Source organism: Gavia stellata, chromosome 3 (assembly GCF_030936135.1).
Source record: "Gavia stellata isolate bGavSte3 chromosome 3, bGavSte3.hap2, whole genome shotgun sequence".
NCBI classification, from domain to species: Eukaryota; Metazoa; Chordata; class Aves; order Gaviiformes; family Gaviidae; genus Gavia; species Gavia stellata.
In genome coordinates this window covers 7,753,656-7,897,834 of record NC_082596.1, presented here as the reverse complement: position 1 = coordinate 7,897,834, position 144,179 = coordinate 7,753,656, and the positions used below count along the sequence as shown (strand labels likewise).

At 38.7% G+C, this 144,179-nt stretch overlaps 1 protein-coding gene across 3 annotated transcripts; it reads left to right on the top strand.

The window, feature by feature from the left end:
• The first annotated feature begins 24,956 nt into the window (after positions 1-24,956).
• KHDRBS3 (KH RNA binding domain containing, signal transduction associated 3) lies at positions 24,957-120,636 on the top strand. 3 transcript variants are annotated; one of them, XM_059815412.1, is made up of 10 exons: positions 24,957-25,067; positions 49,338-49,456; positions 60,982-61,098; positions 66,479-66,625; positions 72,466-72,605; positions 86,518-86,628; positions 87,735-87,927; positions 101,117-101,199; positions 116,007-116,065; positions 120,102-120,636. In XM_059815412.1, the coding sequence occupies exons 1-10, from the start codon at positions 24,980-24,982 to the stop codon at positions 120,191-120,193; spliced, it is 1,149 nt and encodes a 382-aa protein (XP_059671395.1). In that variant the 5' UTR covers positions 24,957-24,979; the 3' UTR covers positions 120,194-120,636. The 3 variants fall into 3 exon arrangements, with proteins under 3 accessions (XP_059671395.1, XP_059671397.1, XP_059671396.1); XM_059815414.1 differs by lacking the exon at positions 66,479-66,625; XM_059815413.1 differs by lacking the exon at positions 86,518-86,628.
• The last annotated feature ends 23,543 nt before the right edge of the window (positions 120,637-144,179 follow it).

Here is a 144,179-nt window from a genome sequence, read left to right as displayed (position 1 = left end):
CTGCATAGGTATCTCTTCAGGCCCTCTTCATAGAGCAGTTATATTCCATTAAAGTGCTTTTCTTGTACAGGTTAATCTCTCAGAATAAAAGTGGAAAATACAGCAACAAAACAAGATGATATTTTCACTACTCAATAAACCTCTCTTCCCTTGTCTGTAAATAAGCGATTCCCAGAGGCATCCCCTCCAGGGCTTCTGAAGACTCAAAAGGGCAAGGAAAGGAATTAAAAAATATCACAGCCTGCTCTGACACATCCATAGTATTTATTAAAAACAAACAAACAAACAAACCAGCGCGTCAAAGGCTGTCCTGCTTCATACTTCACGGAGCCTCACTGATTCACATGGTATGTAAGTTAAATCAGATTTGGACCCAGTCTGAGTGTAGGAATACACACCTTCTACTCTCGTTGATTGAGATAAAGGTGAAAACATCCTCCCAGTTGACATGAAGCAGAAAAGCTGTTTTTTTGAAAACGAGAATGGCAAATCCAAAGACAAATCCAAAGTGTGAAAGAAGGAGTAGAACAAGCTGCAATATCACCTCTTGTAATTTCTTGTACATCCCTAGCTTTCTTTTTTTCTTGTCCTGTGATTTTTTTTTAGTACCAGAACTATATCTACAGCAACTGAACAGCACCTGATATGTTTTGGATACTATGATAGTGTAACTACCAATGATAAAAGTGCATTCTCATTGCACCTATTCACATAGGAATGTATTTCAATGCTCAGTGTTGGATTGATTTCACATTATAGGTTGAAAAAATACAAATGTCTCTCCCAAGGGAAGTGAAGTCCTGCAGTAAAATGGTTAGATTCCAGTACAGGGTACTTAGACAAACTGCCTTTATTTATAATGTATCTAATTATATACTACCTGCCATTCTGTTTCGACATGTTTGTCCTTCGCTTCCCGTCCCAAACTGTTGTGTAATGGTATTGCATATTTTGCCAGACAATTGTTTCTTGCCCAAGCAGTGGTCACGTTTTCTTCGTGGGCCTTGTATTTCCCCTCAAAAAGGAAGTCCATAAAATGCTTTGGAATCTTTGGGGGATGAAAGGCACTATATAAATCTCAGTTATTACTACTAAAAGAGCACTGAGTGAGTTGTCTAGAGGCAACTCCAGTATGTGGTTTGGCTCTTTATCAATAAATCATAGAAACCTGCATTACTGGTCTGCTTTACTGTATATGAAACAAGTGTTGGATGACACCTTATATTTCACCAGCTGCTTTCCTGCAATTTCGCAAAGAAAGTAACACAATATATGGCCCACCTGCTCTGAGAACATCTGAAATACCACAGACAGTGAAAAGTCTTTGAGTAAAGTTCTTCCATAGAGTCTTTTGTTGATACGCTCTGTAGCCCTTACTCAGTTTTCAGACAGTATGTCTAGTGTTCCATGGGAAAGAACTATTCTTACATCACTGTTCCTTTTTTTATGTGCATGAGAATTTGATGGGAATATTTTTCAAAAAAAATGTTCTTTTTCCCTTTGTTTTAGGTTTCCATTTTTTTTTTTTTTAATTTTCATTTAGGTCTGCACAAAGGATCAATCAGCCCATTATTACCTCACTGCTACCAAGCACAAATTTAGCTCCTGCAAGAGTCCTAACAAAGGACTAATCTTGTATCCTTCGCTTATGTAAGTAAATTGTCAGATGTTAGTGGAACTAATTACAAGAGCATTGCTTTCTGCTTTCATCAGGATTTCAAGGCCTGATTGAAGCATGGTCAATATACACAACTGTCTTCCAATAACATCTTTATTCCAGATGTTGATTTAAGAAGTCGTGTCCTCTTTGAAGAGTGTGAAAGAACTTTATAAGCATTAATTCTTACCACGACCTGGAAAGGGGCTACAGCCATCCTACAGACAGGTCAACTCTGTCACAGTAAGGCTAGACGGTTCATCCGACACATCACCATCAGCAACTGAGACACATTTTCCATAACCCACACAATTCTTGTCATTAAATTCCACTTGATTCCCTACAAGCACTCTGTGCCTTTGATTTATACTCGATTCCTCCAGACCCACAAAGCAGCCACTAATTGTACTCTACGTACACAGTGGAATGGGACCTTAAGGGATAGGTTTTTAGTAACTCTGATGACACCTTTCTAGTTAGCGCGGTGTAGCAGTATCCTATTTAAGATTGCTTTGTTTAATTATTTAAGAGCCATTATGGTAACTGGATATACTCTAACTGTAATTTATTAACTCATACACTTGAATTATCCAAGTCTCTACATCCACTTCACAGAATTACAGAGGAACTAGAATAAGGTAATGGTATCAAAACACTACAGAATATTCCCTCTGCTGAGAAGTACAGAAGCTCTCTTATCTCTTATAGCAAAGGGGTTCATAAGCTTTTTCAAACTATGCACTAAGACCATAAGAATCATTTTATATCAGCAGCAGTTGTTCATATAGACAGTATCAAGAAAATGTGTGCATTTTATATTTAAGTATATGTATATGTATGTATAAGTAAATATTTACACATATATATGCATTCATAAATATATCTTCAACATAATACTACAATTCGCTTCCCTTTTTTGTGTAAAAAATGATACTGCATCCATCTGTTCATGCCTCTTTCTCTGCTCCTCTGAACATGTTTCTGCACACTCTGATCCTTATCTTTTTCTACTCTTGTGCTTTCTTGTTGTCTGCTTGTTTTGGCTAAGCTAGGTTGCCATGTTAAATGGTTCCTTTCTCACTGGAAATACTGCCTGTTCCCCTGAATCCCTCTTCACCATTATCCTCTGCATACACTGCCTGTCTGCCTCTTGCCTGCCCATGTGGAACATCTTTTTTCTCTGGAAAATGACAGCTCTGGGAGCAGCACCTTGAGAGTAGTTCTTCCTTGCTCCACTATAGTGTCTGTTCTTGCCATCAGCAGCCAGATTCTCTTCTTGCCATTCAGGCACTTTTACACATCTCAGAGCTGTCATTTGCAAAAAGAATAGAGACACAAGGAGCAGCAGATGAAGGAAAAAATCTAGTTTGAATCATGTGAGCAACCAGCTCCCTGAAAGCCATAGCAAGCACTCACAGACCATCTCGGTGTCATAAATTAATCTGGAACTGCTTAGAAAGGAAAACTTTTAGCACTCGTGATTCTTACTTATAGCAGTCTCTTCAACAGAATATTGCTTTAGTTACAGCATGTATCTTTCTTAACCCAAGATGCTTACCAGAATTCTGCTGTGCTCCAGACAATATTTCATAAACATTACGAATGTGCAGAGCCATTATAGATCCCGGATTCTGGGCTGCAGCATCCCTGCTGTTCAAATATACTGGCGCAGGACAGAAAACTGATAACAGAAACTCCACAAAGCTTTTGAGCCAGGAGGAGAAGAGGATTGCAACCAAATACTGCCTTGGAGGCTCAGATGTTCTAAAGCAAAAAGGGGGAAAACTCATAATTTACCTGGACTGACCACTCTTGCAAAAAAAAAGTAATTTGCTCTAAACTAAGAGCTTGCCAAAAATGAAACGTTAGGCAGGCATGTCTGAGAAAGATTATTAGCAGGTACAGAATGCTTTCCTGCACAAACAGAATTGTGTAATTGCTAATGCACAACATCCCTCTTACACTTAATCTTTATGTGGTACCAAAGTACAGTGTCAAGATTGTCCTTCCAGCACATGTCTGTAACTGAAAGCTTTTAATATCCTCCTTCCGCCTGCCTCAAAGCCAAGTTAACAGGAACATAGAAAGATTTAACCACTTATTAAACAGCGCTGTCTTGTCAGGCAATATGTTCTTTTCTGCAGGGCACTAGTGAATTGAATGTGCAAGAGAGACAAAGTGTGGAATAAAAAAAAGTTGCTGTATGACAAGGATGGCTTCTCGTCTCCCAGGGAATTCGACTAGCAGGGAAACATCCTCATGGAGCATAAAGCAAAGCAATCCTATGACAGGAAATAAGGCAATAGGAAATAATGCAAATAAAGATGTAGAAAGAGGTTGGTGGACATGAATTTTGTAGCTTTTTTGGTAAATGCTGCTTCAATAATAAGAAAACTTGGGACCTAATTGCTTTGATTCCCTGGCTCATGGTGAACCTGTCTCTCCCTTCCTCTTTTTCTGCAAAGTGGAGTTGGAAAAACCAACTCTCGCTGTCATGCTGCGCCACTGCACAAACGAGGCACACAGCAAGCCGAGTACAGAAAGCAGCTGAGAATCAGGCCTTGTGGCAGGCATTTGTACGCTTAAGAACATGAAATAAATATCATTATATAACTATAGGAATTCAACACTGCGGGAAAGCTGTCATTGGGGATTGCTCCAGTGAAAGAAAATGCAACAAATAGTTCTTCCACGGCAATATTAGCACATCTTTATTGCATGGTATACATGCATGCATATATACTGACATAGAGAGGTCAGAATGAGCCTGTATCCAGCTTTACTACCCCACAGCTTCAGCATATCGACGTCCGTGGAGACAAAACAGTTCAAACACTTGGGGACTCCGACATGTCTATACCAGTAACTCCCATCTTCCACTGAGACTGCTGCTGATACAGATTCACACTAGCTCATATTTGTTTCCTGTCTCTAATGCTCTGTCTAAATCCATAATTACCAGTTAATGTATAGTCATAACTCGTATATACAAGAGTCACCAGCACTTCTGGGATCTTCAGTTTCTGAAACCCAACATGAGACACGCTGACCAACCTACAACATCTCTACTTGCCTTTGCAAAGCTCTGCTAATTGGAGGACACAAGGGCTTGGCCATATTCCTCCTTTTTTCTTTTGGACAGAATTCCACACAGAAAAATAAGATACAGCCAAGAATGCATGGATGCATGGCAGCCTTCAGTTTTAGGCTTCCATGCTTAAAATGGTTACCTAAAACCAGTAACTATCTTTAAAAATGTAGGCTGTAACTTTCACAGGGCCTGGAGCACCCAGTGCAGCGGCTCTCACACGGCCAGATGAGATCCTGAGCACAGTCCTAAAGTGAGAAAGAAAAAAAACCACAAAGCAACCCCAAAACTACACCCCCAAATGGAAATACACTGTGGTTTCAACAGCAAACTGAAATTATTAATATAAAAATGCAAAATTAACTATAGAGCCGTAATGTCAAATTCACACATTAGTTAATTTAGTTTTCTTCTTTATTTCACCTTTAAAAAAAGCAGAATTGTTTTACATTCAGTAAAACAGACATTTAATTAGGCTTTGCAATTCACATATAATTGAATAAAATACATGGAAAAGGGCATATCCATCTCAACTAATTTTATACCATTGTTCGAATTAATACAGAATGCTTCTATAAAGAGCGGCTATAGCCTGACAAAATGGAAGCATACTGATTTTAAATGAAACATTAAACCCAAGGATATTTGAAAATTGTTGCATATGCAATCATTTAAGCTCCCTTCCTCCTCCTTCCCACCTTTAGTATGAAGGGAAATGGCTAGCAGAGACTTCTGTATCACCCTTTGTAAAGCTTTGAGTTTCTCATTCAACGTGTGCCAGGTAAAGCTGACAGCCTCCGAGACAAGCCCCTGGAAATGATGTGAAATACCAGCGTCGGTTTTAAACTTCAAAATCTCATTCTCTGGAGATTACAAAGGAAGTTCCCCTGCACACTAATTGTGTCCTGTGCACATTCTCAGCTACGTGTCTTATCTCATTATATACACACATACATATGTCACCCATGTCTGTAATTTGATCATGTTTTAAGATTTTCAGCTGCTTGGTACATGAAGTGTTAAAAAAGCAGCCGGCTCTGAATGTGACAGTGGGAGCTGCCAGAGAGAGTGCCCAAAACTTGAGAAAGGCTGACCCTTCTTTTAACAGTGACTTTCAGCTTTTGAAAACCCAGTCATCTCGCTGTGGTCTGAGTGATTCTGTCTTTGTGCGGACGGGTCAAGTGGACCTGGGTGTTCTTGGAAAGCCATAAGCAACACAAAAAAGCTAATGCATATGATTAAGTTGAAGGATACCGATTCATTAAATCATGAATAAAGCTTACATTCTGCAAAATGACGAGAAGTTGCTAGCAATTAGATTGTTCAGTATGCTATTAAAGAAATTGCTCTGGACCCAAATTTGACTTAAGGAATATAACACTTTGGGCATCTTCCTAAATAATCTTGCCAAGCCAGAATAAGGAGAAAACAATGTGTTGAGGTTTTCAGTCTGAATCTCAATTGCTGCAACTGTAGCAGAATAATCTCATGAAAAAATCAGAAAAAACATCCTGCAAATGCACATATGCATGTAGCAACGTCTTATTGTCTACAAAAAAGAAGGAGTGTACTTATTTGCGTGCATTTAAAATTCAAAATACAAAAGAAACAACATGATTGATTTCAGCCAAAAACCAACTTTAAAACTTAAAGGCATCAAGAATGACTGAGAGAGGAAGCCACCGGGAGGCAGCATTGTCCCTTAGCAAGTCCATGACCAAAGTCCATCCCGCTGATGCGGGTCCTCCACCATCCCACTGGGAAGCACAGCGGAACGGCATTGTATGCAGGTCAACTTCCAAACAAGAATATCAAAGCACAGAAAATATAGCACGTATAGATATTTAGAGGCTGATGCATTTGTACCTGCCTTGATTCGTACTGCACCTATTTGCAACCAAAGGGATGTGAAGGTTTTGCTAGTTACCCAAGACTAAAATGGTTTGGTTGTTTTATTTTCCTTTGGTATAGCATCATCTATCTTTATCCTGCACAACCACGGCATAACAAAAAAGAGGGCGATAATGAACAAACAAAATTTTATGTGCTTATGAAAGAGCTTCTTTGTACACTAGAAATTAAGGAATATCTACAGAATGAATACTTAGCTTTCAAAACTGCAAATTCCTGTGCAAAGGAAGAAACTGAAAGTAGTGATTTAATATGACTCTCAGTTGACAAAAACCCTTAAATTTGTGTTTTATTAATTGTCAAGTGTATCAGCCCCCTTGATTATAACCTCACAAGAAGAAACAAAGCTATGTGCAGCACAGATGAAAATCAGAAACCACAGAAGCCTAAGAAACATCTCGTTCTTACACAGTCTCTCATCAGAATAAAAGCCCACAAAATCCAACTTTTTTTTCTTCCAGATTCACCTAAGTCAAATCTTTTTTTTTAAATGTAATTAACAATTCTTTTGCAATTTGAAGAATATTGTAGGTCTTTTTCGCCCCTGCATTCCATGATTCTGAAAGACCTCCAAAAAAAATTGGACTTTTAACACTGTCACTGTCAGAGAAGGCTTTACTTAATATTCTTGTCTTATGCATTTATTATATTATTAAATCTGCCATAAACTTGGAAAAATACAGCATTATTTAGTATTTTTGTTATTTTATAATGAAAATAACATATGAAAACTGGTATTTCAAATAATGCTTTATGATCTCTATTGGTCCATACATACAAGAGTTTAATTCCTGAAGCTGATCATGCATGTAACATTCTCCTTTTCTGCTGTTACCCGCAATATTTCATATGCAGGATATTTGCCCTTTTTCACCTGAAGGTAGAAAGACACACACCTCTAATTATTGATAAATGTGCTATCATCTCCCTTGACTGCCCAAGAACAATTAACCCAGAAAGATTTGCTGATAGCATGACATACAGAAACACTTATAAAGAACCAAAGTGGACAATTTTAAGGCACACTATACTTTGAAATATTTAGCTCACTACACAGAATACATTGGGAGGAACACAGTACACATCTCAATTGAAACTCCTCTTTAGTGAAGAGGTTTTAATGTTAAAGTAAGCCTATTAGGTTAATCCCTGGGAATATCAACTGTTGCCTGGCGTACCTGTCTGTGCCAAGAGTGTGTGCTCGGGCAGGTGGAAACATCTGGCTTTAATTTTGCTTCCACTCAAAGCTAGCAAAATGCAGATCAGCTCCAGGTTTGATACCTGTGCTCCTGAGATAGTGTGTCACCCGAGAAGATGGATACGAGCAGAAACCTGAGCGAACGACATTAAATAGTTCTGCATGAATAGTTCTGAGCCGTGCTGCAACGTAGGCAGAGTTAGCCCAGGTCGGTATGTGGTCATGAAAGTATGCCAGGGCACCAGAGGAAGGCAGTTTTTTGTAGGGGGTGCTAGCTGAAATCTAATCGCTGCTGTGTCATAGCTTAGCTTTGGATAAGCTTTATGGGCATGGTGGTATCAGTTGATGGTTGGACTTGATGACCATCAAGTGGACAGGTCTTTTCCAACCTTAGTGATTCTGTGATACTGTGATTCTGGACAATTTTCCATGCTTTGGATCTTCATCTACAAAAGATTAATTCTCTAATTATCACAGTATTGTAGAGATAAATCAATTTATAACTCTCATGCACTTTGATACTGTTGTACTGAGGCTTGTATAAAATACTTCAGAGAGGTCCTTAGAGCTATCTTCTACGAACGTGTAGTAAAGCTGGACAGGCAGCACTGACGTGCCTCAGGCATGAAACACCCAGCAGCTTCAGCAAGAGGAAAAAAATCTGTTAATTTGGTGTATTTATTTATTTCTTATTGCTGGACAAAAAGAAGAAGCAATCATTTAGTTCTACTCCAGATAAAGAGAAAAAAAATGCAAAGTTCAACCAATATGCTGGCTGTTTGCTTCTATCTTTATTAAAAACAACTTGTGAAATTACAAAGTCAAGTTAAATGTGGGATTCAGACCCACTTGTGATTCGCACAGTCAGTGGTTACAAAGCAGCTCTGCCCCCATGCTGCTTATTGTCTAGATAAGTGCTGAGAGCCCCCAAGAGTCCCCTCATGAACTTGTGATGACGTGTGTGTGTGTGTTTTCATTCCTTTATTAATGAGAGTTAACAACATTACAGAGAAAGATAATTTTTAGAAGTTGCCATTTCCAACCTTGATGTCAGAGGTAACCTGCAGGTAGGAAATAGTTTCGTTGATGTTATTAAACAACTTAGTTGTTCACTTAGCCTCAGACTTCTGGGATTACGGGCAACCAGAACAGGTTTCTTGAACCAGCTGCACCCAGTAGATTACCAGAGAGTGCATAGCAGATAATATTTCCAATGTTGTTCCTACAAATTAAGGCATCCAGGAGAGACAGTTCCAGAGAAATACGGAATGCAACCAAATGAAATTCACCTACCTTCGTTATTAGAAACATGAATTTGTACAGGACTGAGTGTTCTTGGGTTTTGCCCTAAAGAACAATATTGTTTTTAGAAGCTGGTGGGAGTGGAAACCTATAAACAACTGTTGATTGGTTGTGAATTACAATCCTCTTGCAGCTGTAGAGAGTAATAATCGTAATTAATAATTTAGTAATATTCTGTACAATGTCATGACCTGGTAGAAGGTTTTTCATCTATAATTAATTATACTCCTCATTTTGGATAGATATATTTTTAGAAATAGGAATGACAGTATTTGTCCTGATCCATTTAACTGCTAACATTAGTCTAATTTCATTCACAGTGAAATTTTGTTTCTGATTTGCACCAATGAAAACAAAATCAGAGGCATAATTCCTGAAAATTACCTTAAAACTAGCTAAACCTTTGCTTGCTTTTACCAAGGTACAGAGATAGATTTTTTCCCCTACAAAAATATGATGAGAAAATATGCACTTACTTACCTTTACTGTCTGGAAGTTGCTGTCCATTTCTTCCATTTCGATAATGCAGTAGATGTAGAGCTAAAAGATAGGCTCAGAGGACATTTGTTTTAAAATTTACTCTTTGGAGAGTTATTGGATTTATATGCTTTTTTACAGAAAAGGACAAAAAAAAAGATGGTGAAAACTAGAATTCATAAATAGACCACGTACCTAGTTATGTACTATAAATCATGCAGATGAGTATTTTTAACTGGGGAAAGGCAACACAAGAACAATGAAGAAATGTAGCTGTTTCTAAACCCTAATGTGACGATATTCTGTTCTAGAGACACTAGAAATGCAGATATACACAGAGGCTTATACAGCTTTGCTTACTTCTCAAAGGGAATTGATAAATGGGGGAAGGCATCCCAAGGGGCTCCCTTAGTTTAACAAAAACAAAAGTACTTTTCAGTACATTGCTTTTTCCTCACGTCTTCCCTCAAATAAAATGAATTATGCACACAGATTGTTTATTGTCAGTTTGCATGCTGTGGAATTTCTGTTGTAATAACCAGGACTATGAAACCAGGGCTATGAGGACTTCTCTGTAAATGCTTTTTCTGTTTATTTATATGTTTTTTATCTATACAAATGTTTATCTCACCCCCAACATTTTATCCCACCAAAAAAAAAAGAAAAAAAACATTATTATTTGAAGATGCTGAGATATGTTGTAAGTTGCTGTCTCTCTGCATCTTTCCATCTGCAGAGCAAATGGAATAGGAAAGTTTACATTCCTGCAGGATCAATTGTGAGATTTTTTGCATTCCTTATATACTTAGAAAATGGATTCACTAGGTGTTTAAGTTAATTGTATAACTAAATTAGCTGTAGGATTTAGGAATAGTCATGCACAATTAAAAAGAAAAGTGCATACAAAAAACCAACCTGAGGATATTTTTATGGTAACTCCGTTCTATACATAAGTATGGCATTTTTTTTTTCAAGCGGGTGCAGGTCTGCCTTCTTCCCCCAATAGCCCGAAGCACGAGCACTGTCAGGACCCAGAAAATATGTAGAGGAATGCCTAACACTCAAGACACCTGGTCTGGAAGATGTCTTCTGAGAAGGGTGGGGACACATAATTATGACTTGTTTCTCATGTCACATTAGACACACGTCTTTGGTACCTGCCTCCCCCCCAAGTGAATACTGTATCACCTTTGTGTCGAAAGAGAGCATAGTCCTTGGTGTGCACTTCATGCTGAATGGACAGTAATGAAAACAGAGAAGCGAGAACTACAGTTATGGTTGTCAGCAATTCTAACTCACCCTCTATTCTCTCTCCTTCCCCTCTAAAAGTTGTGTTGAGATCTCATTAAGAGTTAATTATTTTCCATATACAAAATTTAAGCTATACATTTTTATTGCTCATACACAGTTCATGCAAAACCAAGTTTAGAAGTCAGGTTCAAATATCCATCAGCAGCTTCAGAATGACAGCAAAAAGAATTCACTGAGGACTTCTAAAACATGTCACGGAGTTCTCTTACATTTTAAAAATGTAAGAGAATGTTGTTTCACAAACTAAATAGTAAGTCTCATTTTCCAAGAAAATCTTCGTCATTCACATTCAAAGGGCTAAAAATGTTCTCCAGCAGTAGGGCAACACCGACCTGCAGGATCACTACACCATCAGCATTGCAGGAAATTCTGACTTCTACAGTGTATTAACACTATCGATTACATCATACAGGTAACAGAGGGATATAAGCAAAAGCTATATCACCCCTTTGTCTGAATATTGAAATAATGTAATAAAACTCAAGATTTCAACTACTAGTACTACTACAAAACCTATCATAACAGATTTCAACAATGATTTACTGCGTGTTGCTCACAGACCCTGTTATGAAGCAAATAATGAAACCCAAGCCAAACTGTCCTACATAATGCTCATAAAAAGCATCTGGCTTCTTTACTGAAAGAAATCAAAACACAGGTTCTAAAAACACCAGATAACCTAGACCAAATGTAGCACAAACAAGGTTACAGACCCTTATTAGACCCTGACACTCTCCCCCGAGTGCCACGTTGTCTTTAACTATGATACAGTTTTATCAGACACTATCAGCTCTTCATCCCCTTTTCCCAGTGTGTTAATAAGGTTTAATTACCAAAATAACCACTTGCAGTAGAACTACATTTCCCAGGCTGTTTTGCAAAGCAGTTATTTTTCAATAGCTCTCAAGACTCTCATAACAGAAAACCTCCTGCTTAAACCTTTGTCACGGACTGGATTTTAAGACCCAGTTGAATCAGCCACTTCAACTGGTATTGTAGAGTTGTTCTCAACTCAGGGTTTGCAGGTATTTGTAAACAAAGACAAAAGATCAATTTTTTATAGGGACCTCATCTTGTCTCAGCTTACTCTACTGTTGCATCTGTACACCGTTGTATATTGTAATTTATTTCCTAATAACAAAATTTGAAGGGGGAACAGAATTTTGTAAGAATTTCCTCACCACAGGAAGTGTTAAATGACATGTAGCACAGGAAACATCTAGGGCTATATTAAGGATTTCAATTTTGGGGGCCTTAAAAAATCTTAAAAACCACAAAGGATTTGTTAATACAAGATAATACAATTTTTCACATTTTTAATGCATGTTAACTTCTACTTGTTTCAAAAATTCTAATAATAGAGCCAATCCCCTTTTGGTGGGTTGGTTCCAAGGCTCTGGAGGATCAGAAATGGAGTAAGAATTCCAGGGCTGCTTCTTGCTCAATTTGGATAAAGAAACATGTTACAAGTATCACTGGCTGTGTGTGAGGCTTTGGGGTTTTGTGGTTTTTAAGGGTGGAGGTTGATGGCTTCTTTAAAATCAGTTTAGAAATTACTCCAGTAAAGACTCCTGCATCAGCAGATCTGGATGAAAGTAATCAGTATAAAATGATGTATGGGTTTCTTTTCTTTAATAAAAAACCCAAACCAAAACAAAAACAAAACAAAAAAACCAAAAAGAAAACAAAAGTTGAAAGCTCAGTGTAGGTAAGGTAAAGCTAGCTGCAATAAAGATTGTATGAACACTAAATTAGCTTATAATTTATTATTCTTTCTTCCTGTGTCTCATATGCTTTTGAAATTACATACTCAATGTAATTTTATGTCTTTGAAATGAATATGTGGACTAAATTTTCTTATTTTTATTAACAATAACTTCTACAGTTGAGTATTTTTCTTCTTCTGAAGGACACAAATATTAGTCCTCTCAATCTCAGGACAGTCATAGCAATGAAATGCTGTAAGTCCAGATCTTTTTAGTTCCTTGATATGGATGAACCATCCTGTAAGATTAGGGCCACAAATAGTCAACAGACTTCAATTTCATTCTTTAAGAAGAAAACAACTTACTTGTTTCTCAAATTACAGTGTTTGCTTTTCTCATCTGATATCAAATTCCTTTAAGTTTATGTATGTTTACAATAGAAAATTAGACAAGCACATCTCTCTTGGTTTCATTTTTTTTACTGAATTAACATCTTTTGTCTTACCACTACTGTAGTAATAATACTCTCCACATCTATTTTCTGAGTCCTTTCCATTTGGAGCAATTTTGAGATTGAATATTGTTTTCTGAACTTCACCCAGCCTTGTACTGCAGTGCATAGCAATCTAACTAAAATGACTGAAGCATTAACATTTTAATTATGAAGATTTTATTCAGAATTTATTCTTCAAAAGCCCATAACTTTTATGTTAACCTTTCACAAGTGCCTTCCTCTGGCCTTTACATTTAGTGAGACGCAGAAGACCATTAGTCTACAGCAATTTTATTGCAGTAGGTTTTAAATAAAAAATAGACTAACCATTAACCTTTTCAGCCAAAAAGGGGTTAATTAGGAGATACTATTGCTAGTATTATTTTCATAACTGTTGACTGAAGAGACGTGTGGAAAACACATGGACTCTTTCACATGCGATTTACTCATTCCACATACAAATAGATACGGTGGTGCCAATTCAGCATCATCTGTGAGCCCTGAATTAACTTGAAAAAGAATTCATACCATGGAAAATAGTATAGTGGGGGGTAAAGTTAGGTTTTTATCTGAAGTTTAATATAAGAAAGGGTAACCAGGCACTTGTACGGAGACCTAGATTCTAAAAGCATAACATAACTGTTTGCATTCTTTAGGGTGGGTCAATATTAACAAACAAGATGCAGGATGTGTAAGAGCAACCTGCATAACCTGAACAAGTGGGATAAACACTATATACATTGTCTTACAGCTTTAAGGCAAAAGCTCGAGTCCTACAGTGAGCTCTGTCCTGGTGCACTTGCATCCCATAACACTTTACATCAAAGGAGATGTCTGTAAGTTTAAGAAAAGGCCCTTACCAGGGGCATTGTAACCAATTTTCTGGCAAGGCAGTTCAGCCGATATTAGTGTTCCCTAGACTCTTTCCTTGGGCAAACTGTTGGATTAGATGACCTTATAGGGTCTGTTGCACCCTGTTTTTCTTCGGTTCTGTATCACGCAGCTCACTGTAAGACTGTGATGTCAAGGAAGAAAATTCATGTTGATTTTTTTCCTGCATGTAGTGGACAACAGCATCTGCCAAAGCAATCTTTTATAAAGCTGTAGTTGACCACTGGCCTGTTGTGCTAAGGAAATGTGAATATTCGTATTTTCTTGCATATGAAAAAACAGCAAGACTTTAACACTGCCATAGCTAAATACCACAAATCTTGAAATGAAAGCATATGTTTCTTTCACACATTCCCACTTTTATGCTTTAATTTGTCTCAGCCTACCTGAAGTGTTTTTACTCAAATTAGATCTGTTACTAGTATAAAATTATAGCTGTTCTATTTATGTGATATAAAAAAAATGAAATAGAAATGTATCTGGGTATACTTAGGATTGGATATTTTTAGGATTGCTTCCTAACTGCTGTGGAAATCTAATGCAATATAGAACATAAGAGATCACATTATTATCCTTATAGCTATAACATAGGCCATCATGAAGCAAAAATAAAAGGATACAATAATGAATATTAAAAATCTAATTATTTGTGTCATTTAGAACATTGTATTTGTTTTATAATACAACCAAGAATATGGCACATTTGTGTAACACATTCTGTTTATTGAAAAACAAATACGAAATGAGATAATTTTAACTGCATATTGTATCATGTGAACAAAGGATCTGTGGCAAAACACCAGAAAAAAAATCACAGTAATGAAAGAAAAAATCAGTAGCTGAGAAACTTACAGCTAGCGATCCGTTTGTTCTTTAGGATTGTTATGCTAATTTTTGGGACTTGCTGCAGCAGCGAAGTTGAGATTTAGGATGAATGCATCAATTACTAACTACTAATGCTATAAAGATATCCTTCGCTTCCTGAGGTAATTTAAAAGACCCATTCATATCCTACTTTTCAAGCATTGCACTTTTACTTGAACTCTATAAGAGGTAAATTCTTCAAAAGTCAATAAAACTTAACAGCTGCCTTAAGAAAACAGAAGTGGTTTCCTTGGGAAGTATTATGTTCTAATTCTCTACTAATTTAAAAAAAAAATTCTATCTAGAGGCCTGTGAATAAGACCCAGAATTGAGGTATTAGTCCATTGATGTATTATTTTTATGGAAATGAGTGCTTGGATACATTTTAAGCCTTACTAAGCATTTCTTACCCAAGCTTACATTCATGGCTGTTCACTGCAAAATAAGACGCTGCATCAATAAAATTCAAACTATTGATTTTTAGTAACTTGTTTTTGACAAAAATATATTTCTCAGTTTAAGTCACAGAACTGCATTAAGTCAATATCCCAAATTATTAAGGAAAATGATTGGGTGAGGGAGGAAAACTACATTTAATTGAAATCTTTTAGCAGGAAAGCAAAGGCATATTTTTGTCTTAACATTTCACTTTATACACTGATCTATAATGAAATAGTCCTGCTTCTTACTTTCCCTCATTTTGCTAAAACTTAATATGTGGACAGAAGTGCTGTGATATTTGTGAACATATGGTCAGAACTATTGTTTCCCAATTGAGTTCTAAATTAAAAATCTGAAATCAGGTCATTCTCAGGCAAATTCTCAGGCATACTTTGTAGAAACAGGTTTGTTTTTTTTTTTCCTGGTGACCTCTCTTTCTCTTCTCACAGTCACATTTCCTTTTACCATCCCCCAAAGCAACAGCTCTCTCAACTCTTCTTATATTGCTCTAGTCTCTGTGTTCTGTCTTGTTTCCACAACACATTTAGGACTCACAAATCTGAGACAACCTCTAGAATTGCTCTTTAAGTCTCAAAAGCCAATCTCCTAATACACAACTGCCAGACTGTATTCCCAGAGTGCTTTCCCCTGGGATTTATTAGTGCTCAGATATTTTTTTAAAATGTAACTAGATTTGATACTTTTGTAGATTTTTTTTCTTGTTAAACCATAAAAAATTCCAATACACTCTTTGCAATTATAACCTGTCCTTCTGGATTTTTTTTTTTAACAGGGCAGGTAAAACTGATTTTTATATCTTAAGGTGAAATTTTGAAATTATCTAACCTCTTTAAACACTCCTAAAACTGCATGCAGTAAAGAAGGCTGTAAGACAGCTAACAAGATATCACCGTATAACTGTAAAACTAACATGAGGGGTTGTGACAACTGTTGTAGTAACTCTCTGTCCCCTTATCTCTGTGTAATGCTACCTGATGCTGTGACCACTCAGCATTTAAACAATGCATGATACAAATATTGTTTTTCTCCTACAGTGAGGCAATTAATAGGAGGATGAATCTTGATAAACAATTTTAACTGATACTTCCATCCAGTCTACTTTATCTCAAATAGAGAAATAAATATATGGCTACATAGTTCATATAATTATTATAAAATACATAATTATTATAAAGAACTCAATATTACTGTTCTAATGCAGCATCACATTGCAGAGCAGGCACTTTAAATTTCAGTTCATGTCTGATATAAAAGAAAACCTGAAAATGAAATCAGACTGTTACTGAAATGGAAATTACCTAGTCTATTTACTGTCTAAAGCAAGAAATGCTAAGCTTAAAAAGATAATACTTAGTTTGCTTACTGCAAAAATTTAGAGAAAGTGAAATTTAAGTAAGGAAACATTTTATTTCAAAATATAAGACCAAACCACAATGATTAGAAGTTCCATTAGAACTGAATTTAAACTTATGTGATGGATTTAAAGAGCGATTTTCTTGAGAGACAAAATTCATATATATAGTATCTGACACAACTCTGCCTTGCCACCATAGGTACTGTCTTTTTCTGTTACTAATATTTATCAGTATATATGCACAGCTGAAATCTTTTTCAAAACAATTGTTTTGCATATATTGGCTACCTGCTCTGTGATATTACAAAATTAAGTGATAAGATACATATGTAACACATCAACATTTCAGTGTGGAGCTGGTATTGATAGGTGGCTTGAAAGCATTAGGCCTTAGAAACCAGAACTACTTTGTGTTAAAAGTGCAAATGACATTATTTGGAGCCAGACATAAAAACACGCTAGCCTTTACAGCAATTGCTAGTGAGCTGAGCAAATCTCTGATGGCAACTGTTTGATGATTCTGTTTCTATCCTTTATTTCTCTGCATCACAAAAGAAACTGAGAACACAGGATACTGAGAACATTTTGCACTGTTTGATCCTTCCGTTGTAGGACATATGCCTGGCAGAGTGGGAGCACTTAAAAAATCAGTGCTTCACATAAGGATTTGCCTGTATTGAGCAGCAGCTGAGTCTTGCTGTCTTTCATGGCGAGCTCATCCTCTTTCACCTGTTGCCTGTAGAAGGTGCAGAAGGAGCATGCTCCCATTCCTAAACAGAAGATGAACGGGTTACAGTGCTTTACGCTTTTTTTTTCAACAGTTCCTTTGGGGCTCTCCTACAGCTACTGCTTAGCTTCGTAATCTCACTTCAGATATGCAGTCTCTTGAAGGTGACTTAAAAGCGTTATTATTTTTCTGTGTACTTTGGTCTCATCATAGTCTGCAAAGTTTTCATGAAGTGTGTTCTGGCTCATTCTCGTAGAAGTAGCTGGTGCAGGTGAGCACCCGGACTATAAACCCGCACCTTCCAGCATTTTAAACATGATTTTTTTTTCCAAAAGAAAAATGGACATTTTATGGTAGCCCTTCTCTCCCTTAACAGAAGCTTAAGAAATGCTTTTTATATGACTGCTTCATGATTACTGTGTCTGACTTAACTCTGTTTAAAAGCAAATGCAATAAACTACCACCACCAAATGGCCTCTATTATATAATAACTTCAGTTTACCCTAGCTCTCTGAGGATCTGAACAGTGACATTTTCCGATACATTATCAGAAAAAAAAGAAACTATCTACAGTTTTCATGCAGAATAATGAAAGAAATGGGCCATGGGTAGATCAGAAAAGAAGTACTGCAGAAAAGAGTGGCATATAGAAGATATTAATGCATCAGATTTCTTTCAGGGTTGGAGTAGATAATATTCTTAACCCTGAATAGCCACTGGTTTCACTAGGTAACAAGGAAAAAGGCAGGGATATTTTCAAAGCTCAGGTATCCAGTAAACTCATACAAGCAGATAGGAAAACACAGATTATCATTCTGAATTGAGTTCTATTTCTTTTTAAAGAAAACATCACCATACAAGATAAATGTTGTGAGACACATGAAGGTCTTAGTAAGACAACTGCTAAGTTATGGCTGATGAGGCCTTGGTAGTTAGGAAAGAGAGTTTGTGAAAGACAGGCTTTTAATAGGATTGAATATAAGAGAAAAAATTAGTAACAAACAATTTCACACTGGAAAAAGCTGTCCTAAGAACAAAAGAGAACATTCATTAGCACACAACACAATGTGCTAGAAGAGGTGCAAACAGGAAGAAGACAGGTATAACAAAGATAAGGGTGTACTCAATTTGGCATCACCCACGTTCAGAGCAACAAAAAAGGTATGTGGGAGGACCAGATGCATCAAGGTTTGTAATACATGTGGATTGTCCTGCACTAGAGAAGACAGTCACAAAGTGCACAAATCAAACCACTTTTATAAGCATACTGCACAGGAAAATAGGAAAGTAAAGAGCATACAATTTTGCAAAAGCTCCTAGCAGAGGAATTTAGCAATAGTACAAGATTCCTTTATAGCTACAGTACAGGATCAAGAAAGGAGTAGTAAAGAAGTATTTATATCCAAATATGACACAAGAGAAAAAGAATATACAAAAAAAGTCTTTTCACCATGACAATATTGATATCTTTTGTATCATTAGAACTATATGAAGTGAGTATTAGCAAGTATATAAAGGAAAATGTCAAAATCTAGATTTTAAATAAACACATGTACAAAGCCAATACTGGGACAGAGCTGTAAAACCATTGCACCTTATTTAAAACAAAACTAGAAAAGACTCTTTTAATCTTACAAAATACTTCAGAGCAGAGAAAATAAAGTTCGTCATGATGCCTACAGACACATCGTATGATCAAGGTATATATGCATGCAGTTCCAGGACTATGTGCACTGTTACAACTGCCATTAGCAAAGGAAAGAAAAAAGCCCTTTGGATCATGGCATACATGAATATAATGAAAAAGGTGGTGAACTCACTGCAATTTATTGACTCAGTTACTGCACTAGAAACCGGAGAGACTGTTCTGATACAGTGCGTTAGCTTTTAAGACCTAAAAAGAACAATAAGGTGGAATGCTAAAATTTACCTCCTGCAGATGATGTAGTTTTTTTGCTCTCCAGGTCTCATACATTCTACAGACTATGTGTTCTACCCGGATACCAAGAGTTCAGGCCAGACAGAGTGTAGCAACCCACTTTTCAGCTCTCTGGAAAATGGCAGTTCAAGAAAATGCTTTCTATCATCATGACTGTTGCACATGAGATTTTTAAGTAGTTACTTGTAGATACTCTACATATTAATTTTTTTTAATCACACATATGGGTACACAGGAACAGTAGAAACTAAACATAATCAGTTCAGATTCAACAAAAATCTTGATAAACCTTTGGCTATTTCAGTGCTGACTGTATAACACAATATAAAAAATACAAATGTACAACTTGAACAAGGCATATAATCGTTAAAAAAAATCTTTTTTGCATACGTTTTGTACAATACAGAATCTGGTCCAACCCCCCTGCTCAAGCAGGGCCACCTAGAGCCAGTTGCCCAGGACCATGTCCAGATGGCTTTTGAACATCTCCAAGGAGGGAGACTCCACAACTTCCCTGGGAAACCTGTGCCAGTGCTTGGTCATCCTCACGGTAAAAAAGTGCTTCCTGATGTTCAGAGGGACCCTCTTGCATTTCAGTTCGTGCCCCATTGCCTCTTGTCCTGTCACTGGGCACCACCAAAAAGAGCCTGGCTCCATCTTCTTTGCATCCTCCCTTCAGGTATTTATATACTTGAATAAGATCTGTCCTGAGCCTTCTCTTCTCCAGGCTGAACAGTCCCAGCTCTCTCAGCCTTTCCTCATAGAAGAGATGCACCGAACCCTTCATCATCTTCATGGCCCATTGCTGAACTCCATCTAGTATGTCCATGTCTGTCTGGTACTGGGGAGCCCAGCTCTCCGGCTGTGGCCTCACCAGTATGGAGCAGAGGATAAGGACCACCTCCCTCAACCTGCAAGCAACACTCCTCCTAATGCAGCCCAGGATACCGTTAGCCCTCTTTGCAGCAAGGGCATATTGCTGGCTCATGTTCAACTTGGTGTCCAAGACCATCAGGTCCTTTTGTGCCCAGCTGCTTTTTAGCTGGGTGGCCCCCAGCATGTACTGCTGCCTAGGGTTGTTCTTATCCTGGTGCAGGACTTTCCACTTGCCCTTATTGAACTTCATGAGGTTCCTGTCAGCCCATTTCTGATATTTAACATCACAAAACAAGGCATAAAACAAATGGGAGACTTGGATGAACAGGTGCATGTGGCTCTATGGCATGCTATAGTGACTACAAATACGGTGGCAAAGAACTTACAGGTCTGAAAGCCTTTTTTTCCCTAACACAAGATACTTTCTTCCTGCAAACCTTGTTTCTTTTAGAAATAAATGTAGGGGAAGAGTGAATAAAATATGAAAACAATGTAACAAATCTTTTGAAAGAAACCACCTTAACATAGCTGATAATTAAATGTTTCATTAGGGACAAAAATAGCCTAACCTTTGAACTATGGGACAAAAGGTATAAAAAAGCAAGCCATGAATTTTGAGAAGAAAGCATCCAGAGCTTTTGAAAACAGTTCATGATGGATATCTTGATATGACAGTATACTCTTGTCTATTTTTTCATACTTTAACCCACATGCAAGCATAAAAAAAAAAAGAAATGGTCCCAGGAATATTTGAGAAAGGAGTGCAATGGTAATTTCGATGTGCCTGATAGAAATTGGCAAGTGGTATATTAGAATACTAAGGAAGCCAGCACCTACTTAGCAACATGCTAATCAGAACTGTGGTGAGTCACATCAAGGACATATTCACTAGATGTGGTATTTGTGACAAACTATTTCCCAAAATAGACCCTGCTTCTATAGGTCTTCAGCTGTGTGCATTTTAATGAGCTGAAGTCTCAAATAAATAATGATTCCGTTAACAGTCTGTTGTGGTCTGAAGTTTAAATCAGGAACCCAGAGGTAAATCAGAGGTGAGAACTACATTAGAGCCTTGTAAAGTCTACCATGGTCAGTGGCAGCTTGATACGATCATTGAATAAATGCAATAACACTAGTCATATGAAATAAAAATATGAGTGAACAGTAATTTAGGCAAAATTACAAATATTTAGGTGTACTTACAATATTAGGAACAAAGACTTAAATGGTGAAAATACTGCTCGTTACCTGGACCCAGCAAATAAGGAAAATGTAACTGCAGTAAGTTCTACAGAACCTACATACCAGAGAGAGGGTGCAGCTCAGTTTCATCCTCTTCACATGTAGTCCTCAGATGTCCCGTTGGCTGCATCAAAAGGTACAAGAAGTAAGAAAGTGAATCTCACCCCTGAGAGTGAAGGTACTAACACATCCTAATGCTTCTATTACGTATGAATATTAATTTTGGCATCGACAATTTTTGCTTATAAATAGGCAGGCACGCTGTCCGGTCAGACAACTGGTACTTTAAGAGAAGTAATGGATGTTAGTCTGACACCAGTTCCTGACTGATGTACACCTACCAGACGAACTTCTTGAGACTACCACATGAATATAGACAGCAGAGTGGACGTGTGTAAAAAAACCTTGTTTCTTTTACTGTTGGAGAGTAGGGATAAACACACTTAAATTGTGAATTTTAAAAGCCTGGACTCATGACTTCTAAACATTCATGAATAATAAAGCTAATACTTACTGGGCAGTTCCTTGATCAAGCTGCTTTTCAAGCTTTGTATAGATTTCAGTAGCAAGAAAGCAATCAAACCTTAAGAAGTTGGTGTTTCCTGCCTTTCCTGGAGAGCAAGAACTACACTCAGCAGGCTTTTCCCAGCTAACCACATCCTAGGCTGCCTTCTATGGCCTGAGGCTCATAATTTCCCATCTTTTCTGTCGTCCTCTTGTTTCATTACATCCGAGTGAATTTTGTTGGATAAAACAATACACTGCACTTGTTATCTGCAGGTTTCAGTTTGAACAATAGGGTAAAATGCGGATGATTTTATATTTCCTATATTATTATAGACCTGGTGAGAAACAAATCTTCAGACATCCAGGAAGTCTGTCTCTATTGTAAGCCAGAGGGAATTGGTTTAATTTGGGAAGAAATACTGTGGTTTCTTGAAACACCAAATGTTTATTTAATCAGTTACCAGGGAGAATATGAGTCCTTCCAAGAAAGGTACATTGTGTTTTACACCATTTGTAATAATACAGCTACCTTTCTGTCTGAGGTCCTGTATGCTGTAGAGGGACTTTAAATACATTTTTGGCTCTACTGGCAAAGACAGGGATTATTTTGCTCCAGGTCATTCAATACAGATTAAACTCCTACATACTGTTCTGTGTTGAAGTTGTGTGTGTCTGCCTGTTTCACAACAGATGGCTGCATTTCAGTAGTTTTATATAGAAGATGTATACAGAAGGTTGAAATAAAACATTCATTGTTATCCAACTTCTTCCAGTTGCTTTTATGTTCTAGTTGTATCCGTCAAGCTTGATGTCATGCAGAACTTTTAAATCATAACTTTGCAAATTTGTTTCTGTTAGTCCTGGGTCAAGATTTATTTGGAACAGTTGTAGAGAGAATGTAAATCAAGTGTATTTCATATTGTAACATATCAGACATTGTTTTATGATATATTCCAGTCTGTAAAATACAACAAGAAATAAGATACCTTAATATATGGTCCTTCTGTTTTAAGGGTGAAAGAGCACATGTAATTCTGAGAAGGGAGCCTTAACCTCTGCTTCCAAGCTTTGAGTGAGTGATTTCTCATGCTAGCTTTTTTTTCCAGAGATTATTTTCTCCTTATCTTGCAAGGCTATGACTATTCTACATTGCAAACCTTTGTTTTGCATGAAATACAGAAGTAAACGTGATTATTTCATTCACAGAGATAAGAATATTTTCAGTGGTCTTTTAACTGTAGCTTATCACTTAGAAGTTTCTCATCAACTTTTCCAGTAAACGTTGATTTAAAACCAACACAGAAAGAGGGGAAAATGTTACTTTACCATTATGATTTTGGCTTTAGTGATTTAGTAATTTTCCTCTGCTTTGCCCTTGTGCTCTGCTACAGAGGAGACTAGATGGTCTCGCTTCCTTTGGGCTTTTGTCACCAAAGATTCATTGATGAAACACCTAAGGTCTAATGAGGAAGCTATGTAAAGCCTCAAAGCTAAAGATCAAAGTGAATAATGATCTAATATACCAAGTGTATCCACTGAAAAAAGGAGGAAAATAGGCTTGAGCAAGGGCTTTTAAACTTTGCTTTGCTTTCTTGTAAAATAGGCTGCTACTGAATCACAAGTTGACTTGCAATGGCCCATCGGTGTAATTCAGCAGAAATAAGATTTTCTGGCTAGTATTTATGACGTGCTTTGTAGTATTCGAGGCATAAGTACAAATGGTGGATAAATAAAGAGTACCGCTGTTCGGAGGAGAAAAATAAGTTGAAACCGCGGTTTTACTCCTCCTTTACAGACAAATCTTGCCTCTCTTCGTTCCTCCTCCCCTTGGGATGTGAAAGGGAGGGTCAGGACGCTGTCGTGGCTCCCCGAGCCCCTCTCACACCCCCGTGGCCTCGAGGACCGGGTCCCGACGAGAGGCGTGCGACCCGCGGGACACGCGGGGCGGCGCCCTTCTGCCCGCGCCTCTCCGCAGCGCTCCCTTCCGGGCACTCCCGCGGGCCCAACGCCCGCACATCCGCCGGCGCCGACGCGGCGCTCGTGTGTCGAGGCGCCCGCGACCGCCCGGAGGGGAACAGCGTCAGCTCTCCTCTCAGGAGAGGGTCCGCTGGGGGCTGTAATGGGAGAACCCGCTCCTCGCCTCCCCCCAGCCCCTCGCACCCGCCCCGGCGCCCCGTCCACTCCCCGGGAGGAGCCGCTGTGGCAACGTTACCTCAGCGCCGCACCCGCCCGGCTCGACCGCCACCCCCGACATCGGCGGCGGGGCGGGTGAGGACAAGAGCAGCCACCAATCCGAAGCCGCGGCCCGACCCTGACTGACAAGCCACACCACCCAATAGGAGTTGTCACTTGAGTAGGCGGGGCGACAGTGAAGGGGGTGATACAATCACCGCCCGTTGGGAGGAGCCGGAGGCGGGGCAGCGGCCAGGGGCGGGACTCGGTGGGCAGGGGGCGAGGCTTCTGGGCGCTTGGGGCGTGGCCTAGGCAGCAGTATTTAAACCTGGCGCGGAGGGGCTCGCCCGCGCAGTCGGCGCAGCGCCGCTGGAGGTGTGGGCCGGGTCTCTGCGCCAGTCGCCGCGCGGTCTCCCTTTTCTTCTACGCGCGTGTGTGCGGGAGGCCGGGGGGGCCCGTCCCGCCCGGGTCAGCGGCTCCCGGGGCGCGTCTCTTCCTCTTTCTCTCCGCCTCCGCCCCGTGCGCCTCCGCAGAGGGATTTCTTCGCGCCTCTTGTCCGGTGGAGGGGGGGGGGGGCGCGTCCCCCCCGACCCGCGCCTCTTCCTTCTCCGCTCCCGGCCGGCGGCTTGCGGCGCTTCCCTCTGGATGCGTCCCCGCAGCCCCGGGCGGGAGGCGGCCAGGGGGACGCGCTGCCTCCGAGGATTTACCGCCGCCTGGGACTCGGACGCGCGTCGCCGCCGCCCCCTTCTCCGCGGGGGCCGCCGGCGCCCCGGCTCCGCTGCCGCTCCAGGCCGCCGCCGCGATGGACGAGAAGTACCTGCCCGAGCTGATGGCGGAGAAGGACTCGCTGGACCCGTCCTTCACCCACGCCCTGCGGCTGGTCAACCAAGGTGAGGGGCGGCGGGGCCGCTTCGTCCCGCCGGGGGGACGAGCGGTGGGGACGAGCCGGAGTTCGTGGCGGGCGCCGAGGGCGCTCCCTGAGGGGGTTACCCTCCGCTTCGCACCGCGGGGTGGGTCTCTCGCGTTCGGGCTGCTGGCGTTTGCCGGCTCCTGCCTCCTTCCCCTTGCTGGGCTGCGGCGGGGAGCCGGGGGGGTCCGCCCGGCGGGTCCGCCCGGCACCGGCGGCCGCTGCCCGGGCAGCGCTCCGCCCGCCAGCCCGGCGCTGCCCGAGGGGGTCAGCGGGGCTCCCTGGGCTGCTCCTCTGGCAGGCGGAGCATCTCCCCCGAACCGCGGCAGAGGCTGGGCTGCCTGCCCCAGCGTCTGCTCTTCCATAGGTGTGTGTTACAATAGCGAAGGCGTGATCGCTCACTGCCTGAGTTGTGAGTGATTCCGACTTGAATTGTTGTGCGGAACAGCTTGGGTCTTCTGTGCTCTGCTTGGGCTTCAAGCCGATTAAAGCCCCAAAAGGTTCTGCTGTTTTACCCTGCTAGTGTGCTTCTGAACAATAAATAGCTCATTGTTTATATGTGTGTGAGCCTTTTTTAAAAAGGAGCCTACAACCGATGTCCTTTCCTAGGAACTCTTGGCTCTGTAACTAAAATACTGAGGAACCAACAGCACATTTTGAATCTTTTAAAAACCCAAAAGCACATTTTCTTTTGCAATTATGTAACTCCAAATAAGAGTGATTCCTACCCCTTCTGCATCTGACATGTCAGATATGCTTTAAAGTGCTAGCTCTTTGTTTCAGCCATACTATACTGAATAGAGAAGTAATTCTATGTGATTTACAATATGATTTAATGTAAACTTGGAAATATTGTGTAATGGCAGGTGATTTTCAAGTACAGCTCTGGAGAGACAAACACTTGATACAGTGCTTGGGATGGTCAAGTGAAATAAGTTACGAGCTGATCTTCTAAGATAACTTAATGACAGCTGCAATGATGAAGTGATTACAAAGCTGTGATAGTGTACTTTGATTTAGACCTGTTCCCGTTATAGGAAGCAATGTGGCTTTTAATGTTACTGTAGTTTTTGATGTGTAATGGACTGCAAATGCCCATCTCTAAATCCAGAGAGTCAACTATTGTCTGAAATATTCTGGAGTTAGGAGTAGCTGTCACAGTTCCAGCATATGCCATGTGATTTATAGCTGCATGTCCTTGCATGGTTGGTATTTTGCATATTTTTCCTAGCTTCGTAAAAATACAACTGTTGATAGTGGGAGAAAGAGAATTATGTTAAATATATTTGTATTGTTTGCTGTAAATAAACTTGTTAAAATTTAGCTTGATGGCTGAGAATTTAAGGCTGCAAATTAGCGAAGCTCCTTTCCAGCTAGTGAAGGAAGACTTTCTTGCGTATGTAAATTATTTTAGGAAGTTACAGGAGTCTGATATACTGTTTTACAAACAGCATTTGTAGAAGTAGATGTGACTGTATGGCTGTTGTCAAAATAGTGACTTTTGGGGTCTATGATAGTTTTTTAAGGTTCACATTGAAATGAGAAATTAAAGGACAGACAAACTTCTGCCTGCTTTTATCAGGTAATACTTGGTAGCTGCATGCATGCTTTTGTTACAGCTCCAAAAATGTCGGTGAAAAAAATGAATGCAGACCAACGTCTTCGTTCTAGTATGTCTCTAGATTTTTTGCTTACTTTGAATGTGAAGTCTTGTATGAAATCTGAAGTATTTCACATGTTAGAGATGGGTAGAAAAAGATTAAGGAGTGTAACTGTCAACTAGTTAACTGTAGTTTAAAATGCAAATTTGCATAGTATCTATGTGAAATAGATCTTTTGGGCAGTTGTAGAGTCACCAAAGAACCAAGTAAGATGAAGTGACTATGTAATACAAGTGAGAAATGTAAGCGGAGATGTTTTACAAACCTATGCTGTCATGATACTAATGTTGTCAGTGACTGTTTTTTCTTAGTTGTAACTATTCTGTGTAGTTAAATGAAGGCAAATACTAGTGGAAATGTGTTTTTAATAGTTCTGGCTTGTCCTTCAGATGTCAGGTCCACTGAGTTCTTTCTATGATACTTCACTGAGCGGGCGAATGAAATGGCTTGTCTGATTTTTTTTTAAACTGGGTTTGTTCAGCTTTGTGGTCTAGGATGAAAGAAGTTTCTCAGTTTGGCTTCTTCCAGGTATGTGTGAGAATATCTTAGCAAAGGTTTTAAGTGCTTAAAATAACCAGCTTTATGTAATAGCATTTTGATGTCTTAATAGTATTATATGTACTATCTGTATTTACTTAAACTGAAATACTGTAGATCAGTCAACTTTCTTCAGAAACTCAAGACTGATTTGTAGAAATTGTATGGTTGAATTAGTAAGTCCTTCCAAGATGCTGAAGGAATTGAAGTGTGTGTACTGTGTAGACAAAAGAGCCAAATCGCTAACAAATTTCTAACCATGTTGAAAATTGGTTTCTAGGGAAAAGTCCTGTATCTAGACTTCCAAAATCCGTTAATTACAGTTCTCAAATGGAAGTGGACACATTTGCATATTATGCTTATAATTACAAATTATAATTTGGGTACACACAAATTACATAATTTTGAATGATACAGGAAAAAAGTGGAGCTTGATGTACTCTTAGAGTTCCAAGTTAGCCTTTCAGCTGAAAAAGAACAATGTGGAGATAACTAGGATGCTGCAAGAATAATTTCCAGGGCAGTATTACTAATCTGTATTTCAGAATTAGGAGATGACAGCATTACCTCTTGCCCTCACAAAGCCTTGTTTTAAGCATTTTGAAAGCATTAAAATCAAAGATCTGTACCCTTCATTGTTCCTGCATAGTACATGGAAACACTGATCTCTTGTTGAAAACTCTGCTCAAGTATTTGATGACTTGTCTCTTTGGGACAGAAATATAAGACCTATTAAATTTTGCTTTAAACAGTCATTGAAATATTCAGCTGCTGCTTAAATTTTAGAACACTAGGAATCTTTTGCAGGAGACTAGACTATATCCTTTGCTCTAATTAAGATGATTTACTTGTATGCTTGAACATTAAGCTGTCCTAAAAAGGGGCTATTTTTACCTGTAAACCTTTAAACACGTTACAGGTTGGAAGTAGACTTATTTTGCATGTGTACTAAGGTGACCATGCTAATAGGATTAATTTGCAGCTGGTACCAGACAATGGGAACTGGAACATTATGTGCAATTATTATCTTATAGTAAGGTCTGTAATTGAAGACCGTTGGGAAGGATGAGCTTCTGTGAAGAAGCGAGACTTACGTACATGTGTATTTGTATTTTTCCTATTTACAACTCTGAGGTGCTCATCTTTATGCAAAATCTGAAAATTATTTTTGTATGTGAAAGTGATGTTTGTTCTGAAACCAGGGTAGTTCTTTGTGTTTATCATTGCAAGACACTGAGTAACTTTTTAACCTTTTTTGAGACCTTTATTTTGAAGGCTGACTTTGCATTTGGGGTTGTAAATGTTGGTAAATGTGCAAGTGTAATGTTGATTATTATAACTTAGTTCAGGAATGATGTTGTAAAAATATTGACAGATCTGTAGGAGAAGAGTTACTTATCTTTGTTGTCTTTAACATCTATGTATAGTATTGATTTATGACAAGTATTTTGTGAATGTTGGGTGAAATTGCAGGTGGAAGAAGCTAACTAAATAAAACATGTTGATACAGACATGTTTTGTAACAGGGGAGACATTAAAATGGATACCTGGCACTTGTTTGATTTGTGTAATGCTTAAATGTGTAGGTGGAGAGGACTCTCTAATCAAAGTTAGAGCAGCTGAAATCCTTATGAGTACTGGTGCTATTGGTGAAAGACAACTTTTATGTCTCTGTAGACTGTACCTGTGGAATTCTTCCTTACAAGCTCATTGTAGCTACTTTAAGATTTGAGGTAATATCTGAAATTGGTGAGGCATCCTTTAAATTGTCAACAAGATGATGTACAGGAATAACAAGCCTTCCTATCAGTAGGTGGCTGTATGTGCTAGCAGTATATTGGTGACTTTACTGAGCCATGTGTCTAATAGTTATCAGTAGAGGCTTGCTGTTTCTTGTGTCAAATTTTGAGTAGGAGTTCAATAATCAAATAGAACAGTACCTCCCTAAATATCTGGGAGAATGGAGTGTGAGGGGGGGGAAATATACTGACTTTCTGCATTGTAGAGGATATTAACAGTCTGGTTTTTTAGCAATTAAGGGATAGCTTTAAAAGTGGTTGAAGTAGGAACTTAATAAATTAAGGTTCCATAGATGTTAGAGTCTGAATATATATGTCTTGGTATGCAAGGGCTTCTTAGCAAGGATTTTTAATTTTTCACAAATAGAATTCTAATTTCTCACAATTCTAGAAGATGTACTTGATTATATGCAGTGAAGTGATATACCTATGTTATGATATAATCAGTTTGCTACTGAATAATCCATTTTCCTCTGAGGACAGGCATTTCATGGTGTGGAACAGACATGCATGGTACTGCTTGTTCCCAGTCCTTAATGGTGTTCCATGTACTCTGTTGCTGTGTAACCCTGAACTCTCCTTTATTTTTCATTGTAGTCTCAATTATATGAGCAACACTTCAAGTGTCCTGCTCTTAGAGGCTGGCAAAACACTTTATGAAGGTCATAGGCATTTTGTAAAGTAAATATAGCTGATGAAAGCTGATTGGGTCTTAAGATTACTTGGAGCATCCTATTACTTTGAATGAAATAGTAAATTTTGTAATATGCCCTTTAGACAAAGATTTTTTCAGACAGCAGGTCACTTTAAGTTGTCTTTCTCAGAGGTTAACTAGAAAGAAGAAACTCTTCTGTTGTCTTCTAGTAATCAGCCTTCAAAGCAAGTCTATGAAAATAGCAGGTGGAATTGGCTATTTGGCAGGCTCAGCGTGATGAGAAATTTAAGTGACAGTGATAGGAGTGGATATGGTGTGATGGTAGCACCATAAAACCAGGGAAGGCTGACTTTAGTTCTATTTCTATTTTCTTTAAACAGCATGAAAAGTAAGATTTGGACTGAAGAAGGGCTGTTTCAGAGACTGTCCTTCATGTCTCAGCCTTCGTTGTTCAGTAATGCTTCAGAACTTCATGTTTTTGTAACGCTTGGCTTTTTGCTTTTACTGCAGTGAAACTGTATTGGGAAGGTCAGGACTTATTAACAATGAGATTCCAGTTTTGGTCTCCTAAAAGGCTGGGGAAGTGATTTATCAGGTATTCCAGTTGTGTTAACAGGGCTGCTGTGAAATGCGGCTAAAGATAATCATACATACTTCACCCTAGGCTTGTCTGCTCTGAAGCATGACTCCAGCCTGCAGCTGCTCACCGATGATCACATTTAGTCTAAAGCTGACTTCTAATTCACTTGCACACTTACTTTGGCAGTCAATGAGAGAGATCGAGTTTAAAGGTTTCAAATTTAGACTGACATGGTTTGTCACTTTCAATCCTTTTCGACACCAGCCATGCAAATTAAAACTGTAACCTTCAAAGTACTTATTTACTGGAGAAATCAGAAAGGTCACAGCACTCAATGGCTGCTCTTCAGGCCCATAGCTTTTTTGACTTGCATGTGCTTAAAATCTATGTATGTGACCTTTCTGCCCTCTGAGTTCCCCCCACTCTGACTTCAAGTATAATTAGGAAACAAAAGAATTTAGGATGTGCTTTGATTTGAAAGAATTGGGTATCAAAGCTCAAAGTTGAGTGGCCTCTGTCAAGTATGCAGTGTGGTACTGCATGACTTTTTAATTAGTATTTAGCAGTTTCAGTAAAAAGCATGTTTAAATGGATTAACTGGTAACTGACACAGCTAATATTTTGTGGTGAATTAACTGACTGTTCTCAGCTGAGCTCTGCAGGAATCTTGCAAGCTTAATGTTTACATTATTAATACTGTTTTTCAAATAGAAATGGCAAAGGACAGGCTGTTTTTACTGGGCAAGTGGGGCATCTTGATAAAGCGGGGTTATTTACCCCTGAGACCTGGGAAGGCAAGTCTCACCAGAGCAACAGGAGTTGCATGGTATGGGTGGTAGTAGTTCTGGGAATGACTTAAATGCCGTATGTTGCTAGCTAAGTGTGAGCTCCAAGTGCATCACTGGCTAGGAAATGAGTATCTTTATGGCCTTAAGCTAAGACCATGAGGGCATATGGGCTAGGAAATTTCATTTTTTTTGTGACATTCTAGGTACAGAAGTCATGTGTCTTAATCTTCAAGAAGATCATGGAAAAACCACAATGCTTTGCAAGCTTGAGAAGGTCTGTAGGCATCTTGCTAGTCTGATTGGTTTGTGAAGTAATCATTAACCTGTGGTTTGAGTGTCTTGCTACCTTCACAGAGGTAAATAAGGTGCTAAGAGGCCCTTTAAACTGGTCTGTTGGTCATGTCTGGCCAAAAATGTGCAAATGAAAAAAATAAAGCACAGTGCTTTAGCAATGGAGGATTAACTCTTAAATATAAGAGCTGGTAGATTTTGCATCTCTTGACATCATTGATTCAAAATGAGATGAGTTTCTGGACATTTGATCTTGACTAAATTGTTAGGCTGTTTACTCAGTTGTCGATGACTTGGGATGTACAGTAGATGTAGGTTGGTTATTTATGACAAGGAGCAAGCTAGAGTAGTAGCTGGAGAAGTGGAATGAAGAAACATTTTTAAGCTGAGAGCTGTATTTTTGAGTGTCTTCACATGCACTGCTCAACTGTTTAATTCTTTGTGTTTATCCTTTCTTAAAATATTCCTTTGCTTGAACTCAACTTTGTCATACTTATCACTTATTGTTCTTTTGTTTTCTGTTGTCATTTTTCATCCTTTTACTTTATTTTCAAGGAGAAATTAATAAGAAACTGGAAAGTTAAATGCATTTCCTTCCTTCCTATTCTCCATTTCCAGCTGCTGTTTTGCTGGCTGCCTTCCATTCCTTATTTTGATGTGTTTATCAGGCTTTTGGCTTCAGCTAGGAGCTCAACAGGAACAAAGTTGCAAGGCAGCAAACAAATGTCAGTTTAATTCTTGTAGTTGGTAAATCTTTCACTTTTTTGACCTATATAGGTATTCTTTTATAGGTCTTTATTTTCCAGGAAGAATTTCTTGACAAAATATTTGGAAATGTAAAAGATTAGAAATCATTTCAGTAAACCTATTGTTCTTGCACTTAATCCAAAAGAACATTTCTTGCAACAACTGCTGCTGTGCTTATCTTGGTATAATGTAGTGACAGTGAAAATCTGAAGTTGCAAATCCTTTGAGGATTTTCTTCAACTTTATTAATCCATTTGGGTTGTACAAAAGGAATAGTCAGTAGGGGAAGATACCTCTTCATGGACAAGACAAAGAATCTAGGAAGACGTCAAAATTGCTGCTGTGGCTCTGACACTGAATACTGCTGCATTTACTGAATGTTTGGAGAGTTAATGCATCTGTAGTCTCTTACTGCCTCTGATTATCCAGTAACAGTATTCTGGAAAGCAAATGTGTTTGAAAGCAAAAAAGTTTTAGATATTTTAGTCACTTTTTCCTGCTGCTTTGGGATAATAATGATGTTTTTAAAATATGTAGAAATGAAAGGACTGCTTTTAATGCAGCCATTCTTCCTTTCATGTCTCCTTTATAGTCAACTGATAATGGACAAAGTTTTTGTTACTGGTTCCTTTTGATCTGTGTCCTAATGAACTAGAGATCATCAACTCAAGGTGGTGGTAAAGCACTGATCCTGGTGCATCTCGGGTCAGCAGCCCAGTTCCTGCTCCCCGAGCTCCTTAACCCTCAGATACTGAGGATCTGATCTTTTTCATGTTGTCTTTCTCCTGCTATGATGTGCTCCCTTGTCTGCAGATTTGAGTGATACAGCTCTGTGGGGCAAACCAGTGAAGTAAAAAATTGCCTTTTTCTCTTCTGCCCACCTCCGAAGTAATGCTCAACGATAGATTTCACTTTTGCAAAAGTGAAAAGCACTAAGGTCCAGCGTATCTGTTTGGTTCTCTCATGGCTTTTTGTTATGTTTAACTATATCCTATACCCCTCCCTGAGTTTGAGGGGAAAACAGGTTTTTCTATTCTAGACTTGCCTTCATGCAGTTTGAGTACAAAGTTCTTGGTCCATTTGTACTGTCATGGAAGTTCAAAAACTTGGAGTGATTTGTCACTGAATTACCTGTTTCATGACCACTTCCAGCCTGCCTTTTTTAGGATCAAGAAGCCCTAATTTCAAGGAAGGGTGTGTCACAGCTGAGTTTTTTGCCTTCCTTACAGGTGTTCCCCAAAACTTTTATAGTAGGTAGAGGAGTTTCTCAAAGTGAAGCATTTCTTCCTAGTGGTTTGACTCAGTTTCTCCGTTTGGCTCCTCTGCACACAGCCAGGATTTAATGTGCTGCACTTCTGCTTCGCAGCGGGGAGGTGTCAGCGGTACCTTCAGCTCTGGTTAACTCTTGCTGCTTTTCTAGAGAGGTCCTCATGATATCCTAGGCTGTCTGCAAGGTAAAATGTGGCACTTTAGTGCTAGACCTTAGGGCTGAAAAGGATTACTGTGGTCCAATTTGTCTTGTGTAACACAGATTGGTCTTAAAGGTTCTTTTCACTTATCATATACCCTTGACCTTTTTATTACACCATGCATCCATGGTCTGGAAAAAATGATTAGGTTTCTAGTGGCCTACTGTATAAAAGCATACAATGGAAGATTTGTCATGTTTTTAAAGCTTACTGTATCTGTTCTTCAGATGCGTTTTGTACTTGTAGTCTTCACAGAAGCCTGTTAATAGAATGTGAAACAAATATTGGGAATGATGTAAGTATAGCTGTGTAAAATGCTTCTGAGGGAATTAATGGCCTTTTAAGATGTCTTCCAGCCTTATTTTTTCTGTTAATTTGGGGATCTCGGGCAATTATGGTGTATTATGAGCACACTTTGGAAAGAGCAGAAGTGTTCCGCTGTGGGTTTTCCTGTGGGATACCTGTAGAGCATCTTAAATCAGCAATGCTGAAGTTTTGAAGCTGTAACTTAGGAAGGTTTTTGGACGCTGTCTCCGTGTCAGGAAACCCCACTGTGTTAGCAGTAGGTCACTGAGTATAGAGAAGAACCCTCGTGCGTTTTTATTTTGCGGGGAGCTCTCTGAAGGGCTTTGCGGGCCGTTTTTGGAGTCCCGGGGTGGGCCGCAGCCCGCCCCGCCGGCGTGAGGGCCCGGCCCGGGGCTGCAGTGCCGGCGCGGCGCCAGCAGGGGGAGCTAGCGCGCAGCCAGGCCAGCCCCGCCGGGGCTCCGCGGGGGGGTCCCCCGCCCCGAGAGCCGCTTCTGAGGGAGCCGCCAGCGCCCCTCGCTTGTCGCGATACCTGGCAGCCGGGCGTGCTCTGCCCGCTGCTTACAGCGCAGGCCCTTCCCCAGAGCCAGCGTTCGCTTAACGGGCTTCAGCGCTCAGAGAACCGTTTTCGCCAACATCGCGTTTCACAGGTGAAGTCGATGCTGAAGGTGTAAAGTGTTAACTGGTAAATGGCCTCTTTGAAATTAGCACTGGCTGCATCGTTCTGCTCGCAGGTATCTGTCTTTACTGCTCGTACCTTGATGAGGAGCTTGGGCTCCAGTACGGACTGAAGGCTGTGTCTATGATGGAGGACCTCACCTGCGCACGCAGGGTTTCCAGATACAACTGAGGTGTGGGCAGGAGCCGAAATAGCTGTTCTCTTGATCTATGCTTTAACTAGTTCAGACTGCTGTCAGTCAGTCCGGTTTGGTAAGTGTTGAAGGAACTTTTGGAAGAAATACTTCACCAGACTTTTAAACTCGTAAGTGCTTAGAATATCACATTATTATTGGCTGATAAAATGGAGCGTGCAGGGAAGCTACCATAGTGTTATTATAAATCATTTGTTCATAGATGCACTTACAGAACTTACAAGTCTCCTGAAATAACAGTCCTTCTTTGGAACACTGAGTAATAGTTCACCTAGTTCAATATAAGGTTAATTAAAAATGCTGATGTGTGTTTCATTATCAAAGTGGCAAGTAGCTGGCTGTGAGATCGGCTCTATGAAGAACTCTAGACAAATTATCCTTTTTAAATTAATGTCCCTGATAGAAGAAAATGGATGTGATTTGCTTTCTTAACCAGTAGATCATAGTTTCTTTAGACTTCAGTGGTATGCTGAGCGTTATACTAACAGTGTATTTTCTGCTTCTGAGTAGCTTATAGGTCCTCAAGGCACTGCTCCCTTATTCTTGTCAATGTGCTCCAAGCAGTGACCAAAGCTTTCAGTGCTGGTTGTCCAGGCTAGAAGGCTGCCTGTTATGATGGCTTTCATGAAGATGATGCTGAGAAGTTACCTGCTCTAGGCACTAACTAAAGTACTCAGCTTGCTGGATAGCCTCCTGCTTGGTCTTTCTGCTGGGGAAAACAGTGAAACGGGTAGAAAAAATCAAATCAGAAGTACTTTTCTTTCCCACTTGGATGAAGGAGGATGTACAGAATGAAACCTATAGTTTTACAGACCTTTCAGAATCCTTTGCTTGACTTGATATTATTGTGTTGGAGTAATACCTGGGTAGAGCTCAAACATGCAGTTTGTAGTGAGTAAACTCCTCTAAGTAACTGTTCATTATTCATAAGTCCGCAAATGATGCTAATCATGTAGGTATGTCTTGTCAGCATTTGTATGAGGTATTTTGGGCACCTCATTTGGAAGGTTTTGGTGCTGTTATCAAAGCAGAGATTTGAAGCTTTTCTGCAGAGTCATCTGAAAAGAGCTGAGTGCAGAGAATACAGAAAGCAACCGTAGTCCCTTTATTCAGATTCAGTACCTTAAAACACGGCTCTGCGTACTTGTCAGTAATGGATGTCAAGCTGTGTTGTAATAAAACAAATGTTAGAGCATTATTTTCCCTTCATTTTATTGATGACTAATTAGCTATTTGAGCAGTATCAATTATAGTCAATCAGCTTTTGGTAATAACCCCTCTTCACTTTACAGTATTTCATCCTCAAGACAGCTATCCTGACATGGGAGAAATTTTTACATGTAACTAATTGAAATCCTGATAGAATAGTGAATGCAATTGCAAGCTAGGCCATGAAATGAAGAAATAAGAGCAGATGGCCCCTTCAGAAAAATAGATTAAAGAAAATAGATGGTACTGGACAGCTACATAGTTAATCCCTTGCTTCTTGTCGAGAGGTACTGCCAATAGATAGTTACTATGCAAGGGTAAAATCAAAGCTGTATGAATTTAATGAAAAATTTTCCCTCATTCCCAGCTCTTTTTGATAATTTAGTGTTATGTTTATATTTTTAAGATACAACTATAGTAAATTGGAATAGCAACCTGTTAAATTAGTTGTGTGGTTTTTCAGAAAGGGTTACTGCCAAAGAGCAATTTTGGGAATGTAGTTCCATTTATATTCAGTGAAGATTCATTCTAGCACTTCTGATATTTTCTTGCTCTGTGAAACACTGATGACAGAGTCTTTAAACCCTCATGTCAAATTCGGTAGAGGTAGGTATTTGTTCCTATATTTCTCCTGATGGCTTGAGGAAGAGTTTAACTTCTCCCTTGTTAAATGTTCTTTGCAGATTTATTGTTAGTGGATAGTCAGATCTTTTTCAATTCAGTTAAGCATCTTTATTTCTTGCATTTATGTGAAGTAGCACATTTCAGTATTTTAGGTGATTATTCTGTTTGTAACTAAGTCATTCCTGCACTTGCTCTAAAATCAATAAATCAAGAAGGGGAAGTGAGATTTGAAACTTAATATACACACAAACCATCCTTTAGGAAGACTTATTCATGGGACTGTAAGTACCCATTATGACTGTTTTGGTCTTTTGTTCTTCCCAAATGTGCTCTTAGGCTTTGCTTCTCTAGTCGCAGGGAGTGATAGAACAATCTGCCACATTAAGTGGTTATTGCTGTCTCACTGTCCTTCGGGCACCCAGACCCTGAATTTCTTGGGTAGCTGCCTTTTTTCTCGCATCCCCTTTGCCTTCTGCCCCATCTAGAAGGTAACTCGGTGCTAGACTGCTGGAGACTGGAGCATCCAAATTTCCTTTCCTGGGTAGAAGCAATTTAAACAGCGCTGAAGCAAGAAGTAACGGCACCTCAGGTTCTTGGCGTTCGCACTTCTCTCACTGTTTCTTGGCAGACACAAGTGATGAAGGAGCAGAAATGTGAATATACGGGATTATGAAGGCAGGTGGGGGACAGACGGGGCAGGTGTCTGGTTAGTAGCAGCTTCTGCATTTTCCTGGTGCTACTAATATCTCAATGTGAGCAGTTCAGCTTTGTCCCAGCTTGAATGTAGGTGTACTTCCCTGGCTGTGAATTGCTCCACTGCACTTGATGTCAGCTTCTTTGTGCATGTGCTGGGATTTTGAAATTAGCTGGATTAAAACTAAACCAGTAACATTTCTAAAATTCATCACATAACTACATGACATAATGTGGCTTCTGAAACTGCAGTAAAACTGAGGCATCACATTTTCCACTTTCACATAAGCACTTGATTTTAAACTGTCTTCAAAACAAATTTGTAAGACAACTGAATTTGCAGTTATCTTGACTCCACTGAGTAGTTGCTCAGAACATCATTCAGGTATTCTGCTTCTTATAGCTATAAAACATAATGGTGTCTATTGGGAAGAAACTTGACCTTGTGTTTTTAAAAAATACTTTTTACTGAAGATGTTTCTTATAAACAAATTCATAACCTTAAATGACTTGTTCAGAAGGAACTGTTCAGTTTAAGCTACACATGAAGACACTATCTAAAAATTATAATTCAGAGCTGTTTCCTATGGCAAGTAGAACCATACCATAAATGCTACTAAAACTGTAGCATATTTTAGATTTCTTTACAAGGTATGTTTCAGCAAAAGCTTACTGGTGTGAGTTGGTAGTTATTTCAGAGACTTACGCAGGTATACGTATGAAGGTCTGTTTCATTTTTTCTTAAATCTGGAAAATTGAGTAATGTTCTATTAGGTGAATGCTAGAAATACTATTTTAAGAAAAAACTTTCTCTGATAGATGCTGCAGAAGTTGGAAGACAGCTTTCCTCAGTGAAGGTGCTACCTGGATAAACACATGGTCCTACAGAGATTAGGCATATTGCAAACTTGGATCTCACTTCTTTCCTGGAGAAACTGTCTGTTGGCCCAGATGTTAGTTCCTTCCCTTGTGTGTTGCAGCTGGAATGAGTCCATTTGCTGGACTTTTAAGGTTTATCACTCTTCATGGAATTTTAGACCAAGATCAGACTTCCCTGGAAGTGATTCAACTGATTTTACAAGAATAAGTTTAATAGAATAATATTTGGAGGCAATTGAATGTTGTAGCAATCTGCTTAATTCTGTGTAATATGTATCTTCATACACAGAAAAGATATTTGGATTCACCTGCTATTGAGCATGTGGAAGGGATAGTAATTGATGTTATCCCAGTGCTAGTTAAAAATAAACTTGGATGCCAAGAGTTTTTAACATTCAATTTATGTTGAAGTTCATACATAAAATTTCCGCATGAATTTTTTTAAGCTGCCCTTTCCCATAGGGCAGTAGATGTACAAGCTGCCTTTGTATGTTTTTCCTGCCAAGCTATGTTACTGCAGCCAAGGACTGTAATGGATGACAAATAATGAAATAAAAGTACTGCCTACAGTAATTGTATCAAAAGTAGTGTTTTGCCTCTTGGCTGCTGTCAGTGGCAGTAGTGGCCTTCTGAAGGATTAGAGGTATGTTAAGTTAATCCAGAGTGGTGTGCTGGAATTAGTCCCCTTTCTTCTAAAGCACTACCTAACCTCCATAGGTTTGTTTCATACATCTGGGGACCAGAATATACAAATGCTTTAGGATCTTTGGGTTGTTTCCTTTTTCATAACTATTCTGAAAGCATTTTTCAAATCCTTGAGCTATTTTTTTGTTTTGCAGATTAAAATGCAACCTATGCACAATATTATGTCCCTTCACATTCACCTATGGTTTCATATTCTTTCTGTACAAGTTTACCTTTTCACACATCCATAGTTGTGCTTTAGCAAACAAAGTTGCAGACATGAAGTCTTGAGTCTCAGAGCAATTTACATCAAAGGACCAGGAAACTTGTGTTAGAATCAACAAGCTGAGAAACTTATGAAAGGTAGGTTGAGTCAACGTAGAGATGCATGAAGGTTCCTCCAGCATATACTGTTTTCAATAGCCCATTTTTCACAGGCACCAAAGTAGTGTAGCGTTCGCTTTCCTAGTTCACTTGACCAGTGTGGTGTCACAGAACTTAGATGTTTTTCTCAATTTCCATAGTAAGAGTGAGGTAACAGTTGTTGGTAATGTTGGATCCAGTGGGTATGAGTTTTCTAAGTCCAACAGTGTCTGGTGCTAACTGACTTTCACTGAATTCAGTGTAAGAATTTAGATGCATTGCAGGTACTTGTGATAGCCTCATCTCTGTTCCTTTCTCTAACACTGAAATACAAACAGTAAGTTTTTATTGGGCAGAAATGTATTTTAGACAGCATGTGTTCAGGGAAGCAGAGGGAAGAGATGTGCAACTTTGAAAGAATGTGTACACTTCCAGCTGTGCAGAGTAGAGTAATGGTGGGGCTATTGGAGAGGGAAAGCAATGGACTGCGGTACTGGTACTGGCTCTGGCAAATCTTTCTCTGGACTGTTTGAGCACATGTAATCCTATGATGCAACATGAATTTCTAGCATGCTTTCAGGTAACAAATCATGGCTTTCTGGGCTACAGTATTTCATGAGAAATAAATCTTGGGCTGGGAAGAGAATTCACTAGAACTAGTATTCTTCAGAAATACCAAAGATTAAATAAATCTTTCCTTTAAAAAATCCTTTCAAAACACTTCTGCAAAACCGAAGAAATCAAACAAGTAGCTTGCTGAAACTTGCAGCAGTGCTGAGTAGAGGGGAAGGATCACCACCTTCAAAATGCTGGCAATGCTGTTCTAGTGCAGCCCAGGATGATGGTGGCTTCGCAAGCATATGTTCCTGGCTAGTGCTCAGCTTGTGAGGACTCCCAGGTCCTTTTCTGCAAAGCTGCTTTCTAGGTGTTTGGTTGCCAGTCTGTTCTGGTGGATAGGGTTATTCCTCCACAGGTACAGGACTCTGCACTTCCCTTTCAATTAAATGAGATTCCTGTCTGCCCACTTCTCCAGCTCATCAAGGTACTTGAGTGCCATTGCAACCCTCTGGTGTTTGAACTACTTCTCCCACTTTTCTGTTATCTGTAAACTTGCTGAAGCTGTGCTGTCCCATCATCCAGGTCATTGATGAAGATGTTAGACAGCATTGACCTTGAAGCACACCACTAGTGTCTGGCCCCAGCTGGACTGGTTGCGATGCCACTGATCACAACCCTCTGAGCCCAGCAGGTCGGTTTTCAGTCCACCTCACTGTCCGTTCCTCTAGCCTGTAACTCCTCAGTTTACATGAGGATGGTATGGGAGACAGTATCAAAAGCCCTACTATAGATGAGATGGACAATATCAGCTGCTTCTGTCTCATCTGTGGAGGTACTCATTGTTGATGGAGAGGTACTCATATTGACAAAGGCTTAGTTTGGTATGGCGTGACTTCCCTGTTGTAAATCCATCCAGACTAGTCACAATCACCTTGTCCTTTGTATGCTTGGAAATGGTTTTCCAGGGCTGTTCACTGCATCACCTTCCAAGGGATCAAGGTGAGTCTTACCATCCTGTTTCCCAGATCCTCCTCCTTGCTCTTGGAAGAGAGGACTGATACTTACTGTGCTTCAGTCATCAAGAACACCCCCTGATGACCATGACATTTCAAAGAGTGGCCTGTCAATGACATCAGCCAGCTCCCTCAGCACTTGTGGATGTCTCCTGAGATATTTGGTTTAGTGATTATTTCAAGTAAATTGTGACTTTTAAGTGTGAATTGTATTTTATTAGGATTTAGCAATAGGATATGACACACTACTGAACTAAGGGTTGCCAAAGTGTGAGGCTGTACCCTGGCCTTCTGTCAGCTGGGATGGAGCATGCTGGCAAAGCTCTAGGGTTGCTGAAAATGATTTTTAGAGAAGTAGGGGAAGATAACACTACTCTGTCTTGCTGATGGCTACATAAATCTTGCATAATGCTAGGTAAACAGTTCTACACTTATACACTTGTAACTATCAATTATATAGAATATGGGATGGAAGATACCCTACTAAGATGTGTTTTGGTAGTGTAGGTATCTTCCAGTATTAAATGTGGTTTGAGTATGTCAGCAGATTTTTAGACTGCACTGTCTTTGCCAGTACCCTGAAAAGCTTTAAATGTGGTCTTTGATAGTGCTCACGTCTGCTCTGGCTAGTGTTTCCACTTGGCAATAGTTTAAAATGGGATATATGCATATTAAGAGCGGTGGGTCATATCCATTTTTCAAATGAGATCTGAATTATGCTTTCCCTTCTTGTGAAAGTTGTTAAAGGAATCACAAAGTGTATTGAATAGCGCTACGTACGTAATAAGGAAGAAAGGATATAGATTTTTCTTGATGACTCACCAAGATGACAAGTTAAATCTTGTGTAAGGGCTACCTGGTTGTGTTCATACATACAAATGAAGATGGAACAGCCTTTGTAAGGGCTTTTGATACAAAATATTAACTTCATTTTGTCTAAGCCCTATGCCCAAGTAGTATAAGATGATCTGTATGTTGGATCCCCTTCTGAAATAAGTCATGGATTTACATTTGAAATCTGCATCCGAAGTAGCTTTATGTCTATACTGCCATTGTCATCGTTGCATATGCTGCTTTTTGAGGGAACTACTTTACTTAATACTAACTCCTCCACTTTGTTCCTACCACACCATCTAAATAGTTTAGAGGGCTTTCAGAGCTTTGCATTAGGGGCTTGGGAGCTACTTGTGCTGTCACATGGAAGCACAAAAAAATATTTGCAGAAGGAGAATAGTATTATCTATAGGCTATTGCTCGGTAGATACAGCAGGTAAATACAAGACAGCATGAGTCCCTTTTTGGACACCTTCTCCTTACAGGAAGAATCATAGGATGCTTGAGGCTTTAAGAAACCTCTGAAGATCCACTCTCCTGCTCAAAGCAGGACAAAAGCCAATGCTTTTGCCAATATTTAGGCAGCAAGGTTAGGTGTTCCTGATAGGATGCTGTATCCACGTTTGAAGTACTTGACTGTAGGACACTGGGTACTGTTTTTCCACATATAATTTGCCTTTGGAATTTTTAAGTTATGGAGCAAATGAGTTGATGTTTTTGCAGTTGGATTCCTGATCATGCTAATGTACAAACATTCATGTTTAAAGAAAATTGTTAACAGTAGGTAAATCATATAGGAAATTTCAGCCCTTTGTTATCTCCTCACAATGAGATAAATAGTCATTTTCAGTGGATAGAGTGGGTATATGGGACTGAAGCCTATGTTTACATCTTGGTTTTTCTCCTGAGCAAGGCTGAACATCTGTTAATATCTTAGATGCTACTTCTGACAGTTTCTACTGTGGTACTTTCTACTTTATTGCTAATATTAATCAGTCTGAAAAGATTTTAGTGTAGTTGTTTTTGATGTGAAGGTAATAGGTGTTCAATTAGTTTTGAATTGCTTAAATAAAAAGGCCTATTCAAAATATTTGTCATACTGGTGACTGAAATGTATTTTCAGATCAGTGCAGACAGTAGTACTTAGACTGTAAAATAGAACTTACAATGCCTGTGAATGCAATTTAAATAAAGATTGGTTTAAGTCCTTCAACAGGGAAATTCTTAATTTGAGTATGCTGAATGTTGTAGACATCATTCTAGCATGAACCATTCATTTTATTGTAAATTCAAATTAGATTCATTGTCAGTTGCTTCTACAAAATTAAGGTGACATATAAAAGACAGTTACTCTGAATTCAACTATTGTAATGTGCATTTGTTGAAACTAATTCCTATGTTTCTTTTGCACAGTTTGTGTTCTTAATGTATTACTTTTTATGCCAGTTCAGAATTAGGACCTACTGTGGAGGCTAAATTTGTGTCTTCAAAAGGCTTTTTTTAAAGTATCAAAATGATGGCTGAGGATAGGTGGAGTTTTCTGAAGTTCATAGAAGAACGGGTGCAGTAATAGAGCAGCTGCATTAAAAATTGAAAATATTACTGCATTTTTGATTGGAGTCTTTTAGACCCATGCAGGATGGATGTACATGTAGCCACTCCACATATATAACTCCCTTTAAAATGTGTGAGGCTATTCTTGTTTTATTTGCTTGATTACTTTAGTTCTCTAATTTGCCTTTTTCATCAGTATTTGCTTTGGAAAAATCTTGTGCGTCGAGAAAGGGATATTTTTCCAAGCATTTACTTACATCAGAAGATGCTTAGTTGCTGCTGTCTCAATTGTGTTGGTTTTTTCTGGGGTATTGGGATGCTACATACAACTCAAACTGAGGAATTCTGCATCTCTTGTGAATATGTACACAAACTGCTTTAAAATGAACTAGGCTATGCTAGACATCTTTTGAGTATCTTAAAAGCAGGAGGCTAAGTTTACCTCTTCTGTTTAGTGCAAAAATTGGGAGGCTCATCCAGCTTCGTTCTGATCAAGAGGACAGGGAGGGTGATTGTAGGTCTCTTATGGGCTGCCTTCGGGAAATCTGTGGGGTTTATTTCAGAAAGCCTTTTGAAATGTATTAAAGCCTTAGTGTGATTATAGTTCAAGTTCATGTTGTGCAGTATTTTCAGCTGAAAAAACAAGACATATTTGTTGGAGAGGTGCTGTTTCAGATAATTTAATTGCCCCATTAGTAGGGGAGGGAATAAAGGAGTCCAGTGTAAGAGATGTATAATCTGAAGCACAGTCGAGACCATTTTATTAGGACAATAATGAGATTAAGCTATCATCGATGTCATCAAAATTAGAACTCTTGGAAGGACTGTGAGCATTAAATCAACATCCAGCATAGCAGACTTCCTATGACTTGACTCCGCTGCAAAAGTTCTAACTGCCGGTATTTTCAGAATAGGTGTGCTTAAAATGTGCCTTCTGAGATAGGAGTATGGATTTTACTACAACGAAAATTTTCAAATAAACAATATAGAATGCTGGAGAATTCTACACATGGTATAAAGTAATGCTTTAATCCCAAAGACCGTTTCAGAAGTACTTGCTGATACTCTGAACTGGAAGCAATGTAGAAGGTTTGAGAACTGAACCAATATTGTCTATGTGTTTTCCTCCATTAAGGAAAAGCTATTTTTGTTCTGAAGTTCTGCAGCAACTCTCTTGGAGTCCTCCCTCCTCCTCTGGAAGCTTGTCTCTTACCAAAGCTTGGGTGTCTTCCTTAAAGGAGATCAAATGCAAACTAATAAGCCAAAGTCTGGTTTTTGTAGTACCATCATTTTGATTTTTTCTAATGTGAAACCATAAGAATCGTACTGTCAGACTATATCTCCATCTAGCTCAGTGTTGTATTGCCAGCAACGGACATAGCAGAGTTTTGTCAAGAAGTAAAAGGACAGGGAAAGTATATAAAGATACTTCCACAGCCTTCAATTTGACTTAAGAGCTTTCTGAACGGGATGTGTCAGCTATGAATTCTGAGAATTTACTGAGAAATACTGTTGTTGTTGGGGCATGCTTCAGTAGCTGTATAACAGACTTGTTTGGTTGACTTGGTCTAAATTTTAATGTTTCTTTCTCTTAGTTAGAAGCTAATAAAATTGGAGTTGTCCAAACAAAACAAACTATACTGCTGCTGTTGTATAGTGTCAGTAATTTCCCAAATATCTACAGTGTATTTCAGTCAAGCATTATTTAGGAGTGTTTATAAAGGATAATGCTGTTACAGTATTTTAATTTTCAAAATTAATGTGGAAACTATTTCCAGTGAAATTTCATTGCAGTTCTGTCAACCCCCTATGTTTTCTGAAGCCGTGATCATTTGATGTTCTAGAATTTGAGCCTTGGTTTCTTCACTTGTTCTTCCAGCTGAAGTAGAAAAATTAGTGTGAAATGATTTGGATTTAATAGGGTATCTGATAAGACTTCTGAGTCTAAGGAAAAATAGTAGAATGTTTCTTAAGAATTTACAGACAAATTTACCTGTTTCTCCTGATCTTGTGTTTTGGAAACATTGTATTAAGGAGCAATGTGGTAAACATTTCTGTTTACTTTGAGTTTGACATTTGATCTTGCATTGATTATGTTGATTTACTACAGATGAATACAGAGCATCACTTTGTTCTACATAAACCTCAAGTATTTGTATTGGCTTAGAAGGAGCTGGAATCCTGGCTTGTAGTTCTGTCACGGGAAGATTAATTCTACCTAAAGATTAACGTGGAACAATTCTACTTTGTCATTATCTGATGTATCTAGCAACATTATTCGGTGAATTAACCGAGGAGTAATCATTGCTTAGATCTCTCTGCTATGATTAAATGTAAAGAAAAAAGCCATGCAGTTACTTCATCCGGTTGAATTTCTGGACTGTTGCATTAGCTGCATCCTTGGTCTGAGAGCATGGGATTTTTATCTCCAGCATTATGGGGGGCTTTAATCACATGCTTATTTACTATTTGTGATCTAGGAAATGTCATAGCTTCATATAGCTAAGCAGTACAGAATGTAATCTAAGGATTAGGAAAAGGCAAATCTTCCTAACCATTTGACCTTGAAAATCTGATTGGATTTCCTGTGTGATCTGGCATGATTTTTCCCTAATTATCTAAAGCTCGGTGTATGTCTGATACTGAATGACCTGTGCAGTTATGGGTAAAGTTCTAATGCTTAACTTCATTTCATATTCATCTTAGATATAAGTGCAAAGAAATGACAAGAAAAGCCAGAAAAATCTGAGGTAAACTGTGATCTCAATGTAAGATAAAATTTCAGTAATTCAGTGGCCTTGACATTGTTCATTCAGAATGGAGGTCTTATGATAGGAGTGAATATGTGTAATCTTAAGTCAGTTTGATTAATTTTGGACCATGATAAGAAGAAATCTTTTCTCTTATTTTGTAGTGCTATGGCAATGGGCTATGGGTGTTTATTAGAAGAAATCCAAGTCATTTGATTTTAAAACACATGGGGAAAAGAGTTAATTGTCAGCCTCTTACGGGTTTCAGTAGCTTCAAGCAAATGCAAAGTTGGTTAAACAGTGGGAGTTAGGACAGATAAAGAAATTGTTGTTCTTAATGGTCAATAAAAGGTATGTAGCCATTTGGGGTAGGAAAACTGATCTTTGGAGTAATGAATGGATTTATTTGAATTTATTTTGGCCATTTCAAGTTGAGTGATTACTAGAGCAACAATGTTCTTTCTAAGACCTTTCTAATCTTTATATTAAGTAAATCAAAATACTATAGAATTGAGTGTTTCTAGCATTAAGTTGCAGTCAAGTCCTTCAAATCCTGAATTCAAATAACTTAAGCTAAAATATTTAGGAAATACAAATAGCAATGTATTAATCTGATGGAATTTATGTAGCTGGCTCATCTGAGGAATGTTATTGAGATACTGTTAGAACTCAGCTCTAAACTCTTAAAATACATTTTGACCTTGACAAGTCCGTTTGAGACATCTGAATGTTCTTGAAACAACTCACTTTTAGGTGTAATATTTCATGGCAATTTCTAAGAAGGTCCTTAAACCACTGTTCATTCATAAACTTGTGGTTCTAATTTAAAATTCCTTACTACTTCTAGAAATGCAATTTTTATGAAATGAAATTTTCAGGTGGGCAGGGGGGTTGCAGTATATGCCATACTATGCAGTTGTGTAGAACAGTATATGACTCAAGACGAGAAAACAAATCTTCAGCTTTACCAGTTTATAAAAACGTGGTGGGATTTGATGTTACAGGTACTTTTACTTTATATGTTTAGATTACTTCAGGAGAAAGTCCTTCACTGTAACAGTGATTATAGCTACTGAAAGCTTCTAAAGAGCTTGTATCAATCTAACTACCAGGGGTCTTTGGTGCACTGATCCATTCCAAAATACTACAGCACAGTGCAATAATTCTTAATCTTGAATGGAGTTAAACTGTGCTTTTCTGATTTTTCTGAACAAATTCTAGTCCTAACATTTAAAGTTGTTACTGAATGAAGTCGTATAAATTTTGTTGTAACTGCATTTGCTTCAGTCATAACTAAGTGGATGTATTTTTATTACATTTTCAATATTTGGTATTTCTTGGTATAAAATCTTGCTAAAGAGCAGCTTATATGTCTGATCAGTTTTGAGCTTTGAGTATTTAGATTGTTTAATGTTGTGGTTGGTGTATGTGATTAAAAATCAGTGTCATGTTTCTGTTTCCTACTTGTAGAACATACAAACCTCTAGTCATCTTTTCCCAGAGAAATCAGAGCTTTATCATAACTGCCCTTGTTATATCAGGAAGCAGGGGTGTTAAGTAGTTTATTTGTATTTGAGTGCTGTGATAGTACTATACTCTTACGTCTGAATGTGATATTCAGAAACTTTGACTTCTAAAAAATACTAGTCACCTGCTCTGAGTGGGAACATCATGCCCTAGAAAATTTCAGTCTTAATTTCATCTGGAAAGGAATTTCAATGTAACTTTACATCTATTTAATTGCCCATAAATCTCTAGTCCATGAAGGGGCATCTACAAAGAACATGTGAATTCCATTTCTACCTGGATTCAGCTGTTAAATGTTCCTCAGTAGCTGTCAGCCTGTGGGCTGAGGGGTTTGGAGTTTTCTGTGTGTGCTGTAACATAAAGGATGGTTCAGAGGAAGGTTGCCTTGACAGGGCTCCTCCAGAGTGTTTACATTACTAGAATCCATATGAATCAAAAACTTCCTAGGGACTTAACAAGAAGATTTGAAAGTATGGCTGGGGAAGGCTTTTCTTCCAAGAAGCCTTCAGGTAGTCTTAGGGTAGTTTGGCTTTCTTAGTTCTTCGGTCACTGAACATTAACTTGAATAAATGCAATTGCATTTATTTCCCATTCTGTGCTAGTGAGGTGAAAACTTGCATGGAAGACTGGATTTTGTTATTGGGAAAGATGTTTGCATCTCCATTTCTGTTGTGGTGAATGGGAATGGACTGGTATTCATTAGACAAAGCTGTTAATGATGCATGGATTTTCTCTGTAGTAAGAAATGTGTTGGTTTACTGCCTCTTCTGTTTTTCATTGGAAGTACTTTCAAACTAAATTGTATTTTAAAGTGTACCTAAAAGATGCTTTCTCCTTCTATATTTTTGGCTTTCTTTGCACTCAAAAGTTTTTCTTACTGTCTGCTGTTGGCATAAGATCACGTTCCCACTAAAGAAACTTCAAGGTCTTTAAATGTCATTAACCTCTACTGGTGAAGTAGAGTAGAAGGGTGTGTTTTGTTGTGACAAACTAACAAGTAGTGGAAGATTTGGGAGGACAAATGCTAGATGACCATAGAAGAACTTTTTGTCGCACTTCTGAAATTGGTTGGATTTTGGTACGTTCTATGCTAACATGTTCAATGCTGCAGCTCACAGCGTGCTGGACTCCAGTCCAGCAAAGATGTTGGGCAGTACTTCATTTTTAGTTGTCTTTTGCGCTCGTATTTCCCCACCAAGGAAATGAAATCTGCAATTTTTCACTAGCACACTGCAGCGTTAATACTTGGAGAGAATTATAATCAAGAATCAGTTTTGTATGTAGCTCTGGAATGAGTAGAGTCATGCAGCCTGGGTTTGAACTTCTAAATCTCATTCCTAATTCTGTTGTCATTGGTATAACGCTGATCTCGGATTTTTGGGTATGATCTATGTGCCTCAATTACATTTCTGAAATTTTGAAAGACTGATTTGACACTTGCTCATAAGTGCACTGTAGACAGCCACTATTAAAACTCTACCCTTTGTTTATAGTATAGGGGAATAAAATAGTCAAGTATTAAACTATGCTGTAAGTTTTTGAATTTAAAAGTGAATAAAGGTATCTAAATAGTTTTTCCTGCTTGAGCCATATAAAACAAATGTATCCTAAGTATTAAAAGCTACATTTAAACTGCTTGCAATGCTAATTAAGGTGCTGATATGAACATGATTATTAAAAAAGCCTGAAAAAGCAAAACATGGTTTACCCCATAGACCTATGTAACTAATTATATGCATTAATTACATATTATGCCATACAGTATTAGTTTTAAAGTTTTAAATTTATGCTGCCTTTGAACATTCTCAGCTTTTAGATTGTTGTATTAAACTGAGAAAATAACTAACTTTTTTCCTTTAACAGAAATTGAAAAATTCCAAAAAGGGGAAGGAAAGGAAGAAGAAAAGTATATTGATGTAGTCATCAACAAAAATATGAAGTTGGGACAAAAAGTTTTGATTCCAGTAAAACAATTCCCTAAGGTAAGCCCAATTTTCATACTTGATAAATCTAAGTGCTTATAAAAGTTATTCCACTAATATCTTAACTAGTTTAACTGTTACACTTACTGGTATTTTCCATCTCTACTATCACTGTTCCGCAGTCTGTTCTATCGAAGTTCTAAGGTAGGAATGGTTCTTGTTGGAATAAATGTGCAGGAAAGTGGTGCTGGTCACACAAAAAATAGTATGTTGAGAACAAATGATAAATCATAATTTCAGGATAGCAGGGTCCTTCTCTTCAGAATAGCAAAAGGAATGAAATATATTTAAGTTAACTCTGATGCCAGGCTTTGAAATTCTCTTGTAGGTAGAAGTGCAGCTTAAAATATACCATTAAAGGAACTCACTGTGTAAACTTTTTATTCTCATCCTCTTAAATTTCAGCCATTGTTAATCTTGAATTAGTTAGACCTGCACTACTAAATTATACAGTCTATTCTGGAGAGGTAGGGACTGTTTTCTAATCTCTGACCACCATGAATTCTTAACACTTACTGCCAAGTATTATCCTGCACTAAAATATTGCTACCTGGAAGCATTTATTCAATGTTCAGTAGGCTGGGGAACTTTATTCTTGTAGTCCCTTTTTAATTTTAAGGTTAATGTCATAAAAATCAGATTAGCATTTTTTCCACTTGATTGAAATGGCTTTTTCTTCTAGAAATTTCAAGACTGCTTCTGTTTCTGATCATGGAGGAAAGGAATTCCTTCCTCCATTTCTTTAGGAAGACTTTCTCTAGATTTTTTCCTCTGTCAGTATTTTCCTCACAGACTATGCTGGGTAACTTGCGGGGGTTGCTTTACTGCTGTTCAAAGTTTCATGAAATACTGCTTCAGTGAACTCAAGATTGCATAACATTAAATGTGGGCACCTCTTTGGAACTCTGACTTAAGTAACTTTTATGGCTGGGAAGAGCTGTATACAAGCATGCAGAAACATAAAGATGGCAAGATAAAAGAGGGGAAGCTGACATGGTCGGTGTTTACAATCAGGATGGTTTTTGTATAGATGTTGAGATACTTGAGCTCAAGGGGAAGAAAGGCAAAATGGATATCAAATAAAAAGGGAAACAGTGCCTTTTGAAAGATGCTTTGCTTCTTCATGTAGTGTCAACTTTCTTTTAAAGGACTAAACACTGAAATTCTTATTTAGGATAGCTGGCAGGAAAACCATCTTCTGAATGGGTGGGTATGCTCTGCTGTGTGCTCGGTAGTTCTGGTCCACGGAGACAGTCTTTGACTGTCTGAGCTGGGATGAAGCCTGGTATGTGCCATGGAGAGAAATGTGAATTTATATCCAGATAGAGCTTTGATGTAATCCTGTATGGCTCTGTTTAGAAGATGAGGAGGCAGGGGGCAGAGTAGAACTGTGCAGAATAGACATGCCATTTGAGTTCTTATGTCTCATAGGACTTTCTCTACAAAAGCAGAATACTGGTATCTCTACTCACACAAATATCCCTTCTGCCAGAGAAATAAAATCTTAGGTGTCTATTTAAGAATATTTTTACCTAGATATGGGGGGGCTTGTCAATTTTTCTTAGAAATTTCCATTTTATTACATAGAGATGGATATTTATTTTAAAGCTTACTCATTAAAGATTCCATATAGTCAAAAGGAATTAAAATTTCTTGCTGTAGAAGAGTAGTCTGGAAGGTGAGTATGAATTCAGACTTACAAGTACTCTGAACTTCTCTAAAAACACCCACCCTAATCCACAAGCAGTCACTGCAGTTTAGTATCACTTGTTTACTAGGACCAGGCTTGTGGTTTTATTTGAGATCTAATAAATCTAAATACATTGTATGAAGTGACGTAGCTTCAACGTGGCCAACTGAGAGCCTTGGCCTGGCATACTGTAGGCTGCGGTGAGTGACATGAGCTTTGAGTGCCTGTACCCAGGGGAACAAAGTCTTTTTGCATCCTAATGTTTACTCTAAAGGTTAATTTTCCTGTTAAGCATGTTCAGAGGAGGGCTCAGAAATTAAGGATGCTTTAAGTCTTTCAGGGCAGATATGAAATTAGTCCAGTTGTCTTGGTTTCACTGAGCTGTATGTAGAGTGCATGCATTGTATATTCAGATTCTGCAGAACTTAAGCAGAAGGTATTACCTGGTGCTTCTAAAACTGAAATGATGCTTCACATAAATGCTTTATGTCTCTGTGCCATTCTTTTCTGTGCATGTGTGCAGTTTTCTACAAGAGGTGTTAGTATTAGTGCAAATGTGTAATTTGTAGAAGGTGTCAAGTGATAGTTCCTCAGGAAAATGGTTAAAAGATTTGCTTATGACTTATGAGCAATTTTCTCCTTCCTACTGATCAGGATTGGTGACAAATGCTTCAAAGAATGAAACTTAAGACTTAAATATGGATGAAATCTGTGCAAAAAGCTCTTCTGCATGTGAATATGGAATTTTGAGCAGTTCTCCTAGCTAGCTGGCATCTGTTTCCATATGCCTGCAGTCCACATTAATGCTGTTAGCTATTGTACCAGATCCAGAACAGATACCTCCAGTCTTCCAGGAGGTGTAGTCTTTTTGGTGTTAGTGAACTAAGAATCTGCTGTTTGAAGCTGACCAAGTTGCTACAATAATTGATAAATCTGTCAGACTAGCATTTGGGGTACCAGTTTGGATTGAATCTGGCAAACTTGGGTATCCAGAAAGTGGTGAAGAAAAACTAAGTTTGTTTGAACTTTATGAATATAATAGTGTTTCCCCAAGTGAATGATCCTGCTTTTAAACAAGATCAAAAAATCAGGCTATTAAAGTAATTATATCCTTATCAAGGTTTAATATATGAAAATAAAACTACAACCATAAGTAATCTTGCTAGCAGAAAGTATTTCTGTTTCTGTTTGTCAGTGATGACTCTGGCAAACAAAGATGCTGCTCCTTGGGTATTTAGGTGGGATGAATCAAATATCAATCATACATGTTTGTAGTAAATGAGGTCTCTGGACCACCCAGTGCACTACCCCTGGTCAGACAGCTTGCTCGACCTGACACAGGGTTAACTGTTTCCTGTAAGTATTTCATTGCCCTTTCCCTCTTTAAAACTTCTCTCTGACTCTTGAATAAATCATAATGGCCTCAACACGGGTCAGGCAGTCCTAGCTCTGATCTGATCAACCTGGCATTGGAATGCCTGCTCACATTACCTGTCCTGGCAGATATATTCTCACGGGCTCATAGCTGGGTCCTGGGCAAATTCAGCCTCATTACCTCTGACGGCCCTGGAAGGTGACAGGTTAACCGCAGCAGAAGGCTATTCAACTGAAGTTCAGAGCAGCTGGGTTTCTATTGGAAAAGAATCTGGTAGATCTTAGATTCAAAAGTGAGTATTTCACTTTTTCAGGGAGAGCAAGGATACCCAAAAACCTATGAGTTTCTGGTCTTTTGCTTAGTGTGCAAACAGTTGAGTATCTGTGATGTGCTTAACTCGCCTCCTACCTAACAGCTCTTGGTTGCTTCTGTGGTGCTATAGATTTAGATACTTTACTGGAACCTTTTGTCTTGCTCAAACCTTGGCAATGTTAACAGGCCTAGTAGCTCATACTAGACCTAGTTGGCCTAAATAATTTTTTTGTCTGGACCTTGATAGAAGATGATAGAATAACCAAGACAGCCTGAATTTTGTCTGCTTTATGAAATAATTTGTCAAGATAGTTAGTCCCAGGAGTTATGTTCAGTTTCTGCTTGAGGCTGGTTGTGCATTTGAATTAATTTCTCCATTTGTGTTCTTTATAGACTCCTGTACTTATTTAAAAAACACCTGAATTAATGTCTTGATATGGTGACAATAGTCTTGGTAAGACAAAACCTTGTGGAAACTTTTCTACAGATTGCAGGTCCAGTCAAGTCATTTCAAAATCCAATTGTATACAATCTTGTTATGAATTTTTCAGGTTGGTCCAGCTCTACAGATTCCTCTGAGAAGTCTGGATTGCTGTGATATGGAAATTAATCTGAGGTATCTAGGTGAGGCTTGAATATGCTTTGCATGATGCTGTCTACAATCCTATTGTAACTGGGACGTGCTACAAGCAAGGGTTAGAGGTTAGGGCTTTTATGCAACCCTATAGGAAAAGGGTCAACTTTTTGAGGTAGGATTCAGTTCTAAATCAGTTACCGATACATAGGAGTCCACGTGGATGCTGGATGTCTACACTGCAGTTAGTGGAATGAGATCTTGTCAGCTTAGGCAATGGAGTTCAGGGTGATTTAATACACCTTGCTATTCCATCAGCTGAACACCTCAACTGACTTTAGGTCAAGTGTGAAAATGTGACCCTTAAACCTGTACTTCTGTTGCATTTCATGCTTGAAAAGAATCTTCAAACTTGCACAGACTTAAAGATAAAGGCAGAAGTAGTCAGCTGGCTGTGGAAGGCGATGGTGTGGTTGTCTTGGTGAAGGGATTCTCTGGATCTATCCTAAAAGTCTATGAAGTGCCAGCATGTGTGAAAGGTGTTTCATAACTTAGATATGTACAAATGAGGCAGGAGGGTGTTATCCCTCTCCCACACATCCAATGAATATGCATCATGAAGTAGTTTAGTCTCAGAAATCTGATTTTGCTTTGGCAATTTAGTGAGCTCAAGTGTTCTGAATTTGGAGGAAAAATAGCTTCCATGGATGATAAATGGAATTATGATGGCTTTCCAGGAGATGAATCAAAACTATGGGAACAATTATTTCTGTTCTGTGACAGGCTACCATTTTAAAAATTGCTCATAGAACTGTGCTTAAATACTGGGTGACTCTCAGAAGTTGGTAAGAAATAGTCTGTATTGTGTTCCCTCAGTGTTACTTGATAATATATATTTCAAGTTACTGACTTATGAAACTGGTATCCATTTAAGCCTTTTAGCTCAACATTTAAAGTGATAATACCTATTTTAAAATGTCACTGTCATATACAATATAGCTGTGGTTGTTACATAAAGTCATGGAGAGATTAATATTTTAATCACATGACTGGTTAGAAAACAATTTTTCATAATAGCTTAGTTCGAAGGATTTCTTAGACTAGGAATGATAAAATAGGGTTGTATAACCATAAGTGAAATGGAGGAATAAGGATCAAATGTAATACCAGGGATAACTTTTGAGCGAATTGATATTAATTGACCAAGCTTTCTGTTGTGAATAAATGTTTCAAGACCTATTACTGTTGTGTGAAGGAGAGGGTAGTTTAATGCGGTACAACGTAGATGCTTGAAGTATTTACCTTTCTATAGAAACCTTATTTTCTTTATATAAGTAAGAAAAGTCTTGATGTTTTCCTGGTTTCAGGTGATTGTGAGGGAAAGTGGTCTGAATCTTAATTTAACAGTTTTTATTTTTTCTAGTGACCCTATCACAGAGGAACCATTGCAGAAAACTAATATGCTAGGAAATCTTTCTATGGCTTTAATGACAATAGCTTGCTTAGAGCTTTACAGGGAAGCATTTGGTCAAGTGTTTATACATTCACTAAGTATTTTAAGCTGGATGAACCATTCTTGGCAGACTTGTCTTGGTGGGGATAAACAAGGATTACTTTTTCTATTATAGCCCCTTTCTGTAACATATACATTTAAAAATGCTGTGGCATTGGCATTAATTCCTTTTCCGCTGAAATTCATATAGTAGATCAAATGCTTATGAAAAGAATGTCTCACTTGTATACTCTTTGTAGCTGTGTTTTCTCCAGAACTGTTTTCAGGGAATAGTTTCAAGCAGTGATCTGATAAGGAAATAAATCTCTAGATAACTGTTGAAGTCATTTTGATTTGAGGATTCTGAAGAAATGGGTGTTATACAGTGATGTCCATAATCTCCATTGTACTGTATCTGCACAAATACTTCTTAAAATGAGGATTTATGAATATCTAGAGAGGCAGCAACTTTCAAGCAAAAATCTGATTATTAATTTATTTCTATAAATCTTTTTCTGTTAAAAATGTATTTTAAATTGGAGATCTTGTAGTTTCAGAGATTATCTTAAACTGCTGTATAAAGGAAACAAATGTTTTCAGTATCGTTAACCAATATTTTTGGGCTAGTGGACACCATGGCCAAGGGATAGAATCCCATCTCAGGAATGTGAGAAGGAGCTGTTGCACTTCATGGGGTATCTTTATCCACAAAAACTAGATGTGTAGATATGGGAGGATGTGCTTTCAGTGATCAGAGGTTTTAGGAAATAAGAACACCCCTTAAATCTTGCATCATTTTGCTTAAAATAATGTGTATCTGGTAATGCTTTGTAATGATTTAAGACTACAGAGGGTACCATTTGTCACTACTGGAGTGTTCTTTGGCTTGAACTGTGGCTGAGGTGACAACTTTTCCCATCTTCTCCAATTGTCTCTTACCAGGTCTGTTAGTCTGAATCTTGATACTGTTTTTGCAAAGATGCCTTAAATGTTTTGCTCTAATCTTGCTTGAGGTACCGTATTTGGCATATCCTGCAGAGCTGGTCTAGAAGCAACTTTGAGTTGGGGACTTTATCTTCTGTTTTATATAATATCCATAATATCCCGATTCTTACCAAAGACATCAGAAGCTGTCTTAATGTAGAGACAATTCTTGGTTTAACATAGGTGATTCAACCAGTGTGGAATAACATTCATGGTGGCTCTTCAGAGTTCAGCTATCGTGTAGAACTGTGAATATGACAATAGCGTCCAGACCAGCTTGCGCTGGAAAGCGATGCGACTGCTTTAATGCAACCTTAAGCTGAAGCTAGTGAACTTGAGGGCAATTTTGGGTATCTATGGCAGTTTGGATATGATCGTTCTGTACTAGAGAGAAGGGTGAGTGAAGAGGGGAGTCTGGCATGGCTGGTCCTGAGCCAGAGCTAGTGAATGTGACTGATCTGACTTGTACGGAGCTGCTCAATGTCTTTTTCTTACTATCCGGTGCCTCTCATTCAGATAGTTTATAAGCTTGAGTTCAATACTAGACCCGAATTTGGTTTTTGTTCTTGTGCTCCTGGGCAAATAAACTCCAGGAATGTGAGGCGTGGGAAGTGCCCATGAAACTTGTACATGAGCTATCTTGTGTAAGACCTAGCTTGGATCTGCCAAGCTTATTTGCTTCTGTTTCACCATGAGACAGACTGGATTTGTTAATTTTGTAATGAAAACATGTCTTACTATGTGGTGGTTTTGTACCTTATGTTTGAGTCCTAATTCTTGATTGCTGGGGATAAAGTGTATAAATAACGATAGTAACTTAGTGGCTGGTATCTTTTTGAGTGTTTCTTTCTGAAGTATTTCAAAATAAACCTTTGCTGATCAGATGTTTCCAATTTGCTGTAGAAGGGAGATAAACCAATAGTTCGAACAAAATCCGTTACCTGTTCAAAGTAAATCATCTGTTTTCTGCTGAAAGGATTCATTCAATATCATAAATGGGTTTTATGGAATAATCAACTGAAATGTTCCAAGCTTTTTAGCTTACATGGGAGCAAAAAGGCTTTGGGACTGCATTGTAAGCCATTTTTTAGTAACCTTCAGTGCTTGCCGTATTTTTAAGCTACATCTACTGTGCTTTTGAATCAGCAGAATTTCAGACTTGTCAAATCTAATATTTGGAGCCTTGGTGCACAGGAAAGAGTAGTTCAGTGGATCTCAGGATACAGCTAATACATTTTCATGTTCATTAAATGTGTTGTCTAGAACGTGTCATCTGTGCAGCTACTTGTATAGCTACTGTAACATTTAGCTTCAACACTAGAGATTTTTGGCGTTGAGAAGATGACAACTCCGGGTGGTATTAGTTTTGTAGGTCAAGCTTTAGATATATACAACACATTAAACTATTTGGCTTTAATTAAAATAAACAATACAGCTGGAGTAAACAAATGTGCTTTGGAACACCCAAGTCATCTGAGCACTGAAGCCTTTTAGTTACTTTGATTATGTACAAAGGTTGATTTCACTTTTGTTGCAGGTATGCACTTCCATTTGTTATGATTTGTAGCTTGTATTTTAGTTGTCAGTAGTTGCTTGTTCCAGTTAGAAGTGATATTCAGAGCTATGCATTGCATAGTTAAATACATGCTTGCCTACTCCTAAATTGCAGTCAAAAATTGGGTAACATTTAATCTGAATATTTTAACTAAGGTTACTGCTAGAAATTTAGACTGTATCAGCCTGCAGGTACTCAACGTTCTGAAACAATTTCAGCATACTTTACTGTAAATGGAAAATTGCTCATTTTAAATGTATGCGATGTTTATTTTTGTTCCTAATAACTTACAAGGCTATTAAAGTAAACGTAAGAAATTTTAAGGGATGCTTGAAAAATTCATGTGGTATTCCACTATATTAAAGCCTTCATTTGAGCTTAACTATGAACTCCCTGTTCATAAGTAATGATCCTTTATTTAAGGAAACTGTTGACAAGGAGCTACTGACTTCTAGAAGTTCAGACTTGTTATGAATTGTTTCAATTTGTTTGCTTTCCTTGTGGTTGTACTTCCAGAAATAATAAAATCGGAAGTCCAAGTTGGAAGGGACCTCTGGAGAACATCTGGTTCAACCTTCTGTTCAAATCATGACTGTAAATTAGATTACGTAGGGCCCCATCAGTGGCCCTGAGTCCTGAATATTCTCAGCAAGGGAGATTTCTACTGTTTTGCTGGGCAACCTATTTCTGATGAATGTTTTCCTTGACTGTATCTTAGGACCTATAAGAAAAAAAGGAATGTACCTAATAAAACAAATGTAAAGAAATTGCCTACGGATTTCTTGAGATTTGGCCTGATAATTTCAGAAAAAACTAGTTCATGTAAGGCCTTAAATTTAATAGCTTCTGTGAACCATAGTTCCCCATAAACAATTTCCTCAACTGTATCTTTGTTCTAACTCAGGTCTACATTGGGAATTGAACTTGCAACTACTAAGGGGAATAAAATTATGTTTTCATATTTAGTAGGCTTTTAATGCTTGCATGTCTTGTCTAAAGCTGAAGTAGGTGAACTGGAGCTGTAGACTTCTGCATTGTAGGGACTTTTTTCCATGAGCACTTGCAATGCAGCATCAAATGATTTCTGAGCTGCTACTACCCCATTGACAAGTCTTTTCAAATTCCTCCGGAGGAAAAGGGAGATCAAAGATGCCCATCTTGGCCCTTCAGTGACACAGTAGTAGAACAGTTGAAGAACTTACAAACTATTTCATAAATTTCAGGCCACAAACAAGTAGTTTAAGCCTGTTTGCTCTCTAGCATCGCTATATTTTACTTGTTAACGTGGTTGTGTCACTTCAGATTCCAACAGTGTGAATATCCTGGGTTTAGAGTTTCACTGGGATAGTCAATGTTCCTGAACAGTAGTGAAGTAATTTCTATTGCAGTAGTTTGTCAGGAATTGTGGTGGGTTGACCTTTGCTGGCTGCCAGGTGCCCACCGAGCTGCTCTATCACTCCCCCTCCTCAGCAGGATGAGGGGAGACAGTAAGATGAAAAGCTTGGGGGTTGAGATGAGGACAGGGACATCACTCAATTAGTCATGGGCAAAACAGACTCAACTTGGGGAAGATTAATTTATTACCAATTAACTGTAGCAGAAGGATACAAAACTAGTAACACCTTTCCTATATCCCCCTTCTTTCTGGACTCAGCTTCACTCCTGACTCTTCCACCTCCTTCCCCCAAGTAGCACAGGGGGATAGGGAATGGGGGTTGTGGCCAGTTCATAATTAATCTCTGCTGTTCCTTCCTCCTCATGCTCTTCCCCTGCTCCAGTGTGGGGTTCCTCCCGCAGGATACAGTCATTCACAAACTGCTCCAGTGTGGGTCCTTCCCATGGGCTGCAGTTCAAGAGCTGCTCCAGTGTGGGTCCGTTCCTGAAGGACTGTACCCTGTGGAATGGACTGCTCCTGTGTGGGATCCTCTCCATGGGCCACAGCTCCTGCCAGGAGCCTGCTTTGGCAGGGGCTCTCCATGGGCTGCAGCTTCCTTCAGGGCACATCCACCTCCTCTGGTGTGGGGTCCTCCATGGGCTGCAGGTGGATATCTGCTCCACTGTGGACCTCCATGGGCTGCAGGGCACAGCCTGCCTCACCATGGTCATCTTCACCAGGGGCTGCAGCAGAATCTCTGCTCTGGCACCTCCTCCCCCTCCTTCTTCACTGACCTGGGTGTCTGCAGAGTTGGTTCTCTCACATATTCTCGCTTATCTCTACTTCACTGTGTTTTTACCCTTTCTTAAATACATTATCACATAGGTACTGTATTGCTGATGGGCAGCAGTAGGTCTGTCTTGGAGCTGTCTCCATCCAACATGGGGGCAGCTTCCAGCATCTTCCCACAGAAGTCACCCCTGAAGCCTCCTGCTACCAAAACCTTGCCTTGTAAATCCAATACAGGGATAATTTATTACTTCTAGGAAGTGTTTACAGCATTCCATACCAACTTCCAAGTGTAGCTTAAGTTTTTGAGCTTTTTTTTGTGGTTTTTCTTTTTCTCCAACTAAAATAGTTGTCTGCATACTTCAAGTGAATCCTCAAGTCTTCTCTGTAACTATCCTTCAAATTTTATATAACTTCCAAAATACAGTGCAGTGATATATGGAAGTGGACTAGTGAATGTACACAGCTTCTCCTGGTATGTGTGACTGGGAATATACGCCGTATGGAGCACTGTTCATGAGAACTTTCACCTCTCCTAGCTCTACTAAGTCCAGTTTTGTGTCCCTGAGGTGACAACAGGCAAATTCTCCCTTTTTTTTGTTATGAATGGATTTTTAATATCTGTTTCCTTTAGCCTACTTGCCCTCTGAAGCACCTTCTGGGCTGAAAGAACACTGGCTATATGTTTTGGTGTTTTCTATGAATGGGAATGGTTGGGTTTTTATTATCTTCCTTTATTTTTGTGGCTCACCACTTTCTTCTCCCTAGTTATCTTCACGGTGTAATGCCATGGGTATGAACCCTAACTGCTTTTGGTAAACTTAAGTGCTAATGGAGGTTGAGTGGTAATTGAAGACCTTGAGTGTTGATTCTGATTTGGGACTGGATTTATATACTTGCATTCTCTGGATTTAATTCCCTGTTTGTTTCTATGTTTTAGTGTAGGGTATATTGTATGGGTTGCTGTATTGCTCCATAAATCTTGAAGGCAATTAAGACTTTTTTCTTCAGTGCTTGGACTGGTTAGTATCGTATCTGAGATTGCTGCCAGCTTTGTTTTTATGGTTTTATGTACCTGATAAGATTTGTTGAAAATTGCGGTTTGAGCACATCTGTTTTCAGTGTTGAATGTGATAAACAGAGTTCTCTTTATACTACTTGAGTTCTTAGAGTTCAGATGTTTCTGTGTTTCTGTTGGCACCTGGTGGAGCCCACTGACATGCTGTTAACTGTCCTACACATTTGTACTTAATGACTGTAGTTTATGATCTAATACTTGTTTGCACCTAGAACAAAAAGTTGTTTCAGCAAAACATTCCATTTTGCTTGTTCATTTACGCTTAAAAATCCAATGAACTTAATGGTCTGTTTTCTTGCAGTTCAACTTTGTGGGAAAACTCTTGGGTCCACGTGGCAATTCTCTAAAGCGCTTACAGGAAGAAACACTGACAAAAATGTCTATTTTGGGAAAAGGTTCTATGAGGGACAAGACAAAGGTAAGACCTGAGTATGCTAGTGGAGTGTTTGATACCTGGATTTTGTAAATTTTTCCTAAAATCTTTGGGGAGGTGAACCAACCCCGTGACTAAAATTGGGGAGCAAATAAAAAGCATAGGATCTCCTCGTATTGGTTAGGTTCAGATGGAGTCTCTTTTCTCTAAGGAGTCTGTTCTCACTATGAGTATTTTGAGATTACCATGGTACTTCATGACCCCCAAGACTATGGTCCTTGGGCATGTAAGCGGGGCATTACCAGTGGCACGTTCTAGCTCGATCTTGTACAGCTTGTAATGAGTAAAGCCCAAGTGAACATGGCAGTGTTCTCACTTTTGAAGGAACCTGACTTCTAGATAGATCCAAACGCTTTCACATAAAATAACACTTAATGTTTAACGTTTCTAGACAAAGAGAAAAATAGCTGATGAGATGAAATAGAACTAGAAAAAAATCACAGCTCTGAGAATGACTTATGCAGCTTAAGCAATTGACAAATTGCAATTTTTTCTATGGGAAGTATTTGTTTATAGCAGATGTATCCATTACAAGAGCCAAAGTAGAGAGCGGAAGAGAAACCTTTAGCTTGATAGGTGTTTGTACTCAGTTTCACTCTTTACTGAAATCTCTGGCTAAACTTGTAGCAGGTACGTGTATGTCAGTAGGGAGGTATGTCACCTGTCTGGCAAGCTGCATTTTTTAACTGGAGCATTCCTAATGATACAAATTAAAACACTGAACATATTTCTTGCCTGTAGCATACCATGTTTTATAGGCTGCCAGTGAAATCTTTCTGTGGTTATGTAATCTGCAACTTAAAATACTGTGTGCTATAAAGACTCATAATGACATAGATGTGGAAGAGTGACTTAGAGGGCTGGCTACTGAATTTCCTATTTTGTATCTTGTAGGATAGGAGGAATTGACTACAAAGTATAACTGCAATTGTGTGGGATTTTCTTCCAATTCTCATTGACTTTTTTGATTTAATTAAGGGTCAGATGAAAGTGAAATCTCCTGAACAATATTGTACTCTGGAAGTCAGAGCAAACCTTGTTTTCAGAAGTGCATAAGTGATATAAGGTGCTGGTATTCAAAGGTGTAAACTGCAATTTAAAAACTTTCTGGAAGAAAGTTTTCAGTTTTGGAGCACTATTTTGGTAAGAATTTGTTGCAGGTAGCAAAATCTTTAGAATTACATTATCACAGATGAAAAAATTTTCAGCTGATACAAATTAGTACTCTTACACTGAAGCCAAATTTGCACTGCAAAACATCTGAGGATCTCATCTGTTGTCTCTAACAAGTTTATTGCAGTATCTCTGGCTGCTGTCACCAGAAGTGAGACAACATATGCTGCTTATTGATGGTGAGCACTGATTCTGGGATGAACCAATTGTTGGAGGCTCTGGATCAGATTGTCAGATGTTTCTAAACACTTACATGTTAGTACACCTGCTATGTTACCAGTTTTAAATGTATGATGATTACCTAATTCCTGAAGAGAAGTGCCATTAAGCTCTGTAGGCTTCTCTGGCTAAGCCAAATTTCTAGTTACTTTTATTAGCTTTAAGAAAATTTCAAAGACTTCTGGAAGAAAGCTAACTGATGTGCAACATTGACAAAGTATAGCAAAGAACACAATTACCTTCTGCAAGTTTTTTCTAGGGAAAGATTAAAACAGGAAACACACAATTCTGTCTCACTTTAAATTTATTTAAATAATAAGAGCGCATTCAGGAAAGCTTTCACTGTATCTTTGTTCCTTATTCATTGAAAACTTTGATTCTAGAATCAGTCTGGTGTTTCTACTTCCATTTCTTTTGTCAGCATCTAGAGAACCATTTCATGCATCTAGTTGTGATATGCAGTATCTAAATTAAGTAATTCTCCTCTTCCATTTGCATGTGTTTTCAAGCTGTGCTGTCACTTCATCACTGGCTTTTCAGAAGTCATTGCTCAGTGCAGACATACCTTCTGCTAGACTATTCAGGCTTTCATGTGTCTATGGGAGAGTGAAAAAGTAAAAGGACCCATTTCAGAATTTCTTTATTGTATGACAAGATTGCTTTTATATTTCAGCTCTGAAGAAATAATAGTTAAATAAAGCCTTCCACCCCAATTAGTTATTCCTGTATTATCAATAGTTTGAGACTGGTACAGGCCTTTCAACTTGAGTATTCTGAATGGTATTTAAAATCTGCGAGAAGCCAAATTTCATTTAAAGTAATGTTAAAGAGATATTGGGTAGTACCTAAAACTTAGAACCTAAATTGAAGCTGGTGTAATAAAGATGAAAATGGACAGTACTGTGAGCATGAGTAATGCATTCAGCTCTGGGGCCCCCAAAATAAGGACATGGACTCGTTGGAGCGAGTCCAGAGGAGGGCCGTGAAGATGATCAGAAGCTGGATCACCTCTCCTACAAAGACAGGCTGAGAGAGTTGGGATTGTTCAGCCTGGAGAAGAGAAGGCTCTGCGGAGACCTTCTAGCAGCCTCCCAGTACCTGAAAGGGGCCTACAAGAATGCTGGAGAGGGACTTTTTACAAGGGCATGTAGTGATAGGACAAGGGGTAATGGCTTTAAGCTGAAAGGGGGTAGATTTTGATTAGATACAAGGAAGAAATTCTTCACCATGAGGGTGGTGAGGCACTGGAACAAGTTGCCCAGAGAAGTTGTGGATGCCCCATCCCTGGCAGTGTTCAAGGTCAGGTTGGACAGGGCTTTGAGCAACCTGGTCTCATGGAAGGTGTCCCTGCCCATGGCAGGGGGGTTGGAACTAGGTGATCTTTAAGGTCCCTTCCAACCCAAACCATTCCATGATTCTGATTTTGATAAACAGTGCTACTCAACTACTGATTTAAAGCAGTAGAGTTCTAGGGCTGGTGTCTGGTTCTTCATAGCCTGACAAATAGGATGAAAAGCAACAGGGTCTACAGGTATAACAGAATACAGGGCACAGTATATTAACTGTCTTTAGTAAGCATATTGCCAGTGCCTTGTGCCGCTATGCGTCATAAGCTGGGCTAGTACTCTGCCTTGTTCTGGACCACGAAGGGGTGAAATACAAGGGCACAAGGTACAAAGCAAACAGTGGGCTTTCTCATAAGGCTCCCAGAGTGCAGTGCAGCAGGGATGTGTGCATACCGAAAATGTAAGTTAGATCAGCTTGTCCAAGCCATGAACCATTTGGTGTGATAGATTGTGTGAGAAGATGGAAAACTGAAGGACAGATTTTCATAAAAACTAAAGGAAGTGTCCATCTTGCTGTATTTTAGCTCCCTTGTTCCATATCTATTTTACTTTGATCCTTTCAGCAGCTCTCAAATCTCCATTGCAGTCAAGGTGAGAAGTTCTGTTTTGGTCAGCCATGCAGCATCCACGCAGCATCCCCATGGACCAGGCAAGCTTAGCCAATGTACTGTCAGGTAATGGAAGGCAGAGGGTTTTGTGGGAGCTAAAAATACTGTCAGTGAAGGATACTGGAATGAGAGCAAGCTGTGGCTTTGTGGTGGTTGTCATGGGCAGTAAAAAAGCCTGAAATTCTTAATGTGTGCCTACGGTTGGGAGATGTAGGCCACAGTGGATGAGCTCTTTCATTTGTGTGCTGTTAAGAGCTGTGGATAATAGTGTTCCCAAGTCATGTTACAGAATTGAAAAAAAAATATTTTAATCAAAGTGAACTTTGCAAGTGAAGCAAGATGAAAGGAAAAAGTAAAAGCTTGCTTATGGGAATGATTTTAGAACAACCTGCACTGAAATATCTTGTATGTTTTGTTAAAATTCCTGATTGGAAACCTTTTTCACCAGGCACTGCACATGAAATAGTGATGTTTCTGTTGTTTGTTGCTATTACCAGGCAAGTTGATTGATAACCACAGAAATTAATTTTCTTAATTCTCAATTCTCTGCAAATCTAACTGCACAGTGACTTTTTCCCTTTAAAAAAGGGACAGGGATGCTTGATAGTGTGTATATACTAAAAACCAAAGTATATGGGGAACTTAACTGTTGAAAACATCTAGCTTCCAGTGCTAGGTGATGGTTCATATGTCTTGAATAACTATGCTTAAGTAATTAAGTGAGAAACAGTTCCTATTAAAACTGTTTGAGCTGTAATGTTTATATTTGTTTACTTCCTATTTCTGAGATCTGTTATTTGTATTGACAAGATAATGGTTTTGCTGACAAAGTCCGATTCTGCTGACTGTGGCCTCTTAATATTCTTGCTGTGGATGCTCTAACAGTTAACTAGATTCTGCTGATTTTTTTCAACATCCTCATAGTCAAATGTGAAGTCTGACAAGAATGTTACGAGAAGTGGATTGTCACTTATAAACCTCAACCCATAATTAAGGGGTGTGCATGTGGGGAGATTTCGACTATCATTGATATGATATAATTTTAGTAATCTAAAGGATAAAGTACTTACCAGGTGCTTGCTAAATACAGTAAGCAGCAGGGGAGAATTCTTAGGGCCTTGTTTTTTAGATGGCAGAACTGCTAAGAATTTGATATAATGTTATCTGGTGATACAATGAAATTATTTTTAATGGTGGCTTAGCCTCTTGGAATGCACCAGTCAAACACACATGGGGGCAGGGAGCCTATCTGAGACTAACAAATGTCCTTTAGGTCTGAACATTTTGCATGTGATTGCAAGTATTTGAGAGAACTGAGCGCTGGTCCACTACATTGAAATCATGGTTTTTCAGTGATGTTGAAGTGGGTTGGGTGAAGCAGAATAGAAGAAATAAACTCTGTTCTGAAATAGCTTGTGAACTTTTTTCTGATGTCCTCCTCCCTTGTCTCATATGCTAAACCGTTAGTTTCATGTTCAAGTAGCACAGTTCTGTGAAAGACGTACTCCTGGGGTAGAAATCTCAGTGAGAACAGAAAATATGTATCTGAGCAGTGCAATAATTCTGAGAAGAGATTGAAATAATATTGGTAAAAGAAACTTGCTCTTACAGAATATTAAATCAAACCTGTTTCTAAAGACTTTACTTTTGAGAAAAGAGGCTTCAAGTTCACTTATGTTTCTCAGTGTCTTCTACGTGAAACTGGTGCACTTGGGAAAACTCCTGGGAACATTCTCCCTTGTGCTACAGTTTCTGTATGTGAGCAGAAGCTGATGGGTCCTATTTTGTGTGTTACTAGTCACTTAGTGTTGATAAGCAAACTGATACTAATCTGATATTTTAGCAACACGATTGGTTTGAAGTGTATCAGAAGTATGTCATTTTATATCTTTTAGTTGTTGACATCTGAACATGGGCAAACAGTATGTGCAAATGCCTCTGAAGCAACTTTAACACTTGCATTATAGTATGTTTAAAATAACACGGTGGAAAAAACCCAACTTCTTTCTTATGTCCTAGGAGGAAGAGTTGAGAAAAAGTGGAGAGGCAAAGTACTTCCACCTAAATGATGACCTGCATGTCTTAATTGAAGTATTTGCTCCACCGGCAGAAGCATATGCCAGAATGGGACATGCATTGGAAGAAATCAAGAAGTTCCTCATCCCTGTTAGTATTAATTTTTTTCATAAGAATTCTGGTAGTCTTGAGTGAGACACTTGCTCTAAAACTAACTTACTGTGTGATATTGGTCAGGTCATGTTGCTTAGCTTCCTTCACCTGTGAAAGAAGTGATGTCTACAAATACTTTTCACTCTGATACAGGCAGTTATTGGGTGAATGCATAACTTGTCCACATACACTCTCACCTCATGGTATGACCTATCGTAAAAAAGCAACTTATTGTTGCTTAACTGACTGTACAAAGGATTTAAGTTTACAAGTAATTGTAAAAATATGTAAAATACGGAAAAATAGTTTTGCTAAAGGGCTTTTCTGTTCTTGGTACACCTGAAGCATCAGTGTAATAGGGTTCTGTTTCACTAAATAAATAAATGTGAAGTTGTAGTATTGCTCCCACCCATAATCCTGGTTTAGTGTTCAGTGCTGAGAATCAATACAATTTTATCTTGTAGCTTTATTTATCTCATTAAGCTAGTGATACATGGGTTATACTTGTCTTCTGGTATATTCTTCAACTTGCAATGTATGGTTGTATAAAATGAGATGTGCTTTCCAGTATAAGCTTGTACTCTGCATTTGGGATATGTATAGACACTGTTGCAGGGTATCCAATGTCTTTTTAGAGAAGATTACTTTATTTGCTGCTTATGTAAGGAGCATCCTTGATTGTTTTGCAGTGTTAAACTGCTTGGAGCAGTCCAAGCTCTCTTAAGAAGCTGAGGCATTTGAGGTGGCCTTACTGTGTGTCAAGTTCCTAACTGTATTAGCTTTTCAGTGAATGTTCTATCTTTATTCAGTCATTTGATAACCAATATAGAAAGCAAAGCATCCTCAAGGTGCACTGATTTCTGTTTATTTTTACTGCTGAAAATGTTATCCAAGTGTTATTATTGATTGGTGTCAGATCTTGGAAATGTGGGAGAGCTAGCTAAGGAAACTTCGCTAAGCTGTGTATCTGAGCGACAGTGGCACGTAAATGTTTGAGTACAGTCAGTGTGGCTGTGTTCAGGACCAGCTGGGGATGCCTGTTGTATGGCCACTATAGCCTGTTGCAAGTAGAACTGCTAGCTGTACTCTTGGGTGAAGCAGCTGGTGCCCTGACAATACTACTGTATGCATTTGGGGGATTTTAGTTTGTGCTAACTCTAGTCTAGATCCATGAAACTATGTCCTGAAGTGACTGGAGTTGATTGTGTGCTCCTTGAATGTTTCTTCTGGCTTGTTTTTGTCTGAAGGAAGACTAGTTCATATGCCCCAGTACTACTCCATGACATGAACCGAAGCATGGTAAGCAATGATCATTAGGAGGCATCCTGATGTGAAATAATGCACTAATGTGGATGCACCTTAAGACAGTTAAACCCCCCCAAAATGTCCTAAGCATAATGTTCTATTATAAAGAAGCAAGCACCACATCATAACTCTGCCTGCAGGTTCCAAATGGCTTTTGTCTTGATGTGTTTGAAGAGATAAATATACTACTCTTCAAACATCCTAACTGATGAGGTAGGGGATACTCAACAGAGTATTTGTAGGAATGGTGGGCTGTCATAATGTCGAAGGCTACTGTATTTACATGATTCATGATTTGACTGTCTGAAAAGATAAGGGAGAATTAAGTTATTGGCTATTCTAGTGAGCAAACAGCTGTTTTCTTTTTAGATGAAAATATGCTCAATTTGATAAGTTTTTTGCATGTACTGAAAGTAAGGATATATGATTCCCCTGCCCCTTCATCAGAGAGCTTAGTTGTCTTCATTGAGCTTGATTCACCTAATGTCATAATAAATGAAGTAAGCTTATCAAAGCCTATCATTACTGCTGTTAAGTCAGTAGAATTACAGACTGATAACAAGCAATTCCATTCATTGGTTGTACATGTTTCAGTCGCAGTTTTTGATCATACATCTTTATTGTACTGAGCTGAACTGATGCTACATAATCTTTTCTGAACTGTGGGATCAAGCCAACACTGTCTTAATTTCCCTTTGGCTTTTCAAATGTAATCTTATCAGAATGGTTCTAAATGCCTTAATCTCTTCTGCCCCCCTTGCAGCAGCCACTCCAGGAAGCAATATGGAGCAGCTTTGTCCTCTCTAGAACTACCATTTGGCTAACTGCTGCCAAATGCAACTCGATTTTTATTTTCTTTAAGGTTTGCTGTGTCTTTCTTGGTGAATGATTGGTTTTCTTTCAAGAAGTCCAGCTATCAGTATGTATGATTATGATCTTAATTTGTGTTCTCCTTGCAATGTAAGCTAATTATACCTTCCAACAACTTTAGATGCTGATCCTAATTTATGAATATGGTCATTGTTCAGTTTTCAGATCAGTCCTGAATATACGAACACAGTTGGTGCCAGAATGTAGGATACAAAATACCCTTGTAGTAGCTGACTATAGCAAAAATGACTTAGCCTCTCTTATCAGATCTTTTTAGATCCACAAACAGGCACCTTTGCGTCGAAGTTCAGCCTCAAGCAGCTACAGTGGTGTACTTTCCTTTAAACTACTGGTATAACTCAAACCAAGACATAAAGCCTTCTGACTTGAGTTTTTTGTGTGTTTATGTTGCCTTGACTCTCACCTGTCTTCTGCAGGTAGAGTTGTGGCTTCTGACTTCAAGTATATTCTTTTGTCCTCCTTTAAATTAGCCAATCCTTCTCTGCTGGCCAGACCCTCTGGTCAGCAGTCTGTTCGATTGTTAGATTGGTGGGTAGTCTGCTCAACATTAATTTATCCCAAATTAATTTATCCCAAATTACTTCTGTCAGGACAAAACGCCAGGTACTTCTAGCCTCACCTCCCTCCAGGGTCCTGTATTATACCATGATTACTTCAGTTTTGGCCAGGAGGACTTTTCTTAGTCTTTTTTTGCTTGAATTTTGAGTAGTGTTAGCCATTCTTTTGACAGCTAAGCATTAATGATGCTTTGCTGGTTACCTGAGTTACTTGTTTTCCTTGTCTTAAAGCAAAGTACAGAAATATCTTTGAGAGAACAATCTGTAGCAGCTGTTTCACAATGTGAGCAGAATTTATAAGTTTTTCCTGTAGTCTGCTTTGCCTCCTGCATGTTCAGTTTGTAAGGTGTGGTGATAAAATAACATTTAATGGGATTCGGAAGAGCTGGTGGGCTTTGGAAACTCATGCTCTTTAAGCAAGCTGGCCAATAACTGTAAGGTGTATGTATAAAGGTGGCTGGAAACCTGATAACTATTGCTTACTACCAGGCTAAAGATCTGCTTGGGTGTTTCGCAAAACTGCATAGGGTTTTGCAGGGATCTGTCCTAACATTAAATAAAAAGTGTTTTTACTAATAGTTTGAGTGATATATTCAAATAACGTCTTAAGTTTTAGATGATGCCATGGAGAGCTGGTGCATTGATCAGGGCTGGGTAAAAATCGCAGATAAAATCTAAAAGAATGTTGCATAGTTGGGTGGTGTAATTCCATGTAGAGAGAGAATCTCTTGCATGCATCTTGATGACATAGTCATTCCTACATAAACATCCTCCATGTTCAGAGCAGGCTGTAGTCAGTCTGGATGGGCAATATTCATAAAATGAGAGTACATCTGTTCACCTGAAATGAATCAGCAGTGTTTGACTGAAATTTGAGTGTTGCCTGTGCCTAAACTGTATGGGAGAGGAATGCAGTCTAAAGGGTTTCATGTCCGCCTTGTGCTCCAGGTGAGGAAGAGGTTGTTGTCTCCTCAGTTTGACTTGAAGTGTGCTGTTTTCCAGCAGTGGCTATTCATAACTTGACCATCTGTTACTTTTATTTGAAGAATCCATTTCAGAGTCTAATGGATTAACACTGCTGCTTATCATGGCTTCTTTGTACTGCCCCTTCACTCTGCATGGTTCTTATCACGTATGCCAGAGGCGGCAGGAGGATATTTTCTGTTCTGTGCCTTCGTGCAGAGGAATTCTTGTCTATGCTGGTATGTCTAGTAGTATGCTGCAGGAAAATGGGAGGTCATTAGGAAGAAAAAGGACCCACCATGTACAGTGGCAACCTAAGCATGTTTCTAAGAAATTAAATTAAACTAATATCAAATGATGATCAAAGGTATTTTTCTAGGAGCCCAATTCTCAGGAGGATGTCTTGTAGAGAAGTTTATAAAGGGCATCTCTGACAAATGTTATATCAGAACTTTGAGACCTAAGTATTGTGTCTGTGGTACAGTTTTAACAATTCATTAGCATTTTGTTTCAAGTTTGAAGTTCTTTGTTCCATACCTTGCATAGAATTTGGCATTTGTAGCCAGTTCTGGTCCAGCAACAAAGGTTATAAAGTGGGTTTCTGTACAGTAGATGGCCAAAAGTGTTCAATTGCCTGTTTCTAATCTACTCCCTGTGATGGTTTGGCTGTGTATTGGGTCCAAGCTATTTTATATTGGAATCTGTTTCTCAAAAGCTTCAATTACAGTTTGAAATACTTTTCTTCCTCTTGCTTGCTGCTTGGTTCTGCTGATAAATAGAGGACGATCTCAGATGGGCAGTTGTCAGTTGAATTACAGAGTCTGTTCAAGACAGTTGATGGACAAAATGCCTTTATAGAGCCACTATTTTAACACTAGTAACTGTCTTCAGCAACGGCATGTAAAGGAAAACTTATTTTTGTTTGTGGAAGTCTAGGGGAAGCAGAATGTTTCGAGGTTAACAGATCTTTGGATCCATAGTTTTAATCGCCTTTCAGTGCGGAGTTCTGTTTCAGAGCGAGTTGTCTGCAAGGCTGCCAGATAGTCTTTTGGTACCTGCGTAGTGCATAAACATAGAAGTCAGATTTCTAGTAAGAGGTGCAGATCCTTTGTTTTGTAATTGAATTGTAAAATGGATGGTATTTGGACAAACCTTCGTTCTTTGAAATGGGAGGATTTGCAGAAGATAAGAGCTGTTATATCAGAAGTATCACTTCATTATTATTAGAAGACCTATTAATATTTTGATACTTAGTTTGTATACTTGCTGAGTAAAGTACTTTTTCTGATTCACCTTTACAGATGTTGTCTTTAGCTCACTTAAGTGAGGAAGAATGGCAGAAAATAGGTACAGCTCAGGACTTCATTGCTGTATCTATTTTATTCCTGTGTTATGTGCTAGTTTTGGAGGTTGGCTCAAGGTCCCTGAGAAGAGTCTTGTGTGTTTGAGAACTGAATTAATTCCATGTAAATAACTTCAGCTTTCTCTTTGATAGACCTTGAGGGGATATGTGTAGAATAAGAAACAAGCCATGTGTCTTCAGTTTGTTTACACTTGCAAATTCTAAAACTGAGTTTTTTGGAGCTCTTTTTTATTAGATAATAGTGCACATTTGTATTGAATAAATTTCATTGTTTATTCTTTAATTCCTGGTTTTAAGTGTAGATGTCTAATCTATTCCTTCGTGAGTGGCTGTTCTCAACAGTATATTTATTCTATACTGCTTTGCAACACTAGGCAATGGCATTTTTCCTGCTTTTAACATGCTGTCATTCTCCAGCTGGAACTACAAACCAGATGTCAGCTCAGAATATGGGACCTTAATTTTTTTTGTCCTTCCCCCTTACCTACAGCATTTTAATATTGGCATTTTAAGTGGTAATGCTACATGGAGGCAATACGCAGTGGGAAAGAACTTCCTGAGCAAAACCTGCAATTAATATGTAGAATTGTATGAGAAATTTTCAACTTACTAGGCCTATAATATTCTACATATTAAATTTTTTCAATGGGATGTTCAACATTTTAAGAGGAAACTTTCAGGAACAGTGTTTGCTGACACTAACTTGGTGTGGTGGTTGCACAGTGTCATTTTTTTCTCACTCTGCCACCCTGTTTTAGGACTACAACGATGAAATCAGACAGGCACAGCTTCAAGAATTAACATATTTAAATGGTGGTTCAGAAAATGCAGAAGTTCCAGTAGTTCGTGGAAAAGCATCTATTCGAGCAAGAGGAGTACCAGTTCCTGCTTTGTCCAGGTAAGTATCTCAGCTGCGGTGGAATTTCATTTGTATGTATATATTAAGGTGTTGCTTTCAAACGCAAGCCCTCCTGTACAACAGTAAAATTCATGAAGGACTCCCAAAATATGAGCAAAAGATGAAGGAAACAATCTGGATTCATTAAAGATAGTGTAATTAGTTTAGACTGAATTATCAATGGTGCTGAATTTTGTCTTATGAAACTTGAATGATAGCTATGTTAATGTACATCATGATGTTCAGTCTTACCATGTGAGCACCTGCTTGACTTGTAACTTTTATTTGCTCCTTAGGTGCCTGTAGGGTCTGTATATGGGCCCTATGGAGCTGACAGCTTTGAAAAACTGGTAAATCTGTCTTGTCTTGGTTGACATAAGAATTTCAGAGTGATTTCTCTAACTTAAAGAATATATATATTCCTTTTTGCTGTATTACTAAGTCTTCATAATTGTGATAACATTCTATAGAAGTGTTTTCGAGGTAGAATTTGGATTTAGTCTCATCTGAGTGGCACTTATTTCATAAAAAAAGGCTTTTGTTTGATTCAGGAATAGGCAAGTCTACTGCTGCTTTTGCTTTTTCTTTCATGCAGGAGGTGTCTTCTCTTTACTCTAGCATCCCCTATCTTCCTTGCAGTACTGAGATGACAACTTCAACTCTGAGTCCTGAAGTGTGAAAACAAAAACTAAATGAAGTGCATAACTCTTCTGTTACAGTACAGAGAGATTGTGGCTGCAGCAGCAAAGTGTACCTAGTTTCTATGATGAACTATTTTCCTTCAGTTGTGGCTATGATGCTTTTCCATGCAAGCTTGAAACTTAACATTTCAGCTTTTAAAATAATTTAAAAATAATATTTTGAAGTGGTTTAACTTAGATTAAGCATGTTAGAAGAAAAAGCACTGAGGAATTATTCCTTTCATACAGATCTGTTTAGTTACATGTATCCTGTAATAACGATTGCAAACACAATGCGGAATGAATCTTAATTTAGAGAATTTACACTTACTGTTGGCTGTGTCCTGTAAGAATATAATTTTCTCTAGATCAACAAAATTTTGTTATATTCTTAAGTAATATTGTATAATGTATTTATTCTGACTCTTTTCTTGATTTTAATGTTGTTCAGAGTACTGGTAATTATATACCAAGGTTCACTACTTTAACGCTGTAATCAGCCATACAGAAGTGCTTGCAAATTAGATCTCATTTGATTTTGGATTTTGTTTTTTCCTAATTCTTTCCCATAGATGCCTGTAACAGCTCTGCTACAGATGCTCAGTACAGAGGCACTCACAGTTCATCTCACGTTTTCTTCATTTTTCATATGTCCTTAAGCTAGTGTTTGTATACAGAAGTTAGTTGCTGTTTGGTCTGATCTTATCACTGAAGTTTGATACCTAATTTCCACCACTAGTATCTACCACATGCATAATTAACTCTTCATAGTCTTGAATTTCTAACATCACTACTTCCATCCTCTGGATTTTGATAAATTATTTCTTCAAACCTGCATTTTATACAGGGCGTGCATGCTGTTAGGTAGCTCACAAATTCCTTTCTAGTTCATCCTGTTGGCCTGCAACTATGGAATTGTCTTCAGGGTAAATTTAAATGTTACTAACATTTGATTTGGAGATGACAGCTAAATTGTATTTGTCATCTCCTTTTTTGTGTATGTTCTATAGAAAACTGAAAGGTTGTTGGGTTTGGTTAACTTGTCCTTACTTTAAGGCTTGTCTTAAACTCCAAGACTTTTTCCCCTCAAATTGAAGCACTCTGTAAGCATAAAACATTCCTCGCGTGAAATTTAATGCCATTGCTACTGAGACGCTACAACTGTTGAGTTAAAGATCTCAAACGCAGTTGCAATGCTTTGATTCTTTTTAGTACAAATTAATTTCAGTGAGTAATATATTAATTGAAAGAAGGCTTTGTTAAAGGCTTTGTCTTAGTGTTAAATAACAGTTTTAATAGTAAGCATCCCTGAGATCCAGGAGAGGTTGAAGCAAAGCTTGAAGACTTGTAAAATGAAGTCTGAGACCTCGATCCTAACCTCCCTTTATAGTCTGTAGAATATTTTTAAGATATTAACCTTGATACATGAAACATCCTGTGAGGATGCAATAACTGTAAGTTCCCAATTTTTTAAGCCTTTATTCCTAAATAGATTCAATTAAAAAAACAAAGTACTAATTTATGCTTTTTTTACTCCTTATCAGACATGTTGAAACTGGAGATAATGCATCTTATCAAGTGCCTTCTTTTAAGAAGACTTGTTACGTGTATGTTTAGCTCCATACCAAAATTTTGCTTTGTAGAAAACAATACATTTGTTGTGTTTGCATACAAAATTATAGCTTGTGCACAGGTATTCCTGTATATGGTAAGTAATTTCCTGATGGTTGTGGTTTGGTAACTTTTTGTTCTGCTGTTTCTGGCTTGTTCTAGATTTTCTTGACTAAAGTTTTTGACTCTAGAGCCAAGTAAGACTTTGGGGGTGAGTGGATGGAATTGGATGGAATTTGCTGTAGAAGGTGTGTGTTTAGTTTTACTTCTAGGAATGTGCTTTTCTTGTCATTGATCGTGGGCATATAGCTGCTTCCTTTCCCCCTCTTACCCCATTTTTATTTTTTCCTTCATCCTAATACTGTTAAAGATGACCTTCAGATGTAATCACAACACTTCTCTTTTCTGTGACGTTTATGCTGAGCATTTAACCTGTTTAGATGGTACCTGCCTCTTCTGTGCAACAGGATAAGGGACATAAGAATCTGTCCCTGATGAAAGTCTGGTTTTGATTCCTTTGTTTTTATTATAAACTGACATTGTTTTTAAATTTTTCTTGGAGGTGACTATATAAAATGAAGGATCATACCAGTTACTTTATTTATTGTGCTAGCAAGGTTAGAGGATCCATGATGTCTAATGTGATGCTGTTATAGTGAGTAGCTAGAAGATGTAACTCTTTTGGAATCAGTGTTTCTCTAATGCATTTGAATTCCCATCCTGAATCAGTTCAATATAAATAATAATACTACTGAAAAGTGAATTGAGACTTCTGATTAACTGAAGACTGCAAATAAACATGTGTTAACATACATGTTGATGTACAGCTCTAAGGACATTTTGCAAGCAAAAGTAGCATTTCCTCTCTAAAACTTCTCATTCTTATTTTAAGAATAAGTAAAAAAACTAATGATCACTCAATTCTGACTCTAAGATATATTGGAAAAGTGAAATTCTAGGGGATGATAATAGTAAGTCTAAGAACATGGATAAATCTTCCTTGCTACCTTTGGGTGGGGGGAACACCAATTCATGTCACTTATAGCTAGAAATCACTGTTAGAATCATAGAATGGTTTGGGTTGGAAGGGACCTTAAAGATAACCTAGTTCCAACCCCCCTGCCATGGGCAGGGACACCTTCCAAAAGACCAGGTTGCTCAAAGCCCCATCCAACCTGGCCTTGAACACTTCCAGGGATGGGGCATCTACAGCTTCTCTGGGCAACCTGTTCCAGTGCCTCACCACCCTCATGGTGAAGAATTTCTTCCTTATGTCTGATCTAAATCTACCCTCTTTCAGTTCAAATCTATTCCCCCCTGTCCTGTGACTACAGGCCCTTGTAAAATGTCTCTCTCTCAATCTTTACAAGCAGCCCCCCTTAAGTATTGAAAGGCTGCAATAAGGGAGAGCTGGTTGGCTTTGCTCTCCAGATTGAGAGGAATTGTATTTGAAAGCAGATATTTTGGTTTCAGTAAGATGAGGGGAGGAAAAAGTAATTTCTCATAAAGCCAACATGTAGGAATAGCCTAATTAAAGAACTAGCAAAACTCTGGTGTATGCTTGCATGAGATTGTGGGTGTCTTTACTTTTCACATTTATTTTTATTCACATTTCAGGGTATGCATGGCTAGGATCCTAATGGTTGAATGACTGTCACTCTATCTGGGGAAAAATAAAACTGTTACAGAAGTTGTAGGTTAGAATTTGCTGTCATATGTCAGAACTAATACGAGGTGATATGGATCACTGCTGCAATGTATTCCAACTTCCAGTTGTTCTCCTGTCATATGTCTGGAATCAACTGGTTTCTTTTTGAAGAATAACTTTTTGTTGAGAACATGTAGGTAGTGTACTCCAAAAGATTCTGTAGCATGAAAAAATATTTGGCAAAGCCAGTTCAGGATCCAGGACAGAGGCAGGTGTTATGTTCAGTGTGTTTTGTTTCTTTAGCCTTGTGATAAATCTCCTGTTTTTCACAAAATTGAAACACAAACATATTACTGTTTTCAAATAAAAATGTGAAAAAACTTGCATATGAGTTAACTTCAGTGGTGACTCATTTAAGAAAAAGATGAAAAGGTAGGAATCCTAGCTCTGTAAGTGGTATCTGGATATCAGTGTTCAATATTTTGGTGCTGACATTTTAAAATAACAGGTCTGTTATTTTTCAGATGTCTAATACAAAACTTGAACAAAAACATTACTGTTTGAGGAACATTGAATGTAGCTGGCTGTGCTCAAAGGAAGAAAATATATCAACATCTGGTAACAAAATTTGTTAGATGCATTTATTGAACAGTTTAAATCCTTGCAGATGTAGGGAACTATGAATGCTAAAATGAAAGAATTCCAAGTGTTTCCTCATTGAATAATAGTGTTAGGGAACTGGTCTTAAATTTCACAAATATTTTTATTTTAAAGCTATTCTTACATTTACTTCCCCTTCTGGAGGGGAGATATTGAAAAGGAGCTTAATATGGCGTAAACTCATTTAACTTTTGTTTTTTCACTAAAACAAAGTGAAGAAAAGCTGTGAACTGACTCTGGTAGCGATTTCATAATCGGAGTAATTTTACGAACTCAGTCATCTGTGAAAGGAGAAAGTTGTAATAAAAATCAGTATAATACTAGAGAGAAGAAAGTGATAAATGAAAAGATCAGAAAGTAGAGCTATTGCTGAGGGAAGCTGGAAGGGAGTATAAGCTGGATGCCATGCCTGCTAATGTCAAGGGCAATAACTTAGTTTGCTGAAAACAAATCCTAGAAACACTGAGAGACTACTATAAAGTAGATATAGCCAATTATTGCTAATAAAGGCCGAAGAGGAAGTGTGTTAGTTTTCTATAGATGTATTTAAGTTGTATGAGTTAGTAAAATACTACTTTAGTGGCAGTCAAGGATTAGATTAGTACCTGTGAATTACTTCTAAACATTCACAAATGTTCTGAGTCTAATGTGGTATAATATGGTTCTAGTACTAGATTTTCTTTAGAATGTTTTTCTACATATTAAACTCTATTGAAACAGTGAGAGATTAATCAATTACAAAATGCAGTGCTTAAGTAGCATTTTTAACTGCAGACTGTAAGGTACACTTTTCAGGTTCTTTATACATTAAAATAGTCTTCACATACCATACTGTCTTTACAACTCACACTACACATTCTAACACTTTTGAGAAAGGCCTGTTCTCCCATTCTCTAATGTATATATGATAGCTTTATAGAAATTAAGTGCTTCACTCTTTATTCTTTATTTTTTCCTTTTGTACTACATTGCAAGTATAAATAATGAAACAGTGTTATGGGGGGAAGATTCAGGTTCCAACAAAAACAGCTTTCATGACATTATCTTCAAAGGATGCTGTGACATATGAGTTAAATGAGATTTCCCCCCACTTTTCTGGTACGCTGTTCAGTGTGTAAGGAAAACAAAAGCTATTAAATGAGTTGCTGGGATTTGCTTTATTTAATCTAGTCAGTGCTACCCAGATTGAAAAAGACCTTTTTCACTGCAGAGCCTACAGGTTAATAACATAGCCTGGCGAGTAGAATTATTCTTAATTTAACCACCTAAATTACCTGTGCATTTAATGGGGAAGGGTTAACTTCATTCACTGGATTCACCACTGCCAGATTAATAAATTCAGGAAAATGAAAACCAAAGTGATAAGAAAGATGAAATGGAGAAGTACTTCAAATTTTCTCACATAGCCATAGTAATTTGTTTTAGGGTGGTGAAATGTTTCTTAGAGTAGGATTCAATGGTCTCAAGTACATAGATGATCACTTTGTTTTTAAAGCATGTCTGGAGATGATGATAATAGCACCTGGCTAGAAGCTAGGATTTACCAAGTATGTTGAAGTACTGTCTACTTAACTCCTACAGTCTGTTTAGTAGAAAATACAGTTAATAAGGAATAGGGTTTCCCTCATCCAAGGAAATCTGAGATTTTTGGATAGCATACTGATGTAAGATTCAGAACAGCAGAGTTTCTTACAAATGTAGTAAACTGAAAACCAAACACTAAGGGTCTCCTGTGATGCTTCAGTACTTGTGTATTTGCAGTGTTGTAAACCTGGGGGTCACAGGCAAGGTGTCCTGCAAATAAGACATTACCTCTGTTTCAAGGTACTTACACAATCCAAGTACACAAAACTCAGTGCCCATTTGTGTATTATTAGCCTAGATACATTGGCAGTCTCAATACTGTAAATGTTCTTATGGACACTGGGATAAAGAGGACTTTCAAAAGACTTCTGAAAGGGTATCAGATGACAGCATGGTAGTGAGAAGGGACAACGAAGGCCTTTGTATTCTGGAATATGAGCAGGTAGTCAAGGATGAGATGGACTGACAAATTCTTGATTTTTGATAACATACAAACTTTGAGGTTTGGGGATTGTGCTTTGTGACCTATAGAAGTGGAAAAAATCTTTTTCTTCTATAACATAGTGGAAGGATTAAGGAGAGACCTAACAGGCAAGGAAATGTACTGGGAGACTGAGCAAATTTCAGATTCAGAAGTATTCTGAGTGAGGGTAAATATAGCATAGTTTCCTTTACCAAAAGGAAAAGTTATTTCCAGTAGTTGTGCTGTTTGTAGTGTAACCATTAATTATATATTTGAACCAAAGTTGTGGATCAAGACTTTCATAGTTTTTTCAAATGTGCAGTAATTTTAATTAGATATCAAAATTCCCATTTATTTTAATCACTGATGCTTCAGAAAGTTTAAAAATTTACTTTTCTAAACCATCAATTAACATGAGAGAATATCCAATTTCGGGAGAGGAGCCCTTCATTGTCTTAAAGTTTTGTGACTAAAATCTCTGTGCTAAATTTTTCATGTAATTTGAAAAGAAAGGCTATATTGTAGGTCTTATAAACAAAAAGATAGAACGGTCTGTAGGCTGTATGCAAAGACAAGGAGAGTTGGTAATGGCAGCTGATATTTGGCCTGCAGAATGATGTCCTCTGTCAAAAAGCAAGCAGTGAAAGACTTGGAGGGACTAGGGGCTATGAATAATTTGATTTGATGGTAAGGTATCTCTGAATGTGATAGAACAGAGCTGCGATGTCTTGACTTGGATGAAATAAAAGTAAAAAAATGAATCTAAATGTTAGCAGATGCATCAAGGTTCTTGAATTTATAGGTGAGATAGTTGTAGAAGAAAAAGGGTAGAGAGAAGACCCTCTGTGCAGTTTCTTCAGAGATCTGAGAAGCAGAGAGATACCCCTCAAAAGCAGTTGATTAGGGGACGGAAAGCCCAGGAAAGTGAAAGAACAAGATTTCAAAACAAAATGTCATTGGATCAGAAATGGTAAATACAACATCGAATATATGAAGAAACTCTTTAGGAACAGGGAACTGCTGGAGAGGGTACAGTAAAGGGCTACAAAGATGATTAGGGCACTGGCACATCTTATGAGGAAAGGCTGAGGGACTTGGGTCATTTTAGTCTGGAGAAGAGGAGACTGAGGGGGGAATCTTATCAATGCTTATGAATACTTCAGGGGTGGGTGCCAGGAGGATGGGGCCAGTCTTTTTTCAGTGGTGCCCAGTGACAGGACGAGAGGTAACGGGCACAAACTTGGTCACAGGAAGTTCCATCTAAACATGAGGAGGAACTTCTTTCCTTTGAGGGTGGCAGAGCCCTGGAACAAGCTGCCCAGAGAGGTTGTGGAGTCTCCTTCTCTGGAGATACTCAAAACTCGCCTGGACGCGTTCCTGTGCAACCTGCTGTAGGTGAACCTGCTCTGGTGGGGGGGTTGGACTAGATGATCTCCAGAGGTCCCTTCCAACCCCTATCATTCCGTGATTCTGTGAAATTTAGCTGAAAATCATTAGATATCTGTGGGAGTGCTTTGTAATGTGCTGTATGTTGTATATTTGTATACCACTGAATGTTTAAGGTACAGAGGGAAGAGAAAAAACTATTAGCACATTCAGTAAATGGCGGTAGAATGGGTTACATTCAAGTATGTGTGAGTGTAGCTTTTACTTAAAATATAAAATAAAACCACTTCAATGTTAAAAATACGGAGAAATACGTAAATTATAAAGGAGTGAAATGGAAAACAGTAGGCAAGACGGATCAGAATTAAGAGCTGTGGAAGGATTAGCTAAAGTGTAGATGGAAGATGAGAACTCTAAAAGGGATGTGTGGGGACTAAAGTGCCCTAGGGCCATCAGTTCTGTCCCTAATGGATAGAGACGGCTGCTGCATAGACATGAGTAGAGATGGCTTACAGGAGTCATCAGCAATTTGGTGAGGGATGTCAAAGTCAACAAGAAGGGCTTCTATGAATACTTAAGTAGCAAAAGGAAGACTAGGCAAAATGTAGGCCTACAGCTGGATGCAGCAGGGGCCCTGGTGACACAGGGCATGGGAAAGGCTAAGGTACCTAATAATAACTTTTTGGCCTCAGTCTTTACTAGTAAGAGGGCCCTTCTGAAATCCAAGCACCCAAAGATGAGGGGGAAAGACTACCCTTGGTGGAAGTGGATTAGCTTAGAGAATAGCTAAGCAAACTGGGCATATATAAGTCCATGGGCTCTGATGGGATGCACCCACAAGTGCTGAGGGAGCTGGCAGATGTCATTGTGAAGCCACTGAATCTTTGAACAATTGTGGAGATTAGAGGTGCCTGAGGACTGGAGGAAAGTAAATGTCACTCCTACCTTCAAAAATGGCAAGAAGGAGGACCTGGTGAACTATAGGCTGGTCAGCCTCACCTGGATCCCTGGGAAGGTAATGGAGCAACTAATCCTGGAAACCATTTCCAGGTACATGAAAGACAAGGTCATCAGGAGTAGTAAACATGGATTCACAAAGGGGAAGTTATGCTTGATCAACATGATAGCGTTCTCTGAAGTGACTGGCCTGGTAGGTAAGGGGAGAGCAGTGGATATTGTCTGCTGTGACTTCAGGAAGGCTCTCTCCCATAAGATCCTCATAGAGAAACTGTTGATGTATGGGCTGGATGAGGAGACAGGTGGGTTGAAAAGTGGCTGAATGGCTAGGCCCAGAGGGTGGTGATCAGTGGTATGAAGTCCAGCTGGAGTCCAGTAACAAGCAGTATTCACAAAGGGTCACTACTGGGTCCAGTCCTGTTTAACTTCATTAATGATCTGAATGATGGGGCAGAGTGTACTCTGCAGGTCTGCAGATGATGTGTCAGAGGGTTGTACTGCCATCCAGGGGGACCTTGACAGGCTGGAGAAATGGGCTGAGAGGAACCCCATGAAGGTCAACAAGAGCAAGTGGAAAGTCCTGCACCTGGGTAAGAATAACCTCAGGCAGCAGTACATGCTGGGGGCCACCCGGCTGGAAAATAGCTTGGCAGAAAAGGACCTGGGTGGACACCAAGTTGAACATAAGCCAGCAATGTGCCCTTGCTGCAAAGAAGGCTAATGGTATCCTGAGCTGTATTAGTGTTGCTTGCAAGCAGAGGGAGGTGATCCTTCCCCTTTATTCAGTGCTTGTGAGGCCACACCTGGAGAGCTGTGTCCAGTTCTGGGCTTGCCAGCACAAGAGGGATGTGGACATGCTGGATGGAGTTTGGTAAAGGGCCATGAAGATGAATAGTCCGGAGTGTCTCCTGTGAGGAAAGGCTGAGAGAGCTGGGACTGTTCAGCTTGGAGAAGGCGTCTTTCAGTTGTGTCCAGTGACAGGGCAAGAGGCAGTGGGCACAAACTGTTGGTTCACTCTGAATATCAGGAAATCCTTTATTGTGAGAGTGACCAAGCACTGGCACAGGTTTCCCAGGGAGGTTGTGGAGTCTCCCTCCTTGGAGATGTTCAAAAGCCATCTGGACATGGTCCTGGGCAACTGGCTCAAGGTGGCCCTTCTTGAGCAAGAATCACAGAATGATAGGGGTTGGAAGGGACCTCTGGAGATCATCTAGTCCAACCCCCCTGCCAGAGCGGGTTCACCTAGAGCAGGTTGCACAGGAATGTGTCCAGGTGAGTCTGGAATATCTCCAGAGAAGGAGACTCCACAACCTCTCTGGGCAGCTTGTTCCAGGGCTCTGCCACCCTCAAAGGAAAGAAGGTCCTCCTTGTGTTTAGATGGAACTTCCTGTGACCAAGTTTGTGCCTGTTACCTCTCGTCCTGTCACTGGGCACCACTGAAAAAAGACTGGCCCCATCCTCCTGGCACCCACCCCTGAAGTATTACTAAGCATTAATAAGATCCCCCCTCAGTATTCTCTTCTCCAGACTAAAAAGACCCAAGTCCCTCAGCCTTTCCTCATAAGAAAGGTATTCCAGTGCCCTAATCATCTTTGTAGCCCTTTGCTGTACCCTCTCCAGCAGCTCCCTGTCCTTCTGGAACCGGGGAGCCCAGAACTGGACACAGTCCTCCAGATGCGGCATCAGCAGGGCAGAGTAGAGGGGGAGGATAACCTCCCTCGCCCTGCTAGCCACACTCTTCTGGATGCACCAAGGAGGCTGGACCAGATGACTTTCAGAGGTCCCTTCCAACCTCAGCTGTGTTGTCATTCAGTGATCGCATTTCATAGGAGTAGTTGTAGTGGCTCAGACCTTAAGGCAGTTTGGTTTCTGGTTTAATATTCACAGAATCAGCAAGGTTGGAAAAGACCTGTAAGATCATCAAGTCCAACCTAAAAAAAAAAAAAAAAAAACCAAAAAAACCCCACAAAACCACAAAAAAAACACACAAAAAAAAACCCCACAACACACCAAAAACCAACCCACCCAACACCACACAGCACCATGCCCATCAAGCCACATCCCACAATGCCACATCCACATGCTCCTTGAATACCTCCAGGGAGGGTGACTCTACCACCTCCCTGGGCAGTCTATTCCAATGTTTCACTACTCTCTCAGTAAAGAAATTTTTCCTAATATCCAACCTGAACCTCTCCTGGCATAACTTGAGGCCATTTCCTCTTGTCCTATCACTTGTCATTTGGGAGAAGAGACCAACACCCACCTCTCTGCAACCCCCTTTCAGGTAGTTGTAGAGAGCAATGAGGTCTCCCCTCAGCCTCCTCTTCTCCAGGCTAAACAACCCCAGCTCCCTCAGCCGCTCCTCATAAGACTTGTGCTCCAGACCCCTCACCAGCTTCGTCGCCCTTCTCTGGACACGCTCCAGCACCTCAATGTCCTTCTTGTAGTGAGGGGCCCAAAACTGAACACAGTATTCGAGGTGCGGCCTTACCAGAGCCGAGTACAGAGGCACGATCACCTCCCTGCTCCTGCTGGCCACACCATTTCTGATACAGGCCAGGATGCCGTTGGCCTTCTTGGCCACCTGGGCACACTGCTGGCTCATCTTCAGCTGGCTGTCGACCAACACCTCCAGGTCCTTTTCTGCGGGGGAGCTTTCCAGCCACTCGTCCCCAAGCCTGTAGCGTTGCCTGGGGTTGTTGTGACCCACGTGCAGGACCCGGCACTTGGCCTTGTTGAACCTCATACCATTGGCCTCGGCCCATCGATCCAGCCTGTCCAGATCCCTCTGCAGAGCCTTCCTACCCTCCAGCAGATCAACACTCCCACCCAACTTGGTGTCATCTGCAAACTTGCTGAGGCAGCACTCAATCCCCTCATCCAGATCATCGGTAAAGATATTAAACAAGACTGGCCCCAAAACTGAGCCCTGGGGGACTCCGCTTGTGACTGGCCGCCAACTGGATTTCACCCCATTCACCACAACTCTCTGGGCTCGGCCATCCAGCCAGTTTTTTACCCAGCGAAGAGTGTACCTGTCTAAACCATGGGCCGCCTGCTTCTCCATCTCTCCCAGCTGATGTCTCCTGATTTTTAGATTGAGAATATCTGCTGAGTAATTCCTTATGTACCTTCTCCATTCCCTTGATGGTTCTATTGGATTCTGTCACAAACTTGTTGTTTGTAGTATGAGGTGCCTTAATCTACTTAATTGTAAAGCTTATATGTAAGCTATTCTATACTGTTGGTCATCTTTGACATAGTTTCTGATGCACTTCCAGTTCTTTTATGTTCTTTCCAAATTAGGAAGCAGGACTACTAATACAGTAATGTAACAAAATTTTCTTACATTTTCTAAAATGTGATTTGTTTTTTACTGTCCTGACCACTGGGCCAATCTTAATTATAAATGTTCTATGGCTAGTGATAGCTCAGAACCTTTGCATAATGTTAGGATATATAAATTTATGTATGTTAACTCCCAAGTGTTCCCTCTTACAGTTTGCTCCTTTTAACTTTTTTTTGCTATTTTCCTTTCCTTAACATGCAGGTTTGGATTCAGCTCCAGATTAGAGCTAGGCATTTAAACTCCTGTTGTAGTTTATAGAATGTGCAATTACTTTTACTGTTTGCTCCTTTTTTTCTATAATTTGTCTCTAAGTCAATTGTCAGCACCATCCAATGCATTCCCCATAAGGAAAAGCTCTAGCATGGGTACCTTGTCTTTCTTGATTGTGTAGCAAGAAACTTAATGAATGTATAGATACATATACATACCTTGGTGCTCTTCACTGGGGATTGGGCCTCAGACCTTGGCAGGCTTCCTGATTCCAGGATGTTTGAAAAACTTGGGTTTTTAGGCTTTTTACAAATTCTTTGAACTCTGACCTGGTTTTCTGAGCATTTTACATTTGTTTAATTAGTGTTTGTCCTTTGAGGTTAGAGATGGGTTCAGCTTTTCAAGTGATACCTCTTTTAATACTACTACTTACCCTGCTGTTCTAGCCTTACTGAGCTCCTTTCACCCTTTCTCAAGGTTTTTTTTTAATTTTTGACAATTGTTGTGTATTTACTGACTTCCCATGGAATGTCTCTAAATGTCTTCCCATACTGGGTATATATATTTTACTCTTACAAAGTTTTTTAAACATCATATAGATAGCTGCTCTTCAAATTAAGAAATACCAGAAATGATATGTTGTTTTTTGCAAAGATATGCAAAAGTTCCTGTTCAAGTGGTTCCTCCATATTTTGAGTCAGTTCCTGTTCATTGCTCATGTCACTCAAATGTCTATAGCTGCCTGATAACTTCTTACTGAAATAAAAATTTATGGTTTCTAAAAATTTGCTCTTAGCATCCTACCCTAATACGATTCAAATCTGCATGGTGGTAATTGAACTCTCCTGTTACTGGGTTTCCTATCTCTGCACCTTTCTAGTCTCCTCCAGCCTGGTGCAGTAACCATCTGAGTGGTGGAATAGAGAACTATACATCTCGGATTATTTTTTCTTCCTACAGTAACTCTTAAAAGTATGTAAATGGTCTCCTAATATAGGAGAAATGATTTCCCACCCATCACCACTCCAATCCTATTAACTGTTTGTGAAATGCAGAAGAGACCTTCTCATCACGTGGATCTGGTGTTCTAATTACTCTTCAAGAATAAATCTATGCTGACTCTAAAAACTACTTTTCCCCCCTCCCTCAAATGTTTTTCCGTGTTTTTCAGCATGTCCCCCTTCCTGCTGCTTTCACTTGCACCCTGTCTGAAGGATGCCATGAAGATTATGGCTAGTGATTCTTGAGTTATTGACTTTTTTTACTTGGTATTGACTATTGTCTATGCCAATAGGTTCATTTCCCTTTCTTTGGCTTCACTTGGAAAGTATCACATTTGCTATTTCTTTATATTACTTCAGCAGGCTGTGTCTGGGAACTTCACTGCTCACCCCTGCCCCCACTACAATGAAGTCAAATAAGCAGCTGGTACCCTGTCCTGAGGAGGCATTCTACAGATTAGCCAAAACCAAGTAATAAGCACAGTTTTAAATCACTTACTCTCTAGGCTTATTTAAAATACTTTGTGACTGTGTTTTGATCAGTAATTAGAATTAATAAAATCTGTCCTGACTGTATCAACTGTTTACGCTTTTGCATTCTTCATTTAGTAATGCAGTTTTTCAAATACTAATTATTTGTACTAAAATGATTTTTTTTATAAGCTTACCAATGGGAAATTATGACTGACTTGAAATGGATAGGAAAGCTTAAGGCCAAATCTGGATCTTACTTTAGAATATTGTTTAAGTTGGAAGTTTCTACTGAAATCAGGACAGAGTATTTTCACTCAGTTATACTCTTGAGATTAATTAGGTGATGGATTGAAGGTATGTTTTTGAATGTCAGTCAAATGTTTTTGAAAATTGTTCTCATTTAGGTCTCAGATTTTTCATCCGTATGTGAAGTGTCTGAAGTAGTGGAATGCAAGTTAATGCTTATCATTCTTTTGGAACTTTAAAAACAAATACACTGCTATTTCTTGTTCTTAAATACATATAGAACATCAGGTTATATCTTATAATCACCCTGCACGTTTATTACATGTCTGAATGTTTCCTGCAACAGCTGGAAATCTCTTCTTTACAACCAGAAGAAAATGTAATTTTTCTGACCCAGTCAATCCCTTACATGCGGTCTGATCTTTGGATTGCGTTTAGAAGCTTACACAGGATCAGAAGGGAGTTGTAACGGATTCCTCTCTGCAGGGTTTGAGTATGATATAGCCTGACAGCTTCAAATTAACATGTTATTGTATGATGGTGATTTCACATACTGTAAGTCAAATTCTAGTGAAGTTGACTGATTCCAGCAAATTGGTTTGGGTGTCTCTGTGTGAGACCGGCTCCAGCTAGTGAGTAGTTCCTCACTGAATCGCATGTCTAGTTTGTATCGTTCTGCATTTATTGCATAATGTGTGTAATTGGATTAAAGCATACAGAAAAATGATAAACTATAAACCTCTTTTAGACTTTTTTCTGGCTGTAGCAAAGCAAAATTGTCATGATGTGGGGGAGGGAGCTGTCAAAAGGGAGGCCAAGAGTGTATATTTAATTGTAAGTGATCCATGTATTCCCAGGGGCCGTGGAGGAGTGCCTCCACCACCAGCCGGAGTACTGAGAGGGGCACCAGCACCCAGAGGAGTGCCTCCCAGTAGAGGACCAGTCAGTCGTAGCCGTGGACTTCTAGCACCCAGAGCACGAGGAGTACCTCCACCTGCAGGCTACCGGCCCCTTCCACCACCTCCGGCACAGGAGACATACGGCGAATATGTAAGTCAAGTGGTTGACGTACTGTGCATAAAGTGTATGATTTTGGAGGGAAGATCCTATCATTTTAGAACTCGTGGAATCCCTTCAGTTAGTACCTAATTGAGTCTTGCACCCCGAAGCTACAGCAAATGTGGTCATCTCTCGTTGCCTTTTGACTTGAACTGTTTCATGTTAATAAAACTTCAGGTTATATGTGCTACCATAAAGACTTTTACAGTGCATTTGGCAAAATAGTTATGTACCTCTTAAATGTATTATATTAGGTTTCTGCTTTACAAAAATCTGAAAAATCACATTGTCACTAGATTTTTTTTTTTAATTCTCAACTAAAACTGAGAATAATATTCTACTCTTCTTCCTAAACCTATTTTTGTGGTCATATAACTGTTTAACATTTAGACAATTAAAATATTTTTATGAAAGCTTCAGAAATGGTCCTAAAACTTTAACAATGTACAGTGTATCTCAATAAGCCATACATATTTATCTTGATTTTATTGAATTAAAAATTAAAAAAAATCAAAATACTTTATACTGTACATGACTGAATTACAGACAGTTATGAATTGTTAGGGTATATTTAATTTAAACTGAACTTAGAGCAGTGAGATAAAGAAAAAAGCTTATTAAATCAAAACTATCATCATAAAAATGGATTTAGTCTTATAGAAAAATAACATTTTTCAAGGACAATGCTTTTAATGTTTTATATATCTTGAAGCTTTTAGTGTGCCCTCTTTGCAGCCAATTCTGTCTGGACTTTGTCTCTGTTACTCAGACTAGCAAAAAAGGAGTTCCTGGGTTCCAGAAAATGGTTTTGCTATTTAGACACTTTCTTGCTTTTCTCTCAACCTCTCTTCCACCTACCTTCTCCCTCTCTTCTTCCACTTCCCCCAAAACCCTCTAAATCAGATCTCAACCATTGTCCTTTTAATCAGAAACCTAATTTTCTAGATAACATTTATAGCTTTATGCACAAAGTTTAATGCTGTTAATACAAACATTTCTACACATACCTGAACAATTCAGAAGAAATTAATGTTTATTAATGTAATGAGAACTATACTTGAACAATGTATCTAAATGTCCCCGGGCTATACCTGACTTGACTAGTCAAGGTGGGTACTGCAAATAAGTGGTTATTCCACAATGCTTTCAAAGGAATTAGTCTTCATTTAACAGCCTGTTTCCAGGGCATGCACTGTAGAATGCATGGTGATGTGGTAGAAAATAAACCTCTCTGAGTAACTTCATGGTTATATATATCTCTCTGCTGTTTATAGCATGTGTGTATAGAAGTGGCATGGAAATAACAGCTGTTTGAGTCAGTATCCTGTTGTATGCTTTTACTTCTGAGAGAATAATTAGAAAATAGCACTATAAAGAATAGCGCTGTGCTGAATAACTTCTAAAAAGAACGTTCTCTAGAACTGGATCACTTATCTTCCAAACAAGATATCTTAACTGGGATAGATATATTTAAAGCTGTAATTGACAAGCAATACTAGCTGGTCCATTTTAAAATTCTATATTTTCTGTCTCCTTTGTTAAAGTGGAGATTCATTAGAATAAAGTTTTGCTAGGACATGATCCGTTAGTGCATTGTATGTTAAATGTTAAATTTAATGCATGGCATTTTTTTACCTGCCCATTTGTACTACATTAAAGTGCCTTAACTGTATCTTTTACAGGTTAAGTATCATGGTAGGAGTCATTGCTAGTATTTCTGTCCTTTCCTTACTAATTGCTGTTTAGCCATATCTAGTACTAAGTGCTCGTTTGCCAGCCTGAGTATCTGAGCAGGGTAGGGCATCACTGTTTGAGAAGTGTCTGCAGAATGACAACATCAGTGAGATTGTGGGTATCATAAGAAGGTATTTTAAGCAGCGTATAGTTTCAGAGCCTCAGACTGGGATATCCAGAGATTAGAGAAGCCTTTAACTTTTCCATTGAAGACTGGAAAATCTACGCAGTTTCATGAAGCTTTTCATTCCTTAGGCTTACAAGCCTCTGCTTTGTACTCAATATTTTTAATGTGAAACAATGCGCGTTCAGAAAGAAGCAAACTATATTCTGCATGGAAGCCTTCAACCACTTGCCTTCTGTAACTCTTAAATATCTCGGATACAGGGCTTTAGTACATGGAGTCCTTGCCCCTTTCCTCTGGGGTGTACTATTGAGTATACCTTGTGACAGAAAATGAGGCCATCATTGAGTTACAAAGGAGCATCCATCTTCCTTCACTCCCTTTGCTAACTTCTTTCTGTAGTCCTTGAGATGGATGAATCTCTAACACCTATGAGGAACTTGCTCAGTTCTGCCTCCTGCCTATCCTAATCTCTCTCCTTCCTCTTCTTGATTGTTAAAGTTGTTTCTTAAAAAATATCAAAACAGGAATTGGAATACATAATTCAATCTGAAAAATTGCAAGGGTTAATTCTGGAGGCAGTGTCTCACAGGTAGAATCATGCCACAAGCAAAAAATTATTCATTTGAATTTAGATGCATTTTAACATGGGCTCAAGATGAACAGAACTAGGTTCCGTGCTTGGAGCCCAGAGGGAAGTTGTCCAGAACTTAGCTGTTACAGAAAGCTCTTCAGAGTTAGATTACCTCTGTTGTCTGTCAGCTTTCTGGGATGTTGGTAATGCTGAGTCTGGATGCTTGACGTGGCCTTTTCTGCTGAAGTCACGCAACATACTGGACTAGCAGCAATATCTGCACATTTTTCCATTTCAATATAACTAGTTTTTCCATTCCAGTGTTGCCAGTCTCTTATGTATCTCTCTCAGCTCCAGCACACATTCCTCCTGGGACCTCACCTTATTGTTAGTACCATGATGAAGTTTTTGAAGCCACTGAAGTGACAGTCCCTTATCATTTTCTGTGAACATTGTCTTTTTAATAGCTGTAGCATCAGCTTAGACGATAGCAAAAATTCAGGCCTCTACAGCCAGCCAGCTTTATAATCACTGTTCTAACCTCACTGCTCTGTGCCGTGTGATAAACTTGCTCTGAAGGCTAACATGCCTCCCATTTTTATGTCCTCAACCACTCAGGTCAGGAGAGAGCCTAGTATGACGTGTGAAGCATGGCCAGGATTATTTTTATAATACTTGGATAAGGGAAATCATACTAGATGGTTTCTGGATTTATTGAAGCACTTACAGATAGTTTCAGGGACATCGTTCTCTTAATCACATGAGAATTTTTTCTCTGCTCATCGAACCAAACTGTGTAATAGATAAAAATATTTTCATGTATTTTTAAGTTAACAATTTATTCCATTGAGATAAGAAATAGAAATTATATTTAACTACTAGCTGGAGATTTTAAGCTTTTCCATAATTTTCAATAACAGGAAATTAGGAATAGTATGCTAGCAATTCACTACTCTTTATTATAAAGTCAATTCCTTAGCCAATGTTCAGTCAAATGTAGGTTAGACCATAACTGTTCAATCTCAGCTACTGCCTAGTAATGGTTGCTGCTCTCTGCCTCTTCCTGTTGTCCTTCTTACCAGCTTCAAACTTGGAGGCTTTTTCCAAATTACCAACACAGCAATGTGCCTGAAGCTTTTTTAAGATTAGATTTTTATTTTCTGCTATTTTCATTTTACAAAGGTAGATATTTTGCAAATAATTCTGTAAGTATTTCTATTCTGTACTTTGTATGAATGGAATTGTGATCATGCCATGTCAAGTCCCATTTTGGCTGCTTAAATGTGTTAAATGCAAGATGAGATTTATCTGAGTTGATAATCAGATTTTTTAGGCATTAAAAATTGGACTTTAAACATGGATTTAAAACCTGTTGCTGTGGCAGTGTGGAATGTCTGCACTGAAAAATAAAACTCAGCAATCTAGCAAGTTATGGCCAGGACTTGCTTCAGCACTGCTTCAGAAAGCAATCAGATTTAAACGTTCCTTCCCAATGTGTGTGTGTGAGAAAGTTGTGGCAGAGCTTTAGTTCTGTTTCTGGCAATTTTATTGATGTTTTCTTGTGTTCAGACAAGGGTTACCTCAGCAGCAGATTTTCCTAATGCAGTGACCACGTGTATAGTTTCTAGCAGTTAATGCTTCAATTAGAATGCTTCAATGAGATTGCTTTCTGTAATAAGAAATTGAATTAAGACAGAATGCCTACCAGTAAGAGACCTAGGGAGCCTTTCTTATGTTAAGTAAATTGTAACTTGAAAAAGAACATTATGAACTATTTCCAGTTACATGCCAAGATTTTTTTTTAACTTAGAAGGGTGCACAGAACACTTGGATACAAAAGAGATGCTGATAACAGGCTTCAAAATCTACCCTTTAAAATCTATGTTTAGTTATCCCCTGATTCTGGAAGATCCTAAAGCTTAGGGATTGCTAAGTTTTAAAAGCTTATAGTTCCTGAAGCATACGTTTCTGGATATTGCCAGAAATACATTGCTTTTACTGGTGGACAAAGCAGTGCTTCAGACTTAAGCTTGTAATTCTCATGCTAAGTCTGTACTATAAGACTATACTCACACTACATATACTATGATACATATATGTTATAGATACTAAAATAGTATGAGGCTATGCTCGTACTGTTTCCCATGAGAAATGGGGAAGACCCGGAAGACATTACAAAACATGCTGGCTAACAAGATCCCACCCAAACAATAAGCAGAAGGTGTGATGCTCTATGTCTCTTAATTTAAAGCACGGTATTTCTCCAGTGGTGGAAGGCCCTTGGGTCAAATGCCTGTTGCAGATATTCATATTCCCTCAGTTCTCTCTGGAGATGGTGTGCTGGCCACCAGGATATGGCGGTCCGAGCATACACAGTTTCAGGAGCAGGGGTTTCTGTCCTTTCGATTTTTGCAAGAAATCCTTACAAATTTGTGGGAAGACTTAAGGGAAGTTTATTTACAAATAGCCATCCAGCCAAATATTAAGAACAAAATCCATTTCATGATCCAGTGATTGTTATAAAATATGCATGTATGTATCCATTAGTTGAAAAGAATGAATGCAAAGTCTTACTGTTTACAGATGAGAGCTTATTCAGCTAAATAACCTATAGCCTATTATTTAATGCACCTTCCTGAAAGCTAGCGCAAATTCTCTAGTTTGATCTCCAGCACTGAGCTTGAATTCCCTGTGTTCTCATTGAGATCGCTTTCAGTTTTTCAAAATCTAAACTAAATATTAGGATTAATGTGGAAGCAATTTTTTTTGAGCTATTAATACAATGCTGATTTTGCATGGTGAACTGTTTTTTAAGTAGACTTTTTTCTTTTGAACGTTCATTTGCTCACTTACTCATCATGGCTGAAAAAGGAAAGACCTGTAGGAAAAAAGAGCAGAAACTTTGTATACCATATAAAAAAAACCCCAAGCTTTATTTACAAATAAATGCTTCTTGAGGTGGCAAAATATTGGGCAAAGTAAGGGCTAGTCCAGATGACATAAGACTTTGAAAAGAATTTAAATTCTTCCTGAATAGAGTTCAAGTATAATTTTAATGCCACTTTGCAAGAGTTGGACTGTTCTAATTTACCTTGGTCTTCTGAATATTGATAGTTTCTTAATAACATGCAACATTAATTTCAAATGTTTTTATTTGCTTAGTTGTTTTGAGTGTGAAGCTTTTTGTTTGGATTCCTGGAAAAGGGCTTGAGGTAGCTTCATTCTCTAAGAACTAGAGAAATAGTCTTTTGTCCTTTCTGTCTCTGTTCCCCTCTGTGGATAATGTTGTGGTTTCCACTTAGGTCTTACACCTTTGTTTTAAGCGATGTATTTACTGAGTTGTGGCTTTTCAGAAGTGCTAAGACTATTTTTAAAGACAGGGTGAATTCAGCTAAGACTTTTGGAAAGCAAGTTCATAACATCAAACCATTTTTTCTTGGCTTTTTTTGCCAATTGCAATATTCTTTTTCATGCTAAATAGATCAAGCAAGAAGAAATTAAATTTAGAGTTTTAAATTTACAGTGCCTCAATTACTTGTTTTGTTTCATTTTGAATCTTACATTGACCTTCTCTGGGGTTTTCAAGTTGAGGTGGATAGAACGGAAAATCTTTTCATTTTCTCAGGACTCAGGCTGTGGAAACAGTGGAATGTTCTGGAGGAAAGGCTTTTCCACCTGCCTACCTCGAAGTTGAACGTTCACCTATAATGGCATATAAAATATTTTCTTCAAGTATTTTAGTTTAAGCTGCTCATCTAAGTTGACCGTTTTCTCACTTAGTATTATTGAAGGAGCATGAATTAACGTCTTGATTCTGATGCTGCTCCCTGCTGTTGTGTATAGAAAGACAGAATTGTTTTGGCCTGATAGTAACTTGATTTTAAATGTTACTGCCTATATTCATTACCAACACTTCTTTTTTTTTTGAGGGGCGTGAAAGACAATCCACTAGTACATCTCTCATTCTGGGAATACCTTATTTGTTCTGGTTGAATATGTACTAGGCTCCTTCTAGATGAAAACAGATTAAAATCTACAAAGTAAGAGCCTACAGTCTGTGCATGTTTGCTGCTAATGTCCTTAATGTTATCAGTTAGACTTTAGATGGTAGTAGCTACCCGTATTTGTTTTGATTGCCCAATCTTCCCTGTTGGTTAAATGATGGGGAGGTGTTATTTCCACGTAACAAAAGGGCTGTTCCTTCCCTTTACAATTCCAATTTGCCAAAAAAAAAATCCATTGTGCTGCACTGATGTCTTGTGTTCTTTCTCCTTCAAGTTAATCTCTACACACACTTTTGAATGTGAGAGTTTTTATCTAAAAGGAAGACATTCCACCAGTATTCTATGATGAAGTACTGGTGTAAGTATTAATTTCAGAGAATTATGAGGAAAAGAAACAACAAACTTCTAGTTGTAGTGATAACTGTATCAGAAATGGTGTGGCCAGCAGGAGCAGGGAGGTGATCATGCCTCTGTACTCGGCGCTGGTGAGGCCGCACCTCGAATGCTGTGTTCAGTTTTGGGCCCCTCACTACAAGAAGGACATTGAGGTGCTGGAGCGTGTCCAGAGAAGGGCGACGAAGCTGGTGAGGGGTCTGGAGCACAAGTCTGATGAGGAGCGGCTGAGGGAGCTGGGGTTGTTTAGCCTGGAGAAGAGGAGGCTGAGGGGAGACCTCATCGCTCTCTACAACTACCTGAAAGGGGGTTGCAGAGAGGTGGGTGTTGGTCTCTTCTCCCAAGTGACGAGTGACAGGACAAGAGGAAATGGCCTCAAGTTGCGCCAGGGGAGGTTTAGATTGGATATTAGGAAAAATTTCTTTACTGAGAGAGTGGTGAGACCCTGGAATAGGCTGCCCAGGGAAGTGGTGGAGTCACCATCCCTGGAGGTGTTCAAGGAACATGTGGATGAGGCATTGTGGGACACGGTTTAATGGGCATGGTGGGGTTGATGGTTGGACTTGATGATCTTACAGGTCTTTTCCAACGTTAGTGATTCTGTGATAACAGCCTTAATTTTTTCCCCTGGATGGATTTCCTTAGTTGGGGAGAGATTGAAAAATTATTTCTTATTGATTTGATTATTTTTTCCAGGACTGCAAATGTCCTTTTTGTTAAAATGAACTTTTTACCCTCTTTTCTTCCTGTTTCTGTCTTGTTCTCTTTGAAACACTTTTAATTTCCCCTAAAGTGGGCCCAAACACTAGTCTTTCATTGTCACTGCCAGCAGATTATAAGTCACAGCCACCATTTCCTATTCCCCATGAACAAGGGTATGTTTAAAGTACTTAACTATTGAAAAGAAACACACATGAGCAAGGCTTAGCATGATTTATGTTTTGGGTAGTGCAGATGTTTTGGCAAAGATGGCTTTCATTGCTTTTATCTTTTCATCTGTGATAGTAACTTACTATTTAATATATCTGAAGGGTGCATATTTACACATTGCCTTTGGTTCTGTTCATGAAAAAGTTTGGCACTTGGCACCGAACAATTGCTGTTACCAGTGCTGCTCTTTGGATTTGTATCAACTGCTGGCACTGTCATTGAGGCGACTGCAGGCAGAAGGTCTCTTTATGGGGAGATGTAATGTGATTGTGGCTTAAGAGTTTTATTAATAAAAGGTTTGAGAACTTAAAGTAATTTCGTATTCTTTTCAGAAGATCTGTCTTGTAATTCTAGCTGTTCTGTTACTTTGGGGGAAGATTCTTAAGACTGAAATTAACAGAAGTCAGGACGATTGCTCTTGACACCTTCCTGGTTAACATTTCAAATATTGTATGGAAAACACCTGTAGTTTAAGAGGACTTTAGCATTTTCAGCTCCTTTTTTCACAGAATCACAGAATCAGTACGGTTGGAAAAGACCTGTAAGATCATCGAGTCCAACCTGGGGGGAAAAAAAAAAAAAAAAAGAAAAAAAACACACAACATCAAAAAACCCACAAAAGAAAAGAAAGAAAAAGAAAAAAAAAAAAACCACAAAATCCACGCCACACAACAACAATAACAAGCCACAACCCACCCAACACCACACAGACCATGTCCATCAAGCTACATCCCACAATGCCACATCCACATGCTCCTTGAATACCTCCAGGGAGGGTGACTCTACCACCTCCCTGGGCAGCCTATTCCAGTGTTTCACCACTCTCTCAGTGAAGAACTTTTTCCTAATATCTAGCCTGAACCTCCCCTGTCGCAACTTGAGGCCATTTCCTCTAGTCCTGTCACTAGTCACTTGGGAGAAGAGACCAACACCCACCTCTCTGCAACCCCCTTTCAGGTAGTTGTAGAGAGCGATAAGGTCTCCCCTCAGCCTCCTCTTCTCCAGGCTGAACAACCCCAGCTCCCTCAGCCGCTCCTCATAAGACTTGTGTTCCAGACCCCTCACCAGCTTCGTCGCCCTTCTCTGGACACGCTCCAGCACCTCAATATCCTTCTGGTAGTGAGGGGCCCAAAACTGAACACAGTATTCGAGGTGCGGCCTCACCAGAGCCGAGTACAGAGGCACGATCACCTCCCTGCTCCTGCTGGCCACACCATTTCTGATACAAGCCAGGATGCCGTTGGCCTTCTTGGCCACCTGGGCACACTGCTGGCTCATATTCAGCCGGGTGTCGATCAACACCCCCAGGTCCTTTTCTGCGGGGGAGCTTTCCAGCCACTCGTCCCCAAGCCTGTAGCGTTGCCTGGCGTTGTTGTGGCCGAAGTGTAGAACCCGGCACTTGGCCTTATTGAACTTCATCCGGTTGGCCTCAGCCCATCGATCCAGCCTGTCCAGATCCCTCTGCAGAGCCTTCCTACCCTCAAGCAGATCAACACTCCCGCCCAACTTGGTGTCATCTGCAAACTTGCTGAGGGAGCACTCTATCCCCTCATCCAGATCATCAATGAAGACATTAAACAAGACCGGTCCCAAAACCGAGCCCTGGGGGACTCCGCTTGTGACCGGCCGCCAGCTGGATTTCACCCCATTCACCACAACCCTCTGGGCTCGGCCATCCAGCCAGTTTTTTACCCAGCGAAGAGTGTACCTGTCTAAACCACAGGCCGCCAGCTTCTCTAGGAGAATACTGTGGGGAACAGTGTCAAAGGCTTTGCTGAAGTCCAGGTAGACAACATCAACAGCCTTCCCCTCATCCACTCGGTGGGTCACCTGGTCATAGAAGGAGATCAGGTTGGTCAAGCAGGACCTGCCTTTCCTGAACCCGTGCAACATTTTTGTTGTAAGCACAAACTGTACAGCATATTCCCTTCTTTTGATCAGACTAAATCTGATGAGGGTTAGTTTTCTGGGTTATCCTGAAAAGGAAAATAATGAATAACAGAAACAAAATTCTCCCATTCATGCAATGAAAATATGATCTTGTTTGGGCTTTTGTTTTTTGGAGCAGAGAGGAAATACAGCTTCACCAGTAAACTCTTTCTGATTATGGAGTACCTTTAGGAAGAGCTATTTATAGACTTAAGTAATTGGATTAGAAGAGAAGCCCATTGTATTGCATTTGGTAGGTGGTAGGAACGCAAATGCTGTCATCCACATGAAGAATAATAATGGCTTTAAATACAAAAATGAATGCGTTTATAAATACTTAAAACATGCCAAAATCAGCAGGAAAAATGCAATTAAAATATTCTTATGAAGGTGTAATTCTTCCTGTATTATACAGAAAGAAGCCTGTACAGCAATGCTTGTCAGTGAATCTGATGTACTTTAGTACAGGATATTTGTGCATATTTAAGTTCTCTTCTGTACATTTTCATTATATGTGTAAAAATAATAGTTATTTTCATTTAGGTTAGCATGATATTTTATAGTACTGAATCATGACCAAGGATATTTCACCTAGATACTAAAAGTAAAGAAAAGATTTATTGAAGCCACAAGAGGTCTGTGTTGCAGAAAGGAAATACTCAAGTAGTGTGGATTTAATCTAAAATGTAGAACATTCTGACTTGGCCAACCTTATTTGTAACCTCCTGAAAGAGAAAGTTTTCAAATACTGTATGACTAAGAGAAAATACTGTCAGATGTAATTCAGGGAAAGCTCTGAAACATACTTCAGCTGCCCCTGCCTAATTGCTACTTCAAGGGAATAGTGCACAGTAAACAAATGTTTTGGAATTTGAATTTCTTATCTCTTAACAGAACAAGCCATTGAGAGCAGCTCATTAAACATACTCTATTTTTGCAGCATGTTGCACATGAAGTTTATCTTGCTCTTAATGTAAATTTTTGGTTGTATAAATGTAAATACAGCAATAAAAAGGAAGAATTGATCTATTTAAGCAGATTATAGTAATTGCAACAGCACAGGTTGATCTTTTTAATGCTAAGTGACAAGTGTCCCACATATAAACTACAAACCAGGTATCTTTCCATTCAAAGCTTATAAGAGCTACCTTCAACAATATAATAATGCAGGACTTAATTTGTGCAGTACTCCATTTATTCACGCAAAATGGTGAACAGTAATTAGTCCTGGGGACAATTTCTCTGGAAGAGAAATGCAAATACTAGAAACACTAAGTCTGAGATACAGCGGATCTCCCCAACATTTTTTTGTTCTGCTGGACATCTTGTTAAGGGTCTTCCTATTTCAAATTTACTTTGACTTCTTGAAGTCAAAGGAACATAGATATACCATAACTTCAGAGTAGTCAGTTTTCCCCTTTTCTTTCATGATCAATTTTTTAGTGAAATAGTTCACATAAATGTGAAGAATAGGACTGATTGCTTAAGAATTCTCCAGTGATTCCTTAGTGGCAAGGCTTTCCTAACATTTTAAAAGATTAATTTCGGTCCTCTGCTTTCATTTGTTGTCACTGCCGGGTGTGTGAGGTTTGAAGTTTGGGAGCCCCTCTTAGGGACAGCTGGTTCACAGTTGGGAGATTCTATAAGAGGAGACCAAATGTCATGTAAATGTTCTGGAACAGAGCAAATAAGTTGGCTCAGCTTCTGCTGTTGATCAATGTCTGTATTGTTAACAGACGTCTGTGTATTGCATCAATAAGTAATAAAGTGCTTGTTCGTAGTAAGTGCCAGGAGGCAATGGTTTTGTGGGTTTAGTCTGTGGCTTACCAAGAAAAATCCACATCAGACAGGTGAGGAAAATGCTAGGACTCGACTCTAATTTTTAGTTTCAGGACAGTGAACTACTGAAAGAGAAAACAATGCATTTCCTTTTCAAGTGGGACTATTTATCTGTGGATCTATTTGCAACAGACAATTGGAAGAATCCTCATTTCTTCTTCCAGACCTATGAATAGGCTGTCACTCATTTGGGCTGGCAAATATTCAGACACCCTTCTACTAATCACTGCTGGGAAACAATCATGTTCACTGATCTAGTGGTGGTGAAGCAGTATCGATGGGCAGGTTGCCTGGTTTTCCATATAAGCAATTTCAAATGACTGGAAAAATGCTAAAAACTCTCTTGGCAAATTCAGTTTCCTATCAGTTGTTTTGAGGATGTCATTGGCTTCTGCTATAGAAAGCTTTCCTTGCAGTGTCTAAAAGCTATCAGATTCCAGTCATTGGAGGTGTTTTCTACTAGAGTTGGACAATCCATCATTTGTCATCCCTACCTAACTGATACTGCTGGTTGGTTTTGTTTTCTGTCATCGCTCAAAGATTCTTAAAAGGTTCCTTTTCCTGCTAAAGAGTTTGTTCTTTCATGAGACTTTATCTTTACTTTGCTGGGGTTTGATACGTGCTTATTCAGAAAACATAAGATGATGCCTGATTTTCATTTCTCTGGGTCCCTATATCTTCAAAGTGTCTTCTTATTAGGTCATTCTCATCTGGCAAAACTGGACAAGATAGCCCTAAATATCCATCAAGTTCTTTGGCATATTTGGGTAGGATTTGGATATTAGGATTTTGCAGGAATCAGTACAAAGGAAGTGCTGTTTCTTTTATTTTTCATGTGTTTAGCTCAGGTTTATTATTGGATGCAACAATGAATTGGTGACAGTTCTTTGGATTTCTATAGTTCATCCTTCTCTGGGAAAACACAGCAGCATTGTCACTTGTTTTTATGTTAAATTTCTGTATGGCTTATAGCTGGAGTTAGTGGTTTGTTCAACTTGGTGTTTAAATCCAGTGCTATTTTGGGAAGAGTGTTACTACAGTGTATACTTAAACAGTGTGGATCATGTGGGAGGAGTAAGAAATCCTTACTTTTAGTTTCTTAATCGATGCTAAACTCCTGCAAGTTGAAGACTATACAGTGGGCATTCAAAGAAGTAAAACAGTCATTCTTACTAATCTTATCTCTAGGGAATTTCTTTCCCATCTGTAGTCTACGTAGAATATTGAATTTATTGTCCAGAAATAAGCCAGCTACTTAAATCAATTGGACAATATTTATTCAGATGTTTGAATCCTGAGGTGCTTCCCAGAGCTTTCTTGAAGATCAGTAGCTCACTCATCTCAAATTCAAGTACATGGAGACATGAAGTTTTTGTACTCTCTGCACAAGCCAGTGTTAACTAAAAATCTTTTTGAAACACGTTGCCAATAGTTCAAAATACCTTTAAAGTAATTATAGTCTTAGATGTGTGTGACCTCCTAGATGAAGTAGTGTCTACTAATATCATTAAGATTTTGCCATTTCATGGTGTATGTATGTCATATATGCATTTCAGGAGAGTATTGTCTTTCATATTTAGCACTAGGTTACTACTGGAGTAGTTTCTGGAGTGTGCTTATGGTTAATATTTCCTTTCTTTTATATCCTTTCAGGAGTATGATGATGGTTATGGAACTGCTTATGATGAACAAAGCTATGATTCCTATGATAACAGCTATAGCACTCAAGCACAAAGGTAAGTCTCCAGATCTGCTGTAACTACATTTGAAATATTCTACAATTGGGAAGTTATTTTTACTTAAAGATTTTTTCAATTTCATCTTAAACAGCAAAAATGTTAAGAGGCTTATTAGAAATAACCCCCAATGTTACTTGTCTCTAGTATCACATAAGTATAAAAGTCAAGTTACTGAGTGGTTGAAAAACAGAAAGGAGAACTTGAAACAAAGAGTTTTAGTGATGCCAAATCATAAATCAGAAAGTCTTCAAATGTTCAGGAAACTCAGGAAAACTTAATTCAGATTAATTTCAGGAGGGAGGGGGAACAGGGAGGGGAGAGGAGAAGAAAACCTTTATAAAAGGTATTAAATCACCTGAAACAGAGTTGATTGCATTTTCTTACTAAAACATTGTTATATTCCAGTATTTTACCTTTATTTGGCTGTAAAAAGTGCTTTAGTTTGTTGTACTCCTTTGTGGAATTGTCTTTGACAAATTCGAATCTCTTGCAATTTGTGTTCCTTCCCCCACTTCATTCCCAACCGCATTATTAAGCACTTCTGATTTATTTTAAAATTTTGTTTTCCTCAAAGGAGTTGCTATTTGAAAACTCCATGAAACACAAGGAATACTAATGTATCCCAGTGACGGGGAGAAATGCTGTGAAGTACAAACTACTTGTATTAGGTGGTAGTTTGAACTTAATGGCAAATACCACATGACACACTATTTAGCAGCTTGGCTGATCGTCCCCACCATTAGGTACTGCTAATGTGCACATCTGGAAAGGGACCTTCTGTGCACCTTTCACTCATTCATTATTTATTCTCACTCTTTCTCTACAGACCAAGCATTCATAGGTTGATCAGGAGTAGATTTTGTAATGTCATTGAGAATTTCTTGTAAACTTGTATGGCAATAAACTTCAAATGGTTGAAACAAGAATGTTGATAAAATGGTAAAATAGAATCAAATCAAATGCTCTAGTTCTGCATTACTGTTAGTTATTTGGGGTGATTAGAGCTTCAAACCTTGCCCTCTGGGAAGATGACAGTAGGAAAGGGAGATATTGGTGGATATTGTGATTTTGACAAATAAATACAGGTTAGACTGTTTTACCTTCTGCTAAATATTAAGACTTTTACGATGTAGCCTATCTGAAATAGTACACAACTGTTCACAGCAAACTTGAGAGCAAAGCTGTTTACACCTGACATCTGCTTTGCTGTAGTGTCGACACACCCAATTTAAATTTCATTGTATAAATGAATATTTTCCTGTGCCCAACAATTTAGTTATTGTGAAAAAGCTTAGTGGGAAATTCAAGTGTCATTGCTGTTGAGAACTAACAGAATGAAAATACCTTTGTGTCTGATACTTGGCTCCTACAGGGTCTTGTAAGCTACTGAAAATTGATAAAAATAATATGACTTAAGAAACCAGCAGTGTCGGACCTTCAAAATATGAGGGTGTGTAGGATATTACATTTAGAGAGCAGCTGCTGGTAATGGATTTTTTTCCAAAAGAAAATTACCAAAATAGTCCTCAACTTTTTTATGTTGGTAATTCTGTTCTGTTTTATTGCTTCTAGTGTTGGTAAATGGGTTTATTGCACACAAACATTTGGACTTCATTACAAAGTCATTTGCCTGAGCCAAAACTAAACATTACTTGGATTTGATATTTTTCCATGTTAAGAACATTTTCACTGATATTTTTTCCTTTGAACTAAAACTAGCAAGAAGCAAATATCTCAAGAAATGAAATTGCTCTTGTAAAGGACTAACACATAAGAATATATATAATATTCTTAGACATAGTATGTGCACATGCTTAGTCCAGTCTGGAAGGAGATACTTTGTAACGTGATGGCTCTGCTTTGTATTTTACCTGTAGTTTCACAATATGTATATACTGTTAGATTTTGCTGAATTCATTATCTTCTGAATGATTATTCACTTTTCCCCTAATTTTATTAAGTGCTGCATGGTAAAAGAAAACAAGAAATGATTCACTTACCCGTTTCTCACGGGGTATTGATACTCATTTCCTGGCATATTTTCTGACTTGGCAAAAAGATTTTTAGGATTGTACTGGCAAGCAAAAAGTAATAACTATAAACAGCCATCTGAGCTACCTAGAACAGAATTCCTATCTTCAATCTGAATATCAAATAGCCCATATTGCAAAATGTCATTTTGTAACCACTAAGAGATACTTATCATATTTAGGTGCATTACAATGTCCTTACTGTGAAGGAAATTAGGGAAAAGTGTATTGTTTTCATAGTTTAGCCTTATATCATTCTTGATATTTTGCCCTCATAAAGCATGGAAAGAAAATACATTTGCACATAGAAGGCATTCATGTGTTTAAAATGCATCATTTAGTGACTAGTAGGTGTAAATAACTTTTCCTCTTTGTAAGTCAAAAGTAGTAATCTTAAAGTAATAGCATTTCTAGTATGTCTTATATTAATTTCTGTAGAAGATTGTGATATTAATGATATTGTGTATTAAAGAGGAAATCTGAGAAATAGCTAGTAAATTGAAAAGATGGGTTTGCTCATTATATTATTTGCAGTACTTCTTCAGTATATGAACCCTCTTCCTGCACCTCATCAAACTTGGTTAATGTTCACAAGTGTGCACTGTGTCCGATGTGCATGTGATACAGTGGAGACAGTTGAAATACTAATTTTGGTTTTAAAGTTTTTGCTTATTTTAGTGATTCCTCTGTTCAAGATGGAAATTCTCCAAATTTGACCATTCGGTACAACACAATGTGACTCTCCTTTCTTGTTTTTAATTTTAGTATTTCTAGTGTATTTCCCAAAAGTGGCCAAATCTGAGATGGACTAGGGTGGGTGATATGTTCCGATACGAATAATAGCATACTGTCTACTTCTGTGTGCATTAAGGTAGTTGAGACTTCGCATGCCTCTGCAAACAGTTCTTCCTTTCTGTAAGCTAACTGCTTGCAGCTACCGAATCATGTGTTTAAAAGTTTAATGGCATTTTATCTGACATTGTGTGAGACTGTATCCTTGCTTGTACTGGGCAATCTGAAACTTTAGTTAAAACCTGTCACAGCACTGATGGGGAGAGAAACATCAAGTTGTCTCCAAGTTCTCATCTATCTTAATGCCCTGTAATTTATAAAGAATAGTTTTCCTTTAAAATATTTTCTTATCCACAGTTTGTGCAACAAAGCCCCAAATAGTGCTTCAGGGTGTTTTTTAACAGAATTCTTTTATGGTTAAAAAGACTTATATCCCTTGGAGCTGTACTGAGCTTGACTAGGTATCTTAACTGATTTTTAGAAGAGATGTGACTAAATTATATGTAGAGTTTTTTGTAGAGGATTGTTAGATGATATTTTTACCAGTATAAACTGGGATGGTTAATCAACTGGGCTGTTCAATATTGTTATAAAAATCAAAAGCAATCTAAAACTAATTTAACAAAATATTTCTCAATTTCTGAAAATCCAAGGCTAGCAAATACTTAAAGCAGCCAAGACAGTTTTATCTTAATAGACCATAACGAACACTGTCAAAAGCTATGATCGTTTATGGTCAATACTCGATGCCTAGTTAAGGAGAGCAGTAAGACTAGGCTGAATGTTACTCTGTCGTGCAGGGCAGATTTCATGTTATGCAGTCAGTAATTCCTTCGTAAAATTTCTTCTGTGTCCATATGTAGTAATTTAACATGTGCAGTTGCATGCTAAAAACCTCTTTGGGATCTTATGGTAGACTGTGAGTTACAAGTGTGAAACACCATGCTCGTGTGACTGCCGGTGCTGATATTCTTATGTCAGATGCATGTAGATTTGTCAGCTCCCCTCACTAGCGCATATGCATGCTTGCTTACACAACCTAGATGACTCTTAAAGGACTTCCTGCAAAAAAAAAACAAAGTAAAGGATTGCAGTTCTAGACAGATTTGGGGTGTTTTAATGGCCTGATGTTAATGCTAGACCAATTTTATTATAAGGATTCAGAGAAGAATATTGTGGAGGAAGCAGGAGCATTTAGTTCGGTGTGCAATTTGTAGATCAGTTTAAACATTTTCAGCATGAAGAAAAACTTTATTTTAAATCTCTGAAATATGTTTCAAACTGAGTGAAAAAAATCCTTGTCTCTAAATTGGAGAGACATGGATTTGATGGATGGACAGCTTGGTGGATAAGGATTTGGCTGGATGGTAGCACTCAGTTGCTGTCAATGGCTCAATGTCCAAGTGGAGACCAGTGAGTGGCATTCCTCAGGGGTCAATTTTGGGACTGGTGCTGTTTGACAAGCTGGAGGGAAGGGATGCCATCCAGAGGGACCTTGACAGGCTCTAGAGGTGGGCCCGTGTGAACCTCAGGAAGTTCAATAAGGCCAAGTGCAAGGTCCTGCACATGGCTTGCCTAGAGAAGCTGTGGATGCCCCATCCCTGGCAGTGTTCAAGGCCAGGTTGGACGGGGCTTTGAGCAACCTGGTCTAGTGAAAGGTGTCCCTGCCCATGGCAGGGGGGGTGGAACTAGATGATCTTTAAGGTCCCTTGCAACACAAACCATTCTATGATAAAAGTGTTTTTGTCCCTTAGTGGCTCTGTACATGATCTGCACAAGTGTTTGCGAAGACAGTAATAGGGCGAAGGGAAATGGATGCTAATAAATCAATTGGCACTGTCAGTTCACTGTTTAATGTTCTCTAGAATACATAAGATTTATCACTGAGGAATTGTAGAATAATGGTAGTGTATGGAAACAAAGTCCACCAGGGAGATGTACTACATCATTCGGATTTAGCGTTGCCATCTGCTTAATAGCACTGAGATGACTACAGAGGTACTTATGATCAACCATTCATAGCAGTGACAGATGCTGCAGAGAGTTAACATGCCAGAGAATGAGGTTTGTTACTAAAATTCAGATTATGTGATAAGGTTGCTGAGAAAGGGGGCTGGGTTTGTTACCTCTCCAACGGCATTAAAGGTTTACTGTGTGCTTTTAAGTTTACAATCAAGAGAGAATGGCCAACACAGTTACTATAGTACAAAAAAATGTGGAGAACCCATCTGTCTGCTTCATGGCACTCAGAAGTTTCAAATAACATCTTTAGGCTTGTCTGCTAGTATTTAAAACTGGATACTTTTCCTGAAAAAAACCACCCTGCTTTTATCTAGCTTTATTGGTTTTTTACCTACAACAGAGATCAGCAGTCTCAACTATAAAAGGAATAGTTTGTATAACTATATGCCTGTGTCTGTTTGGGGGCAAAAATAAGTCATTCATGTAGTAGTGTAGTCATTTTGTGTTTAATTAGAATCTGTAATTTAAAAGCTGGATTAGGTTTTCAGTCTTGGTGATCTCACCTTCACTCCGTTGCAGGAGAAACTAATCTAAATATCAAAGGTGGGAAATATTAGGACTTAAGGTAATTGCTACCATGTCAAATTATACCAAAATATGATGCATTCAAATACCTGTAAGTTGCCTGTAAACCTTAGAGCATCCAGTCAAGCTAATCTGACTTGAGGGAATTGACAAATTCTCTTTAGTATACCTAGGTTAATTCAGTGTCTCTAGTTCACTCTCTTTATTAGTTAATGTGTTGGGAAATGAGAAGTACATGCTGCAACTTTATTTTAAATTATTCATCTAAAAGCATAAAAAGATAACTGCCCATGTGGTAATTTCTAAGCATGCTGAAACCCCGGTGTTACGAATGCCATGCGGTGAGGCCTTGTTCTTTACTGTTCGTTTCAATAGTGGCTAATTCAAGACACAAAATTTCTTTAAAGTAGGGCAGACTATGCAAAAGACCCCGTGGTTTAAAAGGTTTGAGGAAATTTGTGGTTTGTAGCTTGTGGTAGTTACTTAAGGACTAAGTAACTGCATATTAGGTTGAAAAGAGGACTAAAAAAACCACCTTGAAAATCTGGCAGTGGCCGTTGTTCAACTGATGCCTGAATAATACAGTTAAATTGGTTTGCCAAAATCCTTCAAATATCTAAATCCCTGATTTTGTACCACTCCAGAGGCACCTTAGTTTTGACAGAAGCTGACTCCTAGTATGTAGTTCTTGGCAAGACCCTTCTGCTTTCCACTAGGAACTCAATTTTCATGTGTATTCTGAAACTCTGCTTCCTACATACAAAAAGATGACGACGTTGCTATTTAAGAGGAGGATTTCCATAAAGAGCTGAGCGTATGGATTTGAAATTGGCTTGCGGAGGTGTTGCTATTGGTATTTGAAAGTTAATTGCTAACATTTTGTTTGTGATGCTCAGTGTTTTAAATTTACATTGTTAAGTTTGTCAGCAATCATGCATTTCCAGGGCGTATAAATATGCATTATATGCAAAACAGTGTCTGTTACTGTAGCTTTTCAAGATGTAATTCTCTGGATTTTAATGCTAGTAGCTGTTTGTATTTCATCTCTGACTTATAAATCAAATCAATCCACAGCAGTTTGATTTCTGGGGATAGTGCAAATGGCTAGTATTTTGCAATTGTTGCTTATGAACACCTGGTATGTATGAGCTTATTGGAGGCTAGTTCTGTGCAAATAAAGCCTCAAAAGCATCATCATAAACAAGATAATGTATCTTTTTAACTGAAAATCCCTGCCATGTGGTTTTCTGCTTAATTTTTATGCTCATATTATTGGAAGAGATTATTTTCTGCAGTTTTTCAGATCTAGTTATTCAGGTTTAGGTAGATCACTTTCTATTTTTGTTACCTGTTGAAATGTGATAAGGTAAAATATTCAATAGCACAAAAAGTTTTATTTGAGTCTAGTATACATGCATGAATTTTTTTAAAATTGGTTTACAGAAGTCTGGTCTGAAACCCCAGTAAACAGGAATAAGACTAAGGCAATTCAAGTGTAATAATGGAAAAAACTTATCTTTAAAGGTAAGATTAATCTTAACACAAGTATATCACATGCTGCACTCGTAAAATTGGAAAAGGTTTTTAGAATCCTCGTCATGTTGACATTAAGAATTACTTTTAATTTTTACTAATTACACTTAGTAAAATACTTTTTAGATGCAAAAAAATTTGATTTTCTTCATGGCTTTGCTATTAAACTTAATTATGACTGTGCCTCAATGTTTAGAAAACAAGTGAAAATGCATTTTAAAGTAAATTTAGAGATCTGTTGGAGAAAACTTAGAGGTGTTATAGTAGTACAAAAAGTATAACATGAAATTTTAAATATTTGAGGAATCCAATAAAGGAATTATTTCATAAAATTAGATTATTCATTTGTGTGATTGGTTTAACTTTACTTAGGTGATTTTACAGCATTTTAAACTGGGTGCTTGAATTACCACAATATAGTTATAAGAGGTGGAGTATTTGGTAGGATTTAGGATTTTTTTCCTTGACTGATTACACAGGTGAAAACAAGAGAAATGGATAGGTCTAAGATCTTTTAAGAAGTCCTTAATATAAAGAAACTCATTAATAGTGAATATTTTTGAAATATTAAATGCTGTATTGTAGTTACGGTAACTTGGGAATTAGTCATAGTTTAAAAATATCTTAATCATATGAGGGCTTCAAATTATAGTATGTTTTTGAAAAAAGGTACTTTAAGCTTGGATGATGGAGGTAACAAAGAAGGAGAGTACCCAGTTGCTAGACCTCAGCAGGATGCTGCAGCAGTGCTGCTAGATACATATTGTCTTTGGAGACAGAACTTGGATAATCAGGCTTCCAAATATTTGAAATTGAGATTGCTATTCATTTAGACATAACTTTTCAAATGTCTTACATGATAAACTTCCTACCGGTTTCATTAAGAGATACCATGATAAGGAAGAGAGACTACATAGTCTCTTCATGACTAGAGAAAGGACATCAGAAATTCACACTTGCAGTAGGCAGTGAAGAATATATAAGGAAGGTTTATTTTCCCTGGTGTGGGGTGGAAAAGGAACTTCACTGGAAACTCACTTTTTTGGAAGCCAATGTCTTAGTTGAATGAGAGAGGCATGAGAAATCAGGCTTTATCAGTTTAGAACATACTTCTGTCACAGAACACATTTTTGTAGATGAAAATTTGACACTGTTTTGCTGGTTGACAGTCAACGTACTATGTCTGCTTACTAGCAGTAATTGAAAAGAGCAGTTTTTGCTCTTGGACTATCCTGTAGTATTTGCTTTGCTTTCAAGGAAAGAAGAATCTTGCTTCTTTCCATTGGTGAGGAGATACCTATTTAATTGGGCAACTTTAGAAAAGGGAGATGGTTGCAGAACTTTAAATTGATCTTATTTGTTTCTCCTGCTTGCATTTTATTTTAAAGAAATACTGGGAGCTGTAAATTGTACTTGTAAGCACAATTTTGGCATCATTCACTTGATAGATGATGAAAAATACAGTTTAATAACTATCAGAATTTGAGGTTTATCGTGCTGTAATTGTCAGGTGCAATGTGCTTGGAACATACAAGTTGATAAAAGTAGTAGAGCCCACAAAGCCCAACAAAAAAAGTCTTAGCAGTTAAGTGGATTGAATTATCTTTAACACAAGAGGAAGAGGTCTGCCTTGTTGTACTTGGAGAGGCAAGGCTTGAACCCTACCTGTGTAAGGGGCTTTAGAGGAGCACTAGAAAGACCTCAAACGTGGTAATACATTGCTTTTAAGATCTGTTAGATGCTTATGATTACGCAGCCCTGAAAACAGTTAAATATAGTCTCTTCAACCAAATACATTCCTTGATGACAATTTTATTATTTTTTAATTATAATCATATAAAACTGGGATAGAATGGTATTTTTTCTCTCTAGTGCTCTTCAATTTCAACTGAGTAAGGGTATCAAACTTACAGAAACTGAAAGTTGTACTTCAATAAATTAGAGAGACAAGAAGATATGATGTATATCTTACTGAGTAGTATTTCTAATGACAGAATGGTGACATGCTATCTGTGCAGTTTTTGTGGATGATGATGTATTAGAGGCAATGTTGTCTTGTACTCTAATATTACTTGTCACAGATTGTCTTGGATCTCTAACAACATCTTATGCAGGACTCAAGAGGGATAACCAAGAGCTAGATGGAGGAATACCCACAATTCTTCCCAGTATTGCAATGGATAGTCTAAAGATTTTGACTAATACCTGTCAGATCTTCATTATTTTCTGCTTCTTCCGCTGTCCTGAGTAGTCTCGTCTGTTTGGAGGGAAAGGGAAGAAAACGCATCCTTTTCCAATGTTAATGTTCATGTTGGTTCATATCTCTGTTCTCCATTTAGCAGTTGGAACACATTTGGTAGACGCCCGGATTGTTTAAGACTTCCAGTTTAGTTTCCTCTGATAGCAGCCTAGTTCACGTCCCCCAAACTGCTTTGCAAACCAGACAAATGGGACGTGGGGATGGCTGGGGCTTGGTTCTAATTCGCAGACCAAACCAAAATGCGGATGTTTACGCAGCCTGAATTTTTAGTTTTTTCTGCTGGTGCTTTCTTGTTTGATGTAGCAAATTTTTGACATCTTATTTCACATGTCTCATGTTTAAGAATAAATTGTTGCTGTGTTCTATTCATAGTTTCAAGTTAAATCTATAGGTCTCTGCTGCTGCCCTTCCTGAAAGGAAGCAGTGTTTGTGCTGTGTGCTTCAGTCACCTCTGACATTCATCCTTCGTGTTTGGAGAGACGGCACATGAGTGGAGTGTGTGTGTGGGGGGGAGCTGAATGAGTTCACAGACAGCAGTAACTGAACATTTCAGATGGTAAAACTGTTAGCTTTAGGGAAATGTGCAGAGTTCTGCTAGAAATATGTAGATAGACATAGTTCTGTGCCTGGTAGGTAGCACTAGAGTGCAGATGCCTCTGAGGGCATTTCACTGTTCTACAGGAGTGAAATTTATTACAATTTCCACCATAAAAAGTAATTTCTAAACGGTGATAGCTAAGGGAATCCTTGAGGGGGCACTCTGGTCATCTTTTAGTATTATAGGAAATAGATTTGCTATTTGTATTATCCATATGAGAGACAATAGGATATAATTTAAGGAAGATTGCATCATTTTTCTGTATTTTATAAAGCTTTCGCATACAGGTATCAGTTGCTTTCTGAGATCATTATCTGTTTTAGACATAAACTGAGATGCAGGGATGAGAGTATGTACCAAAGAAAGTTCTGCTAAGAAGTCGCAGAACTGGGCATTAAATAAAAATCTACCTGCAAGATGCAAGAAAACATGTGGATCTCCTTTTGTTATCCTGGTTTTAAGCTATCCTGTTGTTGGCTGGGTTACAGGATATGGAGTTCTAGTGATCCACAGAAGCATTAAGAACAGGTACTCAACTCAATATTCAAGACAATTCTGGAGACATGAGAAGCTTCATTAGAGTGATTGTTATCTTGACAATAACATTTGGGACCTTCTTCCTGTTTACTGTTGGCAGATGCTTTTGATATCAGAAGCAGCTGAGCGTGAACATCCAGTAGGAATGATAGAAGGAAGCTTGTTCTTGTAGAATAGTTCTGTTCAGATGTGATCCTATCAGTCAGGGTCTACCATATAAGACATCTTGCTAGAGATCCTCGTTTGTTCTTCCTGCTTTGCTGCTGTTCTGCGCGACCTCTGTCTAGAAGGACAAGTGTTGCTTGCAGAGCTACTCTTAGCACAAAAGGAAACCTTTGTGTTTGGAAACTTTTTTGGTCATTTTCTGAAATTGCCCTGACTTCTGTGTAAAGGGATCAGTCCCAAATTTTCTTGTACTACCAATGTGCAAAAGAGAGCAGAAATTTTTTCCCATTTTCCCTAGTAAGCATTACAAGAAGCTGAACTGGTTGCAAAGGCAGCTTTTCATCACTGAAGACTAAAAGTTTTAGTTCACTCAGTGCTTAAACCCAGTAACCAGGCTTGGTTTGGGTCTTTTCCATTAAACTAACCAGGTCTGGGCTTTTCCATTAAACTAGAAGCTTTCAATCGGAGACCTTTTACTCTCTCCTTAGTATGGCAGGGAGCCTGATTGCTACTTTTGTTTCAAACACAGAAATGGCATAATGCTATTCTAAAAGATGTCTGTATCAAATCTAAAGGGCCGTGGCAATTGCATTCATTAATCATAATGTATTTTGACTACCTTTATGCATTTTTTGGAAATACTGTAGAGCACTTGCACTGTGTAGTTGACATGGCTATTCTATTATTCTCCCAAAAATAGCCTAATGACCTATTCTGATATCTTCATGAGCGTTAAGTTGAAACTCTACCATTCTGTTACCTGTCCCAAGAGAATATCCCAACATCCCTAGACAGAATAAGCTAATAGTTAATATAGTATAAAACATAAGAGTTCCTTAAGACTTCACCACCAAGTCAAGAGCAGTTACTACCATTTGCTTTTCATAAAGATTTGTTCTTCTATTATGGTTCATCAAGATATTTTCAGAAACAATCAGCTTAGCAGAAAAGCCTGAGAAGTTCAGGTCATACTCCGCAAGACCTTTGAAGGCTTATGTTGAATACCTCTAAATTAAAGTATTTTAAGACACTTCTCACAGCACAGTGGTTCTAGAAAAATGGCAGGAAGCTTCCCAGTCTTCTGTTTTACTAGATAATAAAGGTCCTCTAAGGTTTTACTTCATCAGTGATTCAGTGCTAAAATCTGAGGTTGCTTTTCTCTGCCTCAGGCTGTTTCTTGAACAGAGAAAACAGGCATTTCCCCCTGGCCTTACTTAAACTACTTAAGCATCACTTCACACTTCCCCTAAGCATTGTAGGATTAATGCCCAGCGCTCAGCAATTAGCATTGACAAACTTAAGTTTATTGTTGTTTTTGCTAATCCTTCCATACCATTGGGTGGTTCCAAGTTTTTATGTTGACATGGAAATCAAAGCATTTTTTTCTTTGGCATCTCTGCTTCTTTCTTGTCAGCCCAAAGACATTGTGCTGGAATGGGAATACGAAAGAAGTTAAACATGAGTAGGTACAAGCAAGGGCTCTTATATGTACAAAAGATCTGTTTCATAGCTGATACTCCAATGTTGATTGCACTTGTACTGTTTACGTGACGGTTAGGAAAGTGCTTGAAAACTTGCCTGACTATGTAATGCAATTATCCATCTACAAAGTAGACACCACAGTATTGCCCCATCTGCTACTAGGGAGGAACTGCTTGCAGGCAACTGGAGAAGTAAGGAAAAATTAAGAAACAGAAATTGAATAAAATGACCTCAAGAAGACAGGTCACACTTGAAAACATACGAACTCAAAGCAGACTCCGGGTTTAGTCTTGCTGGGTTAAAAATGAAGGGATCCATGGTATGTTTTTCCCTTGTTCTGAAAGAAGGGAGGCACATGAGTCAAAGAACAAACCTGTTTTGTGGTGTTGCTCTCCTTTCTACAAGAGGAAATGAAAAGAATATGAAGAAAAGGGTTTCCCTTCCAAAATAAATCTATTAAAGGGAAATACAGAGTTTGAATAGTCCTCAGTCAGAAGGCTAAGATGCCAGAGAACATATATATAAAAAAGTATAAATGTCACGGATACTTTTAAAACAAAAGTTGACATCACACCTTCTGTCCAGAGGAAGAATTTTTTAATATAGCTAATTAATGCCTCACAATAGAATTGACCTCTACTATTTCAGTTAATGAGTTCAAATGTACAATTTACAAAGAAGTTTGATATTGCAGGTTCCTTTGACTAGGTTTCCTTTTAGTAGGTGATTGCTTTGAAAAAAATATATAGTTCCATAAGCTGTAACTTCAAACACAGTACTAGATTTTTCTATAATTATTCCCAAAAAAACCTCAAATATCTTGACTTCGGCTGTGAACTCCATAGGCTATGCAGACTGTTACAGGTGAAACAAAATCTTTTTAAATTTTTTTTTTTACCTAACTCCTTACAGCTGTCTGTATGTACCCTTTGGTCATATTCTTTAAGTTGTCTTATCTGAAGTTTTGCTTTAGTTCAACATACAGTTGAATCGAGAGTGTTGGCGTTTTCATAGAGCACAAATGAAAGCAGTCAGAGTTGAGAGTATTGAACTGCACTAGGCAACATCACTTTATAACTTGTACTTGTTGGAAAGATTATTAATTTCAAAGGGTTTGTCTGTTAATAAAGGTGGGCCATGATATACTTTCAGAACGGAAAAACCTTTTACTTACACTCATGTTTATTCATTTAGCAGTTTACATGCCGTAAAATGAGTCATTTTTTGTTTATTAGATATTTTAGGTCTATGAAATGAAACCCTGCAAAAGTCATTCTGACAGGACTGACAGATATGGGGGTAGGCCTCAGCTGCTATAGGTTTCTAAACTTGATGACAGTCTTAAAATAATCAAGTGCTGTGTGGAAGGATAGCAAATGTCAGTTTTAAGTTGTCTGTCAGAATAAAGACTGTTTTATCAGTGGCTGCTGCAGGGCAAAATTACATTATTTCTTATCTTCAAACTTTGCCCTTGTTATTCTGGGGTCCTCATCACATGGACTGACAAACCATAGGTAACATTTAGGTTATATGTTTGTGGGTCTTCATAGTGTATTCTAGTTAAGTTTTTGTTTAGGAAGCCTTATACTAGCAATAACAAATACTCACATACACTTTCTAGGTATGCATTTGCACACACCAGAACTGTATTATTTCTGGCCTGGATTATTTTGTGGGATTTAAAACTTTTTAGTTAAAAAAAAAACCCTAAACCACAAACAACCCAAACACAACAAATGATCTTTGTCTTGTGTCAGTTTAGAAGTGATTGTGATGCATTATTTTATATAAAGTTTTACCTGCTAATTCATGTTAAGGCTATAAATTGCTTTTTCTCTCTGATTTTTTTGTTAGCAATCATTCTAATGTTAGAATAATTTTGTCAATATTAGTAATTACTTGCTACTGATCACTTATTAGTGGTTTCCTTCTCACTCAGAAAATAAAGACTTGGTAGCATCAGTTTGTAGAGTATTTTCCAAGTATCGTCAGCCCTGGGTCTGCCTGTGGTTAGAAAAGGAAAGAAGCAATTAAGAGACTTGCTTTTTGATGTCCTACAAACGTGTCTAATAGATTTTTCTTCTGTCAACTTATGTAAAAGACTATACTTACCTGAAATACAAAAGCATAATGGAAAAGTAGTATGTAATAAGGCTTGTTCTTCAGTTTCCATTCAGTGGTCTTCATACAAATAGAAATGCCATTATGAAATGGAAGACTGTTTTAGGCCATGGTTACGGTATTCATACATACTTTTGAATCCTAATGACTGCAGATTCTGCATTAACTTGGTTCCTATTGTTGTTTCTTGTCTGCCTATTGAAATAGCATTTACATATATGCACATTTGTTTTGAAGACATGAACTTGTACGTGTAGAGCAACTATATAACCCTCTGATCAGCAAGTTGCTTGTCCTTTATTGCATTTTTATCAGCGAATTCAAAGATGCAAAGACAAAATATAGGCAACAGTAGGTAGTGAAAAGTTTGACAAATGAATTGGCTCAGTACTTAACACCTCATTCTTCTTTCACTGGCACTTGTAAGATCTTCAACCTTCCCATCTATAAGTATAATTTGATATTTAAAATTCTTGCATTCACAATTACACTGTGGACCAGAGGCTCAGTGATAAAAGCCATAAATGAAAGTAAATATGGTTCAGTTTCTTTTCTTATGAATAAACAGGATCTAAGCTGTCATTGTGTCACATGGATGCTTACCTTTCTACCTTAGGGCATGTCTATATCCATCAGGCTTCTTTTCAAAGGTAGAATGTGTCGTGGTAAGCATTACTTCTTAAAATGTAACTGCTTCATTTCTTGTTCTTGTTCTTCCTACTTCCCTCCTCCCGTACAGTGGAGCAGATTATTATGACTATGGCCATGGACTGAGTGAAGAAACATACGACTCTTATGGTGAGTAGCTTTGAGCTGAATGACTACAGTGGTAGAGTCTTGAAAAAATAATCAAAGAAGGATTTCCGTAAGGCAAGCTTCAGTTCCACAGTGGGTAACAGCTGTTCAGGGATTCCTGCACTGTCACAGAGCAGGTCGTTATTGAGAAAAGTATCAAAGGAGGTTTCTGTGTTAACATAGCCATGTGAAACTAAAATCAAAGAAATAAAAAACAAAAAATCTAAATCATGCTACAAGCACCCTTTTCATGACACGTTCAGAGATTTAAGGAAAAAATGGAGGTGTAGGACCTTTTTTCAGGAGCTGTTTGCAGCTGAAAGCAAAAGCTTCTAGTGTGGCACAACTGATGTTGAAACTTGGTACAAGGTAAGAATACGCGGAAGTTCTCAGCTGAATCAGGGCCTAATTGAGTTCATTTTAGACTTGCATGGTCTTTTTGTATTAGTTCATTTTCATGCATCAGTCTTGCGAAATCAAGCAGGGAGTCATTATGTAAAGGTTATGAAAGTACTTTAGGTAGCTAATAGACATGAGGGCAGTGGGTTACTCATATGGAGACAAAACAATGTGTAATGAAGCAAAAAACATATGCTAGTGGTAAAGATCACATTTTTTTAAGCTAGAAGAGTGGTAGTGACAGGTTTAATCCATAACAGATTTCTTTAATTGGAAGCATAAAGCATGTTAAAAGGCACCTTTGCTTAAGGGATAAATGTTAAATCTCTGGCTAGAGATCAGAGAAATATAATCTAGATCACTCAAATCTCAAACATTGAAGGATTCTTAGTAACTAGTGTAAAAGAGTTCTGATTCTGGGTAATGGATGCTTCAGTGATCTTAATGCTCTACTGAAAATTTTCCATGGTGTATTTCTTGGAAGTCCATTTGGAAGTGCTTCCTGCTGAAAACTAAAATGACCTCAACTAAGTTGTGATAAATGCACCTAATACGGAAGTTTACTCAATGTTGTCTGCTTAAACTAATTATTTTGCTTAAGGGGAAAGTCAGTTCATCAAAAGAGGACACTTAAAATTCCTCTGTGCCCCAGCACTTCCAATTGGTCTTGATAGATATATAGCTTAAATCTTTATTTCAGCATTAAAATAAACTGTTTGCCGTTATAAGCCTCATATTTCTAAGACGATTTCGTGAATGCAAAGCTGATGGGGGAAAAAATGTATGAAACTGCTTAATGTAGATAGAGTTGACTGATGGGGGAAAAATGTGGATTGCAGTATTTAAGGTTGAAAATATGGATTTTTCATTGCTTTTGTATTTAAAATCGGTTTTCTATTTATCAAAGCACAGCCACTCAGAATATTAAGTGATGTATTTACTCAAGTTGAGAGGAAAACTATACCTTGAAGAATGATTGTGGGATACAGCCACTGAAGTTTTTGCACGTACAAATGGTTATACACTTTATTTCTTAACTAGCTGACTCTCAAGTACATCATTAAATGCAGAGTTAGATATTAATAATCATCCTTACGGTATGTAAATAACATTAGGTGCCTTGGACTAAAATCCATAAGATTGCCAGTTACCCTGTTAAGTCTACCACTAAACCACATCCCTAAGCACCTCATCCACATGTCTTTTAAATACCTCCATGGATGGTGACTCAACCACCTCCCTGGGCAGCCTGTTCCAGTGTCTGACAACCCCTTCAGGGAAGAAATTTTTCCTAATATACAATCTGAACCTCCCCTGCTGCAACTTGAGGCCATTTCCTCTTGTCTTACCACTTGCTACATGGGAGAAGAGACCAACACCCACCTCGCCACAACCCCCTTTCAGGTAGTTGTAGAGAGCGATGAGGTCTCCTCTCAGCCTCCTCTTCTCCAGGCTGAACAACCCCAGTTCCCTCAGCTGCTCCTCATCAGACTTGTGCTCCAGACCCCTCACCAGCTTCGTCACCCTTCTCTGGACATGCTCCAGCACCTCAATGTCCTTCTTGTAGTGAGGGGCCCAAAACTGAACACAGGATTCGAGGTGCAGCCTCACCAGAGCCGAGTACAGAGGCACGATCACCTCCCTGCTCCTGCTGGCCACACCATTTCTGACACAAGCCAGGATGCCGTTGGCCTTCTTGGCCACCTGGGCACACTGCTGGCTCATCTTCAGCCGGCTGTCGACCAACACCCCCAGGTCCTTTTCCACCAGCCAGCTTTCCAGCCACTCGTCCCCAAGCCTGTAGCATTGCATGGGGTTGTTGTGACCCAAGTGTAGGACCCGGCACTTGGCCTTGTTGAACCACATACAATCGGCCTCAGCCCATCGATCCAGCCTGTCCAGATCCCTCTGCAGAGCCTTCCGACCCTTGAGCAGATCAACACTCCTGCCCGCCTTGGTGTCATCCGCAAACTTGCTGAGGGAGCACTCAATCCCCTCATCCAGATCATTGATAAAGATATTAAACAGAACTGGCCCCAGTACCGAGCCCTGGGGAGCACCACTTGTGACCGGCCGCCAACTGGTTTTAACTCTGTTCACCGCAACTCTTTGGGCCCCACCATCCAGCTGGTTTTTTCCCCAGGGAAGAGTGCACCTGTCCAAGCCATGAGCAGTCAAAAGTCAAATTCTTGCATCTCAGCCAGCTGTCTTTACTGCTAGGCTAGGGTTCTTTTCCTTGCTTAATATAAGCCTTGTTTTCTGTGTGAAGAAGCACAAGAGGTTGCTTCTCATGTATGTTATACTGTTATTAGATTCCCTTGGAACTTGCCTAAGGTACAAATTAATGCTTTCAGCCTTACACCAAATCTGAACTTGTTCCTTTTACCTCCTAGGCAAATGTTCTGTCCACCTAGATATGATATATAATCTAGGCTTTGCCGGCAACCACCTGAATTTTTGAAAATAAAGTAGCTAGAATGAGACTTCTATGAAGAGATTGAAATTGGACCCTTGACTTATGGAATTCTTATCACCGAATTTCGGATATCTATTGTCTGAGGAAGTTACCATTCAAAGAAGTACCAGGGTTCTTTGACTGTTGACTTTTTTTTTATTGACTAGAAAGACAGCTAAAGTGATGCCTATGTTTTAGATTAGCATACCTAGTCATTTGAATTCCACCCTTAGTTTCTGGATTGCATTGGGTTCACTTGGACACCTGTCTGCTTAGGGCAGGGCAATTCTCCAAAAGGAGATATAGAAGCACATACACTGTTTTCAGGTGTTTGCATTTGGGGTTTTTTGTGTTGTTTTTTTCTCTCGGGGCAGTACTCTGATTTGTTTACTTGATTAAAGTGTACCTAAGTACTGTTTCATTATACTCTGCATTTGGTCCTGTGTCTCTCTTGTAAATGTGTGGCATAGTAGGTCTGATTCTCATTAAGACAATACTTTGCTACTTTTGTTAATACTTATTACAACTAAAATGTGGTAGGATTATGAAGCATTAAATATAGCACAAGCTTTTGACAAACTTACTTTGTTGTCAAAATTCAAACAAGCAATCTCCCTTGCCCTTCTAATTTTTTATAATCTGCCTTCCTATTTTTTGCATTTTAGAGGTAGTGTATGTTTACAGTGAAGTCGAATATTGCCCTAGATTATTAGAAGCCACAAGTGTTTGTGGTGATACTTGAGGCTTTTCATTCTTGGATTGCATATTTGAATTAAGCCTAAATTGGTACTGATGCAAAGAAACTTATTTCTGAGGGTAGCTTATTTGCTTATACATAATTCATAGCCTCCATTCGTTTCATCCTGACATAATTATTTGTAGGTCTGCTACTATGGCTGGAATTTCTGTGTATTTGTAACAAGCAGGTCCAGCTGAATGCCAGAGCCCTGAATATTTTTCCATTAGCCTGTGACACTCCCTGCTGTTACGTGCTGAAAACACATTGTGGGGTAGCTCATATAGATGTGTTGTACCCAGATTTTTTGGTTCAAGTGGTAGACTTCACTTTGTGCACCTTGGGTTCAGTACCTAATATTTCACTATCTAATTCACAATTAAAGAAAAAAAAACGTACAGCATCTGATAACATTAGAAGGGCTCTAACTGTATTTTCCCTTCTTGCAGGGCAAGAAGAATGGACCAACTCAAGACACAAGGCACCTTCTGCAAGGACAACAAAAGGAGTCTACAGAGACCAGCCATATGCCAGATACTGATTGTACTGTCTGATGTTGTGAAATATCCAATCTCCACCAGTCCTGTATACTGTTCAAAGTAATTTTTTCTATGAACAATCCCTTTTTATTAAATCAAAGCGCTTAAAAATCTGAATGGATGGACTGAACTTAAAATATTTTGTTGAAAGAACAACCTGGACATAAAGATATGTAAAACAAGGAACTTTGTTATTTCCAAACTGTTTGAAAAAATAGGTGATCAAAAAAAATAACCTTTGATTAACTAGTGTTAAACAAAAAATAGGTTTACTAAATATGTTAGTCCATTCTTTTAACATAAGTGTAACCTTTTATTTTAAAGGTTTTCAACAATTTAGTTTTTAGTTTTGATTTTCAGCCATTTGCTAGTTTTTCTCTTTGCAAACATGCGTAAAAAGGGAAGCAAATTACAAATGCAAATAATGTGGTATTTTGTAACTCAAGTCTTGAAATGTTCTGTAGTGTTAAGCAAAGTTTTACCCTTGCTTGATACTAAATAAACTTTTGAAAGAAAATCAGTGTGTGTGAGATTAATTTGATGCTTTATCTTATAATAAAACTTCATAAATAGTAGTAAACAGGGAGAAATATGTTTTAACAGTGACCAGCATAAAAGGCTCATATTAAACATTGCGCTCCTTCTTTAAAAAAATGGTATAAACCTAAATGTATATATATACACTCACGGTAGATATAAATGCTGTTTAAAGTATCCAAATGGTATGGATCTGCTTGAGTGCCACTTCAAATCAAAATATTTTTTGTTAAAAATGGTTTAAAATAGCTAATGAATTTTCTGAAAAAGATGTGACTAGTTTTCATCTTGTTGAGCATTTTTTCACTAGTGCAACTTTGGAATTTTTATGAGAATTTTGGTACGTTAATGACCACCTCGCTCCGTGCTGGAAGCAATAAACAAAGCTTTTAAGACTTTCTGACTTGACTAATTGAGGTCGCTTTCGTCAGAGGCAGAGGATGTGTAACCCTTAAAACGGTCTTCATTTGCAAAGGTAAATAAATCAAATAAGATTTTAATCTCACTTAATTTATCTTAATATAACCAATAACAACAGGGAGGCTACAATTTAGAAAGTTTCATTTTAGAATGTAGGAAAGACTTTAAGGACACCTAAATTCTCATCTTAAAACGTTTAATTTGTGTTAGTAATCTAAAAAGCCTTAGCTTAGCTAGTTAAATTTGGACAAACTATTCCCTATTAAACAACTGTAAAACCTCATAACCAATAGTTTGTAATATATTATTTTTCCATAAATTCTAGTAACTTAAACATTACAAATGTTATCTAAAGCTTTTTGTTAATCATTAAGTTTCTATTAATTATAGTATGATTTACATTTGTTTTCTTTAGTTTTTATTTGAAAGTCTTTTGAAATTTAGTAAAAATATCTTTTTTCTCTTGTCAGGAAGCCCACCTCCTTGGACAGCCAAGAGAACAAAAACCTTAATCTTCTGATGCTTTGGTAGGTATCTTTACTCATCTGTGAAATTGTTAGAGAAATAACGGAGCATTTGGTCTGGTCCTTAATTCTTTATACACAAGGCTTTAACTTATGTAGTGATTACAGGTGCTGAGCTGGAGGCCAGCAAAAATCCTTGGCTATGTTCAATTCTGGTGGGAAAAGTAATTTTTTTAAACTATCATTAAACAGGACATTAAACATCCCAGTGTGTGGACACTGTCCTCTGGCTATTAGTTTATCAAAAGGTATATGTAGCTTTGCCAACATTTCAAGCAATTAAGTATTTCATTGGTTCCTTCACAGAGGAAGGTGAAAGAAAATGAATGTAATTTTATGGTTTTCCAAAGCTGAAGAAAGCATTTTGTAGAATGATTTTTCTAAGTCAAGCATTTCTGCACAAGGAGCAGATTGATTTTTGGCACAAATGAAGGAGAACAAGTCCATTGAGAAACATTAGCTGAAGAACAGCTAGCTCTACTGTTTCTGGTGAATTTGATATATAAAGGAAGAAATAATTTAACTGTATTTATGCTCAGATTGTGTATATTTTAAATAGAACAGATTTTTTCTTTATTTCCTCCTTGGAATAGTAATTCTTCCTGCAAACCTCATGATCTCACTGCCTTTAGTTGACATGACTTAGATAAATAGGGCTCTATACTTTGAAATATTGCATACGTTGCATTGCCTCTGTCTACCACAGTAAATTTAAAGAGACTCCTGTCACAGGCTAAAGGAACTTTTTGTATATACAAAATGGCTTTAGAACAATTTTGAGAGTATTTTAAAGATTCAACCAAAGGACCCTTTTAAGGTTAGGAGAGCTTGAAGAAGATTTCTGCCCTCTGGGGCTCAAAGGGCAAAGATTTGATACCAGCTGCCGGAACTGCTATGGCAAAACTGAGTATATAAATACATTCTAAAAATACTTATAATGGAATTGGCCAAATCTCTTTCAACATATTATGTTATTTAAGATGTGAACAGAGTTACATAAGCCATAACAAGTTTTCATTTGCAAATACGAAGTTTTATGTTAACCATGTACGATGACACTTGACGGGTAGAAACTAAAACACCTAGGAGCAGGGATGGCTAGCAGATGAGTAAGTGAATCGGAAGTGAATTCAACCTTCTGCAATATTTATCCAACTCTTTTATGCCATCTTTCCTTAGTGTCTCCTATACGGAGGATTAATGTATCAGCATGCATCTGTGCCGCTTTTCTGCTACTCTGAAGTCCTACAAACCCTTAAGTTGTTCCAAGTTCCCTTTTTTGGATGGGGGAGGGGAGAAGTGTGTCCCTGTCAAATTGTGCAGAGGCTGTTTGGGTGCACCATTGTGTGACTGGATGTTGCATGTCACACAAGTAAATGAAAAGAAAATCCCCCTCCTGACTAAGAGCACAGCCACCCTATGGTCAGAAGTGATTGTTTCGGTCCTGTGCCCAATGTGCTTCTGTCAGAAGATGGAGTAATCTGTGGCCATATGGTGCTCCATTTAAGTTGCTGTGGCCCACCTTGACAGAAAAGTTAACCATTTTAGTCCAATTTTATTCTTTTAATGAGTTGTAAGATCTAAATCTGATACATCTAAGAAAAATCTGCATATACTGAGCATGATACTGGTATGGATTTTAAATCCATTAAGTCTTCCTTCTTCCAATGCTCCACATTGGTATATCTTATTTCTCCTAAGAAAATGTGTTTTCATAACTCTTAAAGTTGTATCAATTCTCATGTCCTATACATGCGTGTACAATAAGCTACTTCAGTTTAAACAGCTGGTATTAGATATTCTTAGAAAGTACATATTTGCAGTACGAAACTTCTCATGACAGTTCCTGAAATAATATGCCTAACATTGTGTTTTGCTATTGCACTTCTGTTTTTTTCTTTGGAGTAATCTATGCAAAGAAATCCATTAGGTTTTGAAGAGAGGGAAAAAATTGAAAAAATCCCTAAATTAAAAAAAAATCAATGTAATTGTGACAAACTAGCCTAGGATGGTTCCATTCTAGTAGGATTTTATGTTCTGACAGTGGTCAATTTCTGCGTATTACTGGTCAAACAAGTAATGTTAATGATCATAATTAACCATATCATTAATTTGCCTTTATTGAAGCTTTTTATTACATTTGCACTGAATTTCAATGATAGCAGTTTCTGCAATGGTTTCCATAAATGTATGTAGATTTATTATATGCATAACTGCCTGATCCCACTGCTTATAACCTGACAGTCTTCAGAGAATTCACAGTTGCTAGTCTTGGGATGTATACAAATAAATTATATTTTGCTCTTTTTCAGGAACTTCTGCCATGTTAATTCTGGATTGCTTAGAGCACTGTACTTATCCGTGTGCCTAGACAACGAGGCAGGCTACGGAGTATGAAAACCCTGTTCTGTATTTCTTGTATTAAAGCCTTAAAGTGTATAATATTATATGCTTTTTAAAATAATTGTATATTTAAAATCTTAATTGTTTAGTGATGGAACAATGTTTTATTTGGAGCTCAATAAAGAATTTTCATCTAAGTTCCTGTTAACAAAGCAATAATGCAACCTCACGTTCCTTTTAGTGATTCTTTTTAGCCTTATGCAGCAAGTGTAAGAGTGTGAAGTCTCATGACTGGAATTTACATGCTTTTGGAAATAGCTTGTCTGATGTATGAACAACATGGATAAGTTAAAATGAAGATTGGTGTCTTGCGCTGAAGCTTTTCTCAGTAGCTAATTGCAGATAGGTCTACTCAAAACAAGACTCTTGGGTAGAAATGATACTCCAACTTCCATTTCCTTCAGAAGCTTGTGTAACATTAAGGTGTTAATCCCTGTCAATTATACTATGCTGCTTATTCTCTTTCACTTGGTGTTTGATGCATAGAAATGTTTTCGCTAATATACTGTCACAGGTTTTCTAGTTGTAGTCTTGGATGAGGCTTTTACACCTTGATGAATCTTATATCTAACAGTCAAGTTTCCTCCGTGCTTTCTCTGTTTTATATTAATTGTGATTGTGGTAATTTGTAACAGAAATAAAATTCTGATAATTTAATTTCTTGTGTTCTTTTCCTAAATATTGCTTGCGAAGTGTAAGTGTCCCATTCCTCTGTTATGTTTCAGTCAGATGCATTTTTCTTCACTGAATCTCAAATTCATCCCAACAAAAGCATAATTTGGGTCTGTCTTTTTTGTTTTTAAAATAAGCAGTATCACTTAATAGCTTCACACCAAATGCCTCCTCTTCAACATGTATTCATAACTTCTAATACCATATACTAACTACTGAAGAATGGCTTTGAAATTTATGGGGATATGGAAAAAAATTAAGATTTCCTATTAACCCTGCCACTGATCAAAGTGTCTCGAGTAAGATATCACTTTTAATAGATGGGAAAAAACTTTTAGAGTGTAAAAAAAAAAAGTCTGGTTTTAACCTTCAAATATTTAAGGTGATTTTATCAGTTAATCTCACAATCTGGAAAGAATTTCCCTGCCATCATCTTTCACTGTACTACAACTGCATTTCTGTAATGTTTTCCACAGCAAGCAATAGTGATTATTTAAATAAGTAAAAGCAAAATCCAAAAACCTTTGAATAAGCACAAGAGATGTATAGTAATGGATTCCCTTCAGACTGACAGGCAGGAACCTCTGATGTGGAACAGCACGTAACATTTTAAATGCTAGCCAAGTATAAAAATTGTATATAGATACTGTGGGGGGAATTCAGATGAGCAGAATGCAATTTCACTTACTGTAATTTGGACCAGACATCAGGATTACCAACACAATCTCATTTGAGGAGTGTTAGGAACTATTTAATGAGTGAAGTATCAAGCCTTCCACTCTGGAGTCATGAACAACAGATCTTAATGTCAATGCTAAAATATTTTGCTAGTGTGACTTATTTTAATATGTGACTATCAAAGCTATGTAGCAAATCTGCTAATTTTTCTGAGATCTTGTCTGATTACTGAGTGGCCTAATGCAGGAACTGTTATGGTCCAGTCAAAGCGGGTTAACTGCAGACTATCCAGCTGGTTGTCTTGTTTGTACTATTTGCTTGATTCCGCTAAAAATTTAAGGACTGGCTGTTTCTGTGCTTTGAAGCCTGGACTTCATATCTGCTGCGTTTTATTATCACTAGGTAGGGACTTAATGTATTTCTTGTGACTGTGTTTTGAGTGAAATCTGGTTAACCCCGGAATAGTTTCACTATTGTGAAACATCTCATTCACTTTGAGACCACAGATATATGTGCATCCTGCTTGTGCTGTCATTGATGACTTTAACCTACGCTGTGTGACAGTCCTGATGCTCTGTTCTGTGATACCACTTCTACATGACTTTGCCTTACTTAAAGGTTTTGAGCAAGGGCACGAGCCTGCTGACATTCAACTTAAAATATATATGTATAATGATTGCTGATAAATAGGATCAAATCTGCCCTTGAGTGGCTTTGCTTCCATTTCTCCACACAGAACTTTGCAGTCTTTTTTTACTAATTTAGGATTATAGTTGCATTTTTGTAGCAGTTTCACAATTGTGCGCTAAAAGGCCCAATTTATAGTAGAATTTCCAGTTTAACAATGTCCAAGAACCTTAGTACTGTTGCAGCTGAGTAAATGCACACCAAGAATCAGAATATCTTTGACTTCAAGTTTATGAAAAAGATTAATTGGATGAAGGGGCTGAGAATTATTTTCACAAGCTCAGCAATTTTGTCCAAGACAGCTGCATTTGTTTAATGGGGAGAAAAACCCCTTTGGTAATGGAAATTATTGAAGGTATTTAGTGTTAAAGTGCATATTGCTAAGATGATAAATGTTTGTGCAGCCTCAGATACTTCAATGAGTTTGCAGTGCATTGACCCTTGTCTTCAGGCAGGCTTTCTCTATGATTGCAAGTCAAGAGAACATCTCTGGCAAACTTGGATTTTAAAAAATGATTAGAAACTGTAGCCGAGGGCAGAAATAAAGCTGCTTTGCTGTGTAGTTCTTTTTTAGGTTCCTCACTGGGAAAGTATTAAGAAAGTATGAAATGTCGATGTTCCTAAAAATAGCAAATTAGGGAACAGGCTTAATGGAAACTTGACTTTTCAAAGATGTACTTGAAAATTATGAAATTAAAATAATTTAGAATTAATAAATGCATATGACAAAATTTCTCAGGATTCCTTATATCCAGTAATCAAAAATAACTCATGCTCTTTCAAGATAAAAAGCTACTGAGCTGGAATTCCTGACTGAACAAGGTTCTGCTTGTATTACCCTGAGAGAAATCAAATGTAAATCAGTCCTTGGAGTTGAGTTTCTGCTTTTGCAGAGTTAAACACTTACCCCGTTATACCAAATGGTTCTAGGCATAAAGAACATAGCTTAGATGATCTTGTCGTTATATTCTTACTGAAATTTAGAATGAAGAAAGAAAGTTTTCACCTGAAGTGAAATGCTGGCCCCTTTGTGAAGATAAAGGGAAGTTGTTTTTTTACTGACCTCCATAGACTGATTTATTTTTTCTCTCCTTATGCAAAATATAGTGAACTGCTCCAAATGCTTACTCAAGCAGCAACCTATTAACTCAATAGTTCATGGTCTTCTATGCCAAAAGAGTAAGTGATAACATATGCTGTTGATCTGTTTGTGAAAGATCCTGATGCCCTAAACATCCGAAGATGAAACACTCACTTTTTATTCATTTGATAAATTGCTTTGTTTCCTCATTTCTCTGTTAAGAGTTGGGGTTTCTTAATGTGAAGGTAGCTGTTTCTTATGTGTTTTGTACTGAGAGAAAATACGCATGCTCCATCTCACAGAGTTCACTGCGCTTAATAAGGATATATTAAAAAAGAAGGAAAATACATTTGTTTCTAATTTCATTCTTCTGATAATGCAATTACTGGCTCAAAAACCCATGGATGAAGATGCTCTTGCTTCAGATAGTAACAAACTGCTACAGAATTACACTGTTAAACATACATTCACGGACTTTGGGCTTGTACTAAATCATTTTGCAATGTTCAGATCACAATATAAATACTTACTGGTTTAAAAATTCAGTAGACCCTTCAGGATAGTTAATTACAGCTTGAAAGCAAATGAGAAGACCAAGTATAAACTACAGTGAATGCTGCCTACATGCATATTGGAAGTCATCTGACTGATGATGATGATCAGAACTATCCACATGTGAAAATTAACCTTATTCTGGTTAGTATAAATTTCACTTTTTTACAGCACTTGAGGCTCTAACTTGAAATGGTTTGAACAGAAAATTCCCTTAGATATTTAAAATATTCAGTGATGATTTTCTCATACAGCATATTAATAAGAAAATTGTGTGTGGTTTTTTCATTATTCAGTTGAAGACTATATTATTGTTACATCAGAAATAGAGTCCCTCTAAGATTGACAGAATTAAGGAAGTATAGTCAAGAAAGACATGATCCTTTAGGCAGTTACTCCTTTTGAAAGAACTGCAGGGACAAATGCATAAGGAATTGTGGTAAAGTTTTGTGGTATGTTTTACAGTAGAGACCGTAAGTCAGATTTACTTTTTTATTACACTCATTACAGATTTGAGGAAATGAAAATGGAAAAGATAAAATAAGCATATGACACAAAAGAAAAGTGGAAGGGGGGTGGGGAAGATAGGTTGTTACAAAGCAATCTAGATACTCAAAGCCATTTTGAATTTCAAATTCTGGAATGGAGGGGGAAAACCTCCGTATTCCAGAGCATATCTTCCCTGAGCTAGCTGGGGAAGCCATGCAATAGCTGCTAATCTTTAAAATGTAATTTTTTGGCATAGACTATTCCAAGAGTTATTCCCTGGAGTTCACTCTTGATTTAGACTTACTTGATGTTAGGAGGTTGAAGTGATGCATCCTAGGTCAGAGGCATGGTCTATGATAACTGCTGTTTTCTTTTTCTACCTGTGTCTAGCTAGTCTGGCATTGGAATCCCTCACATAGTAGGAATAACTTAATTTTTGGTGATATGCTTCAAAGGTATAAGCAGATAATTTTTGTAAATGCCACAATCAATACCCCTTTGAAAGGTCACTTTGTGTACTCCTGAATAATATTTATATGCATGTGTACCTAATTTAATGTATTTAGTAAGGGCTCTTCAGAAGAATAATTCAAAGGACAGAAGATGATATCTTACTGTGAGAGACTTAAAATGCTTGATTATGGTTTATAATTGCTTGCACAGGGAGAAAATAAGTACTAAGTGACTCTAATCTAGTATGGAAAAAAAGTAAGAACTAATGCTGAGTGTAAAAGCCCTGCAGTTTTAAATGAGAAATGAGGCTCAAGTGAGAGTGATAAACTGCAGCAGCAAGCTACATACAGAAGAACGGGCTTCTGTTGGTTTTCCTACGTAGCAGACTAGATTGAATAATCTAATAACTGTGTCTGAAGTTAGGAGTTGTGGATCCATGATTGTTATATAATAATTCTAACCATCACAAGAAAGTGCTTTTTTTTCCTGATTTGCAGGCTAATAGAGTAATCTGTGAGGATTAAGAAGATCAAAATATATTGTATTAACAAGGATGAATTCTCCATTTCTGTGTATATATAATGTACGTGCTACTGCCTTTACAAACAGTGAAAGCAGTATTTACTGATACTAACATACCAACACAACCCTAGTTCCTCATGCAAGCAACACCTAGAAATCTTGTATATTGCTGTGGTTAACTTGCAGATTATGCTTTCTGAAAAACAGCATCTACTTTTTAAGTTAACAGAAGTCTCTAAATTTTGTTAAAGAAAAGAAACAGGCTGGATTTTTCAGTTCTGATTTATGTATCTACAACTCAGATGACAAACTCTTGACTGCTTGCCCAGGCTCCCCTTGCAGTCAACCAAGAGAAACAAGCTCAAAGGAGGGTAACTCATCTTTTTGAGACAGAAGTACATGGAGATCAGGTGACTCACCCTCTGAAAGCACCTGGCTCTTTCCCCTTGACTCATCTGGGTGATTAAACTTATTTGGATGTCTAAACCTTAGATGTCTGAAGTGAAGCGTGGTGAATGAATCCCACTCATGTTTCTGTTCCAAATCCAGCTTTGTTGATACCCTGAAAACAGCAGCAGTTGATGGGGTCTGGAAATTAGTGATTTTTCTCCAAGAATCTATTTAAGACAGCTGTCATAGTAATGTGTGTGGAAGATGTGGTTTGGCGCTCCAAGTAGGCAGGAGTAGGTGAGAGGATGTTTGTGTAACCATGTTTGTTACCTGCTGTCTGTCTGTCCTTCTCTCCGTCCTTCCTTCAGCAAAAGTTCTATGCTCTGCTTGTAAGAAGAAAAGAAAGGCAGACTGTCTTTTGATTGCTTTTGCTCCAAACATTTCTGTGACACAACCTTCTTAGCATATGTATTTATCAGGACATTTTTATACTCAGTGTTTGTTTCCAGAGCCTTCTGTTAAACAGGGCTACATGTTTTTGTGTGTTTGTAAGCATCTTGAATCTAAGGATTAACTAAAACATTGGCTGAGAGGACTTGTACAAGAGGGAATTTATGCTTATGTTATAAATGCTAGTTGCTACTTAAAGGAAAAGTTTAAATAGGATTGGCTGAAGGAAAGTCTAGAGGCTAGAAAATGCAGTTGAATTTCTGTACATGAAAACTTAGAATAGTAGGAAGTAAAAGATTTCCTATTTCAGTCTACTGTCAAAAATACTAGTATCCAGCCCCCAATAATAACCATTAGATGCTACACAGAAGGAAAATAAAAACCTCCAGTGTACTTACCCAGTTATCCAAAGCTGTTTAAATAAGATTAGCTCTCCTTTGGAATATCTGCAGGAAATCTTTTAACTGAGAAACAAAAAATATGCAGCGCTTCTGCTAACGGAAATCTAAGACTTCGTACTTCTGTGGTTCTTAACATTCAAGGAATTCACTAACTTTAAAACACTGTTGTGTTAAAGAAGAGGTGATGCATGTAGATCGTTTTGCACTATACAGAAGAGCCAAAACAAGCCGGGAATTTATCACTGGTGCAATATTCCTCAAAAACTCAAATTTTCCGAGAAAAACATCGGTTTGCAGGAAAACGTGTATTGGGAATAGAGTTACTATTTCATTTTAAAATAAATTTTTTCAAAACTTTTTTTAAAAAATGTGTATTTTTAAAGCATGACTCTTTCTCAGGACATGCCTAGTCTTGCTAGGCCTCTCAAAAGACATGAGAAAATCAGTTGGGAGGGAAAACAACACCAACAAAGTAGAAACAAGAATAGCAGAACACTGACACAGAACTCTCCAACTGTAGTTCTCTGTATTAACATAGCCCTGGGCAACCTGCTCTAGGTGGTGCTGGTGGCCGGGGCGGGCGTGAATGAGATGACCTCAGGAGGTCCCTTCTAACCTCAACCATTCTAAGGTTCTGTTACACAGTAATGCCACTGTAATGGAGGTCTACCTGAACAGAAGCCCTGTCCTGCAATGTATTAAGTGTCCCCATCCTCCCTCCTCCCCCCTGCAGCTGCTCTCTACAGGTGTACATATAGAATCACAGAATCACTACAGTTGGAAAATACCTGTAAGATCATCAAGTCCAACCATCAACCACCACCACCCTGCCCATTAAACCATGTCCCACAATGCCTCATCCACATGTTCCTTAGATCCCTGAGGCATGCTGTGAGGAACTGGCTGCCAGCAAAACTTTAAACCAGTGACCACTACCCTTGGAGTCCAGCTGTCCAGCTATTTTTTCAATACAGCCTAGTTTTCCAGTCACCTTGGAGTCCATCCAACCACTCTTTTTATCTCCAGATTGACAGCAAGTTTTCCACTTTTGTCAAAGTACATGACATTGACTCCTCTCTCCAAGTCTACTGTGCCAGTCACTGCAGAAGGCAACCAGGTTAGTCAGGCATGATCTGCCCTTGGTAAATTCATGTTGGCTGTTCCTAGTTACCTTCTTGTCCTTCACATGAGTGGAAATGTGCTTCTGGGTGGATTTGCTCCATAACCTTCTCAGAAACCAAGATTAGTCCAAACAGTGTGTAGTTCCCCAGATCCTCAGTCTTGATGATGGACATAATATCCAGGCATCAAGAACATCATTCTTTTGCTTTATATTTGATTTTATATATATTGGGGGGGGGGGGGGGGGGGGGAAGTGGGATCAGTCTTCCCCCAGTTTTTCTGTATTTTTCAGTACACTGGCCTAGTTACTTGGCTTTTACTCAACTGAAGGTAGTTGAGAGGAACCTAAAACTGGAGAGGTCCCTCCATCTTTCTGTTCTGTAAAAATGTATTAAGAAGAGGTTAAAAATATACCACGTGCTTTCTTGTTACTTTTTCTTCTCAAGTCAGTCATGGTAAAAGAGAGATGTTTACACATCTTTTTTTCTCCCTCAGCCAACAGGTCTGGGACCATTACAACAGTTTTGTTGAATGCAGTCTTCAAGGGTGCTCTAAGAATCTGTGAGCTTTTCAAAGGTACTTTCAGCGTCAGGCAGTGTAAATCCCTCCACTTTATAGCAAGCTTATGTGTTTCAGGCATTTTGGACCCGCATGTGATCTTAAGTCTGAACTGTGGTTGTTCTAGGTTCCTTTGTAGACAGCTGTGATAGAAAGCCATGGAAGAAAGGGAGAGATTGGTGTGCCAGGTATGATTTGGCTAGCCTGAGGAACATGAGAGCACTCATCTCCTATCCTAGAAGCCTCATTTGGTTGCCTGAGGTTAGTTGACACCTCCTTACTGACCCGCATGAACGGGTTTTGAAATAATTGCAGTTGTTAATATAGTAATAGAATTAATTTAGTAATGAATAAACACACTAAAGATGAAGTCTGTGCTCCCTCCTCTGTGTTCTCTCTTATGCAAACACAGACTGCAAGTGAGCTCATTATAAATGAGTTCCCGATGATCAGCGTGTGTTAGCAGGAAAGAGTTGACTTCCTTATGCTACCCCACTACCAGACCCATTGTTGTCATTCACTGATGATACCCTGTTCTGCTAACTGAAGTGGAGGACTGTGTAAATGGGAATGCTGTTAATCAGATAGTGCTTGAGAAACAGTGCGACTTATTAATCATCCCTGCAGATCTTTTGTTCTACTATAGGTACATCTAGAGAGCAGGCAACCTTTTCAATTATATGCAGGCACTTATTTTTCAAAGAGTTTCTCAGTATTAAAAAAAACCACCACAAAAATCTAGTGAACTGCAATTTATTATTTACTTTCTTTTGAGCACCTGCAGCATTTCACATCTAGTGGGCAGAACACAATACTGCATTAGTTCTGTGAATGTATTGTTCCTATTAGCTCTGTGTAACAGGCTTTAAAATTTAAAAAGCCTCAGCTAAATTTTAGGACAGGCCTCCTGATCCATCTGTATCTTTCAAAAGAACAACAGTCAGAATTTTAAGTACCTGGCCATAATATATTATTAGGACAGAGCAAGCCTTAAAAGATTTATAGCTTTGATTTAGACAGCTACTCGCCCATGTACAAGTTGCCAGTCTGGAAGCAAACAGAGTTCAAAATTTTGCCATTAGGGTCATACTTGCAAATCAGGGCTGTTATGTTTATCCAAAAAAAAGCAGACCTCTTAAGCTCATAGGTCGAGATAAAGACGAGGAGATCACTGTGGTGGGTTGACCTTGGCTGGCCACCAGCTGCCCACCAAGCTGCTCTATCACTCCCCCTCTTCAGCTGGACAGCGGGAGAAAATACGTCAAAAGGCTCGTGGGTCGAGATGAGGACAGGGAGAGATCACTCGGCAATTACCATCACGGGCAAAACAGACTCAACTTCGGGAAATTAATTTAATTTTTTGCCAATCAAAATCAGCGTAGGGTAATGAGAAACAAGAACAAATCTTAAAACACATTCCCCTCAGCCCTCCCTTCTTCCCAGGCTGAACTTCACTCCCGATTTTCACTACCTCCTCCCCCCGAGCGGCACAGGGGGACGGGGAATGGGGGTTGCGGTCAGTTCATCACACGTTGTCTCTGCGGCTCCTTTCTCCTCACACTCTTCCCCTGCTCCAGCGTGGGGTCCCTCCCACGGGAGACAGTCCTTCGCTGAAGGAAGCAGTGACCCCATGAACATCCACCTGTTCTGGCATGGGGTCCTCCATGGGCTGCAGGAGGATATCTGCTCCACCATTAACCTCCATAGGCTGCAGGGGAATCTCTGCTCCTGCGCCTGGCGCACTTCCACACCCTCCTCCTTCACTGACCTTGGTGTCTGCAGGGCTGTTTCTCTCTCATTTTCTCACTCTTTTCTCCCAGCTGCTGTGCAGCAGTATTTTTCCCCTTCTTAAATATGTTATCACAGAGGTGCCACCACTGTTGCTGATGGTCTCAGCTGTGGCCAGTGGCAAGTCCCACTTAGAGCTGGCTGGCATTGACTCTATGGGACATGGGGGAAGCTTCTAGCAGCTTCTCACAGAATTGACCCCTGCGGCCTTCCCTCCACTACCAAAACCTTGCCACATAAACACAATACAGTCATTCATCAATTATCACCACAGGCAGAACAGATTTGACTTGAGGAAAATGAATTTAATTTATTCCCAATTAAAATAGATCCACGGGTTAGAAAAAAGGCAAATGAAAACACCACCTTCCCCCATTCCCAGCTTCACCCCTCCACGCCCGACTCCTCTCCCCGCGAGGGGCGCAGGGGGTGGGATGGGGGTTGCGGTCAGTCCACCACAGCCCCTCGGGGCCGCTCCTCCCTCCTCACACCTCTCCCTGCTCCAGCGCGGGCCCTTCCCCGGGCTGCAGTCCTGCCGGGACAACCTGCTCCCGCCTGGGCTCTCCCTCCAGGGCCGCGGCTCCTGCGGGAAAGATCCCCCGGCTGCGGCTGCGGCTGCGGCTGCGGCTGCGGCTGCGGCGTGGGGCCCTCCCCGGGCTGCAGGGTGGGTCTCTGCTCCCGCGGGCTCTCTCCAGGGCTGCAGGGGATCCCTGCTCCGGGCCTGCAGCACCTCCTGCCCTCCTCCTGCTCCGGCCTCGGGCTCCCTCTGCTGCTGCTCCCTCCTCGGCTTCCTCCTCCTCTGCCTCTGCCGCCTTTGGCCCTTTCTGGAGCCTCTCTTCCCCCCGGCGCCCCCAGCTTGGCTGAGGGGCTCAGCTGTGTCCTGCGCTGGGGCCCGTGGAGCCGGCTGGGACCGGCTGGGACCGGCTGTGTCCGGCACGGGGCAGCCCCGGCCTCCCCTCACAGAGGCCTCAGTCCTCTGCAATAACTCTCTGATATTATTTCTGATCACAAGTTCTTTTTACTTACTGACGTGCTGTGCTCCAGGACCGGTGCTGTATGGTTACGGTACTGCTACAGTCATGCATAACGCTATGCTGCAGTAATATCCCGGGGATTAAATAAACTGAAAAAAAATGTAAGGGGTATTGACCTCTAGATGAGGTTTGTTGGGATAAGTTCCCCACTCCCGTCTCATGTACAGGTGTCTGATTAAGATGTCTAAGCATTACTTACCACGCAAAGCTAGAGGCGGCGGGTTTGAATGCCTCAGTACTCAGGGTTTACTCAGGGTTGCCAGACCTTGGGTCCACACACAGTGGAGAAGAGGAGCAGGTCTGACTCCCACATTGTTGCAGATGGTGGTTTTGTTGTTGGTATAGGTCAGGCCTCCAGTGGAACTCAAAAGGGTCTGTTTAACTGTGTCTAAATCCTTCACTTAAGCCTAAATTTTGCATATGAAGGCCACCTCTTACTCTCCTGAAGAGGCCCGCAGGTTAGTGGCAGTGGCATGCTCCTACCGTGCCAAGGCTACCTGTGCAAAACAGGCATCTCTCTGATGGCTTAAAACCTGTGGAAGGTGGTAACAGATCACCAACCTCCTGCTTATGGCAGCAATTTGTGAGCCTCACAAGAACTGCTTCAGTATTCCTTCTTTGGATGTCTTTTACATTTATCATTGCTTTAATTAGGTGTAGCAAAATTCCTTTACGGGCAAACCCATCACCACCTCCTAAGCCTCTGGCAAAGCTGGTTTTTTGTCTCTTAGATTTCCAGCAACTGCATTAATTTTTCACCCTGCACTTCCCTCTTTGCGAAGCGAGTGAACCATGTTGGTAAGCCTTCTAACATTCATCCTGAGCCAGGTATTTATTATCTCAGTTCAGGTCCCCATTGACTGCATGGCTTGCACAGCTTTTGATTCATATTTGGATTGCTGTCTTTCCTGTTTTCTTTTTTTTTGTTTTCTTTTTTTTTTTTTCCCTTCCCCTTTCTGGAAGCAGCCCAAGTTACTAGCACCAGCAAACTCAGTCTGTAACCAAATGTTGCTCCTGAATGGAAATGTATCTGCCGTTATAACGCACGGAACAGCACTCGCAGCAGCAGTATCAGAGCAAAGGGCCCCATAAGGTGGTGGTTGCCAGGCTTCAAATAAGATATCAAACTTCAAGCTTTGTCACACAGGGGTGTTTGAAGGCCCCGTGGTACAGGAAGCCTAATTCCCACCTCTGTCCCAATAATCTGAATGGGTAATGACTGCACAGTTTGTCTAGCTAAGTTCCTGATGCCGCTGTGCTTTCACGTGCGATTTTTCCTTTCCTGTCAAGTTCCTGTGTGGCATCATTATGTGGTGTTACACAGCTGCTTCTCTTTACCCCAGAGATAGCTGCATTTCAGCAGAAGACAAAGCTGTTCTTCAAGCATGTGAAATTCCCTGGGAGTAAAGAGCTCCTAATCTTCTGCCTTATTTGACTTTAAAATCTTTTGCAGACATCTGCAGATTTAAGAGCCATGGTTTGGATATTGGTAGGGATGTGTCCTTAAATTATTATATCCCTGCAGAGGACCAGTTCTTTTCACCTCCCCCCACCCAGAAAAATAATTTAGTGATCCCTTCTAGAAGAGACAGACTCTCAGGCTTACTAAATCAGACTAAATGTTTGCAATTAAATTTCAGTGTACTGGAGGTCATCTGTACTTGAAATTGAAAAAACCCAGCCTTAGGATTCTACCAGATGTGCTCCTTTTGCCTGTTCTTGGGATGATTTATCTTTAATTTGAGTTTGTGTTTATTCCTACTGTAGTTTTTCATCTGACTTCCACAGCTAAAGGGGGGGGCTGGACTAGATGATCTCCAGCGGTCCCTTCCAACCCCTATCATTCTGTGATTCTGTGACCTAAGTGTTTTAGTAAATTAGGTAATAAGCAAACAATCTATGATGCAAATGAGATGTTAAAAAAAACCAAACCAAACCAAACCAAACCACAAAACACAACCAAACACCAAATACCTATTTTCTCAAAGGGAAGATGCACCATGTTGGCAATTTCACATAACACAGAAGGAGGGCAATGAAGAAGTGTCCATGATGCAGATAACTCATTCCAGATTAGCCATGTGTGGTAGGCAAGGTTACTCCTTCCTGCCTCAGAGAAAAATCTAGTCATGAGCTGTTTCTGGTCTTCAGTATTAGCCAAGCCAACTTAGAAAAGTGGAGCACAATAGAAGATCTATGCCTGATGCTTTTTTTCTTCATTTTTTATGTATGTAGTTGAGAAAAAAGAGTCCTTCTGATCTTTGTAGGTGATAATCTGACATGTTAAGTTCTACTGCAACAAATTATTAAACCTTAACTAAACTACTGTGTTATGAATGCATTGAGGACAGCACAAGAAATCCCATGCCTGCTACTAGTGCCCATAGCCATTCAGCAGAGGAGGATCATATGTCCTTTCTCCCTCAAAAAATGCAAATCTAACAATTCTTTCCAAAGCTGGATAAAGCGATCTCAAAACTTGTTTAAAAGGCCGCAGGAGACAGTGCCTGCCTTTTCTTTCCTTGTGTAAGCATTGTGCCAGCTCTTAGCAGTACTATTTCTAGGAAATTGTCACTGATTTTAAGGTTGAATTTTGCAGTCTCCAACTTCTAGCTCTTGTTATGCCCTTGTTAACAATGTCAAAATAAAGTTTAGGGTGTTTGCATGCAAGCCTATGGAATGAATTAGCCAAGATCTGTTACCAAGTGTTTTCATTTTGCACTAGAAAAGCATAGGTGATGAGAATATTACATTCTGTTTGACTAGTAGATGCAAATCTAGAAGGTGGCACAGTGATATCTTTCCTAAAATTCTGTAGCATGTCACTCCACAAGTGCCAGAACTGACAGAGCAAAGAAAGCTTTCTTCAAATGGAGTAAGGCTAGCAGAATCTGGCCAACAGCACAAATGCTACAGGGAGAATAACTATTAGGAGAATAAACTGTAGTGATAATACATATGAAGGCTTCAGGGGGAAAAAAAAACAAACAACCAAAAAAAACTATCAAAAACCAAAGGGAGCTTCAGATAATATGGTGTCCTGATATTTAAAATTCCTTGCATTGTTCATTAGCTAGCATGTTCACAGAGCTGTCTGTGCAGACGAATGGATATACTGTGCTCCATCACAGAGAACAGCACGGGGGAAGAGGGAGCTGCTTCACTAGTCTAGTGGGACTGAGAGCTGTTCTTAGCAAAGCCAGCTCTTTTGGTCCTTTTAATAAAATGACAGTAATCTGACAGTAATAAACATTAGGCTGTCACTGTAATGTAGCAGTTTGCAAACAATGTTGACATTATCTTATGCTTCATGTCAGAATGTGGGTCCACTTTATCAGCTGATTAATGGGGAAATTGGATGAAATTCTTTAAATCTGACAAAAAGGAGCTTGGATAGCACTGGGAATGAGTTGTCTTTTGTTTTCCTCTGTTCCTTTTAAGCCCTGGTAGTGCTTTTTTATCTCCTTTTTGGTTTTTTTCTCATTTTGAGCATTTGTGCAAAGTCGTGACAAGTTGAACATAAACAGTAATTTTGTCTAAACTACTGGAAGTGCCATTAAAGAAGTCCTGGAGTATTTTTCTAGAAATACACAGTTCTGAAATAGTGAAGGTTTGGTTTTTGTGGTGGGGGTTTTTTTTGCTTTTTTGTTTGGGTGTTTTTTGAAAAAGTGCCTTCATCATTAACTCCTGTCTACCTACTGTCACAGATTGTGGCTATTCCTACATACTAGTGATCTAATACAAATGACGATTAGCCTTCCAGAATTCATTTTAGGGCTGGGGGAATTATGAACACAGAAATTTGCCAATGCCATGGCAGGGATTTCCTCTGTTATTGCAGCCCATCGTTACGAGCCAGGCAGTCTGTCGCCCCAGAGCCCTCTCAACCACATCCTTCCAAATCTTTTACTTTCTTTCTTTCAGGATTTCCTAGAAATGCATCTGACTCTAACTAACAGGCACTGGGAAGGTTTGGACTTTGCATACATTTTGTAACTGTATATGATCCAAATGCATTTCATGCCATTGAAGATGACAGTCAGAAGCAGGCTATTGGACATGTATGCAAATGCCAAACAAAATTATCAACTGGCTTCTTTTCAGAAGAGAAAGTATCTCCATCTAGTATCCCCCTTCAGAGGAGTTTGAGGAAGCTGCTGGAAACACATCTGACTCATAATGATTTCTGTGTGTGCTGGATGTGGAGAATGACAGATCTTCCCATCTGTCCATTCTCCCAGATGGCTCACACAAAGGGAGTATCCAGCACCGACATACCCATTTCACAGGGTCATCAGGTATCCAGGTCAAATGGGACCTCAGAAATTCTCTATTCCAACCTCCTTCTCAAAACTGGGTCAGCTATTGGATCCTGTAATATTGCTCAGAGCTTTATCCATTTGGATCTTGAAAACATCCACGGATGAAGAAGGCACAATGTACCTGGGCAACCTGCTCCACTGCCTGGCTGTCCTCATGGGGAAAAAGTTTCTCCTTATATCTAGTGTGAGATTCTCTGAGCTTGTTGTCTCTCATCCTCCCACCATGCACCACTGTGGAAAGCCTGGCTCCATCTTCTTGATGACCTTCCCATGGGTACTGGGGGCTGCTGTAAGGTCCCCCCAAAGCCACCTCTTCTCCAAGCTGAACAATGCTCATCCCTCAGCTTCTCCTCAGGGCATTCCAGTCCTGACCATCTCAGTGGCTTCCACTGAACTTGTTCTAGTTTGTTGATATATTTTCTGTATTGAGCCATTTAACTCACATTTAAGTCAGCTGAAATACAATATGAGCTAACCACTTAAAACCCTGTGGACCTGGCGCCAAGTGCTCAGACCAGTTCTGTGAATGATAATAACTTGCCCTTTCCATCTCTGAATCCCATGGGCAAGAGAACAGGATTATCTTGCTTCCTAGATGAGAGATGTAAACGTATTACCCAACTTGGACAGAGGTGGTATAGTCTTTCAGTGTCAGAGTCATGATTATTAGCTGGATCCTTAGTCCTTTTCCAGCTTTGCTGGACTGGACATCAAAAATCCATCTGATTTTGCTGGCATGGGATGGCAATTATGACTCAATTGGGAATGAGTGTCAGTAAGTACTCCCAAGAGGCACTTGACACCCTCTACAGGAAAACCAGCAGCCAATATTAAAAATCAATTAGCATTTCCACAGCGCAACCTTTGCCATACAATGTACAATGACCTTTACAGGCCAGAGAAGAGTCAGTTTAATGTACTATATAATGCCAGATGGTAATGTCTTTCCTCACTTAGGTGGCTTGTGATTAAACTCAATTTTCTCAGCCACCAATTGACCTTTATCCATCTCCCGTAATTTAGTGAATGAAAGTTTGTAAAAGCTAACAGGGTGTATACATCATGTTGTGACAACTTCTCCTTATAACAAGATGCAAGTGGGCAGTGAGGCACATCTGAGACGCAGTCTTTTCAAGCAAATTTCATATTTGTCCAGATAAAGGAGAACTTGTTGAGATGCAACTAAATTACTTTTGTCCATCACGTCCTACATGTACATTTTCCATTCAGTGAGAAAGTGGTTATAAATAGTCCTCTTTTCACTATTGGGCTTTGTTGGAGGTGTTCAGTAGATAAATATTTTCCATTTAACAGGAGAAGGATGAGACATTTTTCATACCCCAGCTGGTGTCCCAGTAAACATGGAGAGAATTTACCCTTCTCCACTTTTGGAGATCAGTCTGTATTCAAAGGACACCCAATAGTTGATACTGTGCAGACCTATAGTGTAAGAAATGACCTTTGCACTAGTTGTTTACCTCCTTGCTGATGCACTGACTTCCCATGATCCAGACATTTGCTGGCCCTAGAGGTCTGGCAGATATGGATCCAAGGTCAGTAGTAAAATGAAGTGTCAGAGTACAGTCTTTTCCTTCTCCCATGATCCAGTGCATGTGCTACACCAAATAATAGTGACAAGTAGATTACTTTAGCTCATTTACTCCATTGGTAAATCCATGTCAGGGGGAGGACTAGTCAAAATTTCTTTCTAAAACACATATATTTATATTTGTCCAACCTCTTCAGTTCAACCTGAAAAGGGATTTATCATGTACAATTGCCATTTCACTGGGAAAGTTTGAATTTTACAGGACCCCAGCATGTATGTGGCACACTTGCCTTTCATGGTAGGACGTCTTAACGAAGTGTTTCTGTTTCTTGTAAATGTTCCTCACAATAACTGTGTCCAGGACACAGTCTCAGGATACCAGATCTTGAAATATGGTTTAAACGAAAGCTGATTTGAGCTCCCTCTATGGAACAGGCTATGGTTAAGTCTATAGTCCAGTAATGCAAACACAGCATTCAAATGATATTTTTGAAATGAAACAGCACATCTTTGTAAATAATTGAGTATTTTACTTCTTCAGCTTTTCACCATATTTCCCTTCTCTTGAAATAGTCTGGAAGGAAGGAAGGGAAATGCTGTTCTATCAAGCCCCATTCCTATGGGCTTGTCTTCCCTTGCTCATCTTCACTCTGCTCACAGTGTCACGAGTGACACCTCAAATTTCTTCCCTATTGCAATTGTCTTTTAGAGCTTTCCTTTGGCAAAGCTTTCCTTAAGATGGTTTTATTTTCTCTCCAGACCTCGAAGATGCCAGCATATGGCAATGAAACACCGCCACTGAATTACTGTCTCTTTTCATGGTAATTAGTTTAGACTTTTGGACTACATCTATCCTAGCTAATTGAATGGCGCCAGGGAAAGTTCCCAGGGACGGGAACTTGATCGCCTGTCCTGTTGAATGGTTCCTGTTACGATTTTGGCCCCAGCCAGCTGGCACTCTCCCAAATGCATCCTGGACACGGTTCGGGAATCAGCACAGACCAGGGACCATTCCCAGTTAGCAATTTGGATGTGCCCACCCTGTTTCACAGGCTGGGAGAGTTTAACAGCACAGATATAGGCAAATCTGTGCCAAAGAATGATTCCAGACACATATAGCATAACTATCTAACCATATTGTAACCCGAAAGCAGTGTCTCCCTTTCCCTCTTTACCTAAAGGAACCCCAATTACTGTTAGTTCTTAAAAAAACGGATGTGTTTTTTAACATGTATAAGACATAGCTTGGGAATCACTGGAACGATCATTTTCTGTGACAACCAAATTGGTGCTGTTCAGAAATATGTATTACCTTCCAGACATTGATTATGCAATTACATGCACATATTGCATGTATATGTTGGACCTGCTCCACAGATGAATCAGGACTGTGTAGTGAAAGTGCTCCACTACCTAGACAAATTGCTTGTTGCAGCAATTACAAGGTATATGATGAATAAGAAAGACAATAGGGGGAGGGAAGGGAGGATTTCTTGCCTATCATCGTTGAATACCAAACTGAAGAACTGGATAATATCCCTCCACCCAGTGCAAAGCTCCCTAGAGATGCTCCACAAGACACTCAGAGCCACTAGGTTAGCTTAAGGTGGAAATTTTTACTAAGTTATTATGTCACCTCAGAAAAGTGCCCATTTGTATCTGCAGGTTGTGCAAATTCAGGTTGGGCTACAAAAAGGCAACCATGACTCTTTTTTAATAAAAAGGTGTGGAGGAGAAAGAGGCAGAAATTATGTCTTTGTGAAACAATCATATATGGCTTTATCTAGATTTCTTTTCTGGGTATTCAAGTAGACTGTTTCCTGTGGGATATTCTGTCTAATCAGATGGCAGGCATTTTCATGCAGAGACCTTTCCTTCCTTCAGAAGACCTGGAGAGGCAGTCCCCTTCCCATGCTTATAGGTCCACATACTGTTTTTCTAGGTGACCACATATTCACCTCTGAATAGCGATTGCTTGTAGTGAAAGCCTGCCTGTAGTGTGCATCAACTACACCTTCATACAGATGTTGTGGCCTTGACACCAAATGCAGATGTTGGCTTAAAACGATCTTAATCTGATTGCAAATTATCCTGGTTTCAGTGCACTGGCTGGAAATTTGCAGCAATACCTAGAATTTCAGTTCAAAATTGGGAAGATTCTGCAAATAATTCCATTTTCATGGACTGTGTAGTTCTGGATTAAAAGTTCTATTACATCAAATGAGGACCAATTTTTATATCATTAAAAATTGAATATTTTTTTGTTTTTCATTTCAACCAGCTATTAATATTGGCACATTGTTAAAACAACCCTGTGCTCCAGAGATGTATAATTAAATGTCCCCAGAATGTAATATCAAGGATAGGAAGTATTATTGATTAATTTCATGATACAGGTTACAGTATTCACTTTAGAGAGTCACTCAATACTAGTTATCAAAATATAAGCAGAGGACAGGTGAAGGTTATGAAACTGTCTGGAGAACACAGCTAACAAAGTGAACTCTCAGCTGAGTTCTGTGCATGACTTATTACTTCTAATAATGTAAATATGTGCATATTAGAGGCCCTATTGATCATCAGTAGCTACATTTCAAGTCAGAATTAACAAAGGTAGTAAGACAAACACAGAAAATAATAGCCCATTAATCTAGGTAACAGAAGTGAACTGCGAAGCTAGCATCTATTTGAAAGTCACTAATAGAATAGAGTTTTATTCTACCCATGTAATAGCTAAAGAGTGGAGGAGAAGGAAAAGTAGTACCTTTCTTATATATCTGAGATTGGTACCACAACAGGTACTACTGCAAACCCACATATTTTCTTTTTAATGCTATTATTATTTTTCTCAGTGTCCTTTAACATCTAACACATATATATTTGTTTCACCAACGTACAGTAATTTCCACTACAAGCAGTTCACTGAATGGAAGGTAAATATAAGGATTCTCTCTCTGACACAAAGATGCTCTAAAACCACAGGCAATTTGATTAATCCTTCTCTGCTTCTGTTTTTCCTTTTATCACCTTTCCTTTGCATTAGAAACATTTATCTGGGACAGCTACTTACCTCATCTTGTTCCAACTGATCTTCCCACTACAGCTGCAAGCTCTAATGCGTATTATAATACAAATGAACAATAGCTCTTATATACCAAGAAAGAATTTAAGATGAACTTCCATTTTGGTAAAAAACCAACCTCCTCCCTTAACAACAAAGAAATAAACAAACAACAAAAACATCCCTTCCCCAAAAAACTTAGCATAAGTAATTAATTTTTAAAGTTTCACATTTATGAAACTGCACAGAAAAATCAGACCATCTGGAAACTAAAATGTTTTTTATATATGGTAAC

Coding starts and splice junctions, on each gene's coding strand:
- KHDRBS3 (XM_059815412.1), top strand. CDS start 24,980: ATGGACGAGAAGTACCTGCCCGAGCTGATGGCGGAGAAGGACTCGCTG. Junction 87,928..101,116: donor AGGAGACATACGGCGAATAT/GTAAGTCAAGTG, acceptor ATATCCTTTCAG/GAGTATGATGATGGTTATGG. Junction 116,066..120,101: donor AGAAACATACGACTCTTATG/GTGAGTAGCTTT, acceptor CCCTTCTTGCAG/GGCAAGAAGAATGGACCAAC.